We start from the raw sequence: 140,649 nt of genomic DNA, 5'->3' as shown, positions 1-140,649 counted from the left end.
GCTGTACGAGTCCATATGATACACAAAAGCACGATGCAGAGTTAAACGATGGATTGCATGGTCTGTACTGCGATCGTCAATTCGATTTTTGATTATCAGCACGCTCCAGAAAGTCGCCGACAACTGCGTCACCAAGCAACTCGCAGAGGGTCGGCAAATCCTTTACCTAAGCGAATTAGCAATTGCGACTTCCGATCATTCATGTGCGACGTCTCTTTCTTCTAGATGGTTTCGCCACCACCGGCCATCAATTTCCAGCCGGAACTTGAATGCAATTGCTCTGGATTTCTTCAGATTCTCTGTGATGGAGAAAGAAAGGTACGTCAAAGCTTTATTTTCATTTCTCGTGATTATTACGCGGTCGATGTCCTCCAAACAAGGCATTGGCATGGATTATATGCTGAGGACTTAGTTTTTAAACTAATGTAAACCCTAAAATCATGCTTGAAGATATGGAATCGCAAAAGTTTCCGGGGAAGAATTTATGATTGTCGATCTTGAATTCGCAAAGTTTGATCAAGCTCATGACATTTACGATTAAAAGAGGTGGACGACCATGGTCCTTTTGTTTGATCTCTCCAGCATACTTTAGCTTGACAAATAAGAGAATATTTCTCGAAGCAAATTACATTCTATATTCAGTAATTTAAACCAGCTTTTTTTTTTGTTTTTTTTTGGTAAGGAGCTTTTTTTTTTGTTGATAAGAAATGAAAAAAAAAAATAAAGGTAGTGATGATGACTCTAAATAGACAATTTCTATATAGTCATGATTCGAGATGCATAGTGCAAAAATAAAGGTAGTGATGATGACCCTAAATATGTGAATGAACCAGGTTTAAGATATACAAATGGGGGGACACAAGGGCCCAGAAATGATAGTTATGATTCAGGGGTTAGGAGTAAGAAAAACATAATAAGATGCTTAATTAATCAAATTTAAATTTCGTTTTGCTATCTCCCTCCCCTTTTCAATCTATATTTACATTTCTGGCATATTCAAGATAGGCTGATAAGTATAAATGAAAGAAATGACTCAAATGCGTATGGTTTTTTCAAGTTTCGATTCAGGGTATGGTCCAAATTGAGAGGATCGCGCAAGAATAATCTTAGTTATATATATTGACCTTATAAGTAATTAGTTGAATGTCTAGCCAACCTAGTCCATAGTCACAATTAATTGATAATCAACATGATACTTTATTCAGTAGTCGAATATTGATGAACGGGTTTTTCATTCCGACTTAGAAAGTAATTCGTTAACAATCTCGATAAAAAGCGACATTCGAGCACCTATCAAAATAACTATAAGTGGAGAATTAGTAGTTTCTAATACACGGATTCTTCCGTAAATGCACATTCGATATTTTAAATCTCCGATATACGTTTTGTACCTATTGACACGACCCGTTGCTCTAGTAACTCTACTTTGCTCAATTAATCATTATAAGTATTTCAGCCAACCCATATTTAAGATTGGAAGTGATCAGAAGAAAATGCAAATAAATTGATCCGTCAAACTATTAGAAAAAACCATGAAAAAAATTTGAATAAATGAACCCCCAAGCAATTATAATAACTAAAGGTTAATATTTATATATGTAAGCCAATCACGTGCCAAGAAAATTTCCCTTTCTTTTTTTTTTTGGGGGGGGGGGGGGGGCCTAAGAGACAAGATTTGCTTAATCATCTATAATCATCAAAGTTAGCGAAGCTTTTTAACCCTAACTACCCTCAGTAGCATATGTCATTATGGCGGAGCTAGATATTCTCGTTCCCAAAGCCATGCCGTGCCGTCACAGCTACTCATGTCCCTCCCCACCGAAGCCTTGATGACGAATTCTTAACAGCAAAATAACCAAGACATATGATTCTGATCAAACAAGCACCAGATGTTCATCATCACAATCAAAAGAAAAAAGAAAAGAAAAGGAAAAAGATTATTGTAGTTTGAACTAAACCCAAGATTATGTTCTTCTTTCTCATAACACAGTAGTGACAACTCAATGCATGTACAGGGCGGAGCTGACGAAAGATCGTGTCCTCTGGAACCCCGGGTGGACGGTACAAATCGTCGTGGATGGTTTCAGAGAGATGTGATTTCCATGCAGATTACAGCAACGCAAAAACTGCCACTGGGTATTGAATATGCATCAAATCAGTGGTGTAGCGGGTTCGGCCCGGTCGGGACCAGCCGCTTCTCCACGCCATAGCGGGGGTCCACCTTACGGCCGTCGTCGGGCGGATCCGGCAGGTGCGGGGAGTGGCCGCGGGGGCTCTTCCCGCGGGGTTTCCGGAACGGGGTGAAGTCGAACTTGCTGGCCAAGACCTTTCTGCTGACGGAACTGCGGCGATGAGAGGTGGAGGATGAGGATGATCCGGTCCTGGTGCCGATACCGAGACCAACGACGTGGTGTATATTGCCGAGATGAGACCTGGACTTGTAGAACTCGAGAAGCAACAGCAGGAGGAGGGATAGCCAGAGCATGGTGAATAGGCCATGAGGAAGCTTTGGGTTCATGGTGGTGGAGGGTGGAGGAGGAGGAGGAGGATGAAATGGGCGGTGAGAGAAAGCATGGAGGAGGAAAAAGGCAGGGAACAGCTATTGAAGAGAGAGAGAGAGAGAGAGAGAGAGGGAGGGAGGGAGGGTAATTTGATGGAAGATGATGTGAGGAGGTTAAATCGAATTGATGTGTGCTTTGGCCTTTGCTTATATGGGGGAGCTTTGGGTTAATTATAGTTGTGAGTTCCTTTTGATGTGCTTAGATTCATGGAGAGAGAGAGGGGAAAGGGAGCGGGAGGGAGGGGAAGGTAGACCCACTTTCCAATGAGAGTTTCTTAAAACTCAAGCGACAAGCTTAATAGTCATCATCATCGATTGTCAAACCTCCTATGATTTTAATTAATTTGTCTTGGATTATGCTAATTATGCCATCTTTTTGAGGATCTCTTGTGTATATAATATTGGAAATCAACAGGTAGGGAGACCTTCGTTTTATCTAGGGATAAGCGGTTCCCGATCCAATCCTGTCCAACTCAAGAACCGAAAACCAGATCGGGAGGACCGGTTCCCAGTTTCTAGGACCGGAGACCGGACCAGCTAGTCTTGGGATCGTGGATCGGACCGGACCGATCCGGTCCGGTCCGATTCCAATGAGACCAATCACTTATTTGTAAAGGCAAGAGGGAATTAAGGAAATTAGATTAGGTTTTCTATTTTTTTCAAAAATTTTAAAAAGTAAATAAATATATATATGAAAAAATTAGAAAAATATATATATTGATTTTTCGATCCAGTCCAGTCCAGTTCCCACCCCAGAATCGGGAACCGGACTGCCCGGAAACCGATTCCACTTTTAAGAACCGGACCGATATTCACGAGAACTGGACCAAACCGATCGATCCTGTTCGGTCCGGTCCGATCCCAGTTTGGACGATCCATCTTGCTCACCCCTAGTTTTATCCCCCCCAACCATAGTGAAAATACCACAGTTACACAGTCAACTATGTGATGAGAAATGTGCATATGTGCTGATGACCTTCTCTATGAGCGGAAAAATCTTTACTATCAGCAGCTGTTTGCGGAGACCTTTTTAAGCTAAGCAGAGTTAAAGTATCTTCCTTTCTGGCAAAATAAAAGAATTGGCTTTAGGATATTGCGATGAAATTTCGCGTGGTTATAAACGACGTTAAATATTCATATGCACGAGAAAAAGGAGGAACCCATGTCAAGGGCTGAAACTTTCTTGGCCGGGAACAAGCCCTGTGGCTCTGGATGAGCCTGGGACATCGGGTCGGTCTTCACTTGTTACATTGTTGCCAAATGACGAGGCACGTGATCATGACCAATCGTGCCATGCTCACTTTAACTTGGACATTTAATCCCTTAAGGCTACGTTTGGTAGTCGGAATAAAATTCGGGATAGGATAAATTTTATCTTATCCCGTATTTGGTGCTTGCTCGAGATAGGATAAAGTCGGATAAATGAGGGATATAATCCGGATAAAATTATCCCATGGAGGAAGTGGGATAAAGGTGGATAGGATTTCTAATATCCATAATATAAAAGTTATTATTCTCAAATAACAAACTTGTTAAATTAATAAAATTAAAATAATATTTGAATATAAATAATACTTGAATTTTAATATAAAAAAATCAAAATAACAAAAAAAATAACAATAAATTCGTTTTTGTTTATTCTTATTTTTATTTATATATTCAAATTTCTTTCTATCTGATGATATAAATTTCATATATATATACACACATTTAGTATTTATATTTATCACATATTTTAGGCATATTTGTATAGTTTACAATTTAATAAATTTTTATTAGAGAATGATGGAAGGGGAAGAAATAAAAAAGAGAGGGAAAAATAATAAAAAATGAAATAAAAATGAAATAGGTATGAATGTTGTGAGAAATTTTTATCATCTCCATTTGTGCAATTTTTAGGTTCATTTACACTGATATAACATTCATAGCAAATAATGAACATAGAAATATGTGAAAATATCCTGTTTTATTACTGCAATTCACCAAACAATAAATAGAATATAGCAAATCCCTTGGATTTCATATCATATCCTATTCAATCTTATCCTGACTAGAAATCCGGACGACCAAACGTAACCTAATAAGACATGTGAATTACTTCAAATTACAACTGATTTTGGCCTGTCGTAGCCATCATTAGGAAAGTGATATCATCTCTCGACTAGTGTGACGAGGGTGGTCATCCTCACCTTCAGAGTTCCCTATAAAGATTTTCTCTATATCTCAAGATCTCTAATTCAAATATCTCGATGCCATTTAAGCATTAAATTCGTATCGACACTTTTGCATCTCTCGCACTTCACCATGACACCACGGAATCCCACATTTGGACCATATGGGGTACAGGAGAAATCTGACCATAATATTCACGCGACATTAAAACAGTAGTCGACGTCTTGAAGACGCTAAAATTCACTCGATCTTGACGCGATTTAACAACTTTTCCATCTCCTGGAAATTTCTTACATTCCATTGCAATACAATAAAGTTTGTCCCACCCCGAATTTCGCATTCTATATCTCATCGCATTCCAGGTCAGTCTCCAAACGAAAATGCTAGAACAATGATTTCTCGTGCATAAAACTCCAAGAAATCTTTTTACGTGTACGCACCGTCGGTGCAGAAAGTTGCCATCAATATAGGTGATGACCTGATTGAATGGCAAAAGTGGTGGGGAATACGCATTCCATGTTATCCGTGGACAAAGCAACGTATGAACAGTGCTGTGTAAAGTGAGAAAACTCGATGAGCACAATACGAGAGAGAGAGAGAGAGAGAGAGAGAGAGAGAGAGAGAATGAAGAACTAGTTCCGATCAAGGTAAATATGAGCAATTTTGAAATCGAACGGGAATGATGTTAACGACTGTACATGATGTTACAAAATGAACAACTTCGTCCCTCGTATCATGCTAAGCAATAATAAGGTTTTGCACTAATTCCTCAACCACTATTATTGCAACTTTCTTAGAGATGAACCGCCTAGAGAAAGCTAATGGCTTATTAAGCAAATACTTAGCGAGAACTATCCCAAGCCCACACTAATCGCGATTTTGGGATTTCAATTTAATCAATTCATTTTGGAGTCGCCACTAATTTATTATGGGTCAATTAGAAGTTGTCTGTGAATCAAAAATTTCACGAATACCAGAGATTTCATGAGTATGGGAAATTGGTTACATTAGATTAATTTAATGCCATTTTAGTACATTTTCTCTTTATTTCAAAAATATTTTGCAATTAGTCTTGGTCAATTTTAATCATGAGCTACTAACATTCGATGGGTGGTCGTACGGGGGGACAAGTACCAAAAAAGTCCTAAACCTATTGCATCGATACCAAGTTAATCCTAAACCTTTCAATTGAACTAATTTAGTCCTAAACCTTTCAAATAGTACCATCCAGTCAATTTAGGCTGAAAATCTCTAACCTAGATATTTTTAATAATTTTTTGAATTTAAAAAAAAAATAAAAAAATTCCCTTTTTCTTTTTTTTTTCCTTCTTTTCCTTTTGCCCATGGTCGGTACTTGGCCGTGGCTGGCGACCGACTATAGGCGAGGGTCGCTCTCGCTGGCTCTAGAAAGGATTGGACCCTCGCGGCCTGGGCGAGGGCGACACTCGTTGAGTATTAGCCATAGGAGAGAAGAAAAAAAAGGAAAAAAATTATTAAAAATGTCCAGCTCAGCATCAACCGTGCTGCATAGGATAGACGACGTCCACGTTAGCGATTTTCGACCTAAATTGGCCGGACAGACTGAATTGATACCAACTGCAAAAAAGGTTTAGGACTAAATTGGTTAAATTGAAAAGTTTATGATTGAATTGGTACAAATACAATAGGTTTAAGACTTTTTCGATACTTTTTCCATCACGTGGGTGCACAATCAATAAAGTATTATTCAATAGTCAAAACAATAAATAAATTGCTTGAGGAGATAGAAGAACCATGATGGGCTAAGCAAAGCTCCATTATGTCCAATTCATTGAGGGACTTACAAAACGCTAACTTAAAATACGTGAAAAGAGCTCTCAACATAAGAAAGTTGTGGAGACTCTCTCTCACCCTCTTTGATTCTCGACCTTTCTTTGCCTTTTTAACTTTTGAAGGAGAGAACCACTGGGGTTTATCTCAATGGCCACCCTTCCTACTTGGGAAGGAAAAGGTGGGGAGTTCGATTTTCCACATTCTCAAGGGGATTAAGGGTGAGGACGTATGGTTTTAGATGTGTGTTTCCACTCCCACGCCTTGCAAAAGACAAACAAAAGTCTGAAAGTGAGTTGAGAGTTAAAGTAGAATACAGACAAAAAAAAAAAAACTTCCGAACGAGAGGGATTTGACCCAAATCTCTCCGTCCCCTCCCTCTTTAGTTGTTTTTCCTTCTATTTTCTTTTGTTTCTTTCTCTACTCTCTCGAACGGTGGTCGGTGGCGACAAATCAGATCAAGCACTGTTGTGAGGCACGACAACGACGCAAACTCTACGAGCACAACAAGCACTAACGGACTAGGGTGCTATTATGGGATCCCCGGGAGGCTAGCAGGTGCGGCAAGATTGGACTAGAAAATTGTCGGAGTTCGCTAGAGGCTTGCCTAGGCACGACAAATTTTATTACAAAGATTTCTCCGAAACAAACACGCCTTCAGATTACATTTTCGCTTTCAAAGGTTATAAATCGCGCAATTTGATTTTTCTTTATTCACTGCCAAATACATGCTAGTACTAACGCGTCGATTTGCACAAACATTTTTCCCTTAAATTTCTAGCTAGGATATGATTGGATAAGATAGGATATGAAATCAAAGGGATTTGCTATAACTTATCTACTGTTTGGTGGATCGCAGTAATCAAGCCAAATATTTTTACATATTACCATGTTTATTATTTGGTATAAATGTCATTTCAGTGTAAATTAACATAAAAATTGCACAAACGGACACGATAAAAAATTTCTGACCACACTCTTACCTACTTCATTTGTATTTGCTCATTTTTTTTATTATTTTTCCCTCTCTTTTTTTAATTCTTTTCTTTTTTGATTTCTTTTTTCCCCTTCCATCATTCTCTAATAAAATTTATATCACGAGATAGAAAGAAATTTGAATATATAAATAAAAATAAGAATAAATAAAAACGAAATTTTTGTGTTTTTTTGTTAAATTGAATTTTTATATTAAAATTCAAATATTAATTATATTCATATATTATTTTAATTTTATCAGTTTAACAAGTTTATTATTCGAGAAAAACAACTTTTATGTGGACATTAGAATTCAAATTCACTTTTATCCCATCTCTCCCATGGGATAATTTTATCTGGGTTACATCCTTCCTATATTCGATTTTATCCTATTTTGAGCAGGCGCCAAATACGGGATAGGATAAAATTTATGCTATCCTAAATTTTATCCCGACTATCAAATGTAGATGATTTTTTTAAATTGACCATAGGCAAATGCAAATTCAAAATTACTGTCATCAATCGATATCCGAGCTGGCGAGGGATGAAAATAGAGAGAACAAAAAAGCAAAAGGAGCGAGTCGGGGGCAATCGGAAAAACGACGTCGTGTCACCGAGACATTTATACGGCATCAAATCGAAATCTCCCGTGTTCGTTTTTTTTTATCTCTGCAAGAGATCGTGTCCGAAGCGCGGAAGCATTCCTCAAGAGGGAGAGAGAAGGAAGATTCAGCGCTGAAATCGATCCGAAGTCGAAGCAGATATGGTGCGTTACCTTCGTTCTCTCTTCAATTCCATGATGATGACTGCTTGGTTTGGCGATTAGGGAGCTGATCGATCGTTTGTTCGCCCCTTTGGGACGAGCAATTAGGGTTCTTCGCTCGCCGAATTGGGTCGGCTTGCGATTTGGTCTCCGGTGTTTTGGTGATGCGATTCGCGTCGGTAGGCTGGCGTGTGCGTAATCCGTTGTGGGGTTTTTTTCGGGGGTCGTCGCTCGATTTTCCTCGTCGTGAGGCGGTCGTCGGTTCCCTTTCGGTGCGAACGTGGAGAACGGTCTGTAGGATGAATCGCGGACTCCTGACGTTCGGTTTTTTTTTTTTTTCGGCTTAAGTTTGAATTTTGAAGCTATTTTGAGAAGGTATTCTTGGATCCTTGGCGATGGTCTGCTCTGCCTGCGTATGCTGGTTTCATTAGCATGATGCAGCAGAGCAGGGCTGTGATCCGTTCGCTCCAATTGTCTCGTCTTTTATCGGAGTCTCCTCTTTTGAGCCGCCTTTGATCTTATTTTGGTTAGCACGGTGCAGAGTCGTTGTAGAAATTGCAGTAACAGTGGGTGATATGTTGTTGCCATCGGCCATTATGTGTGGAGGCCGAAAGATGCTTTGGCCTTACTACGTAAATCACTGATTTCATCCGGACCTAAGCTTCCTTTTCCTTTTGAATTTTGCAGTCTTCACTAGCAGCTGCAAGAGCTGACAATTTCTATTACCCTCCAGAATGGACGCCGGACCAGGTAACAATTCCAACTTTCGATTTCAGTGTTCTTATATTTTGGCATTTGGTATTTTGGGTTCTTATGTTGCTCGTCTTTCAGGGTTCTTTGAACAAGTTTCATGGTCAACATGCTTTGAGAGAAAGAGCACGGAAGCTAGACCAGGGCATTTTGATCATAAGGTAACTATCTATGTACAATTAGGGCTTTCCTTGTTTATCTCTTTCTGTTTATTAAATTTCTGTCATCTGGGTGCATGTGATAGCAATCTCTTATGAGGTATTTGGTATTGGGCAGCGTTAGTCCTTAGAAGCATATAGTTTTAGTAATACGTTTATTATTTAACTGGATTGCAAATGAGTTCTGTTTTTGAGAGAGGTAGTTTGATGTATCTTGGCTATTTATGTCGTGTCCATACCTGCCAAAGCTAATACAGTCATGAACTAATACTCCCAATTTGTGGCCATCCCTCATTGTTAGTTCCTGTTTTAGGACCTGTGCTTGAATCAGTGTTTTTGTGGGTTTTTCGTTTCTAATTACATAGGTGGTGCAAGGTCACTCACCCTCACATTTTTTTTTTATTTTAGTGTTGAGATAGCTGGCATTCAGGAATGATCTTTCTCTTTGTATGAGTAAACGTATCCATTGGATGGTTTTTTCCCCTAAATACATGAGATGAGGATTAGGATTACTGTTTTGAATCTTTTAGGAATAGTGAATCGCAAGTTGCTTTCTCCAGTTTATAGCATCTCATGACACTTTATTGGAGCGCCCTCTCTGATTGCCTGGATGGTTGTGACTTTTTCTATTAGCCTGCTCTAATTGATTAGTTCTAGCCGTAGGGTTGCATCCAAGCGAGGAATCTCCTGTCTAATGTTATGAAAGTGTGCACTTGGAGGAGACCTTTGTTCTTATATTTGTAACATTTTTCAGCAAAAATGTGTTTTCTGTGGCGAGTTAACACTAATATGTGTGGTACAAAGTTGCGAATTGCTAATATATGTTGTGTTTTTCCGACATTTTTAGGTTCGAGATGCCCTTCAATATTTGGTGTGGAGGATGCAATTCTATGATTGCAAAAGGTGTTAGGTTCAATGCTGAGAAAAAGCAAGTGGGGAACTATTATTCTACAAAGGTATGCTCCTTTGAAGGCTTAATGCTTTTTGTATGAGTAAGTTTAATTAGAGATTCCGGGGAATGCTGTAGACTGCAGGATATGTCCTATTGATGCATAAAAATGGCATAAAGAATTATGATAATCTATGTGGCTGATGATGGGAAAGCTTTGATAAGATCCTTCGTTTAAATTAGAAGTTGTTGAAGTGCCCTTGGAGCACTTGTTAAACAACAAAATCAGCAAATATTATAAATTCCAAAGCATCGATTGTCCTTGCAATATGTACAATCCATGCTTTGGAATGAATATTTTCTCACTAAGTATGTCAAACAAGTGCTTTGTCAACAAGACCCTTTTTAATACAATTTTTGGAACCCAGTAATAATGATTTTCGTGATTGTTTATTGCTTTGTATATGAAGATATGGAGCTTCACAATGAAATCGGCCTGCTGCAAGCATCAAATTGTGATTCAAACAGATCCAAAAAATTGTGAATATGTGATTATCAGTGGGGCTGAACGAAAGACTGAAGAGTATGACATCGAGGATGCAGAAACTTTTGCACTTCCTGCAGATGAAGGTAGGCGATTTTCTCCTACATTCTATAATGATTCTTTTAAGTGATTGTTGAGTTGCAATGGAGTTGCTTGTGATTTTGTGTTGGCACTGTCTGTCTGGAGTAGTTTTTAATTTGTACTCTTTGCCTTTTTGTAATCTTGTGGGTTATAATTTAAACATCTAAAATTTTCACTATATATAAATGCTAACACGTGGATTTTATACATTATGTTTTCCATTCACCCTTTTTTTTGAAGTTGAATGGTATTTCAGATTTTGGCGGAAAAATAGGAAAGTAGCAAACTTAACAAACCCGTAGATGTTGACTTTCTTTTCTGGCTCAAAATATTTTGTTATTCAGAAAGAGGCAAGCTCGCCGATCCTTTTTACCGCCTCGAACACCAAGAGGAAGATTTGCAGAAGAAGAAAGAAGCTGAACCAGTACTAGTGCGCCTTCAACGTGTATCAGACGCTAGGCATGCAGATGACTACTCTCTGAACAAGGCCTTACGCTTGCAACTTAGAGTATGTTTCTGAGTTATCCCAAGTTATCTCCTCTTTCTTAATGTTCTTTTGTTTGTCAAGTTTTGACACGACTGTCCATTTCCAGAGCCAAAAGAAGCGGATTGCTGAAGAAGAGACTGCTTCCAGGAAGAAGGGCCTTGGCATACGACTGCTTCCAGCAACGGAGGAAGACACTGCTACCGCAGCAAAAGTGAAGTTTTCGTCCAAGTTTGAGAGGAACAGGAAGGACAAACGGGCATTGATAAATGCTGCTTCTATATTTTCGTCCTCCGGGTCCGCGACATCAGATAAGAGCAGACTGGTCCTGGAGTCCAAGAGGAGGAAAATTAGGGCCGGCACAGCTTCTAACTTGTTGACAGGCGGATTTAAGCCATCAGCACTGTTGGGCAATGGCATTTCTTCAAGTAGACACAAGAGCAGCTCAATGGCGGTGAGAAAATTCTAGTTGTTTTTAGTGTAGTACTTGTAAAACTATTGAAGTTTGGCTTTTGGCTGAGAGCTTCGCTTCTGCTGAATGACGAGACAGCTTTTGTATATATCTACAAATGTGGTGTGGACCCTGGCTATTTTGGGAGAGTTTTATTGTGCATCAGTAATCCATCATGGTTTATTTGTCGAGCTTTACTCTTTGTTCTTTATTGACAATCTTGTATTGTCGTTATAGTATGATACTAATAAGGATGAGACAAAATTATGCGCTGACAATTCCTCCTACCTTATTAGTTGCTATGTTTGAGATCGAGTGGTAAAATAGGTTCTTGCACATTCAGAAATCTGGGTTTCTAGGTTCGGTTAGGTTCCACCCAATCGCCATTTTGTTAAGGCTAGGCCACAAAGAAGGTATTCCTCGCTAATCCCCTGTTTTTAGTAGCAAATTGGCTCATGATATCTGATCCAAAGAAAAATTGCATACCTGATAAGAGTTTGGAGGCTCTGTTCTTGAATTTCGGATTCTTATGTGATCCACATTCTCTCCCCCGAAAGCCTGATATTTGATTGACTAACTTATGCAAACATCTCATTTATAGGTTGTACAACATGCATTAAAATTGAGGAGGGTTTTTCGTGCAGTCTTGGAAAACATAAAGCCAAGTAATCTTGGCCGGGAGGATGAGCACGCGGTTCTAAAAATGGCCCAACGCCTCCATTCGAAAGTGACATTCCACAACTTCACACACACAAACACAAACTGTACGTTGAGGTCTCTCTACATTTAATGGAGTAACTGTAGTGCTGAGATAACGTTGTATAGACTTCTGGAGATCCTGTCCCTACGTGAAATCCAAACTCATCACACCCACCCCCCCATTCTCAAGAAACCAAACCCTACTTCTACCCCAAAAGAGAATGACAGAGAACCCTACTCAGATCGCGACGGTAGATTTCTCTGTGGAGTAGTTCCGGGAAATTATGAGCCTCTTGTGCTCCTTCCTCTGCGCACCAAGTCTGTCCCGATTCACATCATCCCCAGTACGAAGAGATCGGATGAGAGGCTGAAATTGCGCACATCATGTTTTCTTTGTCACCGGTCCTGTAGAGAAGGGGTCAGTTTTGCAAAATCTCTGTTATTTGATGGGACAGTTATCATACCATTTGACGATGACACACGGTATGACAAATCAATCGAACGCGAGCGATTCTAAAATTGAAGCGGAGAAATAGATGACATGCATATCTTCTGAGTCATATGATTGATCGATTATATCACGTTGGTCACATATTTCGCATTTAAAATAACTCCCGCTACCGTATCGTGGGACAGGACCATGGCCGTGGCTCGCCCTATCCTCATCCGTTTTACTAACAACTCCCCCTAGTTTCTCAAAGATAAAAAGAAATCCCTAGCAGGAGGAGTAGTACTATTCGTGCAACAATCGTATCTTGCTTTTTCTTCTGTTTGTTCGTAGTATTTTACTGATTAAATGGATCTTGGATGTGTTGGGGATGATTCTATCATAGCTATATACGATATCACGGTAGTGACGGCACCGATATTTCATCATTCATGTCCCTAGGCATTCCCCACACCGGCATGCAATGAATTTACCGAGTAGACCCCGAAAAAGAACCAGCAAAATCGAAACTTTTTGTGTGTATGACATAGCAAAATCTTGTCTTGGTTTTTAAGGACGGTGTCAGGAGAGTCTCTCTCAGAGAGAAAACGCAAAGCATTGTCCTTAAGATAGAGAGCAATCGATGATATCTGTTCACAGAGCCTAAGGTAGCGAGCTAGGCTTCTTCGTCTTCGTCTTGTCTTCTTCTTCTTACCAACGAACAGTTGCATTCTTTTCTGGCTGCTGCTTCTTGTCTCTTCTTTTCCCCCATATACCACCGAGTTCGGTTTGCAGAAAACATGGACCATCGTGTATTCAGACAACTGCCAAGACGGTGGACGGTCCCCATTCGCATGTGTAACCTGTGAGCTCTCTCTCTCTCTCTCTCTCGAGTTTCCATTTGATTTGTTGTGGAGCCCTTGTTGAAAAGGCTATGAATTTTAGCAGTAGGGAATGGTTGCTGTTGGTTCATCTTTGTTTTTTGGTGATGGTATTCCGATTAGCTGAAGGATGTTCGCTGAATTGGCGTGGTTATTTTCATTTTTATTTTCATTGGCAAAGATCTTGGGATGAGATATATCCAGATTTGATAGATGTGATTCACTCTCTAAGATTTTCTTCATTCCTGCTATAGTTACTCATAAACGAGGTTTTCTTGACTAGTGCATCGAAAACGCTCCTCAAACATATTTAACAAAAAAAATTGTCATTTTCTCACGTCATGTATAACCGGCGCATTAAAAATGACAATCATTCTTTATTAGATATTTAAGAATTGCTCCGAGACACCTGTTAACTTTCCGCTCTTCTATATATTATTTTACAGAGATTTTTCATTAGCTACGAAACAAGAGCAAGTACAAGGTAAATTCTAATATGAATTGAGATCCTCTACATTTTAAGGAGTACATTTATAAAGTAAAGTTACCCCCTGGTCCAAAATACCCTTACTCTCTAAGGGATTTATACATGAGACCACGCACCCAAGAAAGACCTTACTGTCATACAAACAAGAACGAGTTTGGTCGGGGTAGGGGTGAAATGGGAAGATGGGAACTAGGGAAGACAAGAAGAAAGAAAAAGTAGAAAAAAGGAAAATAGAAATAATCGATTTGGACCGTCCATTTGCATGGTAGACAATGTTTCCAAATTTTAGGGGGTAAACTGATCTAAATGTAGAAGATCTCGATCCTTTTGGTATGGTTAGATTTAGTTGTGACCTGACAACATTATGAAACGAGACTCGTCAGACTCTATAGTCTGCATATATTAAAGTGTATATGTACTAATCCCATGAAACTATGAATTAGTGATAAATTAGATCCGTTCATCAAAATCTACTTTTTTCTCTTTTACCTTGGCACTGATATGCACACAGGATGTGTGGCTTGTGTGGTGTGTGGATTTTGATTTTTCCTTAAGCATATCTGATGTGTGTTTCTAAATTATGATCTCATTGAAGATGTTTTCAGTTCTGGGGTTGCCTAAAACTATGCTTCCCAAGCTAGGTGTAGGATAGAACCAGATTATGTTCTTAGTATAAACTCAATATATAGGATCAAAGCCTAGATTATGACAAAGCTGGACATATAGTATGTGGACCTTTGGGCTGACATGAGAAACCGACGAAAAAGAACGGATATAAGTAGAGTTGAGATTGCAATTATAAGCAAATGAATGCACGAACGCTGACAAGAAAAGGCCAACCTGATGCAAGCCATTCAGAGAGGACAATTAGTCCACCGTCATGATTCATTACTGTTTGATTTGATGATCTTTCACCCTAAAGAAAAATTTGAAAAATGGATTACGACAAGTGAGTGTCATGAATCTAGACGGCACAGGGCGGAATAATTTCCCGCAAGGGATCAAACAAAGCAATAGGTCATTGACATGCAACACAAAAAGCCTGCAATTACGTGGTTCAGACGAACAAGTTTACGTCCATAGGGAGAGAACCGTTTCCATCTTCAATCAATCAACTGGTTAAGAACGTACAAAATGTAAGCTGAAAAAGAACGGGGAATCTTCAAGTCATTTACCAAGGACATCAAAATACCATATTTATCACATTCTGAATGTAGGTCTTCACAGAAACATGGGATACACAGAGACCCAAAAGACAAAAATCAGCAGCAGATGTCTCCATGCAGCATCTATATAACACAGTATGGGGTAATGTTGAGCAACAACGTTCAGCGGAGTTTCCCTGCTTAATACCCAGAAAAACTTTAAGGTACGCCTTTGATCTCATTCATGTGCCAGGAGCTTTTGATTGGAGCTTGCTCAAATATATAACACCTCCTTAGCCATTACACCCAACGCATAGCAATTATCCACATATACTAATGAAACTTCATCAGCTTCGTCCATATAGAAATATAACGTAAGCAAATATAACGCACAGCAAATATCTCCATATACTATGAATCTATGGGAAAGTAAAAGATAAGAGGCAAGTTTCATTTTGCAATTTTTTCCTCCGTGGGATTATCTGTATATAAAACTTCAGTTCATTATTTTGGCAAACCAGATATATAGCAGCGGGAGGGTGTTTATGTAATGCAGAACTTAGAAGTTCCTCATATTCATGATTCAACTTTGAGTACAGAAAAGTTTGAGAGCTACATCCATCTAATCAGGAAAATGTACCAGAAAATTGCTTGGGAGTAAAATAAGGCCAAATTCAACCTTACATGATGCACCTTATGATGAAACAGAAAGGAAAATACAAATGTTTAGTACCCAGTTGCTACCTTCTCATCATTTATTTACCTATATCTTACCAAGGCAACTTTTGCGCAAGCATACTCAAGTCATGAGACACATTGCAAGTATTGTGTAGAGTCGCAACCCTGATTAGATGGATGTAGCATACTCATATGAATCTTATTGAAAATGCTCACACGTTTCGAAAATAAAATAAAATAATCATGTTTAGACATAAATATGTATCGTGCATATAAGATTAGTGATCCATCCACAAAACAAGAAAGTTTAATTTCCATGCACCGTAACCTAAGAGAGTCTCGAGGTGAATTTCAGTCTCAGATTTTCTCTCGAAACACTGCACGTCTCTAAGCTACCCTTTAGCTCATTATAGCTATATAGTTTAGTAAATTTTAATTTTTTAGCTTTTTTCAAATCCATAATAAACAAATTGGGTCACCTAAAGTTCACTAAGTAGTATTTAGCTCATAATATTGAAAAATGAAACCTAGATAGCGAGGAAGATCTTATACGGAGACTGTTGTCTACAAAGAGATGCTATTACACCATTTATATATATTCCCTCAATGTACAAATGACAATTTATAGTGCTTCCATGTGTCTTCATATGATTCGCTCAACAATTCTCAATATGTTCCTCTGAGTTAGACATTGGCATTGATTTGTTTTACATCGTTTACCAAGATATTACTTCAATGTCAACAAAATATTTGCCAAAAGAAAATTTGTTAACATGACATTATTTTTGTTTCCCAAGCACCACGTCTGCTCATTTGCAATATCCAAAGTCTCACGAGGCATATGCGAAATATGAATTAGAAAACATAGCACATGCAACCTAGCTACTGATCGTTAATCCACATATGAATGCTAATTCGGAATCTAACTAGTAAAGGACTAAAAGCGGTCCATGTTTTTTTCTTAAGCTGCAAAATTTTCTGGTAAGAAAAAGAATGCTATGAAGAGATTAAAAACAACTGCCTCTAAACAAAACTTATCATTCAGCTCTCACATCATTGATTTGACATAAGAAACCATTCCCGGCATGATATCCAATTTTGCCTAGAGACTAGAAAATTATAGACGGGATAACCGAAGGGATTTGCAGAAATACAATGCACAAACCACAGCACTTTCAAAGTTTCTTAACTGGAGGCACGATACACTCTCTCCAAAAAAGAGTTCTTTGCTCTCCCTAGTGCATGCAATTCCCAAAGAGGAAATTACACAAAACAGCCAACCTCTAAGACATCAATTACTGTGGCTCGAGATGCGACATATGAAGAATTGCCTGATCGCAGGGAGGAGATCAGAATCAATACCCCAATTTCTTTCGATCTTCTTTTGCATTTTCAATAATTTTTATAGAACTCATGAAGTAACGTTTTGTGAAGATATAGCTGAGGAAATCTAGGGTTCTGTTCTTGGCCAAATAAACGAGGAACTGTCAAACTCTTGAATGATACCTGCCAGGAGATCTGTGCTTCTCATCGCAGGACAGAGACCGCTTGTTTCAGGATAGTAGTTTGCCATCTCGGCACTGCTTGTTGCTGCCGTGGCATCACACAAGAACTTGTCGATGATGCTTAATGAGTCGTCCATCTCTGACTCGAATTGCCCATATTCTTGCGCCGAGTCATCATTGTTGATCGCTTGCTGGTGGGCACAGAAACCATCGGCACCGGAGAGCTCCAAAGCATTAGGGTTTCTCTCTCTAGTCCTCTCTCTTGCTCTCTCCCTCGCCTTTTCCCTTTCCCTAGCAGCGCTAGATTTTATCACCTCTTTCCTATTGCTAACATCTTGTTCTTGTTCGTGTTCTGCTTCAGCTTCTGCCTGAGCCACCTTTACATCGCCGCCGCAATCCCTTTGCTTGGTGATGTTTCGGCCTACCAGCTCCTTGATGGAGCTCCTGGACTTAGAGAGGAGCCACTCGATGGTCTTGCTTGCCTTATCGAAACCTAACGTGTCCTGCAGGTCAAAGAACTTCCTCGACACCTGCACCGACAACCTTATCCTCCGGTCTCGCAGGCCTTGCAACGTCCGGATCTTGCTGTGCCGGTCCTTCTTGCCGGCGCTCCTCTGCCGAGGCAACGCTTTCTTGTTCTTCACGGGATCAACAACCTCGACCCCATTGGCATCGACGGGAGATTTCGGAGGAGTCGTCTGATTCGAAGCCGCGAAGCTAGTGAAATTGGCATCAGGTGGTGCAACATGTTGTTGCGAGAAATAGGGATGGAGAGAGGATAACGCGCCATCGATGTGGTTAGGTACCGAAGGGAAGTGAGTGAAGGGCGAGGGGTGGCCACCTGCTCCTTGATTTTCAGAGGCTCTGGCAATTGCCAGGGCTTCTTCCGTGGGAAGAAACGGGCTGTGATGACCGTCGCCGTTCGCGGAAAACATGCTTGACGATCTGAAATTTATTGCAGACAAGCAGAGAGATGGATGAAAAGATCACACAGAGGAGGTAGAATGTTAGAGAGGAGGGAGATTCATTATGACGGTAACTGCGAAGCGAGCTGGGTCATATTTGCATGCTCATGTGTAATGCTCGATCACTGGCTAGAGATGCTTGAGGAGCAAATAAGTTGGTTGCATTCATAGCAGATGTGATCAATGTCGCCAATTATTTTCCTTTTGAAGGAGAGAAAGAGAGAGAAACAGATAGCGATGATAATTTCACGTGGGGGGGGGGGGAGGTGGTATTGCCATGATACTGACTTTTTTTAAAGTTCTCAGCTCAGAAAGAGGAGACAGAGCTACTTGATGAAGACAGCTATAGGAAAGCCCTAGAGAGAGAGAGAGAGAGAGAGAGAGAGATTATAGATGGAAAGATGAGGTAGGAGGTAGTAGTAGTAGTGGTGGGAAGGGTACGTACAGAAAGAGAGAGGATTGTTTGACCGGGAGACCAAGTGTCATTGTTCATCAACTCTCTCTCTCTCTCTCTCTCTCTCGGATTCCTCCCAAAGGAATTTCAAATTCGTCTGAGATTTTCTTCTTCCCCTCCTTTCTTTTCCTTTTCTTGACCATCCATGACTGTGTCCATGAGACGATGCATTTGCCATTACGGGATAAAGCTGATCGAAGCTCCCGGCCCTTGTATGATCTGGTGACCAAAACTTCGATTCATTTGCTGAATATGAGATGTGGTTACTAGTTTGAAAGAAGATATATGTTATAGTGTGAGCAAAAATCAAAAGCTTATTTCACCTATCGATCGTTCACATATCTTTATTTTTAAATATTATTCGCGTACCTTTAAACAAAACTCCACACTAAAAGGACCAAATAATTCCTCCTTACAAACCTATTATAGTATCTTGTTTAGGGTTTAGGTGATTTATCTTTAGTTGGTTTTAAGTTTTTTTAGTATAATGAGAATTTAGGATCCGGGAAGGGTCATTTTTGCAAATAATGGCATTTTTGTAAAACATGAACACAAGAATAATTAATGTGAAGGTACAAAGTAATACGTAAAGGTAAGACTCAGGCATGTATTTAATTTTTTCAAAAGTGGAAGTATGTAAGTGGGCATTGGGTGAAAGATTATGTTTTGTTGTATTTTCCCTTTCAAAAACTTGGTTACATAAGTTAACATTTGAAAATTTGCTCCCTCCTATCATTCTTTTTCGGTAAAAGTACAAAAAAAGTCAAAAACCTATTGTAGTTATGTCAATTCAATCTTAAACTTCTCAATTGTACCAATTGAGTCCTAAACGTTTTGACGATTTGCCAATATAGTACATTCGATCGATTTTGGCCGGAAATTGTTGAGATAGACGACAACCGTCCTATATGGCATGGCCGGTGCTGATGTTGAAATTTTTTTTTTTCTGAATTGTTATTATTTTTTCTTTTCTTTTTCTTCTTTTCTTTCCTTTCTTTTTTTTTTTTCAACCTGTGGGCTAGCCGATCCTCCCCAGCCGCAAGAGCCACAACGCCCTCCCCTAGTCTAGGTGAGGGCAGCAATACCCTTGCTTGTGGCGAGTGATGGTCAATAACCTCACCGACCCAGAGTTGTAAAAAAAATAAAGAAAATAAAAAAGAAAAAATATTAAAAAGTAATAAATTTTGTCTGCGTTATTGCTGGTTGTATCGCGTAGGACGACCGGCATCCATGTCATCATTTTTTAGCCAAAATTGGCCGGATGGATTACATGGCAAATCGTCAAAAGGTTTAGACCACAAATAGTACAGTTGAAAAGTTTAGAACCGAATTGGCACAAATGCAATAAGTTTATGACTATTTTTGTACTTTTCCCCCCTTTCATTATTTTATTGTCTCTGTCTTTTTGACAAATGATGGATTTGCACAGTACTGCATAATCCCGCTAACCAATGGAACCCAAACTCTACATGCACACATACTACTGCATAAGTTTTTTTTTCTTATATCCTTTACGAGGAAATACTGAATTTGAATTGGGTTCCTCTATGTTTAGGGGTGCTTGGATCAAAATGGGCTGAAGTAACCTTATATTCTCAATAAGAATTTAGCCCAACCCTAACCCAACCGGTGTCTCTTTTCCCCTCTCCTGTAGCTTGAGGGGTAGTGGCGTCGGCATAGTGGCTAGAGGAAATGAGACAGCGGCTATTGGAGTTTGGTTAGATCGAGAGACACTGAAGATTTTTCCATTAGGTTTCTAAGTTGGAATTTTTCCTATGTAACTTGAGAATTAAGATGAATTAGGACATTGGATCTTTGCTATGCTGATGTGCCATCCATCTAAAGGAAGAAATTCAAGCCTATACGAGATGGATTAAGGTCTAAGTGGAGATCTCCTATAAAGAGATAAACTAAGTGGCGAAGATCTCAATTTTTGTTTGAACTCATTCCAATAAGTCGAACACTCATTACGTTATAAGAAATAGTGAGACTCCGCTTAATTTCAATATAAACGAAAGTTCTCATGTGGCTTTTATTATAATGGACTCCATTACCTGCATCGTTTTCAGGATTTTTCATACATTATATTTTTTCACATGTTATACTGTAAGCGAAGAAATAGAAACATAGGAAAACAAAGGTTAGAAAAATCACAAACGAAAGAGAGAGAACACAATTGCTAGAAGGAAAAAAGGAGTCCGTAATTCTACGCATTCTTTCAATTTATTAAAAAAAGTGTTAGTTTTACCTGTTTGGGTGACAAGTGTCACTTTCGAAGAGGGAAGGGGAACCCTCCACGTGTTTCCGGTCAATATAACGAGAATCACAGTCAAAATTCTTTTAAAATAACAAAAAAAATTAGGATTTACAAAATTTCTGCCATGGCATGTTTCATGGCTACGAGCTCATATGATTTATCGGAGAACATATCGAGTGCCAACATTATTTTCTTCGAACTATAGTGTGTGTATTGGCAGGACAGATGGGTTGGCATAATGTCGCGGTTTGTTCCCATCGATTTTTTTTTAAGAATAAATGTGATCATGGACTTGGTGTCCCACGAGTCCATTCAAGTTCACCCAAGCCAAGTAAGCCTGAAGAACAATATGATTGGGTCAATATAGTCTAGACTTGACTCGACATGAAAAATTCTACGAGCAACTTTTATGACGAAAATGCCTAGACAACATGCTATGCTTGACCTTAGAGCCAAAACCCTGCTTAAATTAGCCCAAATATCAGTGCTAGTCGAGATTCATTTCTTTCGAGAGAAAAATCAGGTGTTTTAGGAAACATTATAAAAGTTCTCTTACTATGCCATATGGTGATTTTTATCGATTATGGACCATTAAACACACGACTCTCACTTCTTCCGACCCAAATAGAAAATTGCCGCATCTCGATATTTTTTATTCAACAATGTCAGTCTTTTACCCATTTTTCACTTTCCAAAACTTCACCAGCTACCACAATGTCTATCTATTTATTTATTTATTTATTTGGTCGCTACAATATCTATTTATCTTGGTAATCACCTACTTTTTTTTGTTTCTAATGCATAAGCGCCAATGTGTCGTTCCACGAGTGACAACGTTGCCCTACAACTACAAATAAGCTTTTAATCGATTGTTTTTTTTCCTCATACGGCGGTTCTCATTTTATTTATCAGAATGGATATCTTCAAGATAAATATAAACAAATAAGAATCCCACAAATATTACGTCACGAAGTAGTTGCGCCGCACGTACTCGAATCGGTGCATTGCTACGCGAATGGCCGTATTTATAACCCGAACAAGCCCCACCCGAACCAGAGGAGAAGAAGAAGACTAGACTGGGGGACGTGTCCGTGCGCGGTACACGTGTCGGGCGTGGAGTGGCCGGTCAAAATAGCGAACGGATAGGATCCGACTCAACTCATCATTGGATGCTCGAATGCGAAGGCAGCTCCCCCCCTACTGTGCGTGTCTTAACCTCGTTTTGCTCCGATTGTAATAATCTCTACCGATACCCCACACGCGCGTAATCACTCATTAATCCCGCTACTAATTATAATCTGTCATTCTAATCCCCACCCAAAACCCCCTTCGTTTCGCTCTTCTTCTGCTCCCTCTGTCTGTCCGTCTCTCTCTCTCTCTCTCTCTCTCTCTCGAAGTCCCCAACAATGGCGACTCGTTCGCTGCTCCTCTCTCTGCTCCTCTCCTTCCTCCTCCTCCTCCTCCTCCTCCTCCTCGCCTCCCCGTGCCTCTCCGCCTCCCGCGGCTCGTTCCTCAAGCTCCCCCTCCTCCACCGCCCCTCTCCCCCCCGGTCCCTCTTCCGCCGCGGCCGCTCCGCCGAGTCCCCCGTCACCTCCGGCGCCCCCTTCGGCGCCGGCCAGTACTTCGTCGCCCTCCACCTCGGCACCCCTCCCCAGCCCCTCCTCCTCGTCGCCGACACGGGCAGCGACCTCGTCTGGGCCCGCTGCTCCGCCTGCGGCGTCGGCGGCGGCTGCTCCCGCCGGGCCCCCGGCTCCGCCTTCCTCGCCCGCCGCTCCTCCTCCTTCCGCCCCCACCACTGCTACTCCGCGTCCTGCCGCCTCGTCCCCCGCCCCTCCCCCGCGCGCTGCAACCGCACGCGCCTCCACAGCGCGTGCCGCTACGAGTACACCTACTCCGACGGCTCCCTGTCGAGCGGCTTCTTCTCCAGGGAGACCGTCACCCTGAACACGACGAGCGCCGAGGCCAAGACGGCGGCGAGGCTCGAGGGGCTCGCCTTCGGCTGCGGGTTCCGGGCGTCGGGTCCGAGTGTGACCGGGTTGAGCTTCAATGGGTCCCAGGGGGTCATGGGCCTGGGCCGTGGGCCCATCTCGTTCTCCTCCCAGCTCGGCCGCCGCTTCGGCAGCAACAAGTTCTCCTACTGCCTCATGGACTACACTCTCTCTCCTCCGCCTACCAGCTACCTCATCATCGGCGACGGCCCCGGAGAAGACAACGCCGCCCCCTCCTCCACCCTCGCGTTCACTCCGCTGCTTGCCAACCCCCTCGCGCCCACGTTCTACTACGTGGGCATCAAGCGCGTGCACGTCGACGGCGAACGGCTGCCCATCGACCCCTCCGTCTGGTCCCTCGACGAGCTCGGCAACGGCGGCACCATCGTCGACTCCGGCACGACCCTCACGTTCCTGGCGGAGCCGGGGTACCGCCTGATCCTGGCGGCGATGATGCGGCGCGTGGGGCTCCCGGCGGCGGGGAGTGCGCCGCCGGGATTCGACCTGTGCGTGAACGTGACGGGGGTCCGGCGGCCGAGGCTGCCGAGGCTGAGCCTCGTGATGGAGGGGGGGGCGGTGCTGGCGCCGCCGGTGAGGAACTACTTCATAGAGGTGGCGGAGGGGGTGAGGTGCCTGGCGGTGCGGCCGGTGGAGACGGAGCGGGGCGGGCTCTCGGTGATAGGGAACGTGATGCAGCAGGGGTACCTGTGGGAGTTCGACGGGGACAGGTCGCGGCTCGGTTTTTCACGTCGCGGCTGCGCCGCCGCGTCGTGACTCGGGCGGGTGGGGGGGGACTGAGTTCGGGCCTCCGAGTTTCAATGTTTTGGTGGGGTTGTGGGATCAAACTTGCAAAAATGATTTCTTCGGATTTTTTTTTCCACGTTTTTTTTTTATTTTATTATCATTTTTCGCTTTTTCTTACGATCGGAAAATTCACCATTGGACCGCACTTGCGAGATGGCAGCTTGGTTCTTTTGTATTTTCCCTCCAAGAAATATGTGAATTAGTTGTTTTCACTCACTTTTAATTTTTTTTTTGTCTTAGGCGCAATGAATCGGGTTTAAAGAGTATTTCCACAGTGTGACAAAAGTTATCGCGAGAAACGTGCAAAATGTTCAACAAATGAGCTATGTTCACCGAAAATTCTAAAACTTGTTATGAAAGTATAATTGTGTCCTTAAATTTGTAAAAACTGTAATTAAATCCTAAAACTTGTCAAATTAGTGCAATCGAGTTTTTCTGTTAATTCCGTCCAACTTGGCTAATGGCGTGACTTTTTTTTTTTAATATCACGTAACGACGTCGTTTTGGTTTAAATATGATTTTTAATACAAATTTATTTAAATTAAATTTTAAAAAAGCTAAAATAATATAATAAAAGGTGGGGCAGCGGCGGCGATGAGGGCGAATCTAACTCTCCCTTTTTTTCTCTTTTTTTATATTAATTTTAACTTTTTTTAATTTAATTTAAATAAAATTTGTATTAAAAATCATATTTAGACCAAAACGACATTGTTTTAGCCTTAAGTTTTGTGTTTTAGCCACACCATCGCCACGTAGGAGAAATAAAATATTTAAAAAAGCCAAGTTAGTATTTTCCGTTAGCCAAGTTGGATGGAGTTAACGGAAATACTCAATTGCATTAATTTAACAAACTGTAGGACTTGATTGCATTTTTTGTAAGTTTTAGGACTTCAAGTGCACATATCCCAAAAAAAATGATCGATCGTTGGATGACAAAGCATATGTCGACTGTCAGATCAAAATATGTTGTTGTCGATTATCGTGTAAGACCTCGTGACGTGATATCGAATGGTTGTAGGTTTGCTTATAGACTGTAGTTGATACTAAATAGAACAAGCTTTTAATATATATTTCGTATAAGATCTAAGTAATGAACAAGCAATGTAGGCCCATCATATATGTAATAAAAAAATTATGGCATGTATTTTATTAATAATTGTACCTTAATATTTAAAATTTATTGATAAGATTAGTCCAAATTTCTAATATAGGACACATAAATGGTATAAAACTTGCAAGTAAAGTGATATGATATAACAAACAAAACTCTAAAACTCGTAGGCTCGACTTGAGTCCACCCAATATCGCCTAATGAGCAGCTCTATTTTTAACTCTTCTTGCTGGTTAAACCTTTTGAAAAAATAACTTCATCTCTTCAAATAATTTATTGTATTTCACGGATTTACTTTTTTTGATTAAATTTGTTTTGCCTAATCTGAATCCGAAACTCACGAAACTATCACATCACTAAAATATTGACATGTGAACTTTACATCTCTTTTCCGACCAAAAAAAAAAAAACTTACTTGCCTTTCATAGTTTTCTGAAATTCAAACAACATTGCGAAAATTTGGTGGGAAAGTAAGAATAAAATTTATGGCTTTGCCCTTAAGATTTATATCCTCGTTTGCTAAAATAAGAAGACTACTACCACGCTTTCTATTTTGGTACTTTCGATCGGTCCAACGCGAGGTATTGTCATCTCGAGCGAGGGAGTGAACCGTGTGATTGAATTTGTAATAGAGTCGGAGGTTCGATCCAACTTTTTCAAATAAATGAGGGTAAAAGTCAAATGGGATCTGACATTTCTTGTTTTTTGATGGTTACTTTTATTATTTGATTATCATATCCACCTTGTTTATTATTATTATTATTATATTTTATTTTGGTCAGCATGTTATCAGACCTTGTTTCAATCAACAGAGTCATCTCTTCGGTATCCTATCATATGATGGTGGGCAACATTTGATCTGATTTTTTTTCTGTCAGAAAAGATTGCATCCCAAGTTTCATCAGGACACAAAACCTCACTTATTGGAAAAAAGTTTACTGTTGAAAGAAAAAAAAATTGAATTGTTCGCAATGTTTATGTACAAAGTTAGAGATTAGGCATAGGAACCTGCGAATCCACGTCGTCCCATCTCGAAATGAGCAAATTTTCCTTGTGAAATTGTATTGCGAGGAATTTGAGAGGGAGCGGGGGAGGGACAGTGTTAGTCCCACCACACCTAATCTACCTTGTTATAAATGTTGAGAAGACATATGTTAATGTATATAAATAACGAGTTATGCTCATTATGGGCAATCGGTTTCAGGGCGAGTTGGTTTGCACCCTGGAACCGGGAACCGAACCCAAATGGTCGATTCATAGTTTGTGGAACAGGGAATCGGCTCACCTAATCTTGGAATCGGACCGGATCAATTCAACCGGTCTAACATGGTTCCGGGTGGGTTAGCAACAGGCGGTGATATCTTTCTTTCATTTTTTTCTTTTTTTTCCAATTCCCTGCAAGTGTTGCATAGTCAAAACTACTATACAAGTGATGTTAATAGAACTAATCGATAGCTTAGCATTAGAGCTGGGAGATTAAGAGCTCTTAGATTGCATCAATGAATTGTAAAGCTCTTATAATGATGAAGCATGCGTGAGTTCATAGTATGTCTACAAGAGAATAAGCTCGTGATAAGCTCAACATGATGATTATCTCCACGAACAAAGCTACAATGATCATCAAAATTAAAAACCGGATCTAAATTCTCGTTTTTTAGTGTTTTAGATCTTTAATCAGTTAAAATCTCGATGGAAACACGCTAAATGTGTGATAAAATATGATCAAGTGTCATTAACTTCAAATAAAATGTACCAACTTTTAGTTAAAATAGTGTACTATACAAGTGATGTTAATAGAACTAATCCCGCCCCTGCCCCCACCCTCGCCTCAGACAAGGCAATGACGGAGCAAAGCTCCGCCCCATGCTTATCCTTGGATAAAGCAAAGACATGAATACATATGTACATGCATTGGAAATCTATATCTAGATCTATATTTACCGATATCGGCGATGAATATTGAGATAAATAATTAGTAGGGTTGGATATTAATCATTTATGGGAATTTTCTTAAATTGGCTTAGATGGTAAATGAGTTTGCTCATCTCTTTGTGGTCTTTGGCTGAAGCCTTATTAGAAGCGCTCTAGAAATAAAAATCTCGATTGCACCAGGCCAAAGCGAGGAAGTGCGCCTTTAAAATGGCCCGGGGATGCGGATTTGTCAAGGTGCATCGAAACCGATCCGGACCGCAAACCACTAAACCGCAAGAGAAAATTCCTTGGGAAAAAAATGTACGTCAAGAAAGTTCAATAATGACACAAATGTTAGTGAGCAAAGTAGCCGTTGGAGTCAATTAAATCAACTTAAGTCTTCCTAAATTAAGAAGACACCTACTAGTGCGTACTTGCTCCTCCTAGTTTTTACCCCATATGTTATCAAATATATTTCATACCAATTACGACTACTCATCGAACACAACACACCTCCTCGAACCTTTTCTCCATTTGAAGATTGTTTTCATTATACGTCGCGAGTCTAATCGATCCTTACCTCTTACAAACACTCCAGGGACTGACACAAATAGTTCCCGACGACGCGATCTATAGAGTGCGATTTAGTCTTAATGAAATCGGAACCCGATTGACACGAAGAAAAGTAAGGTCCATTGTATACGCACATTAAATGGCTTCCCTACCCCAGCTACATGGGCATGGAGAGTCATTGCTTTGCAGATCTATGTCTCAACTCCCGGCAGCAAAAAGTACAGATCCGCATTAAATCGTGCCACGCTCATATCTCAACAGGAGCCCCACCATTCTCTAAAGCCTTCACAATTTTCATATGCTTTTTCTAGACATTAAATGTTGAAATTAGCTGAGACTCATGATGGACCTTCCAACGAACTACATAAGTTTTCTTTGTTTGTCTTTTTTTTTTTTTTAAAATTATTCTTGCTGCATTCGAGTTTGATCATAAGTGGGGATTGAGATTGGGATCGAGATCGAGAGCGACCAAATGAATTTCGGGTTGATTCGTCTTGTCTCGACGTTGGTGGGCACGAATGGCTCGGACACAAATCGAATAAATCATCTCTCTATGTCTAAAAGGTGATTTTGGGAGGGGGGCCAACGATTTCTGTGGAGACAGATGTCGAGATGGGAGTGAAGCAAGGGCTGTTTCTCTAATTACCCCCTCACATGAATTCCCACCACGTCGCTCTCTACCCTATTTCTTTCGCAAAGATTCGGAATTGATAGATGGAAAAGGGAGCACCCTTTCGCATTTGAAATGAGGACCGGGGGGATGCCGGCGTTGAAAAGTTGTAGAACGATAGTTTATTAGATCATGTAGCTAAAGACAATCGCACAAACTCGACTCGGTCCGATGGGGCTTATACCTTGCCAGGTCGAGGATCCATGATTTAAGGGAAGCTCGCGGGTGCTCTTATAGCGGGTCCGATCGGTGCCCGGTAGGTTCTAACCTCGGAGGACCCGGAGGTCAATGCCTCCTACCCGACCCGATGCGAATCAACACCAAGGATGATTGACCGTTGTGTATATCGAGATATGAGAACAGCACCTATTGGTTAGCTTGATTGAGATAGGTATGAAGAAATGACCGATAGCGAAGGACTGATTGGGCAGAGGCACGAGCGAGTTAGTGGAACCTGATCACGGTTGCTAACTCAAACATCATAGGGTCCTCCAGAAGTCCAATCCAAGAGACTTCTTTCCTTCATTGTGCCCATACTCCAGACCGAAGACTTCTTCAGCTCGGACGGTTCGGCTTGTGGAATTCGAGCATCGATATTAAACAATATCCTCAACCGAAAAGATAGTAAATACATTAATTTGGATAAATTAAATATTCAAGAGCGGCCCGACCCAAAAAAATAAATTATATTCAAGCGCAGAAGAACGAATCTAGCCATCATGTTCTTTTACAAATTGACATTTTCCAGAATCATCCTCATAGCTGCTCGTTTCTCGATGTACATTTTAGGGCTCTTTCTTGATGGGAACATTTAGGAGTGTTATTGGGGTCAGATCAATCAAAGCTCGAACGCCTTTTCAGGTCACATGACAGGGGACATGTATGGTGTCTCGTGTCGTCACTCGCAAGTGGAGCGCTGGATGACCCCCTCCCAACTCCAAGTTCCTTCCAACCTCGTGCAAGTGACTATGTGAAATCCTTTCTCTCTTAGATGAACCCTAAACCTTTGGGCCAAAGTTCATCTACAGCTACACTCTCTGTATGCTGTCCTCGTCACAGATGATGCAGGAGACATGTTGCACTCTCACAATAGTAAAGCCCATGGACACATGAAGCTTGAGCAATAGTGAAGAAGCACAGTCGAGAATCAAGTTCATGTTCGCAACAATGGCATTCAGCCCATGGGCTTCTTCTTTCCTTTTTAATGATTACTTTCCAAGTTTCTTTTGCTCCTTTTAGACTTGGTAATCATGCAGGCTTGGGCGGATTCGGGTTCAGGTCGTCTGGGTCCGCATTATTAAGCGGGTCATTTTTTCGGGGGCCGGTGCTGGATCAATCCATTCCCGACTCTATTCAAACCGAGTCGACCCTATTCTAACTCAATTTCTTTTTTCTTTTAATATGCAACCGTTTCGTGTCAATAAGTATCTTCAATAAACCAATAAATGAAAAGTTTATGTATAGATAACAAATTTGCGATGATTTTACAGAACTGCAGAACTAGTTCACACGACACATCATAATGACAAATGAATAGCATTTGAAAGCTTTCAAATGTCTAAAACGCATAAGAAATTTGATCTCATTAAGAAAAAGATAACGTTGAAATCAAATATCGCTTTGAGTGCTGTAATTTTAAACAACAAAGGAAAACATGAATGAAATGTTAATGAAATAACGCGTCGACTTTTAACATGAGGCCATCCAATCTTAACTTTTAATGAAAACAAAGTGACACCTTGATGACATAATATAAATCATACATTTCTCCAATATACTACATGTATCTTAGCTAACAAGAAATCTACGATTTTGGCTATTCCGACTCTCGACCGTGACTATAATGATTTAAGCCATACGAGAAAAGATAGTTCACAAGTCTAGTCAAGATTATTTACGTCGTACATTAGTAGCTTTCTTTCTCTTTTTCCCTCTCCTGGCACATGCCATCGCATTGATCTCAAGCAATAACCATGACCCTACATTCCACATTGTGAAGAAACCAAACACACCTAGACAATTTTGTTCAGGCAATGATGGATTCTGGTTCAGTTGGCCAAGGACAGCTACAACCTTATGGCTCACAAACACACTGCATCATTGCGTCTATGTGGAATATGTTTTGGACTGTGTTGCAGCTGAGCCCAAGGGGATGAAGTACGACTAACCATTGGCAAAGCTAATAATGTTGTGTGTGGTACTGTCTTTTCAGGGGGGAGGGGGGTGAGTGAAGATCAGGCTTGGAGGTAAGTGGAACCGAGGAGGTAAAAAAAAGTGAAAGTTGTGTAGAATTGCAACTGAGTTAAAGACTCTTGACTTTTTAGAGGAATCAATCAAGAGCAGGGATGAAATTATGTGTGGAGGAAAAAGAAGTTATGGTAGAAGAAAAAGAGTTGGAAAGTTCTCATTATGAGTAGTAATTCATGGATCTAATCTTTGGTGGGATTTGTTGATGATGGATGTATCATAGCAAATTGTGTTGCAACCCCAGACCAAAAACTTACGAATGTCGATGAAATAGTGACGCTAGGAATGACAATTCAAGTTAAGTCGTGGATCGGTTTATATGGTTAAGTAAAAAATAAGACACGCTAATAAAAAGATAGTTTGAATGTGACCCGTAATAGCGGAACTAACTATCACCATCAAACGTACGTTTTTTATGTAACATAAAGGACCCATTTCACATGATGGCTTAAAAGGTCTTAGGTTCATATCTACCAATCACAAAATAAAAATACAAACAAAGATCTTGAACTGATCGACATATGCGTGAACAATTAGCCAAATCGACAAATTGGTCCACAAGATCAAAGAAAGCCCTAGGAAGGGTTTGGTGAATTCAGAGAGTCAACATTATCTAATTGCTAATTAATCATGTCACCCATTTAGCTAATGCTAATCAATCATGTCGCCCAACATTCGGACGGAAAGTGTCACAGATACACTTCTTCTGGGGGGGGGGGGGGGGGGTGTCTTCATTGATCTGAGATTCTGAAGTCGCTTTTTGTCTGTTTGTCTTTTTTTTTGCAGGGGGGAACGAAAAGTGGTTTATCACGTTAATCATTGATTAAGCGGCTTGATCGAGTTTAATAAAATGGGGGCCTGCCCATCCCCTAGATTAAGCATGGCACTCCTCGCAATGATGCGTAGCATGTGCATCTAAATGCAACGCAGATCGGCGATGAGTGATTGGTTAAACATGAAAGAGATTACATGATTTTGCCATACATACACACACATATATATATGATGACCCGCAATTGAGAAAAAGTATTAGAAAAGTTCTAAATCTATTACATTGGTGCAAAGGCGATGCTCGTCGAGAACTCCCCTTGCCAGATCTGGCGAGGCCAGCCCTCGCCCAGGCTAGTGCGGCGTCACCGGGTGTTGCCCGGGCGAAGGCGACGCCCGACGAGGGCCGGCCTCGCTAGATCTGGCGATGGGAGCTCTTGTCGGGGCTCGCCCTTGCCTAGCCAGGCAAGAGTGGCTAGCCCGCCCGATTATTTGCAAAAGCAAGAAGAAAGGACAAAAGAAAACATAAAATATAATTAAAAAAATAAAAATTATTAAAAATTATTCACGTCAGCGTCGGCAGTGCCATGTAGGCCGCCCGGCATCCATGTCAACAATATCCGACCAAAATTAGCCGGAAGGACTGAATTGGCACCAGGTTAAAATGTTTAGGACTAAATTGACACAAATACAATAGGTTCGTGACTTTCCGACACTTTTCCCCTAGATAAATAAAATTGCTAAAGTAATGTACTACGATGTTCATATCCTCTCTCTCTCTCTCTCTTTGGTAAAACTGAATTATCAATATATTTAGCAAGATTTAATTACCATCAATTAATTTTCTATTAAATGAATTAAGTAACCCATCCCTTATGTACCAGCTTAAGTGAATTTTAACAGATTAAGTCGATTCAATTTAAGGTTATCAAACAAGTTTAATCTCATTGAGTATTGAATTCTTAACTTTCAGCGCTTAATTGGGTTATCAAATTATGCCCTTAGAAAGTACGATCAGATTCCAACCAAAGTATAACTGCAGGAGATCCTTTCACAAACTTCGGACGAACCGTCGTGCATGAGAAACCGAGTTATCTACGAAAAGCTTTCTGTTCGTTGGGTCATGTATTATAAAGCGGTATCGCAGTATGGTCCTAGAGCAAAAGAGGTACACAATGATAGCTATTCGTAGTCGATCATGGCGTGTGATTCAATCAACAAACAAGCACCCCTCTTTGCACCGGCATGCTTTCTACACGAGTCTTGACTTAGGTTTCAAGAAACCAACCAGCTAGCTGAAATAGCCTTCTTTTGCGAGTCAAGAATCAAAAGGTGGGGGATCAAAAAGGGCACACCACCCCCCCGCATTCTCTAGACAAAAAAGTTCTTCGCTTTCGGCTTTGGGACAAATGAATATTCAGTATCATGCGTCGCTTTTTTGGTACTTGCCAGTATAAATATATATACATATATGATATTAAAGTGATTGGGTGATGACAATAGTAACGAGATCATGTAACCCTTGGAAAGTTTTTCAACGACATTTCCATTTTTTTTGGTCAAACAAAACTTTTTCTTCATCTGTACTTATTTATATTCTTTCTTAGCTAACCCTAAAATTACTATTTGCGTTCAATATGTTGTTATATATAAATGGATGAGATAGTAAAGATGGAATGATGTCCTCTTGAGAATTTTTCTAATGATTTTAATTTTCTTCCAAACTCTGCATTTCAATGGATTCTGCCTTCCAAATGAACTCGAATCAATGGAAATCAGCAAACATGACATATTAAATGAATGACAAGGGTGCTCGAAGAATTTCTTAGTTAGAGGTTTACTTTCCTCAAGATCCACATTTTACTTTTTCTACTCTTACTATTGATTCAACATTACTTTTGAGCTAACCTTATTTTCGTATTAAATAAGTTGCAGCACAAATACAAATTTAATGAAATAAGTGCACATAATCAGTGATTAATTAATATAAGTGAATTCAAGATGTTGACACAGTTAACGAAATTTTTATTTTAAGGTTGGATAAAAATTACTAATCTCAACATTCATGAAATAGCATTCCACTATACATCACACAGCTAGAGCGATTTTTGCATATCTAATTATATTTCGCTATTCCGTTATTTGAAGCGCTTCAAGTCTATCGAAACAAATTCCGATGCAACGTGGTTGAAAGATCTCGTGCATCTACACCGGCTAGAGTTTTCATTATTATATATTTGAAAAGGTGCGTGATTAAGGAATATGAGGGAACGCAGTGTCCCACTTTGGGAATACGCTTCATGGAAACTTGGGCATATTCTTTTGACTCTACATGAGCCCAAACTCAGACAAGGGAATAAAAATCGCCTCTCTATGATTGAGACTGCTCCTACTTATGAACTATCTATCTCCCTCAGGAGTCAGTGCATCATTCCTGCCGTGTTCTCATCTGTCTGGTTGGGCCATATCTTTTTCTTTTTGTTTTAATTTTTTTTGTTAAAGAAGCTTGCATAATTTTAACCCACCATTTATCTTTTGGCGTGATGAATAATCAAATATCGATGAAAGACAGATATATATCTAATCAAGTGTGTTTTGAGTGGTCCCTTTCGGCAGGGAGGGTACCAACACTTGTTTTTTAGTGTGGAATTTCTCAGTGAAAAAGGCTGTGATTTTGTTCGGGTCCCAGTGGGAGATCTCCTTTGATTTGGCAGGAATTGTGGCCGTCCACGTTGTTGACTTCTTACCTAGTGTTGAAGCACAATCAAAGGGTCTTCATCTGCCTTCCTTTCTTTGACAGGAGATGAAGCGGTCCTCCAAATTTTCAGTATCTGTCCACCCCCGGATCTGCAATCACGTAGAAAGGTTTAACTTTGCTTCTTCGATGGGAAAAAAAAGAGCACATTGTTAGGGCTCTTTTCGCAACAAGTTTCCCCTATGCTTTAGGTCTTGCTCCCTCATTATTATAGTTGTCTTTTGTTAGAACAAAATAAGAGAAAATTGGGTCAACTGTTCTCCCACATTCAAATTTCAGGTCAACATATTCTCATGCAGGAGTGTTTGTACTTCTAAGGAACCTAAATCTCGAATTTTAACGACGAGGGTCACTACCAAAAAAGGGTTTCAAAGACATGTCGTCCCAAAACTGCAAAAGTTGTAAGTCACTAACGAGGAATGAACTCTCTGGTTCTGATTGGTTGAGTTCTAGTTTCTTGGATTGCTAGGTTCGGCTTCTTCTAGCTCTTGGACCAAGCTGAAAAAGAACTTGTCTGGCAAATGTTTTCGAAGCTTTTCTGGTGTATAAAGTCTCATTCTTCTTAACTCAGCAGTCAGCGCGTCGTACGCCTACTGCTTTTGACCCTCCAAGTTATCATCCTTCATGTCCACTTTTTACATGTCGTCAAGTCGAAAACAGTGGCTGATTCCTTTTCGCATATGTGTACATGTATGGATGTAATATGTCTATATCCACATGACGAACAGGGGGTGTAGCTGGGGGCTTGCGTCCAAATTATAATTACATGCAAATTTGGGTTTTTTTTTTTGTATAGAGCAACACATCGTATGATGTTCTATTTTGGGGTATGCAACGGGACCGAATTTACCCGGGAACCAGACCGGCCCACCTAAAAAACCGGTCCGGGAACCGGTTCTTGTTTGAACCAGTCCGGGAACCGGTTTCATTTTTGGGAACCGGTTGGAACCGGTTCGATTCCCGGTTCCAAGTAAAAACCCACCTAGGAACTGGACCAGTTTTTAAGCTAATGTAAAAAAAACCCTAGCATCACTTTAGACTAAAGTCGCGAGCGCCTCCTCAGTCTCTCTCTTCACGAGTCGCCTTCTCAATCGCCGCACGGCCACAGGAACGCAACCCAGCTCGTCTTCTCTCGTCACTGGCGACTTTTTGGCCAAATCTAGGTAGGGACCTACGGTCAACCCCTTTACGTGCCCCGTTTCGGGCTCGCTGGACCGGACTTCGTCGTCGTCCGGTTTGTGCGAGTCTCGGCCCCTTCGTTTGTGTGTTGGTGTTTTGGGTTGTTGTTTGTTGATTGTCGTGAGTCCCGGCACAAGTCGAAGCCTCAATCGGCTCGGTTTTTCTCTCTTAGCCGGTGCACCCAATCTGTTCGTCAAAATGCCTAAACTAGTTTTGTCCTTGTGTTCTTCATTTTTGGCCAAATTTGAGTGCCCGTGTGTTGTTTTGTTCCTTTGATGAATTATGTCATCGCTCGTGTTCTCGTTTTATCTCGTCTTCGCCTATTCCGTGTTGTGTGCATAGATGGCCGTAGGTGGAGGCCCTCGATTAGTGTCTTGTGGTCGTAGGTGGTGGCGTTCTTGAACGTAGATGCTGTGTGAAAAAATGAAACTTGAAAAGGAACCAAAAAAAAGGTTCTCGGGTAGACCTTGGAACCGGACCTAAAAAACAGGGTCTAGGAAAAACAAGGTAGGTTCTAGATTCTAAAAATCGGGAACCGATTATAACAGGGTAGGTTCCAGGTTCTAGGTCTGGATTGCTCACCCTGGAACCGATCACCCTAAGTTCTATTGGCTTGTCAGCTTGTCCACAATTTTCACTTTATATAGAGTAACAAACACACGCATATAGTGATGAAGTCTATTCGGTTATCTTGCTATTAAATGGTCAAAGCATGCGATGAAAAATTAGACTATAGTGATAGAAATAAAAAAAAGAAATCCAAGGTAGAGTAAACGAACATAAACAAAACGTGTTATTTAATTCGATATGCCCAAGGGGTGAACATTACGATTCCCTATCCAGGTGACAATCACTCGCGCATGCACCTATTAACAACTTAAAATGTCCCATACATTTACCATTAAGCGTTAGACATATATTTGATTTTGCATGTCCATGTCAGCTGGATTATTACTATTGAAAACTTTCCTAATTCAAGTAAGTTTTCTAGCTTGGGTAGGTTTCTTAATGTGGGGTCTCCTATTTTGGATCCAATTCTTTTTTATATAAGAAGTGGGTTCTTCATGAAGAGTATTCAAGAGGAGCTTGTACTCGTGAATTACATCGCAAGTGTTTAAAGTCGTGAAAATCTTGTATTAAGATTTTATGTAGTTCTTTTGTGAGATTGATGGATTATTTTGTGATAAATTGTGAGGGCTAAACACTTGTGGGTTATTGGATGTGTAATTGGGCGGTGGGAAACACTGAGAATGTTTGAGTGACCTAAGTGTGATTGTAGTCTCTGATTTATTACTTGATATATAGTGAAATTCTATGATACTCTCCCCATGTACGAAGATCACACCGATTGAACCACATAAGCTTGGCCGAGTTGTTACTGTTAGTAATTCCTCCGAGCCAAGAAACTTGACGTTTGATGAGGTTTGCGATTTATTTCCAATTGAGGGCATATGTAGTGGAGAGTTTGATGAACTTGTGTATGTTGTTTTAGTAGGTGAAGGTAGAGGAATAATTAGTACTCGTATTAATAGGAGTAGTGTAAAATTACCTCAAGTTGAAGAACGAGAAGGGTAAGGGAATTAAAATTAGTCTATATATGATGTTGCGGCTATAGCTGATAATAATTCGGATAGTATTGATTATGTCTTGTTTGTCACCAAGACGGATAGTATTGATTATGTCTTGTTTGTCACCGAGATGGATAGTATTGATTATGTCTTGTTTGTCACCGAGAATTCATCATTTGACGGATAGATTATGGATTCTTGTTGTTTGTTTCACGCTATACCATATAGGAACTGATTTACTACTTATTAATGCATGGATAATGGTAAATTGAAATATTGGAATAGCGTTGAGTGCAATGTTGGGTATTGGCTATGTTAGAATTAGAATGCATGATGGTATCAAGAAGACATTGACTAAAGTGAGGCGCATTCCAGAATTAAAGAAGAACATGATTTTCTTGAGTGCCCTAGATTTAATCGGGTGTCAGTATACTTTAGAATGTGGAGTTCTAAAGGTTGTTTGATGTGCCTTGGCAATTATGAGAGGAATCAAGTACAATGGCTTGTATGAGCTTCGATATGAGATAGTGAAATATTTCGCCGCGGAGACGATAGATACATCTGTTCGAGAGTCTATTGTGGCATATGTTACATTGGCGAGGGAATTTTGAAAGTTGTAAGTGAATAAAATTGGCTACATGATCATGTTGCTAAAGAACTTAATATATGTAGGTGCTGTAACTTGAGCAAACAATGAAAAGTGTAGTTCAATACAACTGTCAAAGAAACCATGAAGATTGTAGAGTTGGTTTACTTGGATGTTCGCAGTTTATCGCAGTTTCCTTCAAAATAAAGTACAAGATTTATGCTAACAGTTGTGAACGACTACTCGAGGAAGATTTAAGTGTTTATATTGAGGCACAAGTTTGATGTTGATCAAGCAGTTTAAAGTTTTGATCGAAAAGGAGACTGATAAAATGACCAAGTATGTGTGGACTGACAGTAGCATAAAGTTCTGCTCCGAGCTGTTAAACGAATTCTATATGAAGAAAGGCATAGCGAGACATTGTACTTGTGCCAGTGAACCACAACAAGTTGCGTAGTTGATGAGTAAAACATTACTAGAGATGGTCCATAAAATGCTATATAATGCTAGTATGGCTAAAATATTTCTAGCGAATACGCTTAATACGATGAGTTACCTGATGAATGGATCTCCATTGACCGTGGTTGGATGCTAGACTTTAAAAAAAGTGTGGTCAGGTAAAGTTGTTGATTTTTTTTTTTTTAGAATATTTAATTGCCAGTGTTATGTTCGAGTGAGTGATGGTAAGCTCGATAAGAGGGAAAAAAAGCATATATTATTAAGCTATACATAAGGTGACAAGGTTATCGATTTTGGTGCATGGAATTATATTCACCTGTTGTCAGCAAAGAAATTGCATTTAACAAGTCTTCGATACTTCTGGGAAAGAGTGATTGTGACACTACTTGTACGGATTTGGACGGTATTCAGATCGATGTAGAGTTACAACTAGAAACTCCTGAGGGCACGAGGACTAGCGTGGTAATCAAGATAAACAGTGCTTGTAGCGAGATGGAGCTTGTAGAGCTAAGGGTTTCTATAACTGCTGAATTTGACAAAATGCGTATTCGATCTTCTAATAGATTTAGATGTAATGATGTTTTACTTTATTTGTGGTTAAGAAGGTTGTGTCGAAAAATATTTGTGGAGCAATTAAAGGTATAAGTGGAGTTGTTGTTTTAATGAGGTTCATGACCATAGCAAAGTTCAAGCGAAGCTTAGACTTGAAAGATGTCTAGGATGGTTGAGCCCATGAGGGGTTGTGGAAGAGTACTAGCGAAGTTTGGACTTTAGTAAGGAGATTGTGACTTGATGCGTCAAGGTGGAAATTGTTGAAAATATGTCGAGTTGGAACCTGAAAAAGAAACTTTTCTAATTAAAGTAAGTTTTTAAATTCGGGGTCTCCTATTTTGAATCCAATTCTTTTCTAAATAAGAAGTGAGTGTTTTTCATGAACAATATCCAAGAGGAGCTTGTACTTGTGAATTACGTCTCGAGTGTTTGAAGCCATGGAAATCTTGCATTGAGATTTTGTGAAATTGAAAGATTATTTCATAAGAAATTGTGAGCGCTAGATACTTTGTGGGTTATTAGGTGTTACTGAGGACTAGAAAATAATGAGGTGTTTGAGTGACTTGAGTACGGTTGTAATTTTCCGTTGCATCGCTTGATCTATAGTGAAATTCTGAGCTACTTTTCTCGTGGATGTATGTCACACCGACCGAACTACGTAAATTTAGTATCCCATTTATTTTTTTCTTCTATCTATTTAATTATTCGGTCGCTTGTTTCCGCAATAGTTGCAATGGTAGATGACTCTCGCACAATTCAGAACGAACACGGAGCACAGCCGAATCACGATCGGTACAGATAATGTGGCGTTGATGATAGGACTGCATGGGGCTGCCTGAAATCATTAGATATTGTAGGTATGTAACCATAACATGTACGAGTTGGTTTCATGTGAGTGCAAGGGTGATCTTCTCTATATACCTTTCTCTGCTCCCTCGTTTACAAAACAGAAAAGTAAAGAAAAGAATGACAAAGTCGTGCCCATTCATTTCTACTGGACCACACGATTCGATCACACTGCGTTTCAATAAGTACAAAAGTAGTAGCCACACAGCCACTGGGCTGAACCTGAGCTTTATATTTCAATTATTCCTCTCTATTCTTCCCTCCTCGCATGAATTATTAGCAGCACTCAGTGGACCCCGACCCTTCATTCCTATATATTAACTTTGTTCATTGCACTGATGATTCCTGCTAGAGAGAGAGAGAGAGAGAACAAGAAGTTGGGTTATACTGTAGTGCTGACTGCTGTCATGTATATGTATGTAAGAACCTTAAATAAGCTTAATGAAATAGTACTTATATCTTGACTTAATGCCGCCACGAATCATAATATCATTAGAAGAAGTTGATTAGTGGGGTTTTTTCTAGGACGTGTTGCTTTCGTTGAACTTCTTTTTCCCTTCGCTCGGAAGTTGATAGCTACGCATGACTGTTGAGAAAGTGAGGGTTGGGAAACTTGCAGCTACCACTAACCGGACTTGAGATAGAGTTATCACGTCGATGACACGGTGTTTAGGGATAGAAATCGCATTCTTGGGGATAACTTGTGATGTTATTTAGACCATGTTTGTTGTTTCAGAAGTTTAACCGTCCGGGGGCGAGTTTCACAAATAAAATAGATGTTTAAATTGAGTTTCATAGGTAAAATACATGTGAAAGTAACCATATCAAATAAATAGACTGCGAAAGGAAATAACTAATAACACAAGTATTTGTGAAATGATAACGCCAACGACGACAACAACATGAGAGTAACAAGCGGGAAAAGGTTCGTAAAGAGTATTGCCATTCAAACTAGGATAATTGTCCAAAAAGTCCAAAAATTATTGTACGTCGACCAATTTAGTCATAATCCTTTCAATTGTGCCAATTTAGTGCTAAACCTTCTCACGATTTGCCAATTTAATTATTCCGACCAATTTTCCCCGGAAATCATTGATGTGGCCGCAGGCAATCCTGCATGGTGTGGCTGGCAACTGGCGCTGACATAGACAATTTATGCATTTTTTAAAAAAGCTTTTCTAAATTTTTCCCTTTATTTCTTTCTTGTTCCTTTTTTTTCTTTTTCTTTTTCTTTTCCTTTCGCTTGCGGCTGGTGACTGGCCACAGGCGAGGGTCGCCCTGGCGGAGTGGCTGCGGGTTGCCCTTTTGAAAAAGTGTACTATGATTCAAACCTGTGGCATGTGTCATATGATACCAGGTCGAATAGTTTACCAAAAAAAAAAAACGTAAAACGTAACCATAAAAAAATTAGTCTAAAATTAGTACATTCCTTAATGAAAGGGTTCATTGATACCACAAATATTTCAAGTTCTTATTTTTAGATTTCAATATTATCTCTTGTTATTAATAGGGATATGATATATTTTCTTGATCTGTAAGTTCTTTTTTTAATATATTTCTAGGATTGCTTTAATCTAGATAAGCAATTATGAGAATACTGTTGCCCGTTTGAACTTGGTACTTTAGGAAAATTATCTTTTCTTTATTTGGAGGTTACTCAAAAGGGTCCAAGGTTACACCTATATACTCTGAGCATACTTGAGTTATTGAATAAAGTTTTTTTCTTGGGAATTGTCCCTCATTTATCTTTGTCTTTTTTTTCTCCCGGGATAAGTATAATGGAAGTCCTAAAACCTGTCACAAAAATTCAATTGAGTCCTAAAACTTTTAAAAAGTGCAATCAAATCTTAAAACTTATCTTGAAAGCGCAATCGAGTCATAAAACTTTTAAAATGTGCAATCAACATAATGACTTGATTTGATCAATTTGATAAGTTTTGAGACTTTATCACACTTTTTGAAAGTTTTAGAACTCAATTGCATTTTCGTGATAAGGTTTAGAACTTTCAATATACTTATCCCTTTTTCTCTCTGTCCTGTTGATGGATTCCAAGGTTGGTGAGTGATCAAGGAAGTGTTATATATCCTTGGAGTGGCGTACCAAGGTGGTATTTAGGCTTGGAGATCTTGATTATCCAGTCTCTTCTTTTCTAATCCTCCGTATAAGGGTTTCTAACCTCGCCATTCGCCGAGACAGAATATCTTTTTTCATTTGTTTGCTGTTCCACACGCCCTGGCTATCCTTACTTTTACGCCAACTTATGATTTAGCCGTGCTTTCCTTTGTTGTACTTAAAACATACATAAATCTAAGAAAGTACATAAAATCTAACTAATATTGCACTTTACTGTGAAGAACGAAAAGTTTGCACATGCATTGCTGCATGTTAGGGTCTGCTCTCGCTTGATTAATCATTGGAGGGAGAAAGTGCATAGGAGAATCAACCAATTAATTTTCATAAGGCGTCCATTGTCATCAATTCGAACATGCTAAATATATCTATCAGGGCATGCGGATTCGCGTGCCGTTGAGAGTGGCTTCGAGAGAACGTGTGCGTTTGGTGATTCAAATTCAGATCCCATGTTAGAAATAGATGGACAAAATTGAGTTTCGCTTTTCGGGGAACCAACCCTAGGTTAATAATTTTCGTTTAACCAAGATCTATCTTGCCCAATGAGAAGTTTTCATAGGCATGGATTTTAATAGGTATCTAACTTTTTGTCTTCTTATTTCAAAGCTTCCCTCTTCCTGCTAAACTCGAGTTGGTGAGTCCGAATTGAATCGAATAACTCAAATTACTCATAGGTTGGAGAGTATTATATATGTTGTGCCGATTTTATTCCGTAATTGGTGATCACATGTAATGCAATCCAGGCCCGTTGCATCGGGACCCAAAAAGGACCTATGGATGTTGATCGTGACGTGTAGCATTACAGTTCAGATGGTGAGGTACAGAAGGGTTGGTGTAGCGATGGACATTTCCTATTGGACTTTGATTCCTAATGCCTTTGGTGGGCTTATCTTGTTCCTAAAAATATTTCAAACATGCCATAAAATATGGATTATTATACCATGCTCTACCAGCGTAATTCCAAACTCCGCAAACAGCGTAGTGAGATTTCTCTCTTTTAATATATAAGTTAATTAAAGATCTTGTGGACCATTCACGTGAGGATACCAGGAGGGAACGATTTTTACCAAATCAAAGGTCAATCAAGATCTGCAAATCCGGAGCATAATTACTGCAAAGAACACGAAAAGGAGGTGTGATGGTTGAAGGTGAGTTGAGCTTCATGAACTCTTCAATCGTGAAGGTCATCCTTATGCTCGAGTTCACCCAGCAATGGCATTTGGTCGTGTCCATCTAGTGCTCGAGCGCCATTATTACTTCTGCAACTCCCGAGAAAAGCGAAGAATTTCTCAAAATTTCTCCTCGTGCTTTTTTTCTTTTCTTTTGCCGATACTTTTCGCAGTTCGTATTAACAAATTAAGCTCAATTGCATAGCCTTCTTCACATGCCATTGCTTGATTCTGTGCACCTTCTTCTTTTTCCTTTTCTCTAGTCCAAATCTGTGCTCAACTTCACTAAAAATTTCAGGGTTTTTTTCCTCTTTTCAAATCCACTGGTCTAGTTGTTCTTTATGGCCAAAGATTTGAAGGTTTGGTCAGAGGAGAAATTATTATCTAGATCTGCAGTGTCTCCTCTCACGAACGTCGTTTCGCAGTGTTGGCTTTAGAAAAAACAAAGGAAAGATGTCAACAACGTTAGCCTGGAACTCAATGGGGACACACGACAGCTTGTTGCCCATCCATGCATTAATGTAAACCCGATTATTATTAACTCGTTTCAAAAGTAAGCCGTCATTGGCCCTTTTCTTCTACTTCTTCTATTTATTTTTTTTTGGCTAGAATGAACCTCTGATCATGTGAATGAGAAGGCAAGTGATAGATTTCTAGACTCGTGGTAAGGTGATCCTTCCAACTCAAATTGAAGTCTTAAATCCATAAGAAACGGGAGCTTGATCCAATATTCAAATGTTTTAACAAATACGGTCGGAAGCTCGGAAGGCATTGAGACATCCTCAACCTCAACTTTGAGACAGACACCAAAGAAAGATAGTCCCACCCGAGCAATGCCGTCAGCACGATATTGTCCATTGACGTGAGGTTGGCGTTCGGCACCATCGAACATCCTCACGGCTCCAAACTACGATATGCTAATTTGAATTCGTACAAGCATTTTCCTACTAATGTAGCAATTCATTTCCAAACTGTGTGGAATCAGAGATAAGTCCAACTCTTAACAAAATGGACATATAAACTTGGGAAAGGTTACGTATATTATTGCAGACCATGCTGGCCAAAAATAAATGCGTGGATATTGTTGTCACGTAATAGTGCTTGTATATGCAAAACAGAGTTGTTCGACAAACCTGAAGTCACGTTCTGACGACTAATCCGAATGTTGACGAATGATCCGAGCCCAACGAATTCATGTTATGTCCTTAAGACATTTTGTCCCCTCTACCGGTACCCAAGGTTGTTAAACAATTGTCTCCCAGGATAGAACGGATCGCCTTTCCAAAGAAGCGGTACTTCTTCAAAGGAAATATTCGAACGCAACTTCGCAGAATAATCGCACAAATGACAATGATGAAGAAAGTGCAGTGCGGAAAAAATGAAAATGTGTAGGGAGTGTCGGGAAAAAAGTCTCGCGGGAATAAAATGCCACCAAGAGTCACCACATTGAACAGAACAGTTCGGTTATATATAGCGAAAATGAATAGTCGTGAGCAATGAAGGCTCACTTGAACCGAAGCGGTTTTCGTTCGGGTGAACCGAACCTCACGAACATACATGTATGTTTGTCCAAAATAAAAAAATAAATAATTTCGAACAAAACGTGTCTGTTCGGGAAAAAATAAAAACTGATGGAATGGGCCCGGGGCCGGACGGACAGCAGCGCGCGGGGGGACTGACCTAGCTTGGCGTAGGTCCTCTCCCTTCCACAAAAGTGGGGTACCCCTTGGGGCCCAAATCCATTTGAGAGGCTCATCTAAATAAACCATCTCCCATCACAACTTCTATCCAATATGGGACTATTTCCATCCACACTTCTCATTCACAATTTATGGATTTTGGATATTAAAATCCCAACAGATATTACATAAAAACATGGACAACTTGTACGACATCCAATATCATCTCTACAACATATCATGAGAACAATCCTCAAAACGAAGCAATCGCACCACGTGGCTCACATATTCACATAATCTTCTACAGTCTTATTTGTTAAATGCGGACGTCATGACAGCGTGGGGTTGATGTCATGATAAACCCCACAAGCTAGGGCTTCGCTTCTCGTGGGTGTATGTTTGAGATAGTGGAAGGTGCTATTATCATCAAACCTTTGAAACTTTGGAGAGATGTAAATTAGTAGATTATAGAATTGAATTCGAAAAAAGGGGTGAAAAAAGATGAAAGCATGGGGACCAAATCGAAAAGTACCCATGCGTGCTCCCGGGAAAAAAGATTTTTCTATTTATATATATTAAATAAACTGAAAAATAATGAAAACGAAAAGAGGGTCTCGTCTTCTTCTCTCAGCATCTCGACATGCCAAATAGCAGCATAGCGGAGGGAGAGACACGAAAGAAGAGGACTGGCCTAATGAGCCCGTACTGTTCTTATTTTAACTGAGTTGAAGCTCCAAAGCAAGATGGCGCACATTGGAAATAAATAATGTCAATATGGCATGGATTTGTACTGGGGAACGATACAATATATCCATCGATTGTATTATATAACAAAGGTATGAAAAGTTTATATTCTCAATAAGATTTATTAAGTGAGGAATAGATTCTCGATATGGGATTTAATCAATCTTCCATAAGTCTTAAAAACTAGTGATTTTGCAGGAAAGGAAAAGAAAAAAGAGACATGAAATGCTCAATTCTATAGTATTTTATAGTTTTTTTCGCGCGCGCTTTCAGATATGATTTTATTTTTTAAAAAAAATGGAGAGAAAAAGGAAGTTACTTTTCAATCCTCAGAAAAGAAAAAAAAGCTTATGAAAAGGTCTGAATGGCTTTAATGACCTTAATTATTTTAGAGATTAAAAAGTCGAATGTCTTATCTTAGACGTAATGTAGCTTGAATCATCTTAGCGTGAAATGTCTTGCGACACAAACACGCACAATCTCTGTCTGAACCCTATTATGCTGTTAAAAGGTTAAATGAAAAGCGAGTAGGTTTAATGATTTCTTGTTATCGCTTTTGTTAGCCAACCTGATTATGACTGTGTAATTACTCAGACCTTGCTGGTCAAGAGAGCTTCGAGGCGATGATCACCCCTTTTCATGCCCTCTTTTTCCTTTTCCTTCTAATTATCATTAATATTATTATTTTTTTTTTGGCTTTTTGCCCCTTGGTTTTTTGCCAAAAATAATACACTGGGGACAATTGCTTCTTCACCTCTTTAAGCCAAACCAGATTACAATAAACAAAATAGAAGGAGTGCATGCAATTTATTAGTTTATGAGGTGTGGAATAAAGCAGTGATTGTATTGAAGGCACGGGCTACCACGCCACATGTTTATAAATATAGAAAAAAGAGAGAAAGAGAAGTGGCCAGAAACATAATTATTTGCATTGTGCTTTGGCCTTCTCTTGCCTTCTTAACTTGATAGGAGCAAGCAACTATGTGATTTCCATAACTTTAAAGTTTTCTTTTTCCCAGTGTAATGGAAGGAAACTTACCTATAGAGCATGAAGAAGGGGCACGAGTAGGGATGAACTTTGTTAACGAGTGATCCGGTATACTTCGTTAAGTATAATATAAGAAAATATTGCATTATCCTTAATGCATTTTTTCCTTTTTTTGTTGGATTAACATAGTTTATAATTGAATTTTTCCTTATAATGTCTGCTTAGCAAGTGTCTTAAAAGTACTCATCTTAGGGTTTTCACTGAATTTTCCGTTTTTGTCCATAAGGAAATATCCCATAGACAATAGATGGTAGATACACATGCAATGGATCTAAAAAAATTAGCAATACTTCTTTTAGGAGTCACATTTATCTGGTGTGACGAGAGAAACAGATGAGTGACAATAATCTTTTGAAACTCCTAATTACATACCCACTAGGGAAAAAAAATCTTCTTGGCGTTGTGTAGTCAGATGATATTCAAAACAAATTCTTATCTAATGGTCGAGGAGATTTTCTCACGAGATCCCCGAGCCTTGAGAAGGGTTAGCGTCGAGAAACATACCAAAGACAGGTTAAAATAGGGAGGATATTAGAGGAGGAACGGACAATTCTAATATATCTGGATGCCGAGTAGCAAGCGAGGAGTGTCTAGTTACTTGTTTTGGAGATTTTCTCAATTGTTCGTCGCTCTGGTCAATAGTAGTGTTAAATTCCAGATGTTCAAAATTCCAAAAGTCTCCCAAAACGAATGAAATATTGGGGTATTTATTGTGATAGGACTAAGATGATTAGCTGATAGGATTATGCCATGTGGCAAACCTGTTATAGGGAAACAAAAAAGGTAAGGCTACCATGTGTCGAAGGACATGAGCCAATCACGGGCTATCACGTGTTAGGTGGACCCGGGCAACACTAACCCCACTAAAAAGGGTTAAGGATAGGCCGAGTTATCCCTAACCAACCCTGCTCCAAGCACATCAAGCTAAAACTCTCTAAAAAATCCAAAATGGACAAGAACAGCCAAGGTGTGCCGCCTATCCCAAGTCATCCTTGCATTGAGCAATGCTCACATGAAGTTTATTGATGTAATTAATCAGATATATTTTCACTCAAAAGCTCAAACTATTAACTTATATCAACCACTTTATGAACTGCCTCACAACATATTTGCGCAACTTCTATTTCACTAATGTTTTCAATATTCTTCTTTAAAGACATTATAATGTCAATGAATGGATTAGCCATTGTTTCGCCAATATTTCCACATATGCATTTTTAGGGACATTATAATGTCAATGAATGGATTAGCCATACTCGGGCAAAAAGCTTGGACAGATAGAGACACGGGCACTCCATTTCATTCCAACATTTTGAAAACCTAAACAATCATGCAAAATGAACATCTCCTCCAGCATATATCTCTTGCTGAATACCCAATTCACCTTTGTATGATATCGTTGCTGGAATTGGTGGGTAGGGGCCTTTTTGATTGAGATGTAAGTAATTCTGTAGCTAGCACAGTGTGTGCCCTTGTCTCTATGAACCATAATATACAATCACTCTCTCTCTCTCTCTCTCTCTCTCTCTCTCTCTCTCTCATGAGTGTATTGACCTGCTGAAAACGAGAAAGTTATACGTGGAGAAACTGTTGAGGAAGGCCGAGGGAGAGAGGGGGAGAGAGAGGGTGGAGTGTGTTCCAAGACACAATGATTACAAGGTCTTGGGATGGCGTGGAAATAGCGAGCTGAATATGGAAGAACGTGGGGGCTTGACCGAGGTAGGAAAGGTGGCTACGATGCCCCCCCGGCAATTAAAAAAATAAAATAAAATAAATTGACCGATAAACAAATAACATACAAGCAAAACAAAAGGAAAATTAAAAGGAAAAAGAGAGGGAGAGAGAAAAGAGAATGATAGATAGAACATAGCTTCGCCTTTTATCATGACGATGCACCAGCCTTTTTCGAGGCTTCGGTCGGTCGACAATCTGTGTGTTGCCTTCACTGTGCTTGCTTTGTGTTTTAGCTTCTCTCTCTCTCTGACCTACGCTCATGTGTTCACAGAATGTAATTATACGCATTGAACCAATCACAAAGCAACATATTTTAGTATTCTTTCCGAGCATGTAAACAGGGGAGAAAAGAACGAGAAAAAAGATCACCCCACCACCACCACCACCAATATCTTTTGATAGCTACATGTATATATTGATGGAGAATGCCGTAAGAAGAAAGGAAAGTTGAGGCCCCCTAGACTATATACTTAGAGTGGTGCAAATTAGAAAAATCAAAACGCGAAAAGAAAAGAAAAAAAAGAAAAGACAGAGGGAACAAAAAGATACCAACAAAACCCACAAGAGAGACTCAGTTGCAGGCAATGAGGATAAAAAGGGGTCTCATCAAGCCCCCCACACACTACACACACAAGGGCAATCGCAGACAAACCTACCAAGTGATAGAGATTGAGAGAGAGTATTCACACAACTGGTCTTAAACCTTGGCTTTTTCCTCTCCACCACCACTAGCGAGCGATAGAGAGAGCTCTCAAACCCCAAACAAGAGAGAAGCTAAGAGAATCAACTCCATCCTTCTTCATCAGTTGTATATCGAGCAGAGGTCTTCCCTTCCCTACAATCCTTTCCTAGAAAGTAAAACTCTTTCTCTGATAACCCTTTTGTGCTTTTCGTCCATAGAAGTGCATACCATCTTCAAAAACTTCCGTTTTGCTTTCATTTTTGGTCGTATCAGAGGGAAGGAAAGGAGAAGAAACACCCACAAAGGCCACAAGCAAAAGGACTCTCGCTTTTGTTTTCTCTTTGATCTTTCTTGAATTTAGGTTGTGAGATTTTAGTAGGTGGGTATGAGTGGAAAGATTGAAGAAGATCAAGGAGAGTGTTCGCAAACCATCAACAATTTCCACAACACCCCCCACCACCTACAAGATCACTACCACCACCAACAACAGCTGCTCCTCCAGATGCACCACCACCACCAAAACGACCACGCTTTTGGCGGCGCAGTCTTCCACCCGGACCTCCAAGTCCCGCCGTCCGTCCTCCCATGGCCCCTCCCGCAGGCCCACCCAGCCTTCAACCCTGTCCGCGAGCCCGACCCCTTCCTCCTCCCTCCCCCGCCGCCTTTGCCACCGTCGCCCTACGGCGGCTTCTTCAATCGAAGGGCCCCTCCCTTGCAATTCGCCTATGACGGCGGCCCAGCTTCGGACCATCTCCGGATCCTATCGGACGCCCTTGCGGCGGGCGCAGCGGTTCATCCGGGTGCCACCGCCACTGTCGCGCCGTTTGGTCTCCAAGCCGAGCTGGGGAAGATGACGGCTCAAGAGATAATGGACGCCAAAGCCCTGGCCGCCTCGAAGAGCCACAGCGAGGCCGAGAGGAGGAGGCGAGAGAGGATCAACAACCACCTCGCTAAGCTGCGTAGCTTACTTCCCAGCACCACTAAAGTAAGCGAAAGACAAAAATGTTTCACATATTTTTTCACTCGATGATCGTGTTGTCATGTTCAAGCCACACAAATGAAACACCCAGCAGAATTGCACGCGCACTCAAAGAACAAAAAAGCACAAAAGAAAAGGGAAGTAGAATGGCACTTGTATAGTTATAGTTACATTCAGCACGCGTATAGCGTGGACGGCGTATTTTATGTTTGAGAGTGTCATCTGCAAAACCTTTTTAGTTTTGTCTACACAATAATGAACATTTTTTGCTCTCTCTTTCCAGACTGAGAGAAATCCGGGTTGAGATCTCTTTGGTTAGATTCTCGTTAATATTTGCTAGTTCCTCGGTAGACATATTAGACGACATAGACATAGACAGTGCCCTTCAAACCAAAACCTATCTCTCTAGACATAAAAAACTGCACTCTCCCATATATTGCTAATAACCCACCGTTTCCTTTTTGTTTGATCAATGACAAAGATTATGTTTTTTTCTTTTTCCTTTTTGCTACTCAACACTTTTGGTATTCCATCTCCGAATCTTCGGTGGTAGTTCCGAGGAGACGATAATCGAAAAGGGAGAGAGGCGTTAATGTCGCTGGGCTGACACGATAAAGAGAAACCATTTTAGCAGTCGAAAAGGCTTCCCATGGATAATTCTTGCCGGATATCAATCACTCCGAGTCCCCTTCTTTTTTGCCTTTCTTGTTTATATAAACAAAGAATGACAAGAAATAAAGAGGAAAGAGACAAGCTAGCATTCTTGTCAGTCCATTGCACAAGATTACCTTTCTCCAAGGGTAAAAGAAAAAGATTCACCATGAAAATGCAAGCTTCCGTTCCCATTTTTTATGCTTCAGTCAATAAGGTATTCTAAAACCAAGATGGTCATTTACATGATAAGCATGCTTCGTTTCATACCTTTAGATGGTAGGAGAATACACTTAACTTGCTATATGGAAAACCATGCAAAATGACTTCCTTTTGTCTAGCAACTGTTCTCATTCCTATTTCTTTATTTTGTTTTGATGTGATACGAACAGACCGATAAGGCCTCATTGCTCGCGGAAGTGATCCAGCACGTGAAGGAGCTGAAGCGCCAGACGTCCCTGATCGCCGAGACAAGCCTGATCCCGACTGAGACCGACGAGCTCACAGTGGACGCGTCGGACGAAGAAGTTGACGGCAAGCTCGTGATCAAGGCGTCACTGTGCTGCGAGGACCGGTCCGACCTCTTGCCTGACCTCATCAAGACCTTGAAGGCATTGCGGCTGAGAACGCTGAAGGCTGAAATCACCACGCTTGGTGGGCGCATGAGGAACGTCTTGTTCGTCACCGGTGATCACGATCACGACTCGAGCGGCAACAATGGAGAGCACCAAGAACAGCAGCAACACATACAACAGTACTCAATAAGTTCAATACAGGAGGCACTCAAAGGGGTGATAGAGAAAGCTGGTGGGGGCGATGAGTCCTCTTCTGGGAATGTTAAGAGGCAAAGGACTAACGTCAATATCCTCGAACACAGGTCTCTCTAACAATGTCAACCATATCTAAATCTTCTTCTAACTTCCTTTTTCTCCATCTCTACTCTTTCTTTCTTTCTTATTTTCCTTATGCTTGCGGGTGTTTTCTTTTGTCTTTTTCTTTTTGGAGGGTTTTGGTGTGTGCTTGTGTCTCTCGGCCACTAAACAGCAGGCAATATGATGGTGCTTTTTTTTTTACCACGTACACGGCTCCATTTAATGGAGAAACAAGAGGCAAAAAAATGGTGTTGTACATGTGTGGTTGGTGGGAAAATTCCCGCATTATTTTCTGGTGCTTCTGGTCTGGTTTGGGCTTTTGGCAGAGAGATATGTAAGTTTGAAAAGAAGAAAGAGAGCGAGAAATCTTTTTCGTGACAGGAGAAAACTTCTGAGAAATCCCATTCAAGGAAATGTGAGAAACTGATTGCTCTAGGGTTTTTCATTTGAGTCGGGTCCAGTTTATATCTGTCGATCTTCTGGTTGTTCTTCTTACTGTATATGGACAGTGTGTACGACGTACTACGTGTGCCATTTGGTCTCTCTGGGTTGCGTGACGATGATGTTCTCTCGTCCCAACCTTCGCCATGACCATCGTCACCGTCTTCTTCAATGGGTCATGTTTTCGAGGGTTTTTATTTGCACCAGCAGCCTTGCTTTGCTAAATGAAGAAACAGAACCCCAATGTGGCATGCATGTTCAGCGTTTCGTAGTGTATAGCCATTTTGCAACAGGCTAGTTAGGGAATGCTGTGCTCTTGAGGATCATCGTTCGTGTACTTATTACATGCATGTGTGAAGCTGTTGTGAACTATTTCCAGCTTTTGTTTTTTCTTTCTTTGTTTTTGGAGGGTCTGCTCGATGATTTGGACGTGCATGCAAGTATATAATTTAATGACAGGAACACTTTGCTCCTTCCAGATACTGTCCCCTTAATTTCTTGAAGGAAAATTACAGTCTGTTCTTTACCTGGAATGCTCTAATGCTTTGCATCTCAAATTAACTCACTGAACAAGAAAGCTTTTGTATTTACTTCGTTGGATCTTGTGCCCTCGTAAAGTGCAGTTTAGTTGGAATTATTAAATTTTCAAGATGGTGATCATGGATAACACAAGGCAATCAATGTATTGAAAATTGCAAAATTTCCTAAATGCTATTTTTTTTGGTCAAAATAAATGCTATTCAATAAGTGTATCTCGACATTCGTTCGTTAATAGAATCCTTATTTATTTTCACTTTTTTTTTCTAGTTAAATTTTTTATTTTTTGTTATTATTCTTTTCTCCTCATAATGTGAGAGAAGGGACAGTATGACTAGCACAGATCATGTCTCTGGTAAGTCTTTGGAAAGGGGAGAGTACTACTCTGGTCCACAATCCCACTCTTGATTACGTGCCTTGGTACTATACTTGAGACATTTGTTGAAATTGTGCACACATCAAACCTGGCAATGTGGTGGGGTAGACTGAAAGTTATGTATAAACGAATACAGCATTTTTAGGATTTTAAATGCTATATGGTGTGGTCTTTTTTTAATGGGTATTAGCACTTGCATTTTAAACTATCAAAGAAGGTTAAAATAATTTGAAATGGTCCTTTGCCAAGTTGCCAACATGGATGACAATGCAAATCAGTAGATGTTTATCAACTTTGTGTGTAACACAACAGGCGCCTTGTATATTCTGTGTGAATCACAATTCAAAGAGCACTGAGACTATAATGACAGCGCATCCCCATTTCATTCAAGATTTTCAATTTGCAAAATTGTGTGCCTTCATTATTTTTGCATGAAATATACATTTGGCGTTGCTATTTCGTGAGTTTTGTCCTTCTGAAATATTTAAAACTGCAAACTTGAACTTATTAGAATTTTGAAAAGCTCAATCTACAATAAAGAAGGCCCAAAGTTTAAATTTAAGCTTCAAAATTTACTAACCTTGTATATTATTTGCCATTTCATCATTATTTGTGTTCTTCTACTGATTAAATGTTCAGGCTATGCCCTAGTTGAGACATGACATACATCAAAGGTCCGCAAACTATAACTGAGACTGCACATTTAACATTTCTTGTTATTAAATACACTTATGCTGTTTCTTTTCCGTGCATTTTTGCCATTTTGATTGAGTAATTTTGGTTCTTTCCTTAATCCTATTTCTGTACTAATTTTATGCATAATGCAGGTGCACGTACTTTTATTTAGGAAAATATTGCCTACAAATTTTCCGTTATTAACTTTAAACCTAATTTGCAGTAGTTAAACTGCAATAAAAACCTAATTGTATGTAAAATTCGCCATAAATACATTTATGTAATATTAAAACAACTCATTAAGGCTGACTTTCCAGCCAAAAAAAAGAAAACTTATTGAGGCTGACGAAGTCAATTGATAATTATGGTTTGTTTGACAAATTGAGAGTTATAGATGGTAAATAATGAAGGAAATTATATGCAGGTCATATTACTTTTTACAACCTGGTACTGAAAGAAATCTCTCTTTTGTCATCTCTCAGAATGATATTGGAAGAAGGAAAAGCTTGACATATTTTCAAGTTTTAACTTGCCATCTCTCATGATGCTTTCATGATGGTTATACTTGTGTTATTTGTGGAAATTCTTAATCTCAAGTCATTTTTATTATTATTTTCCCTGTTCTCTAGTCTTCTTTGGTAGTTATATATTCTCATAGAAAATTACCAAAAAAATTTCTAAACCTATTGCACTTGTACTAATTTAGTCATAAACCTTTCAATTTGGCCGATTTAGACCTAAACATTTTGGCGATTTGTCAATTTAGTCTGAAATATTTCAATTGTGTCAATTTAGTCCTAAAATTTTTGACAATTTGCCAATTTTGACCTGAAATCGCTAACGTGGTAATCTAATCAGTGCTGACTGTCCTACGTGTGATCGGCACTGACGTAGATAATTTTTTTAATTTTGTTTTAATTTTTTTGATTTTTTATTCCTTTTTGATTTTTTTTCTTCTTTTTTTTCCCAAATCTTCGGCGGTCGACCCTCATTGGTCAAGGCAAGGGCATTGCGACCCTCACCCAGATTGAGGCAAGGCAATTGTAGCCCTTGCCCAAATCCAGTCGAGGGTTGCGACACCCTCGTTGGCCAACGGACGAGGGTCATAGCCCTTGCCTAGACTAAGTAAGGGTGTCATGGCCCTCGCTGGCCAATAGGTGAGGGTTGCCGACCCAGGTTTAGAAAAAAAAAGGAAAGAACAATGAAAAGAAGACAAAAAAAATAATAATAACAATAAATTCATAAAAGTTTATAAAATTGTTTATGTTAGTGTCAATGTGTTACGATAGACGATCGATGCTGACTAGGTTGCCATTTCAGTAATTTCTTACCAAAATTGATCGAAAAGACTAGATTGGCAAATTGTTAAAATATTTAGGACTAAATTGACCAAATTAAAATGTTTGGGATTGAATTGGCACATGTGCAATAAGTTTATGACTTTTTTAGTAATTTTTTCAATGAGTATATAGCCTTCCACCCCATGTGCACAAAATAATTATTAATCTACTCAGCGTCGCTCATTGAATACGAAACTTTGCACTTTCGGAAGTGCAAAACGTCTATTTCGATACAACTCGATTCTTCAATCGAAACAATGGTGAAAAATTTTTTTGGTGAGGATAAGTGGGATACCGTGCTCTTTAAGTAACTTGAGACCCTGAGATGTTTAGGCAAATCATGTGCGACTTGAATGCTTGACCGACCAATGTCAAATCGACCTACATTTGGTGTTCATGATTTCTTGAGACGACGTAAGCGATCCCAACTTTCACCTTATTGGGTTTTCTCAATTGGGCTGTGCCTAATGAATGCCTAAACCATGCCGTTCGACCACGTTTGAACCTCGTCATAAGCCTTTTGGACCAGGAAAAAAATGCTCTAGATTGGCCCAAATTTGGGTTTGATCTCCACTTGAACATCTATGTTAATTCCTACTTTAGTGTCCTTTCGCCTTCGGTCGGATTGCCTAAAACAGAACACGATGATATTCCCCTGAAAAGGCGTCGAAGCCCCATCAAGATTTAAAGCAAATCGTTATCGCGTAATGAGGGTGACATTCAGACTATCTAACCAACAGATGGATAGTGAGTTTTGACCGAGTAATTCTCCTTGGTATGAAAGTTGTTTCTTAGGTGAATTACAGAAGCCAAACATGCAACAAATACAGAGTACAGACACTAGACTTATCTTGAAGAGCTGTAGAAGTATAATTCTGAAGTATTATTCTTCATCCCTGCATTGCCTCATCGTCATGTCAAATTTCAGATCTGCGCTTCCAGGACCTTCGCAAATGACCATCACCTTCCCGATCACTTTCCGGTCTTTGATAGCAGCGAACGCGAGGTTGGCCTGTCAAACATGAAGAGATTTAATTGAAGTTCATTAAAGTGATAAGAACGATGATGAGAGTCTGGGGTTCTCCTGACCTCCGACAGTGCAAAAGCATGAGAAATCTGGTCAGTGATCAAACCTTTTGCAAACCAGGAGTGTAACTCCCTAAGGGAATTTTCAAGAACGCGGGGTCAATGGATTCTGTAGCTGCCCCAATACAGTCCATGCACCGTCCAGTTCTGGTTCGAAGCAGAAAAGTCAAACTACACCAGAAGGAAATATACTGAAAAGAAGCACACCGTGATTTGAGCTGGAAGGGCAAATAAAGGGGAAGGCCAAACTGCTATTGCTTAAATGTGTCGTTGAAAATATCTACATCAGCTTCTTGAACGACCCGCCCAGTTTCTTCTCAAACTGGTCTGCAAATGTAAACTCACCAGTTTCCTCAATGGATATGTATTGGCTCATTTGCTTGGTGAGCTAATATCTGCGGTGTTCTCTCATTTCACTGTTTCAAAGCAAGCAAGACAATCTAACCATAAAGGAATCTCTGTTCCTGCCTCTCACAGACACCGCATAGTGTAGCGAGCAATGGTCTAGCACAAATCAGCACTTTACCCGAGTCCTTAAAGATAACATCCCCATGACTTAGAGAAGCTACTGCCATACTCTCATATAATCGTTTCAAGCTATCTCCATCACAATATAACTCAATTACCGGAGCACTTTATTCCTTCAATTCTGATTATCTACGATAGGGAGCCTCGATTCAGTTGAAATTCAGTCATGTCCACGAGTAACTGAATTCAGGCCATGAATGAGACATAAACTTTTAACAATTTTTCAGCCAGCCATTCTGTCCATACTTCCAAACCCACAAGTCTCCGTCACTTCTCACTCGAAGCTTCCACTCAAAAATTAAGACAAGCATCTCGATTAAATAGATAATTGAAATAAACAAGAAGAAAACAAGATAGTTTGACTGCAAAGACGAAACGTTCCAACTGGCGCACCTTCACAAGAGCAATATTTGCAGGTATCAATGGGATCTCACCCGCTCCCCACTTGAGAAGCTTCATTGATTCTTTTGTAAGCTTGCCTCCTACTGGATCATACAATACATCAACCCCTTTAAGCTTCTTTGCCTTGAAAAAACAACTTGACACTGGAAATGACATTCTCATTGCTCAAGTCTACTACATGATCGACACCCATGGACTTCAAAAACCGCACCTTTTCAGCTCCCCTACAAGTTTCACATGTGCAGTGAATGCCACTTTCATTACTTTCCAGGATAGCGGCAGATTTATTTCGATTGAAGACTAACAATCTACAAGGGGTCAAGGGCATATAATTTGAAAGTGGCCAATACCTGGCAACGGCAATAACAACGGCTCTATAAACCTTTCCGATTTGCTCTGCTGCAGTTCCAACAGCCCCGGCTGCACCGAGAACAAGCAAGACCTACATTTTGATCATTCACAACCAGCATTAACTAAATGGAATGCGTGTGGCCGAAATCACCTGGAGCGAAAGATGCCAAACTAACTCCGATGAGTACCAAAAAGTACTTGCAGATAATTAACTATAGGATATATATGCCTGACCAGAGGTCAACTGAGCTCTGTGAACAAGAGCAACATTTGAAGTTCCAAATGCAAAAGGAAGGGCACCAGCTGCCACAAGATCACATGCTTCTGAAACCCGAAACCTCTAAACAAACAAATCACACCTTTATCACTCAAAACAATGAAAGATTCCTAGCCAAATCAACCCCACAAAACGTAACCAGCTAAAATGACAAGGTAGTGAAAATATCCATACAATTTGGACTCATCGGCAACAATGAACTGTGCGAACGACCCAAGTGCGCCAAAGGAACAACAAACTTTATCACCGATCTCTTTGACTGCGCCCAAGTAATCAGAGCCACGGGAATGAGGAGAGGTGGCTTTTCTTTGTAGTTTCCCAGTATCTGCATATAATTTCGTAGTTCAAGCTCGTTGCTTTTACTCTCCCAAGAACTGAACTGGGTGTTCTCAATTCCGGGATTGAGTGTTTTTGGGTCCGGAACAATTGGGGAGCCATTGTCGTTTTCGATTGAAGATGGTACTGGCGCGAGAGTAGGATCACCCAAGTTTCTTGCATAGCAAAGCAGCCATATAGCTGGCTTGAGCGACGGAAAATAATCAGATTGTTCTCACTATACTCTCAGTTGGGACTGTACAGACAGGCACAGATTTACAAATTTGGAATTTGTCAAACCACAATCCAGCTGATGCGATGAATTATTACTATTTGTTGTTGGAGAGTCTAGTTTTAGCTCGTCTTCTGATAGGAAAGGCCAAGAAAGAACGGGGACTTTTCAAAAGAGTTTACAAGAAGCATCTTAAAATATGCTGATTAAGTTCTCTTATCTTTTCTTAGTACTTTTTAGAAAATGAAAATCACTGTTCCCATAGGTGAGTCATACTTTTCATTTTTATAAGTTTCATTCTATAAGTTAACTTTATCTCATAATTATTCGAGATTTTTTGTATATCGGGATTTTCTGATATATTTAATATCTGAAAATAGATCATTGTCTAAACTTTTAAAGAATTAGAATCTCACTCACAAAGAGAGTTATTACACGAATTTTACTATTGATGGTTAACCCATCCATTGTTCAACTACTCTCTCGTTGGGCACTCTTGGTGATGAACAACACAAATAGTACAGAACTCGTCTTTATCATTTCTCAACCAGCAGCAAGTAAGGACGTCCGTTTATCAGACGTTGCTGGTTCAAGCTGAAGCGTGGCGGGAGAGTTTACCACGATTCAAAATGTCATCTTCCGAACAGAGGGAACAGGGGCATCTATAAAGATCAAGAATTTCCAATTCTTGGGCCAAAGAAGGTCAAGAATTGCTCGGTCTAATAATTATCCGTCTTCCACTCAAAATCTGCATCTTTACAGCTCCTGCATCATCATAGGCCTCAAGGGACACTAGCCCATATGAGTGGGAAGGTGTTTCAGAGTCAAAGTTTAGATCTTTTACGAGGTGATGGTGGTTCTTCGACAATCAAGGGAGAGAATAAGATCAGCAGAAGGTTCCTAGCTTGGCAAATTGCGAAATCAAACTCAAGTTCACATCTTAAGGTTGTAGCTGTTGGATGTTTGTTTGTAAAACAAACAAAATAATGTTTTTTCCTTTGTCCCACATAGGAAAGTTTTGAGAAAGTGGGCCGCTTTATAACTGTGAATATCTTCTTGCTCCTTAGAGTGAAGACAATGGGGCGTGTGCTAGTCCACACAATATCCGCGTGCGGGTGCGCGATTATTAGGCGCACTTAGCACTTTATATTTTTATTAGATCAATTTCTTCAAGTCTTCTTTCGAAAACTACAGCCATCATTTCTTTTGTTTTCTAGAGAGACCCTGGAGAAATACTAGAATTGCTATCTAGTATTCTCATTTTGAGACTTTATTATATCCTGGAGGATTTTTGCCAGTGACCATTAGCAACATTGTGGGGCAAATAAATCCTTAAGGAAAGTGACATCACGCCTTATCACGCCTCAAAGTCCGACTTGATTGCTCTTTTGATTCGAAGCCATTTCTTATTTACAACAGTAGCTCTTGCTTCTACTTCTTCGGTGAGTGGCTCAGGTGCAGAATACTCAGGTAATCCATCCGCTGTCTCTGTGCTTTTGAGTCAATTTTATATTTTCTTGGGTGAATTTGTGTAAATAAGCGTTCTTTGCTTTTCTATTCTGTGTTGCAACTGTAAGAGAATTTGAGCTGAATTGCACGTGCTCAATTGTTGAGCAAATCGATGAGCAGCTGAATTTTTTCTTCTGAAGTACTCGGTTTAATTGGTCGTATAGCACAAGGCACAACATTGAATGTTCGTTGAGTGTCCATGGGGTGCAGAGTAACAAATTTGAGCAGCAAGTTTCATATTTTTTTTTCTTTATTACGTTGTTGTACATTCAACAGGAACAGTGAATGAAGCATGGAAATTGATGGTTTTTTTTAGTGTTCGCCCAGTCGAGTGGCAAGCTATGAGAGCGACTCTTTAAGACATGACAATGCAGAGGGGGATTCTTGGAAAAAAGAAGAAGACAGTCGCTGGCATAGATCAAGATGAGCTATTGGACCCCGTCACTCCTTGCAGATCCTGATAGTCGTTTTTCCGAGTTTAAAGGGGTCCACATACACCACAAGGTTTATGATGTGGCATCGCAAGCACGTGACTCTTCGGAAATGACGAGGCACGCACAACTGCCTCATATTCCTATGATTTTGTTGCACGGGTTTGGAGCTTCTGTCTTCTCCTGGAATAGGGTTATGAAGCATTTGGCCAGGCTAACTGGTTCCAGAATTCTCACTTTAGATAGACCGGCTTTTGGATTGACATCGAGGGTTAAATCTGTTGAGCTTTCATCTAGAAGCAAGGATGAGAAACCTCTAAATCCATACTCCATGGCATTTTCAGTGCTAGCCACCTTGTATTTCATCGACTTCTTGGCATCAGATAGAGCAATTTTGGTGGGGTGGGTAATGTATTTCTCTTTATACTTATACATCGTTTGTTGCCTATCAACTTCTCTTTTGGACTGCATGTGGTCATTGAACTGTCCAATTTCCAGTTTGATGAATCAGAGAAAAGGAAAGGTACTTGATTATGCACACAGCTCTCAATCCCCTATCTGGAAATAGCCCACACAACCCATCGGCTGCCAAATATTGCCAGAGAATTCTTTTCCCCCTTATTGTTGTCATTTTGGTATGCGTTGGTATTAGACAGCTGAACTTTCGAAGTAAATTGTTATTCAGGCACTCCGCTGGTTGCCTTGTTATAGTCAATATATACTTTGAGGCTCCGGAACGTGTTGCTGCGCTAATTCTTGTAGCACCTGCTATTCTTGCACCATATTTTTCTCGTAGAGGCGACAAAGGGAGTGATCTAGGAAGAGGAACAAGAAGGAAGATAAATCATCCGGTTTGGATGCTGCAGGAAACCCATTCTCAAGAATCTTCAGGTCCTTGTCACAGACCATTAAATACATTTCGGAGGTGCTAGTGCAAATGGTGAAGGGGATGGGAGGCGTGCTTTCCGCTCTATATAAAAAACTGTTGTCGACTTTCCTGTGCTCTGCTTTTGCTGTTATGCTGGTAAAGTTTCTTTCTAGACTCGCTTCAGATAAATAATCTTTTTCGAGTTTTAATTTCATATTCTTTCATGTGATTCCTTTTGTTGTAATCTGTGGCACAAATTTCAGCAGTAATTGCTTGCATTTTCTCTTTTTTCCATGGAGGTGTTACCTCATGTTTTTCTTGTAGCTTGGCAAAGATTAGTAGTAATACACATTTAAGAGACTGGGTCATGGGCTCAATAGTAACTTTGGGTTATTACCGTGTTTCTTTCTTCCAACATTGGATGTGGAATGTAATATGGATCTTCTGATTTGAATATGTCAAAAACTCATTGCTGGACAGTAAGTGGTAACTACACTATAGTAGATAGTATTATGGGATCCCTAACTGTTGAATCTCTGCTATACTAATGTTGATGTCTTTTCGTGGTTTTCGGGTAAGCATGGTAATTGATGAATTTGATATAGCTGCCATTAGAAATGCATGGCATGATCCAAACAAAACCAACAAACATGTCCTGCATGAATATACAAAGGTACTTGGTCATGTCATGATAATTCTGATCTTCTTTATATTGTGTTGGAGGGGAAATGGAGTAAGAGTGCTTTGTCCAACCAACTTCCTTCGCTTTAACGAGACTGCATTTCATTGATAAAACCACATTTCAGCTATAAGGAGTAAGTATTGTGACAGAGCTCTCCTGGAGTGAACCACTGCAATGCTTTTGATGCCGACTCTGAATCAAAACCTGCACTTACAGAAAGGCTGCATGAAATCTCTTGTCCAGGCGACAATGCAAACCTTATACTTAATGTGTAATCTGGAGAGTATTTTTTGGGAAGGCTACTTGGCCAGAACTAGGGAGGAGATTAGGACCGTGAGGTGAGGAAACCTTAAGGAGACCAACTGATCACAATTAGTGCCTACTCTAGTTGTGGATCGGCTATGCTAAGTCTGGGACATCAATTGTCTTGAGGGGTACCAAAGTTTCAGTAAAGGTAAAACTAGATTGTTGGCTAGTCATGCCTAATGTAATCGGAGCGAAAATCATCACCTTCTAAACCTTCTCCAGTGGCTCTACAAGTCGGGGACTGATAAAAATGCTCCTTTTCCATCATAGCCAAGGCAGTCCATAATCCGTCTCTACACGCTCTATCTAAGTCTCAAAAGCTTTTCTTTTCTATTAATACTTCCATCTCCACAGGGTCGGGTCTAAAATGCACAAACATTGAATCTTCATTCCAAATAAGCTACTTTGCACTAACGAAAAGAACAACAATCCCGCTGTTGTAGTCATGTCATCTCCTTTATTGCCAAACTAAGGGCAGGAAAATTGATGGTCTAGATTTTCGGTATTAAGAAGAGAAAGAAGTCGAAAGGTAATGAATTCAGATATCAGTTTACAAATTACTTCCCACCAAAGAAAGAAGTTTTACTCGGGTGTCTATTTCCTATGGCCTAGGAATGATCGATTCATTGACTTGCTTCTAATGTCTTTGCCTCTTCTGATGCAGTTTTAATTGTTATGGCGACGATGACTGGCTCATTCCATCCTGGAATTTCGAGAGACTTTCACAAGCCATAGCGGGATCATGTCTTGAAGTAATTAAGCAATGTGGACACCAACCCCATAAGGAAAAAGTAGAAGAGTTTGTTTCTGCTGTTGAGAAGTTTCCGCAAAGGGCTTTTAGGGGTTCACAGGAGCAACAGATTCTGCAAGCTGTATCTTAGTATTGTTATAGTTGCAGATGACCATTCGTCCTTATCATGGATCGACTGAGAAAGAGTTGGTCTTCTAAACGCTGAAGGAATTTTGTTCCCGCCTCTTTAGAAGTCGCATTCCTTTTCTAGAATCCAGATGATGGCCAATTTTTAGGTCAGTGAAGCAAGAAAATTTGTTGCTATTGCAGAAATTGACATGCATTATTTTTACAATTTTTGGGAGCTTAGTACTATGTATTAATCTATAAAAGCCTGTGGTGAAATCTTATAAATGACATTGCTATGCTGTACAATAAGCTGTGCTAGAGGTCTTTCTTGTAAAATCTCTGCTTGAGCGTCCGACAGGGTTTGGCGCGATTAAACTTATGCAAGACTAGCAAATCATTGAATGGTCTAGCCCTGCAGAATCACCCATACTGTTGGAACATACAATTTCAACGCCATGAGATGATCACTTTGTGTAGTGAAAAAAAGGAAGTGGATTTCCTTTGGTATTCCCTTTGGATCTCAATATCTCCGTATACAGCTGGGATGGCTTACGTTCAATCACAAATGAATCACGTTAACAATTGTCCCGGCAAAGGATATACTAGCCAGTTGAATAAGCTTAATGAACATTTATTTGATATTAAATCGCTTAATTTGCAATATAAATTTCTAAGGTTAATAGTTAATGGACATAATCATAGTTTTCCAAAATTTTGCTGACGAGCGATTATTTGCCCATATCATAGACAGAGGATAGCTACATTGCCACGCTATTAGCACGTCTCGCATATTTGTGAACTTGAACATTTGAAAGCTTTTACATATAACATATAACTATTGTCTCTGATCACAATCGAGAAGTTCATAAATTAGATTGATAATGCTGAAAGAATAATACATCTATCTCCACTTACTATACTATCATATAGTGGGTGTGTACATATATTGATTTGGAAACTTAGCTACGAATCTCACTCGACAATAATGAATTATAAATATTGATGCATTATTCCTCCAATTTTGACATAACCCAACAAATGGAATGTAAAAGAGGAGATGATGTGCTATGCTGATTTAGGAAAGGTACCTTCAAGATCTAGATTTGAATTGTCTTCACAATCATCATATTTCTATGCTACAATGTCAATCGGGAACTCTCTCCTCAGACTGGTTATTTTATGCGTTCTAGGATACTTTCATTATCACCAAACAAATCTTAAATCATATGATTTGACTTCAAATTAATAGCCCAAAAAATAAACCATTCAAGTCATTAAGCCGTATGTCATTCTATGCTTCACCAGAAGACACAGACTCGAGTGGCTTTCTACACACGCAAGTTGACCACATGCAAGTGCAAAGTAATCGACGCAGTTCTGCATATACACTTAGCTAGATTATCACCTAGAATTCACCGGACAGTAGAGAGGACAATAGAAGCGATGACGAGGAGGAAGAACAAAGAAAAATGGAAAGCTCACCTTTTGAGCATATAATTAAAAAAATTCATGTTACTTGGGAACAAACATCTGCAGCACTAATGCCGATTGTTATAGACACTATCTCCTCCAAAAATATGAGCATGATGGTCTCAGTAGCAATGGCATGATCGTCACACCCTAACAAGAAAGAAACTTGCGAATTCAAAAGAACAAAGCAGTTGCCCCCAAAAAATTTTACTACATTCTACCACCGTAAAGGACTAAGGCTGCGTTTGGTTCAACATTTGGAAGGCCGAAAGCCCCTTGGCCAAATGCTGAACCCAAATTTTTTATCCCCAAACTACCCTTACTTATTTTGGCTTATTCCGATTTTGCCCCTCGTGTGTACTGTTCATCTTCTTCTTCATGAGGTGGCCGGCGAGGCGGCTGGCCCGATCCGCCGGCGGCCGTCGCCCGAGGCCAAGCGACCCTCGGCAAGGGTCGCAGGACCAGGCGACCGCCGCATGGGTCGCGCGACTCAGCTGCCGCCGCCTGGGTCGCGCGACTTAGGCGGCCGCTTGGGTCCACAAGCAACCCTCGCGAGGGTCGCCGGCCTCGGGCGACGGCCGCCGATCCCGGATCCGGCCTGCCGGCGGCCGCCCGACCTCGGGCGACGGCCGCCGGCGCCCGAGGCTCTGGCTCACTGGCGCCGGCTCCGGCGAAGGGTAAATTAGGTTTTTTTATTCCCAAAGCCCTTTTGCAAAAAAAATTTACCAAACACTACTTGACCCAAAGTAGCTTTATAAAGAATTTTTTACCAAACGCCATTTGCATTTCCCCAAGGGGCTTTAGCCTAAAAGTATTTGTATTCCCCCTAGTAGCATTTTCAAAGTTGAACCAAACGCACCCTAAAAGGCCTGCCTTCTCCACAAATGTCCCTTGGGCCAAAAGGGCATATGATGCGGATAAAAGATTGGGATGGAACCTGGCCTTAAATGTAGGCAAAGAGAGAGTCCCCCAGAAGTCATAACGTGCCACTTTCGTAGCAAGATCACAGGACTTTTTCGTCCAGACACATGCTTATATTATCTCATTCTCAGATGGCACAATTATTTGTCCATTGGTGGCATATTACCCTGTTGGTTGTGCTTTGTCATCATGTTTCTCAACCAGGTGTCACACCGCTCAGAATTAGCTGCATAAGCCGGTGTCTCACAATGCCTCCTTGAGATGGAAGGTTCTGACTATTTCCCGAGCATTGTCGTACTCGTTCAGCTCAACCAGCATCTTCTTTATCCTTCGGGCAAGCCCACTGGTCTCCCCCTCGGTCACACCAAACATGTGCTTTTTGTGCAGATTCTTTCCCAGTGAAAGCACATAATCAACCAGCGGCTGGAGCTTGTGACTGCATAATGTACTCATATTATGCATTTGATACATAAAAAATGAAAGGACCAATAGAACTTGAATATCCTGCTTCACCAATCATGCAAACATAACCATAAATCTCGCTAATCCTTTCTACCTTGATATATAAACATTACAATCTAGTTGAAAATCAGCATGTAATCCAATCTGATTCAGATTCTGATTACGTAGGCCCAAAACTACTAAAAAGGAAAGGACTGCAATATCAACAGGCAACTGACTAATTACCGGAGACACTTACACTGGCCAATCATTTCTCTCCTCAAATAAATTGAGATTACTCTTGTATTATCACTCTACTCTCTCCGTAACACCAACGTACGAGGAGGCACCAATATGACTCAATAATTAAAGAGTAGAGGACACACAATTCTGAAATTAATAAGTGTTCGCCGTTCAACATCACCGCAAAGCCTACAAAAGCATAGCTAGCAGGGGACAACTAAAGATCAAAGCCAAATAAAGAAAAGATGCATACAAAACGAATCCATGAAGAAGTTAGTTATTAAAAAGATAATAAGAAACCAACACGAAGTTGATAAATTTTTTTTATAATTATTCTTATGGTCAGTCAAAGATCAAATTACTCAATTGCCCTGATCATCTAGAAATCTGACACTCCAATGCACCTTTAAGCACATAATGCAAACGAAACCTTGGGCACTTACGAGCGACAAGAGACGAGAACTAGAACAGAGTCAAGATCAAAGTATTTGCCAAATAAATAACCCTTTGAGCAAATGAATAAAGTCTTCAGCAATGAAATTAATCGACTTGTACAACCACAGTCACCCACAAAACAAATAGTAAACATAAACTTAACAAGAATCACTTAATGCTTTATTAAAAATATTATGCAACACTGGAAAATGCGAAATTGGTAACTCGGATTAAGGTTAGTCATAAATCTCCTACAAATAAGTCATTCATTACCTGCGATGACCGGACACATTTGAGCCGGCCCAAACACCAGATAAAGATGCAATGATCCTTTCGGTTCTTGTCACTGCGTCATGAATATCTGATCCGATGCTCCAAACATGAGGCAAGATTTTCCCACTTAAAAGCTCATCAAAAGCAAGCTTCTCCAGAACTGGTAATGCCAGGATGTCTCTCCACAAACATATGTTTCTTAACAGACGGACAGACATGCCAAAGCGGTATGCTGCCAACCGTGCAGCACCTGGCACAGCCTTCATTACTAGAGGGCTCCAAGTTGGCACCTGTGGATAGTACATCAAAGAATTCATATTAAAAAACCTGCAATGCGGAGTTGTATGCGAGTATATCAAAATAAAGCATTCAATAACACATACGATAAGTTTTGCAACAGCATCTGCCAAGCGAGTACGGACTGCAACTAACAATTCAGCCAGAGCGTCACTGGAAGCTGGAACATAATTTGTGACCAAAGTTGTGGCAGCAACAGCATACTTGGTCTCTCTTGTACTAAGCATGTCCCAGGAATGGGCTATTTCATGATGCAAAATGGGAAGTGCAACCTTCTCTACCAATCCCGGAACAAGATTAGAATCAGCATCATCAGGGGCAAAATCGCTTCCATCTTGTGGCAGACCATAATCAAACAGCAATGAATGCCTGAAAAGGTGAAAATAAGCTTCAGCCAGAGTTTGTGACAAAGTGTCAATACATAATTAAGTGCGAGTTCCATAGAAAATTCAAGACGATAAATCATCCAAGCAATTCAGAGATATCTCACTTCCACATGACTACAAATATTAGCAAGAGGCAAGCTAATACGTTACCATTTCATCTCAAAGAAATCAGAGTCCTCATGTAATGGGTCCCACTTTAAAAGTTCCAACCGAACATATGGAGAGAAGATATTGGGAACACTAAGTGACATGTAGGCATCGCGGTAGCTCGAAGAATAGTCTCTTTTCCATTTCTCAAACCGCTGTTTAACCTCTGAGAGCTGGGCATATTCCTCAGCGGTGTCATCAAATATTTGATCAGCAGTCTGAAGCAATAAATCTCTGTTTGACTCGTATGCTCTACTCTCACTATCACTCTCATCAGTGCTAGATTCTCCCTCTATTTTCTGATGAGGACTGTCCAACTCCATCGATGATGATCTCTTGGAATCAAATAGAGTTTTCCTCCGTTGTCGGGCGTCAGCCCTCCGTGTCACATCCATTCGTTTCTGCAAGTTCATATCTCTACCAAACTCATCCAACTTTACTGGCACATTCTTTTGTTCTCTCATTGCAGCAACTGCAGCCTGGCCTGCACTCGTCGCGGCAGCTATTGTTGCAGCACTGCTATCACCGTTTCTGAATACCTGCAATGCAGCATTAACAGCTACATCCATCTCCACCATCTCATCATCATTATCAGCCAATCTTCTTTCCAATACAGTTGTAGCACGTTCTTCATTTAATTTCTGCATCTGTTCCTCGAGTTCCTCAATATATGGAGCTTTATCCTAGAAGAGTGAAATGATATATGCTCTCGATCAGTAACCAATTGGAGCAACACATTAGAACTATAAATTCATGAAGAAATGCATTGTTGCAAGCAAGAGGACTCGTTTCATAAGAAGAAAAGGCAAAATAGTCATACTATTGTGCCCATGTACTTCATTACAGTATAATAGATGTAATCAAATCCAAACTAGTTTGCAGGCACAATCCATCACTTTCCCATCCTCCAAAAGAATTCCTAAGCAAATTGTCCTTTTTCCTAACTTCTCAAATAAAGTTGTAAAAGATGCCATCCCTACTAACCTTTATCCATGTCAACATACCTATGAATACTGGTGCAACGTGTGTGCATGCGGGTGTGCTTTTTGTCTTTTTTGGGGTGGAGCAGAGAGAGAGAGAGAGATGCGTTGGGTTAGGTACCGTGCTGAGTGTATAACTAAACATACAAGAAAGAAACCTTTCCCACGGAGCAAATGAAATTAACAAAGATGGTAAAAGTATATGCGTAAAAGAAAAACAAAATAAAGCCATACCTGGAGGAACTTACATAAAACAGAAATATAGTCACGAAGCTTTTGCATAAAGATGTACTTCTCACCAGCTGCAGATAGAGACTTCTCAAGTGTAGTGATATTCAACAATGAGGAAGACAAATTCTCATCAGTCTTTGCCAAAGATGACATGGTTTTGCCATGTGATTCCTGACAGAAAGCAAAAAAATCATATACATATTTAGGTCCTCCAACTTCAAGAAGAAAAGTGTTTTCTATATACATCAAGCCAAATAACAGATTGCCTCTACTGAGAAGAAGGGACTAGTAGCCTGGTTTAACATTATTGGAAGAAAAGGGAACCTTCATACTCACGAATCTTGAAAAGACAGAGAATCCAAACACTTGCAAACCCATTTAGCAAGCAAAACATAGAAACAATATCTGCAAGGGCATAAGAACTCATTCTCTCTCTTAGCAAGCAAAAGATTTTGATCCATGCTATTCAAAGAAAAGGTAGTTCATCTATAAACCCAACAGTAGGAGACTATACAATGAGGCGAATGACATTGAAGAGTGAGATATCAGGAAAAGAAAAATCAAAGTAATAGCAAATTGAATGAGAATTCTGGAAATTGGGCCGACTTTACATATGCTCGAACACAACATAAAAGATCCATTTTTACTCCTTACCAAATGCAAGACCCAATGCCATACAGTATTCATATCAATATGTTCAATCCTAAGAAAGATCAAACACCATCTTATGGCATAATCAGATGAATGCTTCAACTGCTTGATTGGTTGATTACATGTTAACTAGACTTAAAAAGTGAAATGATTCACCTCTTGCTTCTGGCCTGACATGTCGCAATAACTTTTTCTAACATATAAAAAACCACATATAGATTTGGAAAAAAAATTGCTTAGACCTAAATCGTTTGTTTTGCCCAAAGAATTTATCTCAATTTGGTCTTTCTCTATGCCTGATAATCGAAGAAGAATACTCTGAAAAGGAAAAGGAAAAGATATGAATTTAGGGTTCAAATGGGATTTACAAAAGGTAGAAAACCCGGCTTTGAAGGTATGATCTGCAGAAAAATGGTTGCTTTCGATTCCAACGAAAAAGACGAAGTGATAAAAACAAGGAGGCATGTAAGTTAGGTCCAACAATCAACCTTCAAAGGAAGAAAATGTCCAGGGACATGGAGTAAAACAAACCTAGGAAATATAGCAACTACCTATATGCTTACATGCTTACGGTACCAATACCCTGTCAACTGACCATTTTCAGCATTAGCATGTGATGAAAGTAGTCAGTTAGGGCTAACTCTTCATTTGTATAGAATGATCCAGAACCACCAGAGTCTGGAATTCTCCCAGATAAAGTACCACGCGAAGTCTGCCATCTCTCACATGAGTATTAAGAGAATACGAACTGATCAATGTGGGTTCTTAGAGGATAAAAAAAACAATCGCGTGATGTGCCCAAGCTCCATTCAAAACAGTAATTATCAGTATGGACATCAAGGAGTAGTGGCTATCACAACATTATTTTGATTTGCCAACCCAAGAAGCTATATCAGCCCAGCCCTCATGAGATGCAGTTAAAAGATACCCTTTTTGGTATATCACATAACAAAAAATTCACACAAGAGTCGTATCCTCAAACTTAAGCTCACCGCTGTGGGCCAACGCTAACACTGATTCTATCTAATAACCTGATTCCAAACTTTCCAACAGACTAAATCTTAAAAAATGACATCTATTCAATTAACCTTCAGAATCCTTAAGTCACTACGCTCAAAGTACCTTTATATCTTTCTACAAGGCCCCAGGTCAAGATAAACAATCAATAGACAGAACTCACTAAGACCCCACTCTGTACTAAAATTCATTTTCCATTTCATCCTACAATGCAATTAGGCAAAGAGAACAATAACTATTCACATAAGTAAGTAGTAAAATCACAGCGCTGGAAACAAAAAAAGAAAATACAAACAGATTACCTCCAACCTCCTCGCACTATCGCACAAAGCCTTCATAGCAAGCTCAGCCTGCTGCGGAATCGACATAACATCCAACCCCTGCCCCGAAACCATTGCCCCTCCTATGCTTGGAGGAGGAGGGGCAGCTTCCCCAATGCTTGGTGCAGGACCATAACCCGCTGCAGGAACTGAATATGCATACTTCTGTGGCTGCTGCACATTATGCACCACAGGAACAGTACTAATGTTACTATTACTAGTTACTCCCCTGGTAGTTCCATCATCCATTCTCTTCCCTAATCCCTTCCTAAACTGCTCCTCTTCCCATATCTTTTCCTCCTCGTCCTCATCATCCTCAAGCTCAGTCTCTTTTCTCAATGGCGCATCCACCGCCCTATCATCGAAACTCTCAAAAACACCCTTCTTTCCACCCTCAATCTTCTCTCCGAACATGGCGATCCGCCCCTGAAACTCCGGCTCCTCATCGCTCAGCCCCTCAGCCGCGCCATGATTACTCCCTCCATCCAGCGAAATATAGTCTGGCGCAGCTGCCCGTGATTGCCTCAGCCGTTCTCTCTTTGCCCTTATCGCATTTATCATCGCCTGATCAGGAAACGACGACCCGGACGAATCCTGCCCCTTTGCGATTCCAATCGCAGCCAACCGTCTCTCTGCATCATCTCTATACAAACCTTCCCTTTTCTCCTCCAAAACCTTTCCCTTTTCACCCTCTTCCTCATCAGAGCTCAATTCATCCACTTGCTTCAATGTTTGATCGACCATGGCCTTGGGTTTCACGAGACCCTTCAAAACAATGACAGGTTCGGGTTTAGGGCCGGGCTTGGATTCCGATGCAGTAGCATAGCGAGAGCTGCTTGATGAAGCGAGGGTCCTCGTGTTTTTTTGGAGCTCGCGCAGGGCTTCTTTGGTGTAAGTGCCAGCTTGAGGAAGGACATTCGAAGGCAAAGGAGTGGCGGGCGATTGGCGATCCTTGAGGGAAGATATTTTGTGAGAAGAAGAGGAGGAGGACAAGGGTTTGCTGGGGCGAGAAGAGGGTCTGGAGCGAGAGCGAGGTTGGGTTTCGTCATCGCCGTCGTCGTCGGCGAAGCTGAGAAGCTTCGGGGCTTGGGGTTTCTTAGGTTTAGGAGGAGCTTTGGTGGCAGTGGCAGTGGATTTTAATGGGATCTTCGTGGCGGTGACAGCGGCTCCGTTGGGTTCATTGTCATCATCTTCATCGTCGCCAGCACGGCGGCGGAAGTTTTTGGCTCGGGAGGAGCTCATGGCTTCTAGAAACAACTTAATATTCAGATAGAAGAGCCACAGAATCAAGATTTTGTCCAATCAAATCAGTCCTCTGATATCCACCTACAAAGAACCATCACAGATTGAAGAAAGGTAAGGTTGATGCATTAACCAAATTCTGACCTACAAAAGAAAGAGAATTATATAAATTCTTGATTTAATAAAAAGGCTTCCTTCTTGCAGTATTTTCACAGTGCACAATGGTCTTAATACTCAAAGCATTTCACTTAAAAGCAATATAATTGGAACACTGATCATCTATTTTCCAAATCCTAATGCGCAAAATCTCAAAACACAAAGCGATCAAAGGACATATAATCATCGTTTCAACGAGCTTAACAAAAAAATTCATGAGACATGGCAATTGGCAACACGATTCAGCTTCCACCCTTCTAAAATCGTCTCTTTAAGGTAATTCAACGTATTTCTACGCTAAACAAGCAATTATCAACATTTCGCCGGAAGCCAACTGCAGCAAAACCAACGAACGAATGACTCGACTCGATTCAATCATCAAAACAACAAGTCCCGGACACCCCCAAGCCACGCTAATCAAAGTCAGGACTCCAAATTCAGATCAGCAAACGTAACAAGCAAATTGACCAGCAGATAATCACCAAACGAGACACCAGATACGTAATAAACAGGATTTCTTACGAATGCCAACCTTCTCAAACAAGTAGCCGTTCCCGAAACTGCTCGCTCCCCAGTGCCTCCTCAACACAGCCCGCCGCCAAAGAATCGATCGAATTCGAAGCCTAACCCAACACGGAACAGAGGGAAAAGTAAGAGGATCGCCGACCAACCCAGAATCGCGACCGACATGAAGAGAGGAATCAACATCGTCGGAGGAGGGAGGGGGGATTTCTTTTCACCCGGAACGACCGGTTGGAATCACAAATTGAACACGGAACAGAGAAACCTTACCCGCACCAGAAGGGCCTGTCGCGAGCGAAGGGGCGAGAGGAGAGGAGGCGAGGCGAGGGCCACGATCGCGAGGCCGGAGCGAGCGAGCGAGTGGACTGGAGAAGAACAGAGCAAAATCGAGGAGGAGGACGAAGGAACTCAACAGGGGCGGCAATATCAAAACGAAGGAGTAGGGTTTTATCGGACCGGTTCCGGTTCGGCCCGGTTCCGCGTTGGAACCGGCCTAGCAAGTCCGGTTTCGATGATTTAGAACCGGTAACCGGACCGGATTCCAGGGCCGGTTCGGTCCGGTTCTCGGGTAAGAACCGGAAACGGTATGCGCAGCCCTAACCGCCACATTCATTCTGGTTGTTTCAATTCTTTGCGGAGTTCTCGATCTTTCGAAATTGGGATAACGACACAAACAGTCCCTGAACTTTGACCCAATATACAATTTGGTCCCTGAACTTTTAATTTGTTTAATGTAGTCCCTGAACTTTAGCTTAATGTTCAATTTGGTCCTTGAACTTTTAATTTGTTCAATGTGGTCCCTGAACTTTTAGCACATGTTCAATTTAGTCCCTGAACTATATGAAAATGTTCAATGTAGTCCTTGCACTTGAATTAATAGAAGGACTACATTGAACATTTTCAAATAGTTCAGGGACTAAATTGAACACATACTAAAAGTTCAGGGACCACGTTGAACAAATTAAAAGTTCAGGGACCAAATTGAATATCAGGCTAAAGTTCAGGGACTACATTGAATAAATTAAAAGTTCAGGGACCAAATTGCACATTGGGTCAAAGTTCAGGGACTGTTTGTGTCATTTTCCCTTCGAAATTCTCGATATTGAATTAATTAAGTTGTCCTCAGAAAGTTCGGTTTAAGTGCTCGTGGGAGAATGCGTCTTGTGAATTTAAGGAAATTGCATTTTGCCTTGGACTTTCGAAATTTGTGATTTGGTCCCTTTGCTTTTCCGATTTTTTATGCAATGTACACCCTGATCTTTTGACATTCTTTGTAATGATTCCCGAGTTTCTGCATTAGTTATATCAAAATAAATTGATGAAAATTAAGGAGAATGAAAAAGGAAACAAATTATGGGAGTGAGAGAGAGAGAGAAGGGGAGGGTGGTGTTGGTGACTGTGGCCACTCCTACCACCACCGCTTGTGGCCAAGGTCGATGGCTGCTATAGTCGGCAAATTGGTGCGAGTGAGAGAGAGGTTTGCTATGAGCAGGAGAAGATTGGCTTTTGTTGGGGTGGCGTGAATTCGATCGAAGTTGAAATGCTTAAGTGAATTGTATGCCAAGATCGACTCGGATATGCAAAAAAAGATTGAAATCGAGATGGTCGCCGTCGGGGGCGACCACAATGCCCTTCCCCCCCTCGCCGTGGTAACAACCGCCATCACCGTCGCCACCCTGCTCCTCAAGCCCCTGCCCCATCCCCTTCTCTTTCTAAACCTAGTTTGTTTAGTTCTCTGTTTACTGTTCATGTCGAGAAACAGTCGATGGCAATGCAATTCTAGACATTTGGCAGGACATTGCAAGATTCGTAAAATATCAGAGCATGAAATCTAAAAACTTCAAAAACTTAGAGGGCAAATTGTAATCTTCTCATCAAATTTGCTCTCCAATTGGAATTGATTTGTCGGGATATTATACCCTTGATTTATCTTTATGTAATAATCATCACATCACACCTCACATGGCACTTAGAAGAAGTGAAAATTTCAAAACTCAAATGCAAAAATTGATAAGACCTAACCCATTGTTTAGGCTTATTCACGCTTTCTAAGTTGGGTGGGTTTCGCTTGAGTCCAATTAGGCCGAACCGTGCCTCGAAATTATCCATCCTTGTCGAGGCCCACACCAGTTAGTCTTTGGACCCAATTAGCCTAAGTTGGCCACTTCGCCGCTCAAACCATGATTAGGGCCAACTGAAATTCTTGTCACGTAGACAAGGCATCAAAGTAAATTTCTCCCCTAACACAAGGTCACTTGGGCAAACCATCCGATCTAATCTAACCGGGAGATAAATGATAAAACCACTCTAATTTCTACCTCGGGCAAAACCTATTTCCGGTTTCCAACTTCTACTCACAATACATGGAAACTAAATTGGCACCGAAAAAAAAGGTTTAGAACTATATTGGCACAAATACAATTTTGTGTAAGACATTTGTTACACTTTTCCCCACAATACTCTATAAAAAAAAATGTGAGAATTTGCAAATTTTAAAAATTTACATATACATATCAACATTTGCACGTTACAAAAAATTTCGAGTATTTCGCATTATATACAAACCCCCCCCCCCCCAAAAAAAAACTTTGCATCAAAATTTGTAAAGATAACTCCATATGGACCTATGGTTCTTTCCACCTTTTCCAATAAATTCTTGTCGGTAATAAAAATATTTTTTATTGACTAATTATTTAAATGATACAGATAATTATTTTTAGATCAATGTTTATTTTCAGTTCATAAAATATATTTTCTGTTAATCGATTAATTTTTTGCCGTTCACGTGCTAGACGATCGGAAAAATAATTTCTTCAAAACAGTCTTCATTAGTTTTAACGGAACAAGGAGAGCTAAAGGGCGATTTTTGGACGTGGAAAGGCGAGATTCCTCTTTAAGGGGAACAACCGATGGAAAAATATTTCAGGTGGGACCCGTTGACTGCGGTTGACTTTGACCAGTTCGAAGCAAAACGCACAAGCTTACTACGCGACCGCGCCATAGAGAGAATCACTTGTTTTGCTACCGCTCGCGAAACTTGTCTTGACATTATTTTATTTTTTTTGCTATTAAAAAGGCGATTTATCTTTTATTTGTAAATGACAATTTATTGAATGGCTGATTAACTCCAAATTAGTGACAGCTACTCCACTCTTTGGACGCCACGTGTCCGACAAGCCTTATCTGGAGAGATTCTAAAGTCGTCCCATTTTCCCTCTCTCTCTCCTCCGTTTAAGTCTCCGTTACTCTTTCTCTCTCCCTCCCTTCTCCCATTACCTCATTTGGTCTGCATTTTATCACTACGGTTTTTGAGAAATGAGAAGTGAAGAGCGAAGAAGAAGAAGAAGAAGATAAACACAACCAATAAATCAGCGAAATGGGGATGCAAAATCGGATTAAGATATCAATTCGAATGCGAGATATGAAAATTTTGGTTCTATATTTTGTGAAGACGATCTTAACTCTACTTGAGCTTATAGTACATCCGCGTGATAGAGAATTACTTGTTTTGCCACTGCTCATCAAACTTGTTATGCCTTTACTTTTTTTTGTTGTTGATAAAATGATGATTTATTTTTTATTTGTAAATGACGATTTATTGAATGACTGATTATTTCATATCAACGACGCTTGCTCCACTCTTTGGACGCCACATGTCCAACAAGGCCCACTTGTTCGGGGAGATTTTAAAGTCCCATCATTTTCTCTCTCCCCCTCCGTTTAAGTCTCCTGCTCTCTCTCCCTCCCTTCCTTCTCCCTCCCTTCCTTCTCCCATTACCTCATTTGGTCTCCTCTCTGTCACTAGGGTTTTGAGAAATGAGAAGTGAAGAGCGAAGAAGAAGAAGAAGAAGAAGCTGCTGATGCTATCATACAAAGGAAAAGCAGGCAAAGAAATCAAGGAAGATAAATACAGCCGATACATTAGTGAAATGGAGATGCAAAATCGGGTTAAGATGTCGATTCAAACACCAGGTCTGAAAATTTTGGTCATGCATTCTCTATTTTGTGAAGACAATCTTAACTCTGCTTTTCACGAAGTCAGAGAGAGAGTTGCTTTGCAATGATGAAATAAAGAAAAAAGGCAGGATTGCTAACGAGATAGAAGATCAAAATATGTAAAGGGAGAGGGGAGGAAGCGACAGAGCGTAACGGGGACCGGTAATGGAGGGGACCTTGAAATCTCCTGTATTCTATCGGACACGTGACGTCCAATGATTGGAGCGCTCGTTGTAGCCTGTCGGACACGTGACGTCCAATGATTGGAGCGCTCGTTCGTCCACGTGGAGTGCCTGGCCTACTCAATATTTTTCAATTAATCGATTTGATTAAAGTTCGATTAATGGCTTGAAATGCTAAACAAAAAAGGTCGACCCACAAGATTAAAGTAGAAAAAGAGAATGAAAAAGACAGTAGTTGAACACTCCAGTCCACTGCAACAGGGGGAGTTTCATTTTCCCCTCTTGTTTTTTTTATATGTGCTTTGCTTGCATCACAGGGAGGATTCAAACTCGGAAGAGGGAGCGAAGAGGAGCGTCCCTCCCTTTTGATCGCCGCCGCCGCCGCCGTCTTCGCTCGGAATCGCAATGGCTGGGTAAGCGAACTTGGGCTTCGTTCGCCGATGAGGTTCCCTGGCTGATGAGCGTTGACTCTGCAAAAGACCGTGCTTTACGTGCGATCGAGGAAAAAAAAAAAACTGTTTTTTTGGGTGCGTTTTGTGCGAAAGTTTCGACCTTTTTGAAAGATTGGCCTCCTTTCTGCGATTTGGAAGACGAGGGAACTGATGGGTATCGATTTATTTGCCGAGGGATGATGAATTCCCTGCGCTCGAGCGACCCCCTTTTTCTTGTTTTCCTGGCCAAAAAGAACGGGAAAAAAAAGTTGCTTGATGCGCAGTTCTCACGGTTTGAGCTCCGTGTTACTTGGAATATGGGGGAAATGGAACTTGATTATACGGTGCATACGGAGTGTCGCTTGTGACTCTGTGGTCATGGGTTTAAAGTAGTGTTTTTTGCCTCAGATAGATCAGCTAGGTTTTTAGTCTAGAGCCTGCACCATGTTTGATTTTAAATGCGGTTATTATGCTCAGCGTGAAATGCAATCCAGATGCCTGATCATTCAGATAAGTTTGGTCCGATGACCTAGCCTTAGGCTCAGTTGATGAATGGATGAGTTGTGCGATCCATGTACTGGTTCTTTTCTCTCTAACGACATCGTTTGGACTTGTTTGTGTCTTCTGTATTCGGATCACCCATGTGGTATTTACTCCTTTAGTTACGCATTCGTTGCAGTCCATTTTTTTCATGATTAATTGGGCACGTCTCTTGATGAGAAGGTGCCTTATTAGGGAAATGGCTGCTCCGGCAAAGTGATGTGCCTTTGGAAGGACTCTGGGTCTGACCTTAACATTCTTGTCTGTGTGTTCAATAATGCTTTGCATTGCATTCCTTATGTATTACCTTGGCTCTGTCCGATAGAAACAGTCGAGGCATTTGTATATGGATGGTTGCCTTTTGTTTGACATTTCCCATAAGATTATTTTGTTCGTTGGTTCCCATATGATGCACTTTTTTCCATTTAAATCCTGATTTTTAATACGACCAACCGAAGACATAGTTTGCAGATTGCAAGAGATATCTGAATAATAGTCATTTGCGAAATAGTACGAACTATTTCTGAAAGTGTTTGTTCCCATGAAAAACAAAATTTATGCTTTTAACACTAGCTAGAAGATTGATATCTATATAAAAAATTACCTGTCGCTACTTTACAAACTTTTGGCATATTGATATTATCTTATCCTGTCAAACTTTCCATAAGCTTTTAAGAAAGAATGTCACAACTCATAAATGGACAGTGGGTTCATAGCAATTGTAGGCTTGTAGCCATACCTTTAAAGAGAACAATTGTCTTAGCAAACCTGATGCCATCAGTTGCTTGAGTTGTGATTTTGAATAAGCTAGCATATATATTGATTTTAGGGAGACAGGGCATAGATTTTGTTGGTCCTACAGCTTTGAATCGAATTACGTCTTGCTTGAGGAATATTATATCACATCCTTGTCATTCCATGTCTATCTTTCCTTTTTAGCAGTTTCTTTCAAGCATCTTTTTCATTGTTTGGTTCTCAAGATTTCCTTGTATAAGATCATATGGTGATGTTCATTCATTTTATTTGGGGCTAACTCTAGCTAACCTCTAGTGCGGTGTGCTCAGAAGATTGACCGTACTTCTTGTCGTAACATGTGCAGACCATCCTGGCTGGTGGACAGTCATAGAATTGCAACAAAAATCAGGAGCGCTTCTGGTGCTTCTGATCCTGAGAAAGTAAAATGGAAAAGCAATCCAACCAGAGCCTGTCCAAAATGCCAACATATCATTGATAACAGTGATGTATGTTGCTCCCGTCTTGCTCATTACTGTCTCCTTAAGTTCTGCTTTTAAGCTAGCAAATGTATGAAGTGGTGGACAGTTTTCTGTCAATATCTGTTTCGATAGTCAGCAATCAGTTCAGATAGGCCAGTAAACTGATTTTGCAGAATTTGGCTAAATAAGTGAGCAGATGATGTTTTAAGAGCTTGAGATCTTTTTCTTCCTCCCCTTTGTTCATCCCCTTCTCTTTGAATCCTCTCTTTGCATATCTCCAGTAGGCTTCTTTTTATTTGTACTTGATCTCTGAACTCTTTATCACACCTTTTAAATATCTTAGAAGCTCGCCTTTTTATGCAAGTCATTCTTTAGATTATAGGTTCTCTGTTAGATTGATACAATATAAATAATGTCCTGCACTCATCAATAAGTTTGTTATTTTGTAGCTCTTAGCTAGCTTTCTTTTCTCCACTCTTAGGATTTTTTTCTGGGTCCATCGAATTTGTCATTTGCTTCTTCTACTCTTTTATGGTTTGCTAAGTTGTTTGGTGTCCATATACCAATTAAATTAGCTGTGGCTTATCTTTCTATTGCATTTGGGAGGTTTTCCTTTTCATAATTGAGTATATGGTATCTCCATGTTTATGTGAGTGCAGGACATCTGCCCTGTCGAATGCATCTCTTATTGAGTTTTTTGAATCACATGCACTTATGATCTCATTTGAGTTAATTTGCCATGGTGGTGGGTACTATATATAGGGACCATGCCTGACTTCAGAGTTTGACAAATTTCTTTTGCTCGAAGACTCATCAATGCATGACTTAGGGTGTGATATGCCCTAAAATTTTTCTCTTGACATTAGACACACTTGAAAGATGTAAACATGGACTTGTTTCAATTGTTTTGCTTTGGGTTTATAAGGTCGCATTCACTTCCCTTTAGCTGATAGCGTCTTGAAGTAAGTTAAATATGACAAAAACCTTTTATATTTGGTAGCCTCGACTTCTGACATCTATTTATATCTTTTGCTTGCCTACTTGAAGTGATATTGTTTTTCTCATGATTTCTAAAGTTTTTTTTTTTTAAATCTTTAAAGCTATTGTCAGCAAAAGTGTTATCCTATGTTCTTTATTAAAGTGAAACTTCTATATGCGAACTCATCTGGGCTTTTGCAATCTCTCCTTCTCCAGGTTGCACAGGAGTGGCCAGGATTACCCAGGGGTGTGAAGTTTGATCCATCTGACTCAGAAATTATGTATCATTTGCTTGCAAAGGCTGGGTTAGAAGGTTTGAGATCCCATTCTTTTATCAATGAGTTTATACCTACCGTTGATGAAGATGATGGGATCTGTTATACGCATCCTCAGAATTTACCAGGTGAGCAAAATATTCTACTACTTGTTGTGGGGATAGTTCTTGTACTTGATCTGAGCTTAAGTGCATCCCACAGGTGTTAAACAAGATGGAAGTGTAGCTCACTTTTTCCACCGGGCCATTAAGGCTTACAATACTGGGACTAGAAAGCGTCGAAAGATTCTTGGTGATGATTTTGGTGATGTTCGTTGGCATAAGACGGGCAATACTAAACCAGTGATGGTTGATGGCGTTCAAAAGGGGTGGAAAAAGATTATGGTTTTGTACACGAATCTGGTCAGGGGAGGAAAATCTGAAAAGGCTAATTGGAAGATGCACCAGTATCACCTAGGAACTGAAGAGGATGAGAAGGATGGGGAGTTTGTAATATCTAAAATTTTCTATAATCATCAGCCGCAACAGCTCGAACAAGGTGAAAATAATGAACAAAATAATCGGGAAAGAGTTGATGCTACAACAGTAAAAGTAGATCCAGTCACTCCAAAGTCTGTGACCCCTGACCCACCTCATACGGAGAGGCGATCTTGTGATTCTGATCAGGTTCAGGATTCTGCTTGTGGAGGCCCCCTTGCTCAGGTAAAACTACTATTTCTCTGCTGTTGCAAGCTGCATCAACTATCGTCTTTCTATGTATCTATAGAAATTGAACATACACATTCCCAGCTTGCTATTTTACTGATCCATATTTTCCTGTTGTAATTATTTTAGGATATTTGAGAACATTCTCAAAGGCTACATCTTTACTCATTAACTTAACGAAAGAGTACATAGATGGCTCTATTTATAGAGCATGAGAGATACTGAAAAAATCGTAATTTGTTTATTTATGACCACAATTGACTATTATCTATAGATATATTTCAACACTTGTGGCCTCCTTTTCTTTAATACTTAATTTGGATAATATCAAAAAGTGCATAATCTAGTAAGATAGTGCTAAAACGGTTGATTAATGCGAAAATGACGTCATGTTCGTGCAATTTCATCATGATTAAGGGGTTATCACTTATCAGTAGAGTTTTTATTCCCCTTTTGCTGACATACATGTTTGAATTAAAATTTGGATTATTCATTCTTTTCTGCCTTTGCTGCTTGCAATGAAAGCACGTTGAGATGCAGTGTGCGGATCCTGATGGTCAACTGGAAATAGAAAATCCCCAGCATCATGAGCAAACCTTACAAAATTCTGCTCCGCAAATGACAGTAGAGAATGACCACCAGCCTGAGGAAGACGGAAAATGGTGGGATAGTGAGTCACAGAATCTACTGGATTCGCAACAGCTTGTGGAGGGAATGTCCTTATGTGACGAGTTTCTTCAATCTCAATCTCCTAATAGAGATGGAGACATGAACCACCATGTGGAGTCGAAAAAAAAACCCCTTCTTTCTGATTATGCTAAATTAGGACCTGATGACTTGAAGAAGGATCTGGAGGAGTGCCACAATCTGGCAATTGATCCAGCAAATATTGAGCTTGATACCCCTCCTGATTTTCGATTGAGCCAGCTGGTACAAACCCTTTTTCTATTGCTGCCTCTTTATTTCCTCAAGTAATGTACAATTTTCAATTTGCTTGCTCTCCATGTTCTTTTTAGGAATTTGGATCACAGGATAGCTTTGTTGCTTGGGGCGGGAGCAAGGTGGTTGACTAGATCGGATTGAGGCAGTTTTTTGATGTCAGGTTCATGTAAAATTGGCCCCCATCACCTCCTAATTCGTACTTTGTAACTGTGCATTTATTAGAAACTTGAGTTGTAAGTAATGGCGACGCAGTTTTTGTTTCTATGTCCTCTGAACTAAAACTCTTCTGACATTGGTGAACATGCAAATGTTGTAAGACATGTTTGATAAAAGTATATGAAGCTTATTTCCTAACTGTTGCCAGAAACTAACAACAGATTTATTTCTGGGTGGTTCCTTGTTTCTTCAATTTCTTGTTTGATCTCAAATAAATTGTGTAGAAATATGTGCTTCGATTTTACCTTTCACAACTTGGAATGTCTGAATGGAAATTCTCATTCTAGCCTCTAGGTAGGATTGGGGTCATAATTGGGTTGTGTTTGTTGTCTAAATCCGTGGGCATGGCAGGGCAACCTCTTTGTGCCTCCTCTTCCCTACTGTAGAAGGTGATCATGAGAGATTTGAATCGAATTTTTGCAAAATGAGTTTGATTCTTAGAGGATGTAGACCGATCGAATCTTCTCCTGTCCTACAATACCTTTGGGACATTCGGTACTCTGTCCACTTTCTTCTTTTGAACTTGTTAATATCTACGCACATCTGTATTCCGATGTCCGATTCCCGAAAATGGCTATTTGTTGAGAGACGGTTGATGAATATCTCGTATAGTTACGTGCATCCAAATTACCTAACTCCTCGTGGTTGTCGGCGTCTGTCGATGCTGAATGCAACTATAAAATCTTCACGGATAGAGTTGCGCCAATGAGAGTTATGCGTTTAGTTATCTGGCTTACAGATTATGACATTCAGCAAGAAATTGCTTGAGAAGAACCTCTAATGAATTGCCCCACCTTTTCTGGAGGGCCAGGATGCTTATGGGAAGCTCCCTTAAAATAACCCACAGACACAAGCTAGATGGCTATGCGTGATTGTAGGGAAGTGCCTAAGCTGGACTTGTTGGTTTGTTTGGGTTCAGTGTTTTCTTGGCAAAGACATGAACAATGTTGGGACATGCTGTGTTGTTAAAGAGGCCATGGTTCTGAGTTACCGATGAATCTGACGAGCCTCTCTCTCTTTATGCCATAGCTGTTGAAAACAGACAAAATTGGGACAATCAATGGTTGAGCTGTCGAATGTTATGTCGCGTATAGGTAAAGCGTTTGTAGCCTGATTTTTCAGTCAAGCTCAACCTCGACGAAAGCCGCTGCGAAATCACATTGACATGATTGAAAATAGCTGTCCATACAATGTACTCAAGTGCTGGGGAAAGTTGTGGCAAAGGACTGAAACTGAACTTCAATTGCACTCTGGCCACAAGGGAAAAAAGAAAGAACTTTAATTGCACATTGCTGCCATATTTTCATAAAAAAAAAATTTGTTGGATTGCACTTAACTATCCTCTGGTTTGAGCTGATCCTAAGTTTCACCCAATATTCTTTTTCCTTTGCCGTCACTACGCATGAAAAGGGTTAAAGAAGGAAAGGTGATATGGTTCATCTACTTCTGCTGGACAACAAGATAAACTAGGATGATACTTCTCAGTGGAGAGAATAATTGCTTGCAGACCAATGCGGAGGAGTTCTCTTGGCAAATAGATATGTAATGCACGGGGGTTGATGTCGACACAAGAGCAGGCATCGTGATCGGAGCGCCGACAATGACTATCCATCGCCATCCGTTGAAACATCATTACGAAATATGCACAATGAATCCTAACATGATAAAGACACGACGCACTAAATTCCTAAGATTACTTCACGACCCTTTAATGTTAGTCTTGGATCAAACTGTTTCACGTGCTAAACATTAACCCGTGATGTTATTGATGTAAAAAAAACATGAAGAGCTTGCACGAGCTCTGTGAATACTCGTGCGTGACAGACATTATCGGGGGAGGTGTGGTGATGATGACGAGGATGAAAGGAGGAGGAGGAGGAGGAAAAGTGCCAAACGAAAAGAAACCAGTCACATGGTGGGGAGAGAGAGCACACGTGGGCTTGATAAAGGCCTGTCAAAGCTTTGACCAATCACGTTCATCTTTGTCCTTGTTCTCTCTCTCTCTCTCTCTCTCTGGTGTTGCCGACAGGAGAATATTAGATGAGATGAGAGCCCCATTCAGCTTCAGCTTCTGTTTCTGTTGACCTCTCTTCACCACTCTCTCTCTCTGACCCACAGTTGAGATACCCAACTGTTCTCTCTCTCTCTCTCAGTATCCAGAACATAGGACGAACACTATATATTTGCATTGCCAAAAGGAAAAGAATCATATTAGTCTTTATGCAATCAACTTTTGAGAGTTTTGAGTAAACATCAATACTTTTGACTTACGAGTTGCCAGCGAAAGGAAAACTTGAACTCTTGGACTTTTTTTTTTTTCAAGAAACATATTCACGGGTAATTTTACTCCAAATATCCCGAATCAAAGTAAGACCGTGAAGAGCATGTAATAGAAAATCTTGATTAATATCGATGTAGGGTTGTTGGTCAGAGATTTTGCTTACATATCTTCCTCAAATATAAGGATGACAAAAAGGGACAGATAAGAAAAAAACGACTTTATTCGTGCTTTATTTTGCCTTTGGCCAGTGCACTTCCTTTTTGCTCGCTCGTGCGAGTCCGTGGGAACAAACAAATTTGGACGCTATTGCCTGCTACTGGATGGATAACTACGACCATACGCGTGGCATAAGCACTGAGGAAAAATAACTATCATTATCACAAACGTCTAAAGTTTGATCAACCCACTAACCTCCGGTTGTTATTGACTGATCATAAGAAAAGAAATCCCATGATTGGCTGAAGGAAAAACTAATTAGGCATAGGATTCTGGATGCAGTATGTCTTTAAATGTCGTTTGGTAGAGGACAACACTATCAAGATTTACAGATTACAGGGATTATATTATGCCCTTTTTATGCTGAGATGTAGTAGGAATGACAAAAATCCATTTCAGATGACAACTGCCCACAGAAGGCCAGCCGAGGTAGGTATAACTTGGAAATAACAGTTCATCACGGGAGGTATTATCACCGGACCATAGGTTGAGGAATTTTATCATTGCAGAAGACATTACTTGGAAATTAGAAGATATGCTCTTCACATTCATTTCCAAGAAAAGAAGAAGAGCATTGATACACTCTCGGAATTGCTGGACCGAAGTCAGAGCCAAACACTCTCAATGGTCCGGCTCTAATTTTGATTAAACACCAAGGGCATAGTAATCGTGCGAGGGAATCGGGGTGCTTTTTCGGCTCGAAGAGACGGACTCCATAGCAATTTCCCAGAAGAAGAAGAACAAATGATTACACTTGATTTTAGGTAATGGTGTTTCCATATATATATACATACACACGGCTGGGGGGCACAAGGACCTCTTACTCTTAGCATGCTAAGTGCCTAAGCCACTCTTTGGATTTGCATAAAAGAAAGATTGATTTGGGCTTGGAACTTGGGAGTCAATTGGAGATTAGTCCAAAGACCAACGCCAAATAATTTGGCACTTTTAATGATTATTTGGGCCTTCACAGTAGTAAAACAGATTGAGATACACCCCTCTTTTTGCAGAATCTTTCTTGTCCAAATAAGATCACTTTTGGCTGATCATTCACTCATACCCTTTACGATGAAGCTCAATTATAGCATGGAAAGCACCAAAAAGAGACAAAACAAAATGATGGACAAAATGTAGGACTCCGTTTACTGATGCTGATCAAAAGATGATGGAGGAAGAACTTGGAAAGTCAAGGGCACTTGAAGATTCAAAAAGTTCAGAAATAAAGGCCAGTGCTCAGCTAGAACATTAGGCAAAGATTGCCCTAAAAGACCAAGGAAAGTGAATATCCAAATTGTGGAACTCTCCACGTGTCCATGTTTATCAGTGCTACGCAGTTTTGACCTATGAGCATATGGTCAATTCACACTTTGTAGAGGGAAAAAGCTGTAGAAACCATATACCAGTAGAAGAATGAGTATGAACAATGATTGGAAGTGGAAAAAATACGAGAGAATTATAAGAGCTTTTCGATTAAGCTGAAGTTATCCGATTTACATATGTAGCCGATTAGGAAAAGTGGTACAAAACTTGCTAAGTCTTTCCTTCAAAAATATCATCATCGTCATCGCCATTGCCGTCGCCGCCCTGCCGCTATGTACACTCCACCAAAAAAATTTGGAAAAGAAGAAAAAAAGAAGATAAAAAATCCTCTGATTCCCCCTAAAAACTAAGACTTTTCTTTAGTCATGCCAACAAAGGAGCATGACCACACATCTCCGGATGATGTAGAGCTTGGCCTTCTGTTCTCTGAGAGCCCCACCAAGCCCTCTGCTTGATAGCCTCCTCTTGGAGCTTCCAATGCTTGGGCTGCTCAGCATCTTCATTTTTGTGCTAACTTCACGGAAGAAGAAGAACAAGATTGATGATTTCTTGAGAGAGAGACTTGCAAGGTGTGTATTTGAGGCTGGTGAGTCTGGGCGATTGAGTCATTGGGTTCTTATAGGAGGCGGAGGGTCGTGGTCCCTACCCACACTGGTCTAGTAAAGAGCCAACTATGGGGCATGAAAGGGCGTGCACTTGTCCCCTAACCCACCGGACAAGCCCCATCTGGGTCCACAACCCCAACACCATGCAAAACCCATTAAAAAAATCAATCCCAAACAAGACCTAACGTGATCGGTATTGGTATGGTCATGCACATACTTTTTGTATCTTTTGATCACTCGGTGTTGTAGGCACTACCCACCAGCATATTGGGTCGGCCACTGTTTCACTATACCTTAGAAAAATCCCATCTTTTTTATCAATCATCAGTTGCATTCAATATGGGGTATAATAGGGGGTGATGATAATGCAACCTTGTGTCTTCATGTGCCTGGACTAGACTCTCTTTTTTTCTATTTCCAGTTTGTGTCACATCCTTTGTTGTTGAATTGAATCCACCCAAACAGGCAATATGGGGTCATCATCACAATCAGTTGGATCCTACACAACACTGCACACATGTTCCACCTCTATTGCTTGCAAGCTTGGGGAGGACAATAATGAGGCTCACCTTGTGAAGCATTTGACTAATCCTAGAGAGGGAAAATCAGAAAAAAGAATTGACATGTGGGGACATTGAGTTGCATTATGTGAAACAGCTAGGTAAGAGATAACGTTATTCTAATCCACAGGACCGTAATCCGGAAATTATTGCATGTTCTAGGTCATGATAGAAGGAACCAATCAAACCATCCGTATTTTTTGAGACCCCCTCAACACAACTTGGCTACTCCTATGGACGGTGTACTTATTAATCAATTGAAAATACTGTTGTGTATGGCAATGTCGCTAAACATGTAGCGAACACATGTAATATTTTTATGGTGAAACCATAGCTCTCTGTCCCTTGGCTACATTTCTTCCACTGACCATCCATTCTAAAACAATTCCACACCCCTCAGAATTAAGAACAAAGGTTTTCCCATAAACGGGTTAATCCGCATGCTCCGAATCGTATAGTCAATGAGGACTGTACATAAACTAGGAAGATGTGACAGAAACATATGTCGTATTTCCATTTGATAATTTGTTTCGGATTTCTCACGCGAATCAAATAGTTTGATGCGCCTCATAGGAAACAGCTACTTCCCATGGTCAAAGAAGTGGAAATCAAGATTTTGACCTGCCTTTTTTCCATCAAATTGAGCCGTCCCTAAATATACACCTTTTCATGTAAAGAGCTCAAAGCCCAATCAGTCAGTGTTTGAGTTTACAAATGGGAATATGAAATAATTTGTTAACAAGATCAATGCAGAGAGAGAGAGAGAGAGAGAGAGAGAGAGCCACTTGCTTGGTCTCGTGTTCCACCCACTTTCAATCAGGACAATCTCTGCAGTGAGCCTTATTAAACTAAGCGCAGCTGCAAATTTTATACTGATTTTCTCTGAACAAAACTAATCTGTCAATCTCGGTTTGAGTATCAGTGCTCAGAAACTTTGTTGCTTCTTCCATCCTTTCTCCTCTGTACTTTCAGAGTGAGACATGAAGATTCTCTCTTTCGGTGTCTGTCAAGTCTCAAACTCATGGTACATACCTTGAAGATGTCCGCTGTTCGTAGAATCTTGAAGTCATTAATGCTGGGGTAACTGTTTTTGTTTTCCTTCAACTTTGGAGTCCATACTCATGAGTTCTGGACCAAGAAATAATGTTTTCACCACCGTGTCCATTCTCATGAGCATTGCCAAACTCAATATTTTCATATCAGTTCATCTTTTTGCGTGAAAAATTGTGACCCAACTTAAGGGAAGATGGGAATTCAACATACCCAAAAAAGCTTTGAGGATTGAACCATCACTGTGTGAACAAAGCTTTAACAAATTAATCTCCATGATCAGACTGTCCCAGGTTTATTTTGAAGTGTTCTATGCTGGGCTCTGATGTACTGTCTGTACATAAAAAAATGGGCTTGTTGTACTCCACAGGTCAGAGTTGCACGTGAAGTTCTCGTGATTCACAATGCCATTGCCTCTTCCAGACTCAACATTATATTACACTTTATAACTCATTTCAAGGTTTGAATCACATTGTTTATTACTACTCCATCAAAACACTTGTTTTGGCAGTACATTAATGATAAAGCCTTCTTGATCTCTTCAATCTTCCAACGGCCAATGACTTGGCATGGAGGTGAGCTACACGAATTATTCCATATGCATAACAACGGTGCAATAGTACGGCTTGACCAGTAATACAGTTGTATCCTTACGTGCACATCAGATATTTGACAAGTATGATCCGAAAGGAAACTCGTATGAAGGTCATTTAAATGTTAAGTATGAAAATAAATACTGTATTGTTGCCACACCAACATATGCGAAAAATATATTCGTTCGTCGTTCTGTTAACTAGACAGCCATCAAGGTAATCGTTGGTTTATGATAAAGTAAACGAGTTGAGTTATTAATAAGCGACCCTTGAGCCTTGGAGATCCTCAATGTGCCACATTTATGTGGCAAACCAGTGCTGTGGTTTACAAAAAGCATTATATGGACTTGAGTTATGAATAAGCGATCCTTGAGCCTTAGAGACCACGACAAAGAAAATTTAGAATTTCAGCCATTTGATGGTGGTGTTCTTAGAAGCATTTGGGTTAAACCTAAAAGAAGCTGGCAAAAGTGGGATGTGAAATAGCTAATAGAACATGTTAGACAAGAAACACTTGATTGTATTTGATATCATTATCAACTTTATAACACTCTGAAGAACCAGAAGACATGAATTCAGAGTACCCCAGTTTTCTAATAAGCAAAAATTAACTACATCTATTTCTTTTCAACTTAGAGCATCACTCTATTCCTTTGATATAGTTACGATGGCTAGACAAAATTTACATGAAGATTAGAAAAGGTGTGCATATATTTACAAACTTCATTCCTCCCTAGGGATCCACCGGCTCCACCAGAGGCTCTTTCGGCGCTGGTTGAGCTCATCCATGCTCTCATTTAATGTTCTTAATATCTTCCTTTGGAGACGGAGAGCTGAGGCTAGAGCATTTCTTGGAGCAGTTGCCTTCTGTTTAGGTGCCATTTCCTGCACAAAATAAGTACCCCAAGGTCTTAAAGAAAGATTCCCACGATTCATGGGAGGATGAAATAGAGCTGTACAATGTGCAAGAGTGTTCTGATCAAATTATACCATTACCCCTTTTGTCTTCAAAACTACTTGGCCTTCTGTAAACTTATTTTCTTCTTTCTTTAATCAAGTTATCAATGAAATGAGCTATCACGCTTACAAGTAGCTTAGTAGTATACCTCTGCGTCCAAAAAGCAGAGAAAAAGTGGAAAAGAAAGACCTTTGGCAATGGGTGAATAGTGAGTTCTTTGAATGGAGGAGTGTCCTCAGTGTAATTTAGAAGTGAAAAACTACAGTTGCGCGGAATAGTTTAGATACTGACTCTAAGCTCCTGAAGCTGAGCTTCTGTGAAACCACCATCCTGCTCTGTCCCTGACTTAGCCATCAGCCGAATTACCCATTTGGCAGCCTCCTCATAATCCTGTTGCGTGGCTCGAAAGAGCTGCAACCTCAGTTTCTGCATGAAGGATAAAACCAACAATCCTTCTCTATCGAAGTATGGATGAGCTAATGCTGCCTTTGCACTAGTTCTTCGCCGAGGTTTGAAGCGAACCATTGATGTGAGAAGTTCCCATCCTATTCCACCATCTAAATCTAACAGCTCAAACCCCCGCCTTAGATCGGGGCTGGCGCGGGGTTCTAAGCTTCTTCTCCATGCGACCAGATCGTAGTCACACCTTTTGAGCTGCCGGTTGAATTGTATGAGACTACTATCGGTCCTCAATGATGGAAACGCCTGTATGGAGAGCAGGCTGTCTTGAGTTAATGTAGCTTATTGCATGTAACAAACCATATTTATAGCATAGTAGAAGGAGACAAATCTACAGGAGTTTTAGCTTTGTCCCTGTTACATCTTAAACTACATGCAAGTGATGTGCAGTTCTGGCGTAAAAAATCTAGTGTCCTACTATGACCAATTTATTTAGCCATCTCTCAAGTCTTCAATAATATACCTACCTTAGTTTATTCCTGGATTAACTGGGTGGTGTTGTAATTAGATGATACCTACACAAGATTTTCCAACGTTACACCTTGACTTCAGGGTTTGAAGTATCAGCTTTTTGAATGTCTACCATTGACAAAGCACATAACATACCCGCTGAATTTGTGATATATAGCCATGTCATCATACTCCCTCGAGATGATTTTGCATGCAAAATCTCATGACCTTACTGAAAAACGAAAATTTTGCTCGATTTTCGTGTACATTTTATCTTCATTGTAGATTAGCTTCATATAGCTAATATTTTGTGAAAACTAGTTTAAAGTGAATCCAAGGAGGGACACGACCAGTGGTGTGAATAAAAGGTTCAAGTCATGTAGTGAGATTTCTAGGCCTCAACAATACTTGCAAGGACAAGCTGATCAACCATGGATTTTCCCCTGGATAATATCAAATCGCAGCTACAACAAGCTCCAATGCAGACATGTTAGCTCACCATTTGTAGAAAAATGAGACCAGTGCTGTAGATATCAAATCTGTCTGGCAAATTCATCTGTTTTAAGGAAAGCCATCAGAGCTAGAAAAACATTAAAATCGAAACAAAAGGAAACTCGATGTACATTAGTCAATCTTAACAGTCTCATGGTAGACGTCACACCTGCCATAAAACTGGGGAAAGAGCAGTAGCCACTGGAGCTGAAGGTGCAGAGGGAGTTTGTGTGCTCATAATGTATTGTTCTGGTGCAGTGTACCTAAGAAGTGACGAACCAATGAGAATTGTCACATTTTATAAGAGGCACAGTGTCAAAGCAATCTAGGAAATCAGACAACTCAAAACAACCATCTAGAGAGGTCAAAGCACAAGAGAAAAATTCACATTATTAAGATATGGAAACCATGGCACATCCACCACTTCAGTCAGGTATTGATTTTCAAGAAATGCACAATATTTCTTGTTTAAAGTTTAACAAAGCCATATCAATCCGTATTCTGTGCTAATATGATCATCAGAAGACATAATTACCACCACCATGATTCTTCCTTATCAGAATTAACAAGGTGTCATCACTAACTCCCTCCCTCGTGGTTTTAAGGGCAAAATGAGAAAGGTGGCATAAAGGATAAACGTAGCTAACTCCATTCAGTGAGAAAAGGTATTAATGTTGTTATGTCACCCTTGGCCGGAAATTCAGAGGAGAAAAACAACTTCGAAGGCATGTTGCCTCTTGGAAGAAAAGGAGATCCTGCATCTCATAGTCATTAATCTCTATGGTTGAGACAAGGGCATATCGCCAATGGCAATCAAAATCTACAGTGTAGTTAGATGCAATCTTTGCATGTCCTATGAACATGGAAAGGATTACAATTGTATAGTACCAAATTCTCGTACAAATTTTTTTGACATGCTTATACAAGGCCAGCATTCAACAGTACTCGCGTGTTTGAGGACACTCGAGATTGAAAAAGTTACGACCAATAGGTTCAGTAAAACCATTCATAAGGAGATCATCATGCTGTCGGCGTGCAGATGATAACAAACCTAAGCACCCTTGCTCCCAAAAATTGAACCTTCAACATGTTTAAACAAATCTTAGACATTTTGCTGAGACCTGAACAGCATGGACCATTTTACTCCATTACATCATATAATATGTCTCCAAATGAAGTAATTAGCTCTGTTTATACAAAACATGTAGTTTCAGGACTGAAAAAGTAAAATGTAAGATGAGTTTCTGTAGTATTGATGTGTATTTTTGTCAACATTGTTCTACACGCATGTCTTCTCCACACAGTCGTGATCTAAATGCTGATGAGATACCACATTTAAAAAATGTGAAGGATGATACCTTGGATCTAATAGAAATTCCTTCGGAATATAATTGATACCCACTCTGAGATCTGCTGCTGCTCCAAGATCAATTATCTTGAATGTACGAGCACCTGCTCAATTTCAGGGGTAACATGTTGTGGTTTATGAATTATCAATTTTTTTCTACAGAAAAGAAACACAATCAAGCTGCTGTTACCATGCTATCAATACCTTCAGAAAATATAATGTTCTGTGGCTTAATATCCCTATGCACAATGCCTGTCGAATGAAGACCATCCAGGCAAAAGAGGATCCGTCTCATGATAGTTTGAATGATCCTATTCTCCCTTTCAATTCCTTTCGGCAAGTCCTGTACCTCCCCGAGAATCATTGTTTCTACCTGACAAGAAAATTAATCATAATTGAAGATGGCAATCGAGGACATAGACTGATCTACAAAGGTGAGGTTGAATGTAAATCTCAAACAAATAAAGCACAAAGCAATGGACAGAAGATAATAGATGAAATGATCAGGTATTACGACCATCTTCCTTTGTTGAATACCTAGCCACACAAAATTTAGATAAGTGTCTCAGATTCCACGTTCAGTGCCTCAGTAGCCATGCCATTGATTGCAAAGAAAGAAATTATCATAAACATGACTATGTGTAGCGCAACTTCAATTGCTACATCCTATGCTTATAAGAAAAATTGTCGAGTTCTAACCAAAAGAATGAAGAAATTGCAATATATGAAGACAGTAAGAGGTGAAAGGAAGAGCTACTAACATTATAAGGGAACTCTTTGCTCTGCATCAAATCTGCAAGTGTTGATTCCCCTTCAAATCGCCATATAAGCCAATATTCTCCTCCTTTCTTCGAAGAATTCTGGAACCATTTTCATTTTTTTGGGGACAACTTCAGAGAGAAGATACAATGCGGACTAGCAATGAAGCAAACTTGTGAAAGGTGTTTTCTCTATTTTTATATTTCCACGCGAATTAAAAGTAAGCCCACAATTAAGCAAAGAATCTATATAGAGCAAGACCTCTAGAAAGCCATATAGAAAATCGGCACAGCTACTAGCACAAGCTCTTCGGACACGTTCATTCATCCAAATCTCGACCGCACCGTATTCAGTAGCCTTCTTCAATACCAAGTCACCTTCCTTCTGTTCAAGAGCAAGCAGCAAGAAGGAATTAATACATTGAATTCACACCCACAACAGCATAGAGCCCATTTCACCTCTGCCACTGTGAAGTGTAACAAGTCTGCACACTCACGTGCATGCCGGCACTTCTTAATCACCTCAAATGATACAAAAACCCAAAATAATTTCCACGATGATCAGCAAGCGACTAATAAACAAGAGCACCCAACTTTGAGCCATCACACAGCAACAACCTGAAAGCTCATACCTAACACTTTCTTTTGGGCCCTAAAATTAGGACAGAGACTCGATATCAGGAGTCCCTGTAAGAGCTATACTTACATTTGAAGAAGACTTCTTAGCCAGTGAAACCCTATAAACCACACCAAAGGCTCCCTCGCCCAACTTCTTCCCCAGCACGAAATCATCCTGTTCAAACACGAAACCGAACTTCATTTAATCAATTACTCAAACCCCACCAAAATCGCAACTTTCTTTAATTTCCAACACCACACTGACCTTCCTGAAGGTGGGTCTGAACAATCTCTCGGCAAAAGCAAGAAAAAACATGTCAAAGAACCCAGGAGCCACACCAGGAGTCGCCCACAGGTAAGAAAGAGCCCCAAGAGCCAAGACCGCACCTGGGGCCGTGAGCGTCAGGCCACTGGACTTGGGGAGTGTGCTTCGGTAGATGATGTCCCCACACTCCATGACCGTGCACGGAAGGCCCACGCCGACACCCAGAAACAGGTCCTTGACCGCATCGATCAGGTGGCCTCCCGAGGCGAGAACGAGGGCTTTGGGGCTTGAAACGAGGGTCCTGAGGGGAAGTTTGATGGCGAGCTTCTTGCCCAGAAACGGGGTCGTCGTTGTATTCGAGGATGGCTTGTGAGACTGGAGCTTGATGGTGGAGGCCATGCCGACTCCTCCTGACGCTGCGACAATGGCCATGCCTGTGGGAGGCAGAGGCTGTGCGCGCGCGGTGTCTTGGTAGAGAGGACTGAGAAAGCAGGTTGCTCGCCCAAAGAAGAATGCTGGCTTCAAATTGAGACCACAAGTATTGATTTTTCTTCTTTTTTTCCTGGGGCCAATTTTGGGCGCGTAACGACAGTTATTTCCGGTAATATTTGTGGAGAGGAAGAGGAGTGGATGGAGGAACATTGTACGCCACAAGCTGTACGTTTGACATAAGATGGATGGGGTTGGGCTTTTTGTCGGGTGCTATAATATCTTTTGGATATCGTGCTCCAATGTCTTCTTTCTTGTCTTTACAGATGTAGCAAATTCAGCAACACAAACAGTAGTTTATGCAATACACTGTCTGTAAACTCATTTCCAACATCTTTGTCAGACCGTTTCTGGATGACTTGATAAATAAATCCTAATCAGGTCAGCTTTATGCCCGGAAGGAGAACTCACGACAGTGTTATTATAGTTAAGGAGATTCTCTGCAGGATGGAAACATACCAAAGAGAGAAAAAAGAGAATGCCCTGTGGATATCCTGAGTCATCTTATCGAAAGGGAATGTGAGAAAGGTACCTGGACAACTATAGGAACGTCCAGAGGAGGTCCTGCCTTCTCTCATTTGTTTTCTGCTGATGACTTATTTCTTGACTGCGGTAGCTAGCGATGCTGGTTGTCAGAGAGTAATTGACACTTTGAATCGTTCTGGTGAGATGTCTGGACAGAAAATAAGTTTGAAAAGTCCCAAGTTTTACTTCTCTAACAATCTCGCTGAGCAGGAAAGGGATGGAAGGCTTAAACTCTGCTGATTTCAGATTCATTATCAACAAAACGAGAGTTCAGCTGGCTGGATGGGGTGCTGAACTGCTGATAGATGATCTACAGTGGGACGTGCTGTTTATGATCAAATCCGTGAAAGAGGCAATCCATCCAACATCCTCCAGGGCACCCAGTTAATAAAAGAGCCTTTTAAGAACGGGAAACATCGATCATTCTTTGAGGCTACGATGCTGCAAACGTAATTGAGGTCGTGACTGCATGTCATACCAATAGAATCTTGGCAGTGGGCTCGTCCTTCAAGACGGCCTTAGTTAAGCATTTGAGAGGCCTAGAGGAACGACCCGCTATCGGTCTTTCAGTCATCGAAATCCTACATCAGATACACGTTCAAGTTCATCCGGAAGCTCCTCAGACCCGGGGCTCAAGTTGGCCAAGCCCACGATGTCTAGATACATACCATATACAGGTTCGACCCAAAGTTTCAGCCTTCAGGTCGGGTGCTCTCAGCGAAAGCCATTGAGGTCTTGGAACGTGTACTTGGGCCATGCGTGGACCTGCCTAGTTATAGACACCATGCGTCTGCTTCGTGATTTTTCGTTTCTTCGGGAGACAAAAAAGAACCCTCAGTGGCTGCGCTGGCTTCGGGCTCCCCTCCCCCCACGAAGGGTAGGAGTTCGAATCCCAGCGCTGGCGTTAGGGATTCTTAAGCGTGACGTCGTGGTGGTGGGTCCTGCGCTAGCGTCACCCCGGGTTTACCTCCTCGGCTGTCGGCCGTGCGGGGGGGTTCCCGGGTTATCAAAAAAAAAAAAAACAAAAAAAAAGAACCGGTAGAGTCTAAACTTCTGCAGAATGTTCTCCTATCACATTCTCAAACTTCATTTTTACCAACTGGGTCTGTGAACAAGTTCAAGGACAACCGAGGAACAACTTCAATGATAGTGCACTCTCTCTCTACCTCCCTCCCTCCCTCCCTCTCCCTCTCTCTCCTTTGATATTCTACTATTATTTTTCGATGTTATAATATGAAGAAGGGGGTCCTTCATCACATGCTGCGCCCAGAAAGCATGCCTTAAAATGCTGGAAAATTGAAGGTGAGGGATCTCCTCCCTCTCTCTCCCAATCCCATCAAGCGTTGGCCACTGGGGCTGGAAAAAACAAGTCGAATGAAATATAAAGAAGGGACAACGGCACCAAAAACTTTAAATTATGCTCACTATGAAATATTTATCATAAAAATATACTTGCGTGGCATATTACTCTCTAGTAAAATTCTATCAATAAAAACTGTTAAAACTTTGCCTACGTTGACGCAAAAAAGCAATCAGTGTTGACATAACCAAGTTATTTTAGATGAAAAATCATTAAACGGCACATTGATTAAAAGTAAATATGTTCTATGGGTACAAGTTTAAGATATTTTTTATGTTACGAGGAAAAAATTACTATAAATATGTCGTAGGGAGCACAATTTGAGATTTTTAATGTCACGAAAAAATTCAAGATAATTAAGAGTTACAGTGAATATAATTTGAGATTGTTTTTTAGCTGCCCTCCCCCAAAGAAAGAGGAGACGAAGCATCCTTGATTAATACCCTGCCTTGTCATCTTCAACTCTGCCAATTTATGTGGCTCACGAAGGACGATCCCCACTTCATAGCCTTGAATTGATGCCACGGAACTACTTCTAGTACTGAGGCTAAAAGCAAAAAGTGACTCTCCGGCGGACCAAACTATGTTGCTCGATGCCCCTTCCACGGGCCGGGCCCGACCTGAAAATTAAAGGCAAAAGTTTAACAAAAAAAACAAGGAAAGGACGGGCGGGCGAAACGTTTCTAAGAGAGAGTATTTGAACTCTCGACACACGCTCCCGAGCGGGCCCTTTTGAAACTAATAACCATCACTTGTCTTACCCGATGGTCCCGATCGTTGTCGTAGCTCCACATGTTGTCGAGATCCGATCGTCTCGAACCTAACTCGACCGGCAAATTATGATATTAACGGGGACATTATTTCGTATCCCCAACAATTATTAGCAGAAAGGATACGAATTAGCTGGTAATGGGATGGTGTCCATTAGATTCTCAGCCCACCTCAGCAAGCGAAAGCATAGCCGCTGCAAAATTGGTCCGAAAGGAACTCGACAGAGACCACGGAGAAGAAGGTCCAAATCAAATACGGCTGAAAATCAATGCGTTGGCACATCGGGTCTTATTGTACTAACTAAACTAAAATTAGTTTGTAATTTACTGAGGGTTTTTGGTTCTGTCCCTTTTGTGCTTGTCCTTCGCATAATTCCTTGTGCATCATGTCACGGGTGAGAGCTCGCTCCTACCCACTTCTAACCGGGACAACTACCGGAATTATATAATTTTCACATCATCAAATTTTTATTTTTTTAAGTTTACTGTAAGTTTTAATTGACTGAACAATCTTTCTTTTTTTTTTTTTTCTTTTTTTGCATTCCGACGAGCCTTCGACGAATTTCTATACGGTGAAGGTGCTGGGGACGCTATAGCTACCGGAGAGAGAAATCTCGGCTTGTGCTCATCAATGATGATGATAATGCGAGATTTGGTAATCAGCTGCCGGTTGTGCTTTGACGCTATGACAAATCCATTCTTGTGGAACGAGCGATTTTTAGCAAGCTATATTAAATTGTTTAATATTTCAAATTGATTTGTTTCGTGGGATTTGCATTTTTATCTTGAAGTTATGTACTTCTCTTTCGTATCAAATGAAAATTTTCCTTCCGACTAAAAAGAAAACAAATTCTATTGCCTGGTTGAGACTTGACAGTACATGTATATATATAATTGAAGGATGAGACTTTTTTTTATTTTACACTATTGATTCCTATTTTTCCTTTGAATTTCAGCTCTGCCCATCTAATTTGGATCCTTTTGCATTGCACTCAGTCGCGTGAGTGTTCTATTCTGCTTATTTAAAACAGATTATTCTGGTTTTTTAAGGGAGAAAACCTTCGATTAAGAGGTCTTGAACATGAAATAGCCCGTGCGTGTGCGATTTCCTTGTACACGACATGGAGATTAGACAACCAAAGTTTCTCAGCATTTGATTAATCACTATTAGTCCAATGATTCTAATTATGGGATTTGATCCTAGCTGTTCTAAATTTGCGCAGTTAGAGAAATTAATCCCTCAATTCTATCCTGAATAATAATAATAAATAAATAAAAGCTATCCTTTTTCGAGGAAAAAAAAAAGTTATTCGAGTAAACTTATAAGGCAATTCCAATCAATAGATAAAATCCGAAACCAATGAAGAAATGACAAACTGGCGGACAGTAGTACAATAAACTTATAAGGTAATTCAAATAGGTGCAAAAATAGGAAAATGAAGTGTTGATCCGCTAAACCAACATGTTTAAAGGCCAAAATCAACCTCAAAAAGGTTTTGTATTAGATTGCGATATAGTATTCAAAATGAATTAAGCGGCTCAACTCATAAAAAAAAAATTGAGAAACGGGTATGACATGCGAGCACCACTGTTAATTTTTTTTTTTTTGGTCTATTCACTCTATACGAGTCTCTACATATCCTAATTTTCTGCTAAATATTCGGCATCGGCATCTCATATTGAGCTTAAGATGATTAGTACTCGATATACCTTTAAAAATAGAGAGACCCAATTAACAAACCCATCGGGTGATTAATGGTGAGCTTAGTGGGAGATTAATTGGCGAAAGTCCACGTGTTGACCATGTGATTTCCCCCCGGACTTGGGGCTGCCGATCTAGCAAATCATGCCCGTTTGCATGGATGCCACGTCATCGGGGAGAGCACGGACCATTTTCTAAGCCTTTGTTCGGCACATGAAGATCCCCCAAAAAAAATAAATATGTTAAATAATAAATAAAAAGGGAAAAGGGAAATTCACGCTTTGCAAATGTCTCAGCTGTCAACCCTCGTCATATCCCATTAAAAAATCCACTCCCTTTGGTTGGACTTCTCTTTCTTTATCGAATATCATTTATAATAATAATAATAATTATTAAAAATCGGATTCCTTTTCTTTATTCCTTCTCTTTCTCTCTTTATTACCCGAATGGCTAATCTGATGCAAGCCTGACGTCTTGAATGTGGAAACTCCCGTCCTCTGGCTCCAAGGAAAAAACAGAAGAAATAAAATGGAAAAGAAAATGACAAAACAAAATATCAATTCCATTTAAATTCCTCACCATCGCTTTTTCCAGGGTTCACGAGATGGGATGGACCGTGTTCCTTTCACCACTCCTCCTCTCTTTTATTCCTTGCTTGTAGGAACGCGGCACAGTAAATGATCATGTGAACCAAAAGTGATCACTCGCCAATTTCACCGGGGCACGAAGATTACTCGGATCTAGTTCGCCGGAAAATAACGTCCGGGTCGGGTCTCATTAACTAGTAAGGAGATGTTTTCACGCTTTTTTTTTTGGGGGCTGTGATGCATGATGCACCGTTTAGGCCAGTCTCAATAAAAACCCTATCTCCTAGGCAAAGAGGCTGTCATGGCATTGATAGAGAAAAGTCACCTTGGATTTGAGATGCCCCTAGCTCCTTTCTTCGGCCGACCCTTTCAATTTTCAAGGCTCTGTATCAAATCCATGGAGTTTCGCAAGTGGACACTGTTGACTCCAAGTCGCTCTTTTTCCTTAATCATCCCAGGCTCCCAGCTTCAATTTCCTGAAAAGAAAATAACAAAAAAAATTTTTTTTTGCCCTTTTTGTTTTGGGCCAAGGAGAAATCAGCCTCTCATTTTTCCTTTTTTTCCCCCCCTCTTGCCAAAAAACACGAATGGCCGTTTTTTCCTAATTTAATAAGTCTTTAAGTACAAAGCTAGAAGGGAGTAGTTGGGGGGGGGGGGGGGGGGGAGGAAGGTCACAATTTCCGAAGCAAGGCCCGACGAAGTTCCGTCGCCATTCCCCGTCGCAAATCCGAACCTCTTCTTCTTCTTCACTTAACTTCACAGCACGCTCCCACTCCCTCTTTAGCTTTTCCACTGTCCTTGTCTTCTCCGCCACTGTCGACGCTCTGTCTCTCGCTCTGCGACTTTCGTCATCTCCCGCTCGTTTCCACCGTCTTCGCGTTCATCTCCGCCGCACGACGAGAGGAACTGTGGGTGGCGGTGGAACTCCGCGGAAGCGGAGCAGCATGTTCTCCCTCTTCTTCTTCTTCTTCCTCCTCTCCCTCCCTCTCCTCCCTGCTGCTTCCCCTGCCCCTGCCGCTCCCGCTCCATATCCATACGGTAAGCCGCAAAGCTCGTGTCTTTCTCTCTGTCCCCGCCTCTAACTGGAATCAACTGACCGACCCATCTCCCGTTTCCTCAGGCAATGTGTCGTACCACATAGACTGCGGCGGCAACGCCGTCGCCGTCGACTCCTTCAACGCCACGTGGCTCCCCGACCGGTTCTTCACCGGCGGGGCCGCCGCCGTCGTCTCGGAGCCGCTCCACTTCCGTCAGCCCCAGGAGAAGACCCTCCGCTACTTCCCCCTCTCCTCCGGCAAGAAGAGCTGCTACATCGTCCCCGGCTTGCCCCCCGGCCGCTACTACCTCCGCACCTTCACCGTCTACGACAACTACGACGGCAAGTCCCGCCCCCCGAGCTTCGACGTCTCCGTGGAGGGCACCCTCGTCTTCAGCTGGCGCTCCCCCTGGGCCCCCGGCCTCGCCCGCGACGGCGCCTACTCCGATCTCTTCGCCTTCGTCGGCGACGGCGAGGCCGACGTCTGCTTCTACAGCATTGCCACCGATCCCCCGGTAGTGGGATCTCTCTCCCTCGTTCAAGTCGATCCCTTGTCTTACGATTCGGCATCCATAGGCAGTGATTTCATTCTGGTCAACTACGGAAGGCTGGACTGTGGTTCCGGTCCGTGGGGGCCGGGTTTCAGCGACGACGCCGACTACTTCGGCCGGTCTTGGCAGTCGGATTACAACTCCCGGACCGCCAACACCCGTAAAATCATCGATGCTATCGCGACCAAGATCAGCATCACGGGGACCAATCAGCAGCCTAATTATTTCCCCATGAAATTGTACCAGACTGCGGTGACAGCCGGTCAAATGGGGGCCCTGGAGTATGAATTGGAGGTGGACGCCAAGCTGGATTACTTGTTGTGGTTCCATTTCGCGGAGATCGATTGGGGAGTGAGTAAGGCAGGCCAGAGGGTGTTCGATGTCACGGTGAACGGGGCGAACGCGACGAGGATCGATATATATAAGGAGGTCGGACGGTTTGCGGCTTTCGATTGGCATCACACCGTAACGAATTTGAGCAGTACCGTTTTGAATGTGAAGCTGGTGCCTGTTGTTGGTGCCCCGTTGATTAGCGGAATTGAGAACTATGCGCTGGTCCCTACCGATCTTGCTACTGATCCTCAGCAAGGTACGTACTTGGGAGTAGAGTGATGATGATTTTGGCCGGTCTATTTGGTTTTGACCTTTCTGGTTAGGTAGGTTACATATTAGTCAAAAGAAGACTTTGACCAAATCATTCTTCTTCTTCTTCTTCTTCTTCTAATTTTGATCTTTTGAAGTGTAATTAAAGTAGAAAACTCGCTGGATACATTTGAAGTTGGAACTGGAATTGGGGCATTTGCAGGATCCTTAAACGGTTAAATCTTTAATACGTGGGCATTTTAATGGATCTTTATCTGGTGACCATTGGAAATGCATTTTTAATCCATTTTCTCTTCAGAGAATTCACTTCAACTACTCATGTCATTCAAGAATGCTTGATTGTATAGTTGAAAGGAAATATCAAAATACATGTCTTTTCCTCTTCAACGATCCATATTTGTGACAAAGTAATACTATTGTTCCTCCCCAAGTGTGAACAATGATACCAGAGATACCTTGCTTATGTATCAATAGGAAATACATTTAGAGTATGGTGTAAATGGCCAGCCTTTGACTTGAAATATTACTTGTCCATTTGAAGTTGAAGCGCATGATCTTTCAGATATTCTTTTTGCAGAAAGGTCTCTATTTGGCCTAATGGAATATTTGTAGTATTAATGCCTGTTTTGTCAATTTTCTCTTCTAATTTCATGATATTGGAAGATGGGAACTCTTAAATGGTTGTCCTGTGTATAGACACTCTGGGAGTGACTTTAATCTCTTGCAATCAGATGGAAATGATAACATTTGAGGAGAAATTATTGAAGAGACTTGTTTGTTCTTGTCAGTGATTGCTATGAGATCATTGAAGGAGTCGCTTCGTGTTCCTGATAGAATGGGTTGGAATGGTGATCCTTGTGCTCCTACAAATTGGGATGCTTGGGAGGGAGTGACATGCCATACCAACAATGACAAAACTGCCCTTGTAATATATCAGATGTAAGCAATCGTTTATCGTCTGCTTTACTTGAAACTTTTAGGAATTAAGACAATGGAGATAGCTGCAGGGGTATGCCTAGTTCCAGATTACACGTGTATAAAAGCAGAAATAATTGGCTTCGAGCAGTAGTTGTCGCTTCTTTTCCTGTTACATTGAGATAGTTTCCATCACACCATGTAGATCAGTATTTAGTTTACTCAAATATGGATCATCTTCCTTAAGAATAGGATGGAACTTAGAATTCTGGAACTAGGATATATTTGGTGGTCTGTATTGTACTCCAGAAAAAGCAGGTTTGGTAGATTAGGGATTAGGGCCATAACAGGGTAACCTTGGATCACGAGATCTCTATAGAAATAATTTTGTTGATAGCACATATGCAGAAGTATAGGTGTCTTTCTCTATATTCCTTTGGCAAGCATCTCAGTGCGTGCGTGCGTGTCTCTCTCTCTCAATGCAAATTAATTTTGGTTCTTCCCGTCGGGCTTTAACAATGTAAAGAATGCCTGCTCCTTTCAGAGATCTCGGAAGTCAAGGCTTGAAAGGCTTTATAAGTGATCAAGTTGGTCTGCTGTCAAACTTGGTTAGCCTGTAAGTATCAGCCATCAAATCTGTGCTTTCATGGTTCCACAATTACAACCGTTGCATTACGGCAGAGAATAATGCTTCAAACATGGTCCTTTCTTGTTATTCTGGTTTTTGATGCGTTTTACTAAGCCATTAGTTCTCTTCAGCTCATTTCCATACTCTTAACACTTTCAAGAAGAAGGGAATTGGTTGCTAATGCTACTAAATTAATATCTGGAAGAAATCTTCTGTTATTTAGACGTCATCTCCTTTCAACAAGACTTGATTGGCAAAATTCATTGCCCACCTACGGGATCCACTTTAAGTTATGTCAATCTACTTCCGATAGAGATGTCGGAGCATCGTGACGAAGAGAGATTAGAGATTCTTGTCTTTATCAGAACCTTTAATTTAACCATCTTTTTTATAAATAAGCAACAATAGTATTCCTGACCAATGCATGTCTCGCTCTCTCTTTTTCCCCTGACTAGTGATAATTCTCACATCGCTGGAAGTCTCAGGTTAAGAAGCTAGTACTGACAAGTGCATGAGGAATGCTTTTGGTTTGCAAACATGTAAGAATGTGCACCTACACATCGTTGTCAAAAGGCTAGAGTTCTTTCATTTTCCTTTTTTTTTCATGTTATGGCACAGCCACCAGCAAAGTCTCCCTGCTTTTGTTGTAATCTTGGGGTTCTCGTTCTCATAGTCTTACCAATATGAAGTGTCGTTCAGGGGCATTCTCTATGGAGAGAAGCAGAAAATGTTTTTCATTGTGTAACTACAGAATTAAAATGTTAAACTAAACCCAGACATCAACTTTTCATCTCTAAAATTAATTGGTCTACTGTTCCTTTCCTTTTCAGAGAAGGGGAACCACTGTGCTGGCATTCTCTAAAGGACATACTGATATTTTTTCTTACTGATTGCAGGAACTTAAGTTCCAATTCTTTAGGGGATAGTCTTCCATCTGGGCTCGGTCAAAAATCTCTTGTACGACTGTAAGTATTTGAAGCTTTGTCAGTTTACTATGCCAATATTTTAATCATAACTGCAAAAAAAAAAAATTTAAAAATCGTGAGTTTAGAATTGTTGCATCAAGAGAATTTATATCGTTGCTTTTATCTGTGCATCGTTTTTGCTAAAATTGCATGGTGCTCTTACTTGAGAAGAATCCTTTCACCTGGGACGCATTGTGGTAAGGGCCCTGCTGCAAAAATTACATGAGTGGTGAAGAGCTACACTTTGTAGATTCTATGTGAAAATTATTAATCAAGGGTCCCACTAAGAATTATGTGCTCTCATTGTCTCTACCATTTTCATCAGAGGAACAGCTAGTAAAAATCTGGGTGGAGGGGTTGACAACAGTAGATGTTATGAAGAAAAATATATCATCTTTAACATAAAGCACAAAAGTATGCTAGCGGTACTGATGCAAAGGAAGGGAGGCGCTAAAAGAGAAGAATGAGAGAATTGGGCTCCGTTTGTTTCGCAGAATATGAATGATTTGGAAAACATTTTCCTAAAAATAATCGCTTGAAATACTTAATTAATGGAAAATGTTTTTCATCATCGATAACAATTTATGCCTAAACATTTTCTCAGACAATAAAAATGTTTTTCGTTCATTCATTTTTGTAAGCAATACAAGTAGTCATTTCTTAAGAAAATGTTTTTCCATTTCATTCGTTTTTCGCGAAACAAACAGACCCGTAACATCATCTACTTGAGGATTTCTTATCTCTTGTAGAAGTTATGTAGATCATATATCAGTCAGCCATCTTGGTAGGATTGTCAGAATGGCAGGACATATAGATTTTCTGAGTAAGTGCTTAAATCTGACTCACTGGAGATAGAATCTATTCGACTCTCTTTAAGTTCTAATTACTTCAGAAATATGAGCGAGGTTTCAATATGTCACAATTATAGTTATTAGTAATCTTATGGGGTATGAAAGTCATCCTGCTGTTCATTTCATTGGAGAATTAGATTCCTTAAATGTGTTGGGTGTTTTCAATTCTATGTGTCTGCCAGATATGTCTGCTTACTTTTTGTCAATAGACGATAAAAAATTCAGGGTAGACCCCTTGTTCTTTGTTGCATATAGTGAGGATACTTAGGCTTGCACTCTGTAGTGTACTACTCTTACTAGACTTTTCATACTTGGTGATTGTATCTTCCCTGAAAATGCAGGTATAATGTTAGATTAGTTAATCTGAACTTATGAAAAAAAAATAACAACTGAAAACAGAAAAAGTCAGTCTAAACAGTAAGTTCAGAGGCAGTTATCTAAATAGTGTGTCTCCAATGGAATGTCACCTAATTTTAGACAAAAATTGACTTATTATTATGTAGAACTTCTCAAAACCCTGTCATCTTAAGGTTTGATTGAGTCAACCTTCTATTCAGGTGTTAAAACCGCTCAGAGTCCACTTGTGATTTTATTTTGAGTATGTCAACCATATCCTTTTTATCGTTCCCTTTTGGTGGGTTTGGGTATGCATAAGGCCCAAAGGTTAGCAATGCAATGGCTATATAATGTTTTGTGAGCCTGCATCTGTAGGATTGAGGTCACATTCCTCGCCATTTTTTTTTTTTGTTGTTTTCTTTTCGTTTTTAGTAATCCACGTGGACGTTTTTTCTTCCTTGATATCATTCCTTTGAATAAGTGTGCATGTATACTATGCATCATGAAAAGCAGCTTGCACTGCAAAGACTGTTCAGCAAACATACTAATCTTATGTTAATTGCATTTTGCAGGGACTTATCCAATAACCAGTTAGTGGGTTCCATTCCAGATAGTCTAGCAGCTTCAAATCTGCAGCTTGTGTAAGTGTTTTCCCTTTGTTTAGTCCTGGTAAAATTTAAGCATTGTTTTATTATTCATAATATAAAGGGTGGATGTAACTATGCTAATTAGCACATGAAAAATGATAGATGTTGCAATGTACCTAGCAAGTGTTTTCCCTTTGCTTTGTCCTGGTAAAAATTAAGCATTGTTTTTTTATTTGTAATACAAAGGGTTGATGAAACGGTGCTAATTAGCATATGAAAAATGATAGATGTTGCAATCTACTTAGTGGTACAGAATGAGTATTGTTCATGTAGGCCCAGAAGAGGTACTATGGATGCACTTCTCTTTGCTCCTTTTGCCTATCTGAAATGAGAAATGACTTTAGTCAATTGAATGTATTGTCTTCTTCTCCATATGGTGAAAAGGTGTGACTTAGTTGTTGAAGTTGAATAAGTAGGAGGATAGACTCAACAGCACAATAGAGGGTGTTTTTTGCATTCATGGACTTGGAAGTACCAATTTGGAGAAAAGCACCTAGCCTAAATTATCTTTGCAAGGACACTGACATTTTCTCATCTCTAGAGGAATATACACTTACATGAGGTTGATTAGTTTTCTCCAAAGTGCAGAATATAATGCCCTTAATTTTGTGCATCCTTACAGCTGCTTGACTATTGCTTGAAATTTGTAATGTTGTGAAGATGTTATGGAAGCAAGTGGACGATTTTAAGATTCTGCAACTGCCTCATCACAATTCTTTCTTCTCTTTTGATGTTCCAGATTATTAAATGGTAACCAATTGGAGGGAAGAGTGCCGGAAGAAGTCTACTCAATTGGTGTTCATGGTGGAGAAATAGAGTACGTTAACTTAAAATTTGTTTTTTGCACGCTATGTTCTTATTATCTCTTTCCACTAAGTCCTGTTAGGAAAATTTTGTGGTTTCCATAGCTCAACAAAACTTAATGCGCATTTTGAGATGTAACAAATAGATTGCTATACCTGAAGTTTCATAACAAATGTCTTGAGTCATAATTCATGTTCTGGGTCTGGAACAATGTATTATTTCCGTAGTTTTCTGAATTTTGAATCCTGTATGCCTTTTTCTTTTGGTTCTCTAATATTCTATCCTACTTTATATGTTGGATAGCTCTCTAACCTTATTCTCTGTTGTACAGCCTCTCTGGTAACAAAGGCTTGTGTGGTGTACCTTCTTTGCCTGCATGTCCTCTATTTTGGGAAAATGGCGGATTGTCCACTGGTGGTAAAATTGCCATAGCCATATCGTGTCTTGTTGTATTCTCTGTGCTGCTTTTGGTGGTATACATATGCTACATAAGAAGGGGGAGGCATGATTATGACTTTGCGCTACCTCATGAAATGATGTGTAAGTTGATGTTACTTCTGTTTTATCATCTTACATGTTTTTTCTCTTTTGCACACTATGTTCTGCATGTTCAGCCTATCCATTTTCTGAGGGGAGAAAGCTGTATCTGCTTGATATACCTAACCGTCTTATGAAACCAATTTATCCTCACGCTGTGCACATGGTGCATGATACTCCAAATACGCTGAGGGACATACGATGGCTGCAGCTTCTTGCATAGAATTTCTTATTATGGTTATACCATTATATGTATTTCTCTAAGGATGTTAAAACTTCTGTTTTTGAGAATCGCTATAAAGTGCGAAGCTTAATTCTTCAAGGCTCAAACTGAAATGTTCAGTCAATCCAAAGTAAAACTAGATGCGGATAGTTTTATGGTGTTTAGTGCATGATTTGATCCTCTGCTCTCAAGGAACTAGGCCTGCATATATTCAGACTTACTTCTTGCTATCGGAAAGCATTATGATACTACGGTAGTTTTGGCCAGGCAAATGCTAATTGCCTTTTTAAATCTAATAAAAAAAAGCTTCCATCATCATCTCCATTGACTACATATCAACATTAGTCGCCTTAGTTTCATGGATTAATCAATTAATTCAGTGTGATGATAAAGAGAAGATGAATGAGGTGTTGGCTGACTAGGATTTAAGAGCTAATGTCCTTCTCTAGTCGAAGCTGTAAAACTTTCATAGGCTAGGGCCACATACCTTAATCATGTCCCCGCTAATTGGTTGAGTATCGACTCGAAGAGTTAATTAAAGTGACAGCATGGTTGAACGTGCTCAAGTTAATCACTATGGTCATCTACCGACAATATGTCTGTGAACGGAATAGAGTTCCATCTCTGCCATCATTTACACGTATTAATTTTAGTTCTTTCCATTCTCTATTTACTCAAGAGAAATATCAGTGTTTTTCTCTTGGAAGAGCAAGGAAATTCACTGGTTAGTTGAATCTCAGTTACTGACAGAATTTTGTAGGCATAGGTCCAGACTCCAGTGATGATTAGATTATATCATATATGATCACTTATGATGTATCTCTTTCAATTCAGTTCGAGTTCTGCTCCTCAAAAGCATGGTTAACTTGGTCTTTGACATTGAGTCAGTCGCTTGGAATGGTCTCTTGCATTCTTTTGATGAGGTTTAGTTTGCATAATACACTTCACAATAGTGGCTCCGCATCTTACATCTCTTCACTAACTTTTTAGAGTGTGGGTAGGAAATCTTGTTTCTTCTCTCATCTCTTGCTTGTTAGACGGAGTTCTTACCTGTAATTGGAGATGAAGCAAGTTTAGCTAATTGCTTGTTTTTGTAAATTCATACATTAAGTCCTAAAAGCATGTAGATGTCTCCTTAGAAGTACAAAAGGCTTACTTTACGATATGCATGTTTTCTAATTCATGCCTGGTTGTTAAGGTGTCTTGCTTTATTGTGAATCTCGTATTTTTACCTCACATAATACAAGCTGTAGTAGATGTTCTTTTGTGAGATCGCCAGACCTTAGCACCGAGCCGCCACTCATTAAAAATCTGTACAGTTGTTGGTACTCTGTGTTTTGACAGTCATTTTACTGGTCACGGCTGCTCAATCAATAAGTTGATCAGTTTTTCTTATCTACACTGTATTGATAATTAGTTGATGTAGATGCTTCAACTTCTGCAAGTCTTCTATTAATGCATGTTTATTGTGATTCACCCTTCTACAGCGCTCTCTGCGAAGAGAAACCGGTATCAGAGACAAAAGTCGCTAATGGTCCTAGAGATGGAAAGCCAACACGCTAAAATACTGCCATCGAATTTTAGTCCCCATTGACGGCCTCCAGTAGTGAGAACATCAATTTTGACAGTATTTTACCACAAAGGAGCATAAATGGACCTTGTCTGGTTATGAAAATTGATCAGAAGAGATGCAAGTGGCAGCAGCGCCTATAGCAAGGTTGACTTGTTGGCCTGAGTTTGGCTTCTTCCGGACAATTTGCCTCTTCAATGGGGACACAAGAAGTTTCATAATCTGTACAATGCATTGTATCATTGATGGAATATAGCTACATTGTATCATACCACGATTCTGACTTTAGATGAATACGCGCTGTGAATTGACAGTTCAAGTAATGTAAATGGCTTCACATATTCGTGTAAAGTGTCAAGTGGTCCTGTTACATCATATTATTACTTAGTCCATGATTAGCTTCTAGCTGTTTTTGCCCTCTATGCGATGGGCTCTTTGACTGGCTAACGTGGGCTGGTCCATCTTTGGTGTACTCGTGACAATTTTGTTCTGTTTTTTCCTGTACTGTAGGTTCATCCTCTTGTCCTTTGTGAATCAGAGAATCCTCTACTGTTGGAGTTTCTGCCTGAGCAAATTGTCACTCATTATGGTGGTTCTTATGGAATTATGTCTTTGTCCACAAGACTACAAGAGTATTGTGTAGTTCACCGCGTTGTCTATCTTCTGACTGGCAAAACATGGTGTTGTGTTCGCTGAACGAAGTACTGCATGTTAGTATGGTTTACTGCCCCAGATCGCTGCACATTGAAATCTTGTGTGGGTTCAAACCTAATTTCTTACAAGATTTTGAAGGTTCGGTTCTCTCCAACCACATTCAAACAAAAAATCTGCAACAACCAATTAGTCATTGTTGCTCTTTGGTAATTGATTTATAACATAATATGATTTCAGAATTGGAAGAAACTATCTCATGCATTGACAATAATGCGTCTTCACTTGTTTTCTTCAGAGAAAGACTACTAATTTCCTGGGGGCAAACGAATATCCACGTTCCGGATTTAGGCCTTGCTATTATCGGAGCACATAATGTAGTTAAGAACCACTTCATCCCCAGATGGCTCTGATCTTCATTTGCTTGACTTTGAAGTTTAAACATATGCCAAACTCAAACCTAATTAATTCCACCTCCCACCGCCCACCAGAGTGAAATTAAATATAGTCGTCGCCGGAGACTTTTGACAAACTTTGCAAGGTCAAACGCTTGCAGGGAAGATCAGGTGGCTCATTTGTCACAGCCTGGATTCTTGTCTGGCTACGTTAGACTATTACTCGCCTAAACTAAAAGAAAAGCTAGTACACCTTCAAATGCTGTTGCGGAGGCTAAGCATGTAACATACGACTGAAGGAATCTGTCCGATCATTTCGCGTAGATCCTGCCATAATCTTCAAAATGCTTTTCCTGGGGTTCAAATTCCAGCTGGGGGTTATCGAACCAAGAAACGTGGACATATTTTATTCGTGCCAGGACCCACTTCCAGAGCAACTTGTCCCCTTCAATCGTGGTCGTCGATTCTTGACTCGTTCTTCTCTATTTATTAAAAAAAAAAAAAAAGAGGATGACATCTCCTGCCAAGTCTTCCTGTTATGCTGATATTATTTTTTGGTTTCAGGAAAATGGGGACATGTTCAACAAAGTGCCCAGCTAAAACGTCAAGTCTCTTGTCCTATTGATTCATGTTTTTTGTTCCATATATGTCAACTTGCTCAGGGAGAGAGAGGGAGAGAGAGACAGTGACGCCGATGTATAGCGTTCGAAGCTTTTAAAGAAGACGATCAGAGAGGTCAGTTCAAGATAAATGCTATCTAGACGCACAAATCAGAGTTTGGTTTGAACCCTTTCGGATAACCATTTAAGCCGGATTTATTATTTTCTAATGCAAGTGTACGAACCATTAACTTTTTACTCATGTGGGAACGGAATAATCAATGTTTTTACACGCAAGTTATGACACAGCTCAATGACTTCAAGAGGCAAAGCTGCAATAAAGTAATCGAGCCCTAACTGTACTGCAAGGCCCCTCCAGTTTAAGTGGGGATCTTGAATATACCCCTTTTGACCGAAGCCTGATTTTCGTGGATCACTAATGACGCATTACTATAATAATCACTCTCGGTTGTCGCACGATAAAACAATAGGAAGCATGCACGGAAACGCGTATATCTTGGAGTCTAATGATTTAAAAGAGCTGTAACGTTTGAAAACCAAGTGCAGCCACGTGGTTCCTGAGGATACCACCAAAGTTTAACCTGAGAAACTAATACTCTCCATTAGAATAATCAGCTTCTCGATAGTGTCAAGATGTGTATATGTGCAGCTGCTTCTGTTTCCATCTGCTAGTCAATTATTCTCTGAGAAGGGCAAACTTAGGGGTTGATTTCTTGATCATTAAAAATGCAAGTGTACACGGCTGATCCGGCAGGCGTATATGTGCGTATCCCGTGGGCCATTAGGTTACGTTATAATGATTATCATATTTCTATTCCTTGTGAAGAAAGAAAGGCCATGCCTGTCTAGTCACAAATAGCGTAAACCTAAACCAGCAACTAACATCTTTTGCACTATATTCCCTCGAATTCTAAAATACAGTTTGGTGAGAGTTTTTTCTTTGTTCTCTATAGTGAACCCTTTGTTTTGAGCTGACCATAACAAGAAAAAACCAATCCGTCTTCTCCAACCATCAATTCATTTGCCAAACCCTAATATCCTAAACCCTAAAAGTAATGTTTAGCTAGGTCTTGTGAATAAATATGGCCAAGATACGGGAAAGGTCAACTTCAGATAATGGTACACTTCAAATTGCAATCTTCCTATATCTTCAAGATTTAAAGGCATGGGACTATTAAGAGAACATGTTCTCATGGTAGGGCTAAATCTTGTACCGTGACTCCCCACCTTAGTTGTTACATATGCGTGGCTGTTTATGATTGCTCTGCTAAATAACCATCATGCATGAAACGTGTCAACTTAGGATGCGTTTATTTCAACGAAAGTGTTTTTTGGAAATCCATTTTCCGGACTTTCACCTATTTGATTCGCCGAAAATAATTAGTCAACAAAAAATACTTTCCGGTCAAGAAAAACATTCATGCATAAAATTAGGAAAGTGAATTCTCTAAGTTAAAAAGGTGAAAACACTTTTCAAAATTGCTTCCCTTTACCTTTTTAATATTTTATTCTTTTCTTTCTTTTTTTCTTTTTCTTTTTTATTTTTAAAAATTTAAAAATTTAAAAATTCGAAATTTTTTTTTTACTGAGATAAAATCATGGGATTGAAACCATTTTTCAAATGAGATCCAAAAACCAGAAAATGTTTTCGATCGCATATCACAAAATAAAGGAAAACTAACTATTTTCCTGAAAAATGATTTTCCGAAAAACATTTTTAAAAAATATTACATTTTCCATAAAACAAATGCACCCTTAACTTCTGTTTGGAAATATTGTAATCTCACCGTCATAGATCACAGGTAAAGAAAAGGACGAGAATACAAACATTTGATGGGATAAATGCTATTGTACGTACCTAAACATCAGATCGTTGACTAAATATGTATGTTTCTCTCATATTGATAACAGTTGAGTATATCATATCTGCAACCACCGGGCCAGAAAATGTCTGCACCACCGGCCCCGGGCAACCACCACCGCCACCACCAATCGGCCATCCCATTTTTTTTTTCCAAGAAAACTAAGATCTGGCATCTAAATCATTCTTGTTTGGTAAAAAAAAAAAGACATCTAAATCATTGTTTAAGAATATCAAGGCGCGCACAGCTCTTCCTCACACTTTAGTGTGACTTTCTCCCATCAATACTGCCAAAGAACCAAAGCCCTCTGGTCATATCATGATGTTGTTCATCGTACAAAGGACCTCACATTTCAAACTTCCAGCGTGTCCAGAGAAAAAAAGAAACGCGTAATGTGGAGTCCAATCCACGGTTTGTTTAATTCATATGATGTACCAAGAAACAGAGGGATCAATTAAAAAAGAGTAATTTGCATCTATATTATATATGTGTGAGGGGGACAATTCAGAATCAAATGGGCATTTTGTTGACTTGATTGACCTCGATAGTTGCATAAAGTCTCCTCCTCCCATTGCTATCGCCCACTTGGTCCCTATTGTTAAAGAATTCCACGTAAGGAAAGGACAGATGGGCATGTGTTATGTGACCAAGCACTTGTTATTTCAATTTGGTAGAAATATTTAAAATAAATCCATAAGTTTGGCAGGTAGCATCTGATGTGAACAGAAGGTGATGACGATTGACCAGGAAAGATGGGAATCGAGGCTTATCTGCTACACGAAAATAAATCCGAAGAAAAATCAATTTCTCAGCCTAATTTCTCTGTCTCTCTGTCTGTCTCTCTCTATCAAGTGGCCTCATTATTTGACTTTGTAATGTGGCGTTTTATGGGAGCCAATGTCGGCAACATATTCCCCAAGTACAAGATATTAGGGTTTGTCGTTTTAAATTCCCAAGTTGGGTATTAGCTCATTAAAGTAGTACGTTCAGTCGCACCACGTGGTTTTATTATTTTAACCGCATTAGGGTTGCGAATATCTCTCGATGTCTTTTCAAGTTTCACGGAAAGATCTTTTCATGTGGGTCGGGCCTCATTAGTTGTTTCCAATACTAATAGTCCAGTGGCACACATTTAATTATTGGAGAGGCTAATATAACGGGGATTTCGTGCCGACCGCACAGTTTTCCTGCGTGCTGTTTTACTGTTCAACTAGCCCAAGTGGCCGATGCTCTCGATTACTCAAACTCAATTCAGGCGACGCGATTATGACCCGGGGGGGCCTTATTGACCGAAGTAATATGAAGTTTCGATTCATGTGATATTTCCTCTTTCTGATAAATTCTCATGAATGGGAACTTTATTCAGAAGGATTGACTTTTTAATTCCCGTGCTATTCTCACTTCTATACACATTCGGTGCTACGACGGATGGTCCGTATATCGTAAGTGCGGGTTTTATATATATAATACACACAGACATCATGATTTATAAGGTCTTAATTATTTCTGCTGGCCGACGAGTTAACAGGAGGAGCAAACTTAACCAAGCGGATTCGACGGTGATCGACGACAACGTCCGTTGCACGAAAACCAGCGACCGGGTCAAAGTAAACTCGACCCGCGGGATGGGCTTCGATGTGTGGGGCCCGCACCCCTGATCAAAATGGAGTGAAGTGGCAGTTTGCAATGCTGACGTGGACGGCGTAGGAAAAAGGAGGAATTTTAGAATTTTTCTTTTTTCGGGGGAAAAACAAAGGAGGGGAGAGAGAGAGAGAGAGAGAGAAAATAATTGCACCTTATCTCTTCAGTGAAGGACACGCTCTCTCGGCCAATGGGATGAGCTTATGTGGGATACAGGGAGGCTATACAGTGGGGTTCCATTTATGACGTCATCTCCTATCAATTTCTCACTTGCTTTTGGAGTCAACAAAAGCGACTTCGATTAAAATTCGACTCCAGATATTTAATTACTTTAATTGAGATTCTGCGATTTGATCCGATTCGGTAATAAGATATGGATGATCTAGGTAAAAATTCAGTTTCATCGGCGAGCATCTTAACATGCTTCTTAGTCCATCCTTCGCGCGAAAAGATGTTCCTTCTAGGGCCGTGTGATTCCCGCCCGTGAAAATTGCGCGTCCGATTATTTATTCGGAAAATTCACGAATGCTATTGAAAACGTTGAGCAAGTGTTTTCGATATCCTAAGCAACATCATAACAATTTCCACCACCCCAGGGATCTAATTAAGGTCATTAGCCGTCATCGAACTCGGCCTGGCACAGTCCCGCGAGGAGAGGGCAGATGAGATGGGTGGAGAGAACAGGGAGAGACACGGGTCGACCAGAGTTCAAAGTCGTGTCCAGTGGTATTAACCAATAGGATGGGATCGCGGTTTCGAACTTTATATTATGGAGTGAAACTAAGTTAATTAAGAGCTTCTCCAACATTACCCTTTTGAATATCACAAGAACGACAGCAGCAAGCAGAACCCTAGAAGAATATTCTCGTGGAAATTGCCCGCAAAATGTCGACTCCTCTTTCCTTTTTTCCCCCACTTTCTTTATCGTGGGATGTCAACTGATGGACGAATCAACGATTTCAACTCCGTCGGTGGGCCGATGCCGATTGGAAAAACACTCGCGTTCCGACGACAAGTCCTTTGGGATCGATTGATTTTGACTCGTCTAGTGTTGAACGATGTGATTAGAGAGTCCCAGTACAAATGTGCTGGACGAGCTCCATGAAGTCATCCTCCTCGCAACAAAACCTTGGATTGGATCCCGAGTTCTGGAGGTCAAATTTTTACACACGAAATATTTTAATGTCCTAACTTAAAAGTCAACCGAGGGCGCGGTCGGGAAATTCATCATAAGTGGTCAACTCAAGGAGCTATTCAAGCCGAGCACGAGGCATTTGACTTTTTCTTTTGACGATCGAAATTCAAGATCTCACAACAACAACAAAAAAAAAAAACGGTATGCATTATAGCACATACGAAGTGTAGTATTGCCCCCTAAATCTAAGATCTATGTTAAGTATAACGGCTTGAATGATTAATCTATTAGCTATAAGCGAGATGAGATATGTATAATATAATTGGAGGTTTGGCGTTCAAACCCTAATCCCACCTCCCCGAGTCAAAGATGGAACTAATGAATGAAACTACCGTTGCTTGAAATAAGGAAGCAAATTAAGCGCAGCTAATCTATTACTAATCACTTATTAAGTCCTTGGTGGTGAGGCGACCACGTAGTTTGACCCGAAAGTCCGGGTCTTCCGTCCACGTCGGCACAAGAGAGATCGCGCAGCAGTCAATCAGTCGGTTCCACGTGTATCGATTTCCGAACTAGTTTTCCTCCTTTTTTTTTCTCTTTTTTTCCAATTTCGTAATTATTCTCTTAATTTATTTTGAATAATTGTATGTTGGTGCGTGGTTTTTATAGCGTATGCAAGTGGCGTGGTTTTTGCGTGTGAACAGATTTGATGCGTGTGGTTGACGGCTTGACCCAAAAGGTAAATACTGCATTTCTCTCCTTTCGTTTTTTCCCGAAGAAAAAGTCAATTTTCCGAGAAGCCGTAAATTAAACAGGAAAAAAAAAGAACCACAAGTTTTAGTAGGGCCTATCGTGATGTGGACAGCACTAGAATATAATTTTTTAGGCCATGACTCTCTCTCTCTCTCTTTTTTTTCGGCAAATTTCTTGTGTAAATTCGTATTGGTCGTGAATACCCTTCGCTCGATTGACATTTCTGAGGACGATAATTTGAGAAAATGATATTCTCGAGGATCGGTCCTCAAAACCAACGCACCTTAGATCCACTAATGATTTCCTTACCATGCAGTAAAATTGAAAGGTTGTGTATCTCCTCTTTTATTTTTTCATTGGAGGGAACTTTTCGACTTTTCAACCGAGCATCTGATTGTTGGGTTGCAAATATGGTTGCTACCCAATTTCTTGGAGAGAAGACTATGGTTGTTTTGTCAGCGGCGGCGGCGGCATTGGAGTGAAAGAAGGAGAAGCTTGTGGTTGTTTCGCTAGTAGCGTGGGAGGTGAACGGTAGGGCCGAGGGACTAAGTAGAAATTTGAGCTATCGGAGGGAGGGATAGAAAGTCCCGGGTCTTTCATATTTTCGATCCTCGCTCTCTTTTTTTTTCGTTTATTTGACTCGGCATTTTTGCCGCCTCGTATGGCAAAGTCAACATTCGCATTAAATTTTTCGACCCAAAAAAAAAAAAAAACATTCGCATTGAATTTCGTCGCCCAAGTCAGCAGCCCCGCCGCCGACGTCGCCATTTCCCGCACGCCTTGGCCGGAGAATATCAACTTTTCCTGAATTTAAAGCCGGAGAATACTAGCTAGGGTACCACGGTTGTAATGAGTAAAAGTATGGGGACCAAAATTGAATTTTGGTAATAGTACAAGGACCATTTTTTTCCTAATTTCCTCCTCTCTCTGTTTCTTTTTTTTGGGTGGTGGCGGCTTGATCAGTTTATTTATTATGGAGCACGTATGCGTTGATGACGAGGACTACTTAAAAATATCAATAGTTGTTGAGCTCGGTGTCGTCATCGATCATCAACCGCAAAATGCTCAATGTTGATCATTCCCTCATCTTTCCTACCCATAAAAAAAAGCAATCTCAAAGGGTTCGTAGTTAGATACGGTAAATTCGACAAATTCGAGCTCGTGGGTAACCTAACGTCACGAAATTTCACACGGCACCCGGTCGACGTAACGCCTTTCAAGCGCGCGCGCTGCAGCTCCGACAATCCCGTAAGTCCTCAATCGAGCTCGCAATCTTACGAGAAAAGGGTCGCGCCGTCCCCCCCACAAAGCAATTCCATTCCACTGGCCACATTAGTTAAATCGCAGGAATCATCTCGCCCTAAAGATTCGATTTTCGGATAGGCACATCTCGCTGGAGCGAAAGAGTGCTGTGTCGACGGCAGTTGGGAGCACACGCGGGAGATATCCGTCGGTGGACATCGAGGTGGCGGATCCATCACGAGTCAATATCTCATGTCACTTCCGACCATAGATTGAGCTCCTCATGCGTCGCACGATTTCATTTGTATATGCCCGAATCACATAATAAATTCACATGTTTTATAATCATACGGCAGCACCGGAAAACGATACGCACGAACATCGCTGTCCCCGAAGCTCGTGTCCGATTCTCCCCCTCCGCCATTGGCCAGCAGATATCTGTTGCCATTTTGTATCGTTTCAGGAAAAACACTTTCCTAATGAATATTTGAAAATGACTATTGGGTGGGTATTCACAAGCCAAAGTTCTCCTGGCTTAGGGTCTTTTACGTGACGCGCGCGCAAATCTGGAGACACGCATTGCCCGCGTCGCGTGGTGCGTTTTATTATCCAATTCGGAAAAGCGAAAAGGAAGCGCATGAATGGGATGCAAAGAGAAAAAAAATTAACTATTCTTTCGCACACGACAGATCCGGAAGATAAGGATGCATGAGTTAAGCACGGCGATTGCCAACTCAGGAGATAAGCCCCACGACATAGGGCGGACCAATGGCCGAGGTTAGGGGTTTCGAAAAGGCCATCATTACGGAACTTTGTGGGGGCGAAGAGATGATCGAAGATTGGGGAGCTAAAGTGCACCAAACAGTGCTCAAAGCTTTATCTGAATCACTTAAAAAAAAGAAGAAGGGAGCTTTATCTTAGATTAAAAGGAGCAGCCTCGCCTTTAATGGTAACGTGGTAGTTGGTTACCACGCAAATTGATCCTATTCCTTTTTTTGTTCAATGAAATCGAGGCGAGGATGAGAGATTATGCTTTGAGATATGCTTACTGCTCGGTAGATATTGTTTTTATGGGAACTGTTGACGTCACCAAGATAAGCTATTTTAATTTCTGCACAGTGTGTGGCGCCGAGAATAATAAAGGAGTGTGATGAGGAAGAGGTTGTTGACAAGTGAGACAACCCGTTGCCATATTATTTGTGTATCTTGTGGCAAAGATTGTACCATCACCCATTGCACCATGACGTCAAAAGGAAGGTGTGCCTATTTCTTATATAGTTAGATGACTTGGCTGATGATTCTAAATCCACAAAGTAGGTCGGGTGAGATTCACTCTCCATTGCTCTAAGTAGTAATGGAGAAATTATTATGTCGGTGTACAGTGCATGTACCGAACTAGTTCTGGATTATTGAATATGATGGGTCGCACCGGGATAGGACGGTCCGAATTCGTTTCAGTAGATGTGCCGGGTTCACCGAATAATTTATCGATAATGCGTGTCAAACGATATTCCAGGGTTTTACACGCACATTTCAAGTAGCTCGAGCATTTATTAGGAGAAAAAAATAGCAGATTGGGTATAAACTGTTCGTACTTATATCTTATATTGTCAAAATATGTTCGCTCAAATGAATAAATGCAGTATAAGATTTCCTATGACCTTACGTGTACTCGGAAATGAGAAAAAAACGCGGCATCAAAAGTTAGAATGTGCCCAAAAAAAAATTAAAAATTAAAGATGACTTTGGATTCGATCTCTCTCTCTCTCCCTATCTCCTTAATTTGGCTAACACATACCGTTCAGCCATCTGCATACCGCTAAACGAAATGGATAAAATCCAGAATAAATAAATAAAAAATCACTGCGGAACATGCTAATAACATCAGGCTATTTCGAATACCCACTCGCAATCCGATCCGATCCGATCCGATCGCTCTTCGGCACGACCCTCTCGTCAACCGCTCCCGCCACCTCCATCGTAATCAATACCTAACAGCTCACGTCTGAATCCGGGGGGGGGGGGGGCAACGACCGGTTCCACGGACTGGCGAGGCGGCCCCCTCATCCGAACACAGAGATGCTAATCGGAATCCGCCGAAAGCCCCCCTCCAAAAACAGGGGGGGGGGGGGGGGGGACACGTTTAAAGAATGGGAGATCTGGTGATAACAATAGTAACAACAACAATAGCTCAAAAAAAAACCAAATCGTACCGGTTCGCGATGGGCGGGCGGGCGGGCGGGAGCCGCCACCATCCGCGACCCCACTTATGGTAGAGACGGGGGGGGGGTGGGGAAAGGCGGAGAGATAATTCGGAGAAATCATTGAAATTGGGAAGGGGAATTAATTGGCCCTGCCCCTTTTTCCCGTATCCACGCGACACCACCAACCAACCCCCGCACGTCCACTGTTTCCCCAGGAACCAAACGAGATAGATGCAAGAGATAAGGAAAACAGAAACAAAAAACATGTAATAATGTCCCTTCAGCCACCACCCAAAAAAAAAAAAAAAAACAACAACAACAACAACAAAAAGACGTGATAATGTCCAAAGCTGTAATTTCGATGTTGTTATTCCCGCCTGTTTTTCGTGGGGGGGGGGGGGGGTTGGTGGTGGTGGTGGATGATTTGGTGGGTGCGGGGAGAAATTAAAAATATGAACTGGATAAAACAAAGACGCGTGAAGAATCTCTAAAGCAGCGGGACCCGCCGTGAGGAGCAGCAGATATATCAATCGCATCGCCGGGACGAAGGGGCCGGGGGGAAGGGGGAGGGGGCCTAGAATAGTAATTTGGCTCGACCCCCCACCGTTTCGGGCGCTTGGTTTCCATCAACTTGCGCTTGAGGTGCGGGCCCCGCCCCTCCCGCCTCTTCTAGAGAACACCACCCCCCCCCCCCCACCGGGGATGGTCGGGAATTCCGCAACTCCCCCCGTGCTCTTCCGATACCTGAGACGGCTAAATATCTGACACACACTGATATAAGTTCGAAATTTTTTTTTTTGGAAATTTATATCATGATGAATAAATTTAGAGTTTCTAGTGATGCGATCTAGTGATACAAAAAACAAATTTTGGAATATTTATGTGATAATAAATATAATTTGAAATTTTTTGTGATATTAATCTTTATTCAAATAAATAACAAAACTAATTTTATTTCCCCTATGCGATGAGAAGAGAGGAGAACAATTCTATGTAGTTGCAATCCCTAGGGGTAAGAGACTCTTCAGGGTATGCCGAGGTTTTTACCTAGAATCTGAAACCTTTCATATCGGAACCAATATCCCGATTTTTGGAACTTGAAATCTATCATGTCGGAACCGATTTTTCCGATTTTTTGAATCTGAAACCTACCATGCATATCTTAGAACCCTAAACCTACCCTATCAATCGGTTCTAGGTTCGGTTCTAAAACGGTCTACCAGGGAACCGGCCAATTTCTACTTCTTCTTCTTGCTTTCTTGTTTCATTTTTAATTAAGCAAAACGTAAGTAAAAGCAACAACAAAAATCCCCGTTTATCAATAGCAAACAATCCATAAAAGATAACACGTGTCAAACAAAAAGAAACAATACAAAATTCAAAACACTTAACCACGGTTCATCGGTTCTCTGTCCAGTTCTTCTATTTTCGATTCCCGATTCATTTCTTACCCGGGGAACCGTAAACCAAACAATTCCTATGGTCGTCATCATAATACCGGTAACTACGGAAACTTGTAACCAAACCAGTTCCTATGGTCGGTTCGATTTAGTTCCCAGAACCCATACTCACCCCTAGTATTCTCTGATGATCCGTGAGAATATTTTAACTAGGGGTCAGTCGGCTATGTTGTTTCGGGACACCGTGGTAGAGTGATAACCTGTCCCGATTGCATTTGGTTCGTGGATCTATCGATGACGAGCACGCGCTGTCCACGCATTTTCAGAGCGAGCGTATCTCGCGGGCAGTGGAAAGTAATACTTGAACATGGAATTGAGTGAAAAGGAGGCGCCGATGTTTAAGCATGTGATGGTTTGGATCGATAACATGCGTTCCCCTCCGTGAATTGTCCCTAAGTTGTCCCTAAATGGCAAAGACTGGAACAAAGTTTTGTCCCCGTGATCAATTGCAGCAAGTATTAACAGGGATCGAGCTCAAGGGTTTTGTTAGACCATCATATCGATCGCCACTTCATTTATAACCATACGGATCCGGGGCGCGATCCGACCGGAACGAGGGTCGAACGAATCAAGGAGAGTTCGCAATTCCCCCCCCCCCCCTTTTTTTGGGGCAACATTTCGGCATACGAATTGTCTATCGAGTTTTCCGCACTTAAAACAAGAATTCCGATCGGAACGCGGGGCTCAGTTCCGGAGGGCGGGTCTTTTCCGTGGTCACTTCGAACACGACCGACGAACTTCCGCCTTCTCTAATGGGCTCGGCAGCTCAACCTCGTCATTTTCCTACCGTCTTCCGAATCTTACTTTCCGTTTTCGCTTTGTCGGGACGAATCACACCCGTAGACAAATTCACAAGTAGGAACAATTATTGCGCCTCCCCTTCCCCCCCGCGTCGATCGGGGAGGAGGCTACATCCGGGGACGTACCGAGGGTTCGTGCACGAACGATGATCATTTTTGGTGACAAAACAAAACAACGAGAGAGACAGAGAGCAGATAATGTTGGAGCAGGTGGGTAATGGGGGAGGGAGAGAGAGAGAGAGAGAGAGATGCTGATGATAATGACGACGATGATGATGTTGAGTGTTGGGAGCAAAGAGACGGGATGGGGGGAATACTGAGGTTCGAACCTAGCCGATAAAGACAAAATTGGTAGGGGGGGGAGTTTGAGAGGACGAATCGAACCGTGCCAGGTCAGGGTCAGATTTATGGGAGGGGGGTTTCCTTCCTTCCTTCCTTCCTTCCTTCCATGTTGTGGGCTGATGATTCCTCCCCCCTCCCTCATCCATCTGTCCTTCGAGTTTATCCATCTGGGCGAGGGACCCGCGCGACCCATCCTAGTGGATAATCTTTGCGAAGCTATAGCTAGAGAGAGAGAGAGAGAGAGAGAGAATACCGCTTTGAAAGAGGGAATACCACCCTCGGTTTGTTGCGATTGGGTGGGCGATGGCATATGGGAAGGGGGAGCGACGGCGAGTGATGGAGCCACGGATCTTGGACGAGCGAGAGGAGTTCATAAGCCCTTTCCTTTTTGTTTGGTTTCGGCCTTCTGGTGGCAGCGGATGGCGGAGAATATTATTAGACTATGCGATTGGATGGCATGCGGTAAAAAGGTCGGGAGAGAGAGGCCATGCTGGAGAGCAGCAAAGAGCTTTAACGAGCTGCTCAAGGGGGGATGCACTTTGCCAAATGCACGGTCAAGAAGTCATGTGAACCCCCCGTCCCGTCCCAATCAACTTGCTCGCTCGGGGACCCCACCCTCCCCCACTCCTCCTCATGCTTCCGCCTCCCCGCCCTTAATTATCGAAATGCCATTTTCCTTTCGAAAAACAAAATGCACGTCCTCACGCGCATTCGGAATGCTCGAAACCGACCGGAAATGTATAAACCTCGCCCCCACCCCCCTAATCCCTTTGAAATGATACCGCGTCGAGCCCGATGAAAAATGGCGACCGGGGTTTTCCTGATCGTGGGGTCACGGTTTAGAGGCGTGTGAACGGGGTTTGGGGAAGTAGAGTGTGTGCAAGCGATCGTCGGATCAGAACGCGCCCGATGTCCCACGTGCTCTGAAATATGGGGAAGTGAATGCGCAATAGAACTACCGAGAGAGGATATAAAGGGAAACTGCATTTATGATTCGAGCTCTCCACTTACGCCATAGGCATCAAGAAAACTTCTCAATTGGGTTGCCAGGAATTTTATGGAGAGATCTGCCGAAATATCTAAAAACTTAAGTTCACAATTGGCGGTCGAGTATACCACAAGCTACCTACTTAAGGTGGGCTTCTTCGCCCTGAATGAAATAAGCGAAAGAGTGTGGTATTATGAATAACTCGATGTGCATCAGGACCAAATGCTAGTTATCTTTATTTTAGCCATAGTGGACAGAGTGATTTGAAAAGTGCCAGACACATGTTGTGCGAAAAAAAAACATAGATAGATGGATGCTAGTTAGGTACATCAAATTGGTTCATAATGTGGTTTGTTCTAGATAACAAGATGGACTTCGAATAACGATTTGAATAATCGAGATGTATTCAACATTCAGAATTAGTGCTTAAACAGCATGCTAATTGTTTATATCAATCTTACTGTAGCTCAAGATCATTGGAAGATGAAATTCTGCGAGTCTACACTCTCTGTCTCTCTCTCTCTCACTAGCCCCATGAATCTTCCTGGTACCTGCCTTACACATACCCTTCCCCCATGGAGTTGACCCACACACAACTACATCCCCATATCTCCCATTTATATCACACACACACGCGCGCGCGCGCAAAAATAAAACAAAAAATACTAATTTAACTAACTTTATTTCCTTCAAACACGAACACATGAAACTTAAAAATGTCGCCTCTTCCCCAGCCCCCGTCTCTCTATATATATACTCCCCACATTCCTAGCTTTCCACCAAGCCAAAGTTTTTCATTCGTTCGTCTATCAATCAATCCATCTCTCTTTCTCTCAACTAAGACAGAACCATTACTCAACCGAACTCGCGCAGCAATGGATGGCATCAGCTGCACCGACGAGAGCACCACCAGCAGCGACTCCCCCTCCATCTCCCCGCCCCTCCGTTTGCCCCCCGCCAAGCCCTCCCCGCCCCCTCCGGGGAGCCTGTGCCGCGTCGGCAGCGGGGCCAGCGCCGTCCTCGACCCCGCGCCGGACGGCGGCGCCGAGGCCGAGTCCCACAAGAAGCTCCCCTCCTCCAAGTACAAGGGCGTCGTCCCCCAGCCCAACGGCCGCTGGGGCGCCCAAATCTACGAGAAGCACCAGCGCGTCTGGCTCGGCACCTTCAACGAGGAGGGGGACGCCGCCCGCGCCTACGACATCGCCGCCCAGCGCTTCCGCGGCCGCGACGCCGTCTCCAACTTCAAGCCCGAGGGCGCCGAGGACCCCGCCGAGGCCGCCTTCCTGGCCAAACACTCCAAGGCCGAGATTGTCGACATGCTGCGCAAGCACACGTACCGCGACGAGCTCGATCAGAGCAAGCGGAGCTACGCGGGCTCCGCCGCGGAGCGGGCCGGGTACGGGCCCGGCCTGACGGAGGGGGCGGCGGCGGCCCGGGAGCAGCTGTTCGAGAAGGCCGTGACGCCGAGCGACGTGGGGAAGCTGAACCGGCTGGTGATCCCGAAGCAGCACGCGGAGAAGCACTTCCCGCTGCCGGGCGGACCGGCGGCGACGCTCAAGGGCGTGCTGCTCAACTTCGAGGACGTCGGCGGGAAGGTCTGGCGGTTCCGGTATTCGTACTGGAACAGCAGCCAGAGCTACGTGCTCACGAAGGGCTGGAGCCGGTTCGTGAAGGAGAAGAGCCTGAAGGCCGGCGACACCGTCTGCTTCCAGCGGTCGGCCGGGCCGGAGAAGCAGCTCTACATCGACTTCAAGCCGCGGAGCAAGTCGCCGGCGGGCCTGGCCGCGCAGCCCGTGCAGATGGTGAGGCTGTTCGGGGTGAACATAATGGAAGTACCCTATTGCGGTGGGAAGAGAATGAGGGATGTGGACTTGCTGTCGTTCGAGTGTAGGAAGAAGCAGCAGATGGTGGTTGGTGCTTTGTAGCATCATCTACATCTTTCCATCTTCGATCTTTTTTCGTTGAATTTCTTGCTTTAGGTTTTGAATTTTTTTTTCTCCCTAGCTGTTGCCATGGCTTGTGAATTATGTTGAGGGGAAAGAGATGGGGTTATGTTGTAGATCCACATCAATTGTATATTCTTACAGGATAGATGTTGGAGCGGCAAAAAAGAAGAAAAAGCTAAAAAAAAAATTAAGTGCAACGAAGGAAAAAGTTACTGGAAAATAGAAATAATCAAACGGTGAGGTTACTCCGTTTTAACGTGCGAGCTTTGCAGAATTCTTCTTTCTCTCTCTTTTTAAATTCAATCTTTTCTTGGTTCCAACTTGATGATTTAAGTGATCATGAGTTGTCTGTATCGTGCTCCTCCTGTTTGGGAGAGAAAAATTGATTCTCGTTTTGGCACGACATCCAACTTGCTTCCTCACTTACTTTAGTTTTTGCCATGTTGAGCAAAATGCAGATGTTGCTTTCTAGAAATATCTGGTCGGTAAGAAACCACTTACTTTTTGGCTATCTCCGTGACTTGCGAGTTCCCACCCCTTCTCCCGAAGTTTCTCTTCAGACGTAATAATTCTAAAGTCGTTCTAGTATACTCTACTTGTTCGCCGGTCAGGAATTGGGGTACGGTCGGTTCGCCGGGAGGATCGCCCTCCCGGTTTGATTTTGGCTGTCTTTCGAATCGCAGCCGCAGTCCAAGTTGCGGCACTAGTTCCGGCAAGTGGGAGAAGCGAGGCAGCTATACCCGGGATTAATCAAGAGGATAGCAATGTCGGTACCGATTGACTGTGGATACTAAGTCTAGGATTATGTCTAGATGATTGGATCCAAATTCAATACACGACATTTGAACAATCAACCATGCATGACTTTCGATACTTGATAAAGAGATTGATTATTGGATTTTTCCTAACAATTAGACCCGTATAAAAAGGAAAACAAACTCGAGAAAGAATTGAAATGGGTCTTGACTTCGTCGTCTCTTAATCACATACACTATCAGCGTTTCACGACATCAAATTTATATGTATGTATAAAAAAGAGGAGGTAAAGCGAAAATTAAAAAAAAAAAAAGGTTCAGAAGATTAATATGTCGACCATGGATGGTTTGGAACCAGTGGCGCAGCTTGAGAAGCACGAGGGATCAAAATGCTTTTTGAGATGGACAAGTTCCCTTTTGCTTCCCATTGTTAATTCCATTACAGAACATTGCGGTTGTCCTCTGTTTTTCTTTTGGTTAGTGACAAAACGTTTCGACTTTAAATTTTATTCGCACGTAACGTTTCGATTCGGTTCACGTTAGCGCTGGCACCTTTTCCTGTGGCAGACGAGTGCAAACGGAATTCGACGATGGGTTTTGGAAACTGTAGGTAGTATCTGCTGTTGCAGAGTGGAGGGTATGACCTACTTAAGCGTTTTCTTTTTCCCTCTATTTTTGGTTCATCTTTAGTCATTTGTTAGGTCGTCTTCCATAGTACGACAAGTTTCTTTTTTTGGTCTAGCATAGTACGACAAGTTACCAGACGAGAAATAAGAGGGATAATTATCCAAAAAAAATTTACACCTATTGTACGAAAACAAATCCACTCATAAATCTTTCAATTATGTCAATTTAGTCGTAAATCTTTTGATGATTTGCCAATTTAGTCATAAACCTGTTATTTAGATATGTGGCCGAAAGGACCATGGATATGAAGCGCGAGTTGAGCAAAAACGCAGGCGCATCCTCAGTTGTGGGTTAATGGGTAAAAAGGAATTATAGCGCAAACCATTTGTTTAAAAGAATTTGTTATCCGCCACGAAAGGATCGAGCTGAATCTGACATCGACACCAGCAGCAATATTGCGGGCGAGCTGTGGTATATGGTCTAGTATGCACTCTCTGTATGGTCAAAAGTCAGATCGCTAATCAAACATTAAACAATCGAAAAGTTTGTTTATCGATGTTAGGGTCATTTTGACGAGGTTTTGAGAATGATTAAGCTTATTATATATTCCAAACCTTTGATATCAAGAATAGTCTAGATGCTAATAATTATAATCACTAAGCTGGACGGGTCAAATCTTGCCGTTGCACCTCAATATTCTACTCGAAGTTGTCTCATGATGATCTGCATGTGTGCGTGTGTATATGTATACTTCTTTCGATGCATGCGTGCATGTATCTGCGTAGATTAAGTTCATGCAACGTCCCCCCTCAACTGGGCTCTAGCCGATGATGGCCTCGAGATATCTCACGTGTCTGAGGCCCAAAAGAAATTTTGTTTTTTAGACATACTCTAGCATGGACATCGACAATGACGATCCCATGTGATGAGGCTTGAGAATAGCATCTCCCATCTTGCGAAATACTAAACTTTGGTGACCAAGAGTAAAATTTAGTTAAGAAATAGTTACGCCTGTCAAAATGGATTATAAACCCATCTTTTAACCCATATTTGATGGGCTGGGTTATTATATAGGTTAGTTATATTCAATAAATTGGTCGTAAACGATAGGACCTAAAATAATATAGGTGTTAAATGGATTTACAACTTACTTAGACTCAACAAACCTCCATGATTCACTTTTCACTTTCTCGCTCTTCACTCGATCTCACGCTTACTCGCTCCGCCCTATCGCCTTAGTTTGGGTATGAGTTTTTCTATATTGGATTACATATAAAAATATTTTAGCAATATGGGTAAATCGGATATGAGTTAGGTATGGGTTAGTTTTCCTTTTTCTGTTGGGATTTAGGAGCATTGCTGTATTAACTTTCATGCTCCGGCTTAAGTTTACCGATATCTTTGTCCGGTCGAAGACAGCACATCCCATCTGCGACGAATTTCTTTTAAGTCATGGGCAGGCTTGGACAAGGCTCTTCGCCTCCGCCGAGGCCAGGATTAGTACCGGGCCCGCGGTTTCTCCGAAGGCCCCGTTCGAGCCCGCCTCAGTCCGCCCATCGGGCAGGTCCTTCTTCCCGCGACCGAGCCGACAAAGAGCGAGCTCGACACGAACCTGCACCATTCCCCTTCTTCTTTTCCCTCAACAAACCCGAAACGTCAATAAGGGTCGAGCATGGACGGGCGAGCTCGTCGCCGCAGCTCCACCGGTATCGCCTCATATAGCTTAACACTTGGGAAAATCCAATCCCCGTTCCCAAACCAAAGGGGCCCGTAGTGAAAGGTCTACGGCCCAGCATTCGTATTCAGGCCCGGCCCACTCATCGAGCTCGATGTTATCGCAATTCACAAATCCATATCTCTCTCTCTCTCTGCGGATCGGAGTTTCATCTACACGGTCCAAGCTTTTCACTTGGCGCACAGAGAGTGGAAGAGAGAGGGAGGGAGAGAGAGAGAGAGAGAGAGAGAGATGGCGGTTGTTGACTCCGTCGCGCGCTCGGCGTCTCCGCGACCCTCGTCTTCTTCCTCGCCATCGTCGAAGTCTTCCCTCTTCGCCGGGTCGCCGCTCGCTTTCTTGCCCGCTCGCGTTTCTGGTTCGTGTCCTACAGCTCTGCTTCTTTGCTTTTCGTAGTTTTTTTTTTTTTTTCTTTCGTTTGCCCAGCTGTTTTGAACCTGAGGAACGAGGTGAAAATGAAACGCTGCCGCTGTGCTGCTGCTGCTTGCTGGCCTTGTTTAAGCGATGCGAAGGGTCCTGCTAAGTCGATGATGCTTGATTAGGAGTTATTTGGATGAATTTGGGGTCGCTAGAGCACTGTCGTTCGAGCTTTGTGTGCGCGGGAGTTTGGTGCTGGTAAAGCTGCTAGTATTTGGTATGACGACGCCTTTTTTCTATTCGCATTTTCAGTAAAGCAGACGTGTCCGAACAGGCGGCTGGTGATCGTTTCCAAGAAGATATCTGGCTTGGAAGAGGCCATGAGAATCAGGAGGTACCTTTACATACATGAGAATGAGGACACCCTCTTGGCATCAAGTGTGTGCTGTATGAGTGTATGTGGTAACAAGGGAGGGACAAAGCCAATTTATTAGCAGACATTGGGTTTCCGCTCGATGTGGATTGGCATTTTCATATAAGTCGTTTGTCTGTCTCGAAGATTTGTCCATTACGCCGAAAGCGTTAGTTGTTCTGACCCTAATTCGGATTCCCTTTCCCTGTGAAGGTCCACTTAAAATGGTGACATGCCCGGCGCGATAGGGCTGCCAGCACCTTAGCCGAGTGATTATTTGTTAAAACTCTCTGAAAATGTCTTGTCCAATCTATATCTGTGATTCTGGTAAAATTAAATTCGATATTTAAACCAAACATGATGACTGCCTCTGCCAGCATTTAACGCACAGAACCGGAGATCGTTAGGAATAAGGATTGTTCTAAAGTGATTCGCTTGGGGAGGATGATTTCTTGCTCTTAGAAGTTACCTTTTCACTCTGTCTCAATATTTTTTCTCTCCTTACTGCTGATTTATGGTTATTTTGCACTGATATCAGTCTGTTATTATGAAAACCCCAGAGAACGCGAACTTCAAAGCACAAAAAAGTTCAAAAGAAGGCCACCTTTAAGGCGTGGAAGGGTATCTCCGCCTCTTCCTGTGCCTGACCACATACCAAAGCCTCCTTATTTCGGTTCACCATTGCTTCCAGAGCTTGCTAGTGAATATCAAATTCACGATTCTGACGGCATTGCTCACATGAGAGCTGCGTGTGAGCTTGCTGCGCGTGTTCTTGATTATGCAGGGAAGTTGGTTAAGGTGAGATTATGCTTTATGAGAGAAGTTTCTGCTTTGGAATTTAGAAATATACTACCAGAATGTAGAAATATACTGGTACGAGTTGACAAAGAAACCAATGATGTTCTAATATAACAACTTTATATGCTGTATAGTTCTTCAATTTCAGCAAATTTGTGACCTTCTCTTAATTTTTTGCCACTGTTTTTGTCAACTCGAGCAGTCTTTCCTTTAGGTCTCAAAACTTTAATGCAGATTTACATGTGTATTGTGGCCTCAGTCTAAGTACTTGGAGTGAAAGGTTATCTTCTGGTGATGGAAACACATGCTCTTTCTTGTGTTTGAATTTTCCGAATTAGGGTAGTAAAGGAAATAATGGATTGTACCTATGGCATTTGAAGTTGACACAAGTGGAACTAGGACGACAAGTAGCAATAACTGCCATTATACCAAATGAAACATACTGAAATTCGCATCTGAAAGAAATATGAGACTTCATGTTGTAATGTTTATTTTTGCTCTTTTTTCAGGGTAATTTTGCGCTTAACTTTGCTTTAATTTTGTTAGCCATCAGTGACAACAGATGAAATAGATAAAGCAGTGCACCAGATGATTATTGAAGCCGGTGCTTATCCTTCTCCTCTTGGCTATGGAGGATTTCCCAAAAGTGTATGCACATCAGTTAATGAATGCATGTGCCACGGAATACCAGATTCTCGTCAACTACAGGTCTGTGTTCGCTCATAGTTCTCAGTTAAGAAGCCTATTATTTTCTTTTCAATAATAACAATCTTATGCAGGACGGTGACATTATAAACATCGACGTGACTGTCTACTTAAATGTAAGTGTTTGTCAATCAATTATTGGCTCAATGTTGTACTTAATACAAGTAACTTACAAAGTCATTGTAGTCTTGTTACTCTCGTATGCCTAGATCTGAATTTATATAACTAGCTATTATTGGAGGATAATATAGTGTGTCTAGAGGAAGTCAATGTAAGTTTTCTTAATTATCTACGCCATCTTTCTCTTTCAGAGATGCACACTCCGCCCACACCTGCAGACAGAAGGTGGATCTGTGCATTCTAATTAACAGCTCAGCTTTTAATGATTGTTTGTTTGAATATTTTTACAGTCGCTTGAAAGTAAGAAAAAAGACGTGTCAATGTCATATGTTGATGAAGGAAGATAATAATGACATTCAAATTTAAACCAGTTTATAGACAAGCAAGGGCATGTCTTGTCCTCGTTGATTCTAAGACATGGGCTATCATGTTTGATTGAAATTACTTAAGTTCATGCTGTTATGTTTCAATAGTGGTCCCCTCCCCTCCTCCCCCTCCTGTCCATGTTTATTTGCCTGGGTCATGGTCTGCAATTTGGTTAGTCTAATTGGACTTTATTCTCGTGACGTGGTCAGCGTCAAGTTCCCTTAACCAAAGCTAAAACTTCAGTACAATAGTGGAGTGCATTGTCTTCTCTGATGCAATTCTCTCTATATCTGTTAGGGTTATCATGGAGACACATCAAAGACATTTCTCTGTGGGAATGTCAGTGATGCACTTAAAAACCTCGTGAAGGTGAAAATTTGCTTACAGTTTCGTCTGGTATAGCTATTTCTTCCTGTCGATCTCCTATAGAATTCACACTGTGCTTGTCATGGTAGGTTACTGAAGAGTGCATGGAAAGAGGCATAGCAGTTTGCAAAGATGGTGCAAGTTTTAAGAAAATTGGAAAGAGAATAAGGTTTGTTTCAGCTTCTTTACAAATGTTGGTCAGGAATTTCTTTGTAAATTTTGTCCATGTCGGCTCATTTCGGATGCTTGATTTTTGTATTGAGGATTGGCTTTAGAAGATGTAAATTGAAAAATAGAGAAATTCATTGGCTCAGTTGCAAGTATAGTGGCAACAAAGTTGCATGTCTTTTGGGTCACAAGTTTATCCTACAACTTACCAGTTAGCTATATTACAGTTTCTGCCTAATTGCAGTCTTACAGCATAAAATTTATAGATAACTTCAGGAAAGTTCCTTAGGTTTGCTGTATAAAAAAAAAATGCTGATTAGTTTAATTTAATACTTAAATATAGTAATCGTGTGTATTCACTATATTGGATGCTGGACTAATTTGCTCACTAAAATTCAGATCTTATTTGCATGGAACTATGAGTAGTTTGATTATTCTAGTATGGAACCATATGCATCTCAGTCAGTTTAAATCTAGTAGAACCTTGATGTTCTCCACGATCAAGATCCACAAACAATACTACGGCAGGAGTTGCTTTAATGTCACAAAAAACGTAAACTCTTGACAGATCTAGAAAAACAACTTGATCGAGATAAATTTGAAAGTCGACTATACTTTTTCTTTGTCGTAGTTTCATTTGGAGAAATGGGATAAGGCTAGAAAGGTGTAGGCTATGTGTGAGCAGAAACACTGCACAAAACGATGAAATGATCTCAAACTGCCAGTCTCTTTTAATATCACATTTTAAACTAGTTAACTTCCATCTTTGTTTGAACATAATTACCTTCTTAACTGAAGAATTTTTCTAGATTATCATGTGACGAGAAGTTTGATGTTCTTTTCTACTTAGTTTTCAGTCGCTACTTGTTATTATTAAGAGGATATGGGCACCAGAGTTTCTTTAGACTGCATTTACAATTTGAGAAGAATCAAAAGAAGTGTTGGTTCAATTTGCATGGGATAGAACATTTGTCGCTGAGCAGTTTTAGCTGATAGAGACTACAATCTCAGAGCCTGTCTTGTGGGTTATTCTGCCGCTGTTTACATTTGTGCCATTGTTTAATAAATAGCCTCGTTATTTCTTTCGGGGAATAGTTGTCTGAATGTTTAATCTGTCTTTATGCCTCCAGTGAGCATGCCGAGAAATATGGTTACGGAGTGGTCGAGCGGTTTGTTGGGCACGGAGTAGGAACCATATTTCATTCTCAGCCAATCATTTATCATCATCGTAAGTTCTTCCCTAATGTCCTTATTTACTCACCTCATTATTGAATTAGGAAAACCTAGACTGGTGAAAGTAGAACGAGCTCGAATTGCCATGGCATTACCACTTTATACAAGATTGTGCCAACCAGCATCGAGAGATTGTACGTAACGTACGATACAAAATTTGAAACCCAAACTCGGTCACTTTCCTCAACATTTCATGTATGATCGGGCAGGAAATGAAGAGCCTGGAACCATGGTCGAGGGACAGACATTCACAATCGGTGAGCTCCTTGCCATATTTCCTGAGAAACTCTTGAGAACCTGTGATTTGCATGTCGCTCAAAGTTAGCTGAAACTTTTTCTCGCATTTGCCTTCGACAATAACCGTGAAATGCACGTGCGCAGAACCGATCCTTTCATTGGGAAGCATAGAGTGCAGAACGTGGCCGGACAATTGGACAACTCTCACGGCGGACGGCGGCCCCGCCGCACAGTTCGAACACACCATTTTGATCACTAGAACCGGAGCTGAAATCCTGACCCAGTGTTGAGAAACATCATGTTGACCCTCATTTGTTTTTTTGTGGGGGTATTAGCACAAGTTCATTTTCGCTCTGTGTAGCTCAAGCAAAGTGTACAGAAAAGTTCCCTAAAGGCTGCAAATGCTTAATGATGTCCAATTCTGTGTCATTTAGATTTCATTTCGATTCATTTTGGTATTTCTTTGCCAAAACCCGAACTTTTGTAAATGGACCTTCTTCCCCAGATCAAAATCTTAGTTGGGTTTAAATCCGATTTAATGGCGTGCCACCTCCAGGTTTAAGAACGGGGCGAGGCCGTGCCGGTCTTCCTATTGGTAGGAGCGGGTGAAGTAGGACCCACGGGAAGCGCGAGGTGAGGAAAAGGGGCCCAAAGAATCAGGCTCGGCTCGGCTCGGCTCGGCGCTTTGATGGGGCGCAAACGGGGACGTCTCGCGACGCGGCGTGGGCACGCGGTGCACTGCACGCTCCCTGGATTCCGAACGGCTTGGCTCTTGTCCGTGCGCGGGGGTTCCCGACCGAACACCCAAAGCATATTCGGTTTGCTTCGGACAAAGGTGGGCTGGTGCTTCAATGACGTGTATTCCTTTTCGATATTTCATGGACTCTTTTATTTATTTATTTATATTTATTTTTTCTAAGTTTTACTTTTTAATGCCGATAATTTTCACGGCGGCCCTTTCGCACGATATGTACAAGACACGTGATCGAGAGCATTCGAGTTGAGCTTAATCCCATCTATACGCCAATGGTAACATCTGGAGTCGTTAGAGATAGACCCACTCAACTAATTTATGGCACGCTTAAACTTAAATGCATCTAATTGACAAGTTATCGAGATACTCAAGTTCACTTGACATGCTTGCATTTATTTCAGCAATGTTGATGTGTGTTTTAATACGTTTTCATACATTTATAGGAAAAAGTACCAAAAAAAGAATCATAAACCTATTGCATTGGTATTAATTTAGTCCTAAGCATTTATATTAGACCAATTTAATCCTAAGCCTTTTCATATTGGTATCAATTCAATCAATCCGACTAATTTAGGCCAGAAATTATTGATGTGGACGCCAGCGGTCCTACGTGATACAGTCGGCGTTGACATAAAATTTTTTAATAATTTTTTGATCTTTTTTTTCCTTTTTTTCTTTCCCTTTTCTTTTTGGCAATGACTTGTCACTGGCCACAGGCCATCGCCAACGAGGCCAACCCTCGTCGATCTTGCGGCCCTCACCGGGCCTCACCCTAGCTTGGGCAAGGGCCACCCGTGCTGATCTTGCGAGGTTGGCCCTATCGGGCCTCGTCCTTCCTTGGGCGAGAGCCACCCTCGCAGATCTTACAAGGTTGGCACCTGCTAGGCCTCGTCAGCGCTCACCCTCGCTAGTCATGGCATGTGGCCGGTGACCAATCACTACCAAAAAGAAAAGGGACATAAAAATTATTTAAAAAATCAAAAAAATTATTAAAATTGCCCGCGTTAGCGCTAGCAATTCGGCCTGTCCGTACCACATAGGACTACCTGTGTTTACGTCAATGATTTTCGGCCTAAATTGTTCAAATGGACTGAATTGGAACTAATATGAAAATATGAAAATATTTAGGATTAAATTGGTCTAATTAAAAGGTTTAGGACTAAATCAAAATCATGAATGCAATAAATTTAGGAATTTTTTGGTACCCCTCCCTACATTTATATATACTAGTAAATCTACATTTTAAATTATCTTGACGTGTCGCTAATTCAATAATCGTATTGCATTCGAATTCCAAAAATATATATTATCCAGTTAATGAACATTTAATTCTCATGTTAAATTTGGGAGAACATGTTAACTGTAAGATTTTGTAGGACCACCACCAACTATTCTAAAAGCTTAAGCTATTAGATGAAGGTGTAGTTTAATATTTAGTTATTCTAACACTATCCTTCACGCTTAGTCTGGTCTTTTTGTCTAGTACTAAGCTGAATATATTTAATTGGGGAGGCAAATAGGGCCTAGAAAGATTTAAACTCGTGACTTTTTGCTCTTATACCATGTAAGATTTTGTGAGATCACCGTCAACTGCTCTAAAAGATTATTATGATATTCATTACCCGACACATGTAGCAAAAAGATACGAATCGACAACCCTACCGTGCATATGATTAGACCACCTCTTGGTCCCCGTTATTCACATGTACCGTGGCTATTCCCTTCGAGACGCTATTGTTGGAATTCCACTCCGACTAGGAAATGATGTTTGGAACCACACGCCACCCGTTCGTTCAAAGGTAGGCAGGCCTTCATCGCCATCGTCAGCCAATACAGGTGCGCCATCGCACAAAAGACACGAAGAGGCATTATTTCCCCCGTACAAGTTCGACCTCTCCTCTCGACGTCTTGTTGGTGACTTCGTGGGAGTACGATCTGCTTCGCTGAGTCACGCCCCCCAATAAAAGGAAATCAACAGAATCTCCTTCGCTCGATCTCATCAAAGTCTTCGATCCTTAATCGCATAGTTCGCGCTTCTAGAGTTTGGAATTTTGCGAAAGTAGACAAAGGCGCGCATGATTCCAGTATCCTCAAGAGACAAGACGCGCGCGAACAAGACACATCGTGGCATTTAACGTGATGCGGGTAATCTCGTCGGATCAGCAGCCACGGGTTTCGAACGAGACAACCATCGTAGAGGTCTTCTAAGATACTCTCGCCAACTTTTTCACAACCAACAAGCGAAAGGGGGAAATTGCGCGACCCTCTGGAAGCTCGGTCGATTGCCAAAAGACAACGGACCCAATTGGAATGTTCTATAAACGATCCTTTTTGGTCCTTGGTGGAAAATCCAATTCGCTTTCGATGCGTGCCGCAAGTAGCCAGTCTAGAAGATGGCGCGCGTGAAGGAATCGAGGGGGATGGGGATCGAGGGCCACGAAGCGATCAAGCATATCCTGAAAAAGATACGAAAGCAACACAATACGACCGGTTCCTGCGTCGCATTGTGTTATTTTAGACGGGTTTTACGTTTTTTTTTTTTTGTTCCTATCTCTCTTTTTGGTGAGCTATGTGTTCATTTTTGGCTTATTTTCTCAATTTTATCGTAAGCTTAATCTCACTCCCTAACTTATCATCGTATGGGCGTCCGTACACATCAATGAAAACTGAAACCATTCGATGACTATCACGTGGATCTTTCATTTTTTTTTTTTTTGTAATCTAGGGGCACGATTATAATTAGATGGCTACTTGGAGGGAAACTGGCATGGCGAACTATCACGATGGCCCCCGCTTAAGTCTGAGTTCCCCAGGGGCAAGAATCGAATTCACGACCCTTGATTCATGAGCCGAAAGCATGAAAAATGCCCTTGCCACTTCATCGACCCCAGAGCGGGTGGACCTCTATTTTAGCAAGTTTAATTTGGCCATATCACTCGGTAGAGACATTGCAAACATTATTTAGATCGAGTGAGGGATACATGGCATAAAGAGGTTTTAAGATATTGACCGTTTATAAATATATAGTTTATTTTAACATCGAGGGCTTAAGGTTTTGGAAAAGGTCCCAAAGCAAGTCTCGACCTCGCCGCTGATGAAATTCAGGCGCCGAAAACCATACCCGGGCAATTACCAAAATATTCCACATGGGAGTCGCATTAGGTTTCCGACAATTGAATTCCACCATCGGCGAGCTCGAGACCTGATTTGGGGCTTTTTTTGTTCTTTTTAAACCTTAATCCTCAATTACCCAAAATAAAACTCTAGATGCTCAATTAAACAATGACCCAAACCTCAAGTCACGTTCCCGCACTTACCCTAATCAAGAGACTTAGAAAATAGGCCATATTTTCCTTCATTCCTCTTCCAATCAAATTTTTGACCGTCGCGTTTGTTCTTCAGTTAAGTTTGCACGCGGGCAATGTCCAAATTCGCAATCCCACCCATTAAGTGCCGAATTTCCCTGGAGAGAGCATTAACTTTTGGCTTTCACACAGTCGTTGTTGGTTCGAAACTTTTGAAACGCGAAAAAGAAGAAAGAAAAAGGAACACCTCTTTCTACGCACGGTAGAAAAACTGGCACCCAGTAAGCTGTTGTCGTCGTCCCACTTTTGACGTTAGAAAACGGGCATGGTGGGAAGCAGTTCCTTCCCATCAAAAGATTAGAAGAAAACATACCCATTCGACGCAGAAGATGGCCGAACTGGTGTTCTTTCTATTTTTATTTTTTTTTTGGGAACAAATTACGTTAATAGTTAGCTCAAGAATCGGTTGAGTCGTCCTCATTAACCAAAGAAAATCACACGTTTCCGGGGGATCGTTTCGATCCGGCCCGAGGGAATTGCCGTTGCGCAGTCCAGCGTCGTGCCCGCCTGAACGCACGACCAGTCAAACGCCCGAAACGAAACGACCAAATCTGGGATGATCTCTGAAGTCGAAATTAACACGGTGGGGGTGCAAAAGACCGGCGGATCGGTAGCGATAACCGTGGAGGGAACTGCTCAGGGTCGTGGACGGATCAAGAAGCGTCGTTTCATCTTTGATCTTATCCCCAAGATAAGGGACAGAGAGGGACAGAGAGGGACAGAGAGAGATGATGATGGCGACGTCAGAACTTGCAGACCCCACAAGGATGAAACGACGAAGGGCGAATCACACCCTCGACTGGAATATTCATCCCCCTTCCTTCCTTCTCTCTCTCTCTCCGTGACAAATGATAAAGTAAAGTTTCTCTCTCCTCCTCCTCCTCCTCCTCCTCCGTTTCTTTCTTCGCATTTGAAATGATGCATAATGCAATGATAATGAAATGGAACCACCCCTCTCCCTCTCTCTCTCTCTCTCTCTCTCTCTCTCTGGGGCTCTGGGGAAACCGCCTTCTCTCCCGTCAGAGATTCTTTGTTTTGTTATGCGACGCCCCGACCCCGATGCCTCGCTCTCCACCATCCGATCCCTCTCTCTCTCTCTCTCTCTCTCTCGCTCGCTCTAGGAAGAGAGCGACCGGAAACAAGAAAAGAAAAACAACGATAAAACGATAATAGGAAAAGAAAAATCGTATTCTCGGACACGGGGGTAGAGTCATATTCCGTTTCTTGATTCTATTTAGATCCCATATTCTCACCCCCCCCCCCCCTCTCCCCACACCCTTCCCTTTCCCCTTGTTCGGATCTCTCTATGCGCGCCTCGCAGCAAGCTCCATATAACCCTCCCCTGTCCTTCCAGACTCATCAGAGAGAGAGAGAGAGCGACCCATAAACAGTAGAAAGGGAGAGAGAGAGAAGGAGGAGGAAAGAGAAGGGGAGATAGGGGAGGCATGAATAATAGTCATCATCAGTTCCAGAAAATGCAGAGCCACATGGAAGCTTTGGAGGAAGAGAAGCGCAAGATACAAGTCTTCCAGCGCGAGCTCCCTCTTTGCTTGGAGCTTGTGAACCAAGGTACTGATCGGGTTTCCGTTACGCCCCCCCACCCCGGGGAACTCTTTCTTTCGAGTCTTTCTTGCTTTTTTAGATGAAGGGGATGATGGAAAAAGGCTGGATCTTTCGTTCTGGGTGTTGGCAGCGATCGAGTCGTGCAGGCAGCAGTTATCTGGGACGACCACGGAGTACATGCAGGGAGGCCAATCCCAGTGTTCCGACCAAACTTCGACTGATGGTCCGGTTTTGGAGGAATTCATTCCTATCAAGAGAATTTGCTCGGCTTCTGATGATGAAGAAGAAGAAGAAGAAGAAGAAGAAGAAGATGAGCAACATTCGCACAAGAAGCCTAAGAGCGACAACGCCACTGATAAAAAGAAATCTGACTGGCTCAGATCTGCTCAGCTGTGGAATCAGACCACCCCAGGTCCCCCTCTTCAACAGGTAAGGCAGAAGAAAAGAACCCATCTTCTCGGGAAAAAAAATAATTTTCGGGATAAAAAAAAAAGAAAGAACAAGGAAATGATTTTTTCGGTTTCTGGTTTTCATGGGATTTTCGGTTCTGGTCTGAAATGCAGGAGTCTACACCGAGAAGGGTATCGGTGGTGGAGGTGACGAGAAATGGCGGGGCTTTTCAGCCTTTCCTTAGAGAAAACAAGAGTCCCGTGAAGACCACCAGTCAAGATAATGATCATCAGAACAAAATCAACCAATCTCTGGTCGAATTACGTTCGCCGGTCCCGGCTGCCGCCACGAGCTCGACGGCGGACACCACGAAGTGCAACGGCAACGGAAGCAGGAAGGAGGACAAGGAAGGGCAGGCTCAGAGGAAGCAACGGCGGTGCTGGTCGCCGGAGCTGCACCGGCGGTTCTTGCAAGCCCTTCAACAGCTTGGTGGTTCACATGGTATGTCACTATATTTACCCAATTCTAAAAAAGAAAAAAGAATTCAGCTGAAACTAGATCAGTTCGATCTCTAGCCCATTCTTTTTTTGTACCTGGGGTTCTCAATTCCCACCGATTAGAACGTGCATTTGCACCAGGGGGAGGATCTGATTGGATAGCGTTTGTTCTTTTGTTTTGGCAGCTGCAACCCCGAAGCAGATCAGGGATCTGATGAAGGTGGATGGGCTTACTAACGACGAAGTCAAAAGCCATTTGCAGGTTCGTTGGATTGGCTAAGTTTAGCACATCTCCTCGTTCCCTTTTGATTGATCATGGAATATTCGGATTCCTTGTTTGTCTCTTTCCTGCGCCTTCCCTTCTCCCCGGTTTACTGTTGCAACTTAGTGGCTGGCTAGCTCCAATTTGAAGGGCAATATTCACCATTTCATTACGTATTAAAAAAAAAAAATCCAATCTTTGATCTGATAAGATCGAGATCGTTTCTTGAACTCCCTAATCTAAGCCACACCACACCACACCACACCAGTTAGAGAACATTCAACGAGAATCTGCAGGGAAAAAGGGGAGGCGAATTTGTGCTTAGCTTGATAGGCAAGTCATCACAAAAGCAATTCCCGTTAAAGACTTTCCTATTGTTAGAAGTAAAGGTGCCCTTTTTTTTTTTTGTCTTTCCGCTTTGGTTTTGTTTTAGAAAGGAAGAGATTCCAGACGCGACAACGTTTAATGTTCCATTGTCATCTTACATCAAGTCCGCTGTTTTCTGGGTCTCCTTCAGAAATACCGGCTGCACACCAGAAGGCCGAGCCCGACCATCCAGCACAACAGCAACCCTCAAGCCCCTCAGTTCGTGGTGGTGGGGGGCATATGGGTCCCGCCGCCGGAGTACGCGGCGGTGGCCGCCGCCGCCGCCTCCACGACGACCACGTCCGGGGAGGCGCCGAAGCCCGCCGCCGCCGCCGCCGCCCCGGCCGGGGTCTACTCGCCGCTGGCGATGGCGCCGCAGCAGCAGAGGAACCCATCCAAGGACCGCTCGCCGTCGCATTCGGAAGGGAGAGGGAGCCACAGCGCCGGGGATGCGCATTCTAAATCGCCGTCTACGGCTTCTTCCACTCATACCGCCGCGTCTTCTCCTGTGGATTGATTTCGATTCTTTCCTTCTTGTCTTAGTGCAGAGAGTGAACCCAAAAAAAAATAAGAAAAAGTTTTGTAAAAAATAATGTCAAAACTGAGGAAGTGTTAAATGTTATAGATGTCGAGAAATTTTTTTTCTTAAAAATGTTAATATGAACAATAAGCATTTTCCCAATTTCAAGTGATTTAGGCTCCGTTCGTTTGGCGGAAAATATTCTCCTTTTGAAAAATATTTTCACGGAAGTCATTTTCCTGAAAAATGTTTTCCCGGAACATAATTTTCCGGTATTCGACGATCAATATGAAAAAGTTTCGGAAAATATTTTTCGCCGGCGACCGGCGGCGGCCGGAGGCAGCGTCCGGCGACGATAGCGGCGGCCGGCGATCGACAATGGCGGCGGCGGCCACGGATAACGGCCGGCGATGATCGACGGCTAACGTCCGGCGAGCACGCGAAGGCCGGGCGATCGACGGGCCAACGTCCGGCGATCGCCGGCGGCGGGCGGCTGGCGGCGGCGGCCGGGCGACCGGCGGCCGTGGCATGCGTTACTGACCGCGCCTGCTTTAGCGACCACTGGGCGTCACGCGGCGGCCGGCAACCTTAGCGAAGAAGAAGAAGCTCCGGAAAATGATTTCCGCTTTTGAAGAAGCGAAAGTTATTTTCCGTAGACTTAGGCTATTTTAAGAGGGGGG

General features: G+C 41.3%; 13 protein-coding genes and 2 pseudogenes across 16 annotated transcripts; 9 read left to right on the top strand and 6 right to left on the bottom strand.

The window, feature by feature from the left end:
- Positions 1-1,868: 1,868 nt before the first annotated feature.
- LOC115671234 (CLAVATA3/ESR (CLE)-related protein 12) lies at positions 1,869-2,696 on the bottom strand. The gene has a single exon (XM_030592748.2). The coding sequence runs from the start codon at positions 2,516-2,518 to the stop codon at positions 2,156-2,158; it is 363 nt and encodes a 120-aa protein (XP_030448608.2). The 5' UTR covers positions 2,519-2,696; the 3' UTR covers positions 1,869-2,155.
- A 5,433-nt stretch (positions 2,697-8,129) lies between these two features.
- LOC115671213 (uncharacterized) lies at positions 8,130-11,827 on the top strand. Its single transcript, XM_030592711.2, has 7 exons — positions 8,130-8,282; positions 8,967-9,029; positions 9,111-9,190; positions 10,035-10,143; positions 10,547-10,706; positions 11,046-11,209; positions 11,295-11,827. The coding sequence occupies exons 1-7, from the start codon at positions 8,280-8,282 to the stop codon at positions 11,652-11,654; spliced, it is 939 nt and encodes a 312-aa protein (XP_030448571.1). The 5' UTR covers positions 8,130-8,279; the 3' UTR covers positions 11,655-11,827.
- Positions 11,828-16,995: 5,168 nt separating this feature from the next.
- LOC115672136 (transcription factor TCP12) lies at positions 16,996-18,833 on the bottom strand. The gene has a single exon (XM_030593920.2). It carries the CDS (start codon positions 18,391-18,393, stop codon positions 17,404-17,406), a length of 990 nt encoding a protein of 329 aa, XP_030449780.1. The 5' UTR covers positions 18,394-18,833; the 3' UTR covers positions 16,996-17,403.
- A 3,596-nt stretch (positions 18,834-22,429) lies between these two features.
- Positions 22,430-24,142, top strand: LOC115670279 (aspartyl protease family protein 2). The gene has a single exon (XM_030591518.2). It carries the CDS (start codon positions 22,541-22,543, stop codon positions 23,894-23,896), a length of 1,356 nt encoding a protein of 451 aa, XP_030447378.2. The 5' UTR covers positions 22,430-22,540; the 3' UTR covers positions 23,897-24,142.
- A 24,122-nt stretch (positions 24,143-48,264) lies between these two features.
- On the top strand, positions 48,265-51,484 carry LOC115672391 (transcription factor bHLH30-like). 2 transcript variants are annotated; one of them, XM_056308920.1, is made up of 3 exons: positions 48,265-48,511; positions 48,612-49,323; positions 50,361-51,484. In XM_056308920.1, exons 2-3 carry the CDS (start codon positions 48,724-48,726, stop codon positions 50,853-50,855), a joined length of 1,095 nt encoding a protein of 364 aa, XP_056164895.1. In that variant the 5' UTR covers positions 48,265-48,511; positions 48,612-48,723; the 3' UTR covers positions 50,856-51,484. The 2 variants fall into 2 exon arrangements, with proteins under 2 accessions (XP_056164895.1, XP_030450062.1); XM_030594202.2 differs by having other exon boundaries at positions 48,265-49,323.
- A 3,051-nt stretch (positions 51,485-54,535) lies between these two features.
- Positions 54,536-57,365, bottom strand: LOC115671127 (uncharacterized; annotated as a pseudogene).
- A 1,685-nt stretch (positions 57,366-59,050) lies between these two features.
- Positions 59,051-62,467, top strand: LOC115661290 (uncharacterized; annotated as a pseudogene).
- Positions 62,468-64,499: 2,032 nt separating this feature from the next.
- LOC115672140 (transcriptional repressor ILP1) lies at positions 64,500-72,200 on the bottom strand. 2 transcript variants are annotated; one of them, XM_030595027.2, is made up of 8 exons: positions 72,058-72,200; positions 71,788-71,888; positions 69,850-71,193; positions 67,883-68,050; positions 66,672-67,351; positions 66,222-66,504; positions 65,839-66,128; positions 64,500-64,882 (listed from the first exon to the last, which is right to left on the bottom strand). In XM_030595027.2, the coding sequence occupies exons 3-8, from the start codon at positions 71,107-71,109 to the stop codon at positions 64,690-64,692; spliced, it is 2,874 nt and encodes a 957-aa protein (XP_030450887.1). In that variant the 5' UTR covers positions 71,110-71,193; positions 71,788-71,888; positions 72,058-72,200; the 3' UTR covers positions 64,500-64,689. The 2 variants fall into 2 exon arrangements, with proteins under 2 accessions (XP_030450887.1, XP_030450120.1); XM_030594260.2 differs by having other exon boundaries at positions 71,798-71,888.
- Positions 72,201-76,355: 4,155 nt separating this feature from the next.
- On the top strand, positions 76,356-81,403 carry LOC115673568 (SUPPRESSOR OF GAMMA RESPONSE 1). Its single transcript, XM_030596123.2, has 6 exons — positions 76,356-76,378; positions 78,036-78,177; positions 79,345-79,531; positions 79,605-80,104; positions 80,633-81,037; positions 81,124-81,403. Exons 1-6 carry the CDS (start codon positions 76,371-76,373, stop codon positions 81,178-81,180), a joined length of 1,299 nt encoding a protein of 432 aa, XP_030451983.1. The 5' UTR covers positions 76,356-76,370; the 3' UTR covers positions 81,181-81,403.
- A 3,802-nt stretch (positions 81,404-85,205) lies between these two features.
- On the bottom strand, positions 85,206-85,682 carry LOC115674445 (small polypeptide DEVIL 4-like). The gene has a single exon (XM_030597211.2). The coding sequence runs from the start codon at positions 85,583-85,585 to the stop codon at positions 85,442-85,444; it is 144 nt and encodes a 47-aa protein (XP_030453071.1). The 5' UTR covers positions 85,586-85,682; the 3' UTR covers positions 85,206-85,441.
- A 2,707-nt stretch (positions 85,683-88,389) lies between these two features.
- On the bottom strand, positions 88,390-93,774 carry LOC115667672 (serine/threonine-protein kinase STN7, chloroplastic). Its single transcript, XM_030589254.2, has 10 exons — positions 93,239-93,774; positions 93,062-93,148; positions 92,618-92,740; positions 92,359-92,457; positions 91,802-91,970; positions 91,608-91,701; positions 90,419-90,512; positions 90,257-90,313; positions 89,140-89,553; positions 88,390-88,775 (listed from the first exon to the last, which is right to left on the bottom strand). The coding sequence occupies exons 1-10, from the start codon at positions 93,668-93,670 to the stop codon at positions 88,614-88,616; spliced, it is 1,731 nt and encodes a 576-aa protein (XP_030445114.1). The 5' UTR covers positions 93,671-93,774; the 3' UTR covers positions 88,390-88,613.
- Positions 93,775-99,342: 5,568 nt separating this feature from the next.
- LOC115665476 (receptor-like protein 4) lies at positions 99,343-108,903 on the top strand. The gene is made up of 9 exons (XM_030587382.2): positions 99,343-99,709; positions 99,792-100,847; positions 101,650-101,800; positions 102,321-102,392; positions 103,301-103,369; positions 105,129-105,197; positions 105,943-106,020; positions 106,339-106,547; positions 108,255-108,903. Exons 1-9 carry the CDS (start codon positions 99,616-99,618, stop codon positions 108,359-108,361), a joined length of 1,905 nt encoding a protein of 634 aa, XP_030443242.2. The 5' UTR covers positions 99,343-99,615; the 3' UTR covers positions 108,362-108,903.
- Positions 108,904-123,305: 14,402 nt separating this feature from the next.
- LOC115672171 (AP2/ERF and B3 domain-containing transcription repressor TEM1-like) lies at positions 123,306-124,632 on the top strand. The gene has a single exon (XM_030593944.2). The coding sequence runs from the start codon at positions 123,306-123,308 to the stop codon at positions 124,353-124,355; it is 1,050 nt and encodes a 349-aa protein (XP_030449804.1). The 3' UTR covers positions 124,356-124,632.
- A 3,031-nt stretch (positions 124,633-127,663) lies between these two features.
- LOC115672540 (methionine aminopeptidase 1B, chloroplastic) lies at positions 127,664-132,781 on the top strand. Of its 2 annotated transcripts, XM_030594349.2 has the most exons (10): positions 127,664-127,848; positions 128,160-128,241; positions 128,820-129,057; positions 129,604-129,765; positions 129,837-129,878; positions 130,546-130,617; positions 130,704-130,783; positions 131,913-132,010; positions 132,225-132,272; positions 132,397-132,781. In XM_030594349.2, exons 1-10 carry the CDS (start codon positions 127,725-127,727, stop codon positions 132,540-132,542), a joined length of 1,092 nt encoding a protein of 363 aa, XP_030450209.1. In that variant the 5' UTR covers positions 127,664-127,724; the 3' UTR covers positions 132,543-132,781. The 2 variants fall into 2 exon arrangements, with proteins under 2 accessions (XP_030450209.1, XP_056164908.1); XM_056308933.1 differs by lacking the exon at positions 129,837-129,878.
- Positions 132,782-137,295: 4,514 nt separating this feature from the next.
- On the top strand, positions 137,296-140,026 carry LOC115670289 (transcription factor HHO2-like). The gene is made up of 5 exons (XM_030591527.2): positions 137,296-137,940; positions 138,065-138,363; positions 138,498-138,825; positions 139,007-139,083; positions 139,601-140,026. The coding sequence occupies exons 1-5, from the start codon at positions 137,817-137,819 to the stop codon at positions 139,964-139,966; spliced, it is 1,194 nt and encodes a 397-aa protein (XP_030447387.2). The 5' UTR covers positions 137,296-137,816; the 3' UTR covers positions 139,967-140,026.
- The last annotated feature ends 623 nt before the right edge of the window (positions 140,027-140,649 follow it).

Source organism: Syzygium oleosum, unplaced genomic scaffold (genome assembly GCF_021117445.2).
Source record: "Syzygium oleosum isolate NSW1041296 unplaced genomic scaffold, Sole_v2.1 Sole_v2.02, whole genome shotgun sequence".
Classification (NCBI taxonomy): domain Eukaryota; kingdom Viridiplantae; phylum Streptophyta; class Magnoliopsida; order Myrtales; family Myrtaceae; genus Syzygium; species Syzygium oleosum.
Note: the sequence above shows the minus strand (reverse complement) of the source record. Positions and strands in the feature narration are given on the sequence as shown.

What these genes read in the sequence shown, in the direction of transcription:
- LOC115672136 (XM_030593920.2), bottom strand. Translation starts at nt 18,393, where the DNA reads ATGTTTTCCGCGAACGGCGACGGTCATCACAGCCCGTTTCTTCCCACG.
- LOC115670279 (XM_030591518.2), top strand. Translation starts at nt 22,541, where the DNA reads ATGGCGACTCGTTCGCTGCTCCTCTCTCTGCTCCTCTCCTTCCTCCTC.
- LOC115672391 (XM_056308920.1), top strand. Translation starts at nt 48,724, where the DNA reads ATGAGTGGAAAGATTGAAGAAGATCAAGGAGAGTGTTCGCAAACCATC. An exon ending in TACTTCCCAGCACCACTAAA is followed by an intron (nt 49,324 to 50,360) that starts GTAAGCGAAAGA and finishes TGATACGAACAG; the next exon opens with ACCGATAAGGCCTCATTGCT.
- LOC115665476 (XM_030587382.2), top strand. Translation starts at nt 99,616, where the DNA reads ATGTTCTCCCTCTTCTTCTTCTTCTTCCTCCTCTCCCTCCCTCTCCTC. An exon ending in TCCCGCTCCATATCCATACG is followed by an intron (nt 99,710 to 99,791) that starts GTAAGCCGCAAA and finishes CCGTTTCCTCAG; the next exon opens with GCAATGTGTCGTACCACATA. An exon ending in GCCCTTGTAATATATCAGAT is followed by an intron (nt 101,801 to 102,320) that starts GTAAGCAATCGT and finishes TGCTCCTTTCAG; the next exon opens with AGATCTCGGAAGTCAAGGCT.
- LOC115667672 (XM_030589254.2), bottom strand. Translation starts at nt 93,670, where the DNA reads ATGGCCATTGTCGCAGCGTCAGGAGGAGTCGGCATGGCCTCCACCATC. An exon ending in GCAAAGAGTTCCCTTATAAT is followed by an intron (nt 91,971 to 92,358) that starts GTTAGTAGCTCT and finishes TTTTCTTGTCAG; the next exon opens with GTAGAAACAATGATTCTCGG. An exon ending in TTTCCCCAGTTTTATGGCAG is followed by an intron (nt 90,314 to 90,418) that starts GTGTGACGTCTA and finishes TCCTTAAAACAG; the next exon opens with ATGAATTTGCCAGACAGATT.
- LOC115670289 (XM_030591527.2), top strand. Translation starts at nt 137,817, where the DNA reads ATGAATAATAGTCATCATCAGTTCCAGAAAATGCAGAGCCACATGGAA. An exon ending in CTTGGAGCTTGTGAACCAAG is followed by an intron (nt 137,941 to 138,064) that starts GTACTGATCGGG and finishes GGGTGTTGGCAG; the next exon opens with CGATCGAGTCGTGCAGGCAG. An exon ending in CAGGTCCCCCTCTTCAACAG is followed by an intron (nt 138,364 to 138,497) that starts GTAAGGCAGAAG and finishes TCTGAAATGCAG; the next exon opens with GAGTCTACACCGAGAAGGGT.
- LOC115672171 (XM_030593944.2), top strand. Translation starts at nt 123,306, where the DNA reads ATGGATGGCATCAGCTGCACCGACGAGAGCACCACCAGCAGCGACTCC.
- LOC115671234 (XM_030592748.2), bottom strand. Translation starts at nt 2,518, where the DNA reads ATGAACCCAAAGCTTCCTCATGGCCTATTCACCATGCTCTGGCTATCC.
- LOC115673568 (XM_030596123.2), top strand. An exon ending in ATATCATTGATAACAGTGAT is followed by an intron (nt 78,178 to 79,344) that starts GTATGTTGCTCC and finishes CTCCTTCTCCAG; the next exon opens with GTTGCACAGGAGTGGCCAGG. An exon ending in GTGGAGGCCCCCTTGCTCAG is followed by an intron (nt 80,105 to 80,632) that starts GTAAAACTACTA and finishes TTGCAATGAAAG; the next exon opens with CACGTTGAGATGCAGTGTGC.
- LOC115672540 (XM_030594349.2), top strand. Translation starts at nt 127,725, where the DNA reads ATGGCGGTTGTTGACTCCGTCGCGCGCTCGGCGTCTCCGCGACCCTCG. An exon ending in CAGATTCTCGTCAACTACAG is followed by an intron (nt 129,766 to 129,836) that starts GTCTGTGTTCGC and finishes AATCTTATGCAG; the next exon opens with GACGGTGACATTATAAACAT. An exon ending in GGGACAGACATTCACAATCG is followed by an intron (nt 132,273 to 132,396) that starts GTGAGCTCCTTG and finishes GCACGTGCGCAG; the next exon opens with AACCGATCCTTTCATTGGGA.
- LOC115672140 (XM_030595027.2), bottom strand. Translation starts at nt 71,109, where the DNA reads ATGAGCTCCTCCCGAGCCAAAAACTTCCGCCGCCGTGCTGGCGACGAT. An exon ending in ATAGTGCGAGGAGGTTGGAG is followed by an intron (nt 68,051 to 69,849) that starts GTAATCTGTTTG and finishes GCTTTCTGTCAG; the next exon opens with GAATCACATGGCAAAACCAT. An exon ending in GATTTCTTTGAGATGAAATG is followed by an intron (nt 66,505 to 66,671) that starts GTAACGTATTAG and finishes TCACCTTTTCAG; the next exon opens with GCATTCATTGCTGTTTGATT.
- LOC115674445 (XM_030597211.2), bottom strand. Translation starts at nt 85,585, where the DNA reads ATGAAGATGCTGAGCAGCCCAAGCATTGGAAGCTCCAAGAGGAGGCTA.
- LOC115671213 (XM_030592711.2), top strand. An exon ending in GGAACTATTATTCTACAAAG is followed by an intron (nt 10,144 to 10,546) that starts GTATGCTCCTTT and finishes TTGTATATGAAG; the next exon opens with ATATGGAGCTTCACAATGAA. An exon ending in CCTTACGCTTGCAACTTAGA is followed by an intron (nt 11,210 to 11,294) that starts GTATGTTTCTGA and finishes GTCCATTTCCAG; the next exon opens with AGCCAAAAGAAGCGGATTGC.